A 144,179-nucleotide genomic window follows, 5' to 3' on the forward strand; every position below is an offset into this window, starting at 1 on the left:
AGCCTAGCTATGACTAGGCTTTTGGTGTACAAGCACAAGCTCAATAATATAGGAGATCAGCGACTTCCTAAGCTAGCTTTAAATTCCAGCCAAAACCACCTAAGGCTCAAGCGAGGGTGGTATAAAGACATGAGGGCCTAGTTAAATCATTGGGAGATCAACGAGAATGATGCATTGCAAAACATTAATAACATTAAAAATATTGTTACTTCTAAGTTCAAAGAAAAAATGTGGTGTGAAAAAGATTTAGCAGCTAAAAGAAAATTAAGCTATTATAAGAAGGTCATCAACCCCACCCTATAAGATCAAAAGTATCTCTCTGTTTTAATATAGTGAAGATTAGAACGAACTCTCATGAGCTTCATAGTGAAACAGGTCGCTGGGCAGTTCCTAAAACACCATGGATGGAAAGGATCTGCCACCTCTGTGAGAATAGGAACATCGATGATGAAAACCACTTCCTCTTAGAGTGCCCCGCATACAACCACATTAGATCTCAGTTTCATAATCTCTATTGCAATACTGACCTTCCTAGCCTTTTACGATGTCAAAATTATAGTGAGTTCAGGAGGCTTCTCTCCAAGCTTTTTGAGCATAGGAATAAAATCTTAAATCAAACTAAATAATTTGTTTCTTTGGGTCCAATTGACCAAAGTTTGGTCTCAGTGGACGTTAACCATCATCATCATCATCAAAATAAGCACATCTATCAAGGTAAAAAAAACACATGCTTAAGCATAATTAAGATATATAGTAAAAGTCATGAAATCTATATTTTCATATATGGTAAAATTCATGAAATTTATCTTTTTACTAATTATCAACCAATCTAGATCCAATCAAATATCTTTTCACTCAGATTTGATCCCTCTCGACCTTTGGTAGATTCAGAGTTAAGATTGATCCATATTGATTTAATTATTAATTTAATTTAATTTTATTTTATTTTAATTTTTATGTAATTTGACTGAATCAAAATATTTTCATTGTGTCCATGGAGGCCTTGGATATAGGTGATCAAGTGCTCTGTTAAAGCACTTGTTGATGTGAAGTCACAGATTCAATTCGGGGGTGATATATTGGAAATGATGAAAATGTAGTCCTGCCAAGCTTACAAAAAAAAACATTTTCATTGGTAATTATAATCATAATTATAATTATTATTTTATTATATATTATATATATATAATTTCACTCAGTGAAAATGTTAAATATAACATTACATTATAACATTTCTACTATATATGAGCTTTGTCAACCCAATAATTTATTAGTGATGTACTTTGTCAAGGCCTACTTTCACTTATAAACTAAATAGTCATTTTTGGAGTAATTTTCTAGTTAATTTTTATCAAAATCCGGCACAAAAGTTTTAAAAATTTGAGTTTAAGTTGTTTAATCAATAGAATTCGAGTGCCCCATGGGTTTTGCAGGGTGTTGAATCTATTTATGCATTCAAAAATGTATTTTAAGCAACAAAAAATCACAATCTTGTTTGAGTTATAAAGACCAATAATAAATCTTATCGTCTTTTGCAGGGTGTTGAATCTATTTATGCATTCAAAAATGTATTTTAAACAACAAAAAATCACAATTTTGTTTGAGTTACAAAAACCAATAATAAATCTTATTGTCTTTTGCAGGGTGTTGAATCTATTTATGTATTCAAAAATGTATTTTAAATAACAAAAAATCATAATCTTGTTTGAGTATAAAAACCAATAATAAATCTTATCGTCTATCCAATTTTCAAATTTACTCCCGCAAAAAAATAAAAACTCTTACTTAATGGTAAAAATAAATTCAATACTATCAAAAATCTCTGAAACTCTCAAAATCTTGAAATTTGAAAGAACCTAATTTTATCAAAATCAGAACACTCCTTGCAAATTTTTGAAACTCTCAAAATCTTGAAATTTGAAAGAACCTAATTTTATCAAAATCAGAACACTCCTTGCAAATCGATTTGGTCAAATTTGAAAGCGGGATAGGGACAAAACTGAAAAAATTACCAATATTAGCAAATTTTATTACAGGGGTCCGGGCCGTAGCTATTTTTGATGGGACCAAAAATTAGAGGACAAGTTAACGACGGTCCCATTCACGAGAATTGCGGCAAAAACGTCGACTTCCCCAGAAAACCTCGCACGCGCTGTTCGCCAATCGCAGTTGGCCACGCGTTTACATCCAATTACAGGTGGCTCTCCAGTACGAGATTCTCAGGCAATACTATTACGGGGCCGTGTAACCGCCGACAGGAGGTCGGTCGAGCGCAAGACACCGACACATGCAGGTCACGACGAGATTGTTGGTTGGTTGCAGAGTCAGAGCAAAGGAGGCGCCGTATACCCAGATTAACAATAAAATTGTATATTCTGGTAGTGCCTAGCGAAAGGGCTGGAGCTTTCAGCTAAGAATCACGGGTCTCTCAACTAAGAATCACGGGGTATGGCCGCATCCTTGGCGGATGGTTTATCCTTTTTCTGGTGCTGGGATCGAACCGCGGGAGCTTGGTTTTCTTCGCAGAAGTACCTGTTACCGATGGCCTGCCGAGCTCAGCCTTGTATGATGATACGGCAGTACGCAGTCCATGAGGTCAACGCGATCCTGTGGGCACTGCTGATCTTTGTGACGTGGTTGCTTCTCAAAAGGGTTTGGCGACTGGTGAGGTTCTGGATCCGAGGGAGCAGGCTACCGGGACCTCCTTTGACTGCCTTTTCGCGTAGGACCTTTTGCGTTTCGAAACATGGCGGGCTTGATAATTTTACTGGTAAGTTCTCCGACTTATGCCACTGCGAATCATACTTTTGTTGAAAGAAGTCCACAGCATTGCTGTGAGTTGTGAATTCGGGGTAATTTGATTTTGGAATTGTGTTTTTGTTTGCTGGTTATATATCAGCTGGTGGTCGCGAGTTCGATTCTCGTAATGATTTTCCTGCTTTTTTATCGTTGACTCGTCTTTCGTATGTAGGTTACGGGATTGGTTATTATTGTGAATGTTCATTTTGCTTTTCTAGCGAGTTCCTCTGTGAAGGTGTAGCAGTGGCATTGAATGCCAGTTTAATTTTTTTTCTATAGTAAATTGGTTTGTGTCTTCGACGAGGTACTGAATGTGTTGCAGTCAGGTTACGGGTGATCTGTTTGCTGGTCTCCCTATGTGAGATATGACTTAGATTTTGTTTTTTTTGGTTAAATTAACTATCAGCTTTTTGTTTTTTATTTTGAATTTTGTTTCTGTGTAACTTGTTTGTTGATCCTTATATTTACCTTTGGATTTTCAAATTATGTTATCAATGTGTAGCAGTGACGTTAAATGCAAACCGGTTTATAACTTTATTCTTTATAGTAATCGTTTTATCTTTTCAGGGAGGGTTTCAGTTGTTCTGATTGTCAATTGATAGAAGATTGCTTTTATCTTTTCAATGCAGCGTTTCAGTTCAAGTATACTTTTGAACAAGTCTAGTCTGAAGTCAGAAGACTTGTCCAGCCATTTTATGCCATCTCCCGTTCTCTTTCTCTTCTATATTGGCTGGTAAATGGCCCTTTGTTAAAGAAATGGACTCTGCCTTCAGTGTAGATGCTAGGACTAAGGGGTGTCTGTGACACAGGATTCACACCAGCATTGTCTGGGTTTCTATGCCTTCAACATCTTGCAGGACTTACACAGCCTCTGGCTGACATTAATATGGCAGCATGTTGTTGGGGAATTGAAGCTGGGTTTCTGTAAAGAAAGCTCAGTTGTTTGGTCACGAGACGATGACCCGCTTGATGTTAAAGGATTTCGTATTCGGCAAATCTGATGGTTGATATACTGAGATGTATACCGTTAAATGCTCAATTGCTAGGTGCATGTTGTTTTCCTACTTATTAATACAACTATTTATCCACTTTATATTGATTAAGGTCTCTTAATTGTAAAAATATTAATGTATAGATTTAACTGATTTCTATTGATATCTTGTTACATTATATATATATAAAATCCTGAAGTGCTTTTCCACATTTTGTGGATGGTAAACCGAGTAAACTGTCAGCCTCGTTTACTGGGCCTCCCTCAAGGGAATCGAAGAGAGTCGAATGCATAATCAGCAACAATATCAAAAAACTTTATGTAAAGCTCTAGATCACTTAAGCTAACCATTGGGGCAATATATATATATGAATGAGTATAGAATGCATACTGATTGGCTTATTCCCCGGAATAAATCTCTGGGAAACTTCCCAGCACTCCCCCTTCCGAGGACTCAATGTAAATCAGGTGGTGTTCACTGTTAACTTGGTGTTTCTAATCGGATGGTAATTGAACTAGGGACCTGCACAGGTTGCCAGGTTACTGACAATGTTCTGGTGACAGTGACACCAACAAATTGAGTTAACTCTTGAGGCTTGGTAGATTAGGGACCTGCACAGGTTGCCAGGTTACTGACAATGTTCTGGTGACAGTGACAATAACAAATTGAGTTAACCCTTGAGGCTTGGTAGATTTGTTTTACTAAGCTGCTCCTACAATTCACAATCAGACAGTGGGACTGTTGTGACTGAAATTTGGAATGGTACTTCTGTGTTTGATCTAGAGATCTGCATTTGTTCACCATTCTGAGATATACTTCCCATCACTTGTATGGCTCAAATTTGAGTTTATTGGCAAACCAACGTATGGTTGGACTCTCGCAAGGCTTGTGTATTTTACAGGGATACTCTGCTTTACAAAGCGTTATGAGTGGGTGATCGTTATATTTGTTTATCAATGTTGACTGATAACCCCAAAGAGTTAGTCTTAAACTATGGAGGGTTATTGGTTGTCTGTTTACTTTTGTGATACTTTCAGCTACTAGATTAGTAGATCTATCATTTGCGGTAAGGAGAAGTATTATCGTTAGGTTTGCTAGTGATATCCAAGTAACCTGTTTCTACCAAGCTTTGCAGTGTGCACTAATTTGCCTAAAAACTTGAGGGGGTTTGGAATTACAGGCGTCCCAATTTCTAACTTCAGTGTTGATGGCCGTCCTCATGTTAGAGTTGAGATTCCATCCTTCATGTTTGTTAATACCTTATGCTAGGCAGGTGTAGAGCCCTTGTGTGTGTGAGAATTAAGGTGTTTGACCTCCCAGAGTAGGTTCATCCCCGTCATCAAAGGGGCTCAGTGTAACACGTCTCACAGGGGAACTTGTTCTAATTGGATGTTAATAGAATACTTTATCCGTAATATAAGCATGTCCTGATTCCTGAAGGCTGAAACTCCATGAAGTGCTTTTTGATAAACCAAAAGTATCCCCAATTTCAAGAGTGGCTTTACATCGTGTGTGGAATGATGATTCTTAGTCTAAGAGTACTGGGGATGCAAATAATATCAAGGCCAGTTCATGTTTCTGATTTAAATGAGGGGTATGTACATCACCACTTATTTAAACGACAGTTTATGTATCTTTTAGGGTGCAAATGTTTCTGATTTGAAAGCATGTGTCAGTATTACCATGGAATGACCTGTTTTCTTTCCTATTATTAAAGGATTTGTTTGGAAATAGATTATATGAAAAAGGCTAAAGCTAGTGCCCGAGATATGCGAGTATATAGGCCTCTGGTCTTATGATCAGTCCAGGATGCTGCTTTTCCCTATCATAAAGTTCTTGATCTGACATCAAATATTTCAGAGCTAGTGCCATTATTCTTCTTGAGTGAGGTGTAACTATTTCTGGAAGAGTCTGGAGATGGGGCATCAACTCCTGATGTAAAACTACCTATGGCCTTGTTTGGGAAACGAGAAAATATTAGTGTTATATTATGTGGTCTACTTATTTTATTGATTAGGGTATTGCTGCAAATAAGGGCCAAAACTCACTTTGTAAACTATAATGTTTACTTTTGCTGGAAAAATGTTAATTGTCTGTGTTAATGTTTGTTTCTTTCAGGAAATGCTTATTTGATCTTGCCTGTTTTCCTGGATGCTTTAAAAACTATGATCGGAAAACCTAACTATGCTATTTATTGGATTGTAGCTTTCCTTGGTCAGGCTCACAAAGAATATGGCTCTGTAGTGAGGGTATGGCTTGGTCCTACTCAGCTTCTTGTATCTGTTAACAACCCGGAGCTAATACAGCAGATATTAGTGCAAGCAGAGGATCGATTGCCGCTTACTGGAAAGGCTTTTCAGCTTGCATTTGGGAAAAGCAGTCTATTTGTCTCATCCTTTCAACAGGTTACCTGGCCTTTCCATGGATTTTTTCACACCTGATTTTCATTTGTGACTCTGTTTTGATGGTAGCCTTTTGTTTATTACTTTGATACTCTAGAGTTGTCAGAGGACAAAGAAATAATTCAGCTTTCTTCTTGTGCCATTTTGTTTTATGAGAATATTTGGGGTGTACTTGCTTGCATAATATCTTAAACAACTAGTGGGCCCTCCTGGAGGCTCTGGTTCATTTTCTAGGAATTTGCAGGTCTATATAACAAATTCACATCCTTGGTTTATCAGTATTGCATGTCATTAATAGGAAGTGATTCCCTGAAACAGAGCTCATTGAAAATTTCTTCCTTGTTTGGATTGGTAGGTTATCTCTATCTAGTTTTTTCTTATTATTATTGCTGCATATGTGGACGATCTTATGTGATCTTTATCTGCACAAACCAATTGTGATAGACATGTCAATCTTAGAACAATATCTGGTTAAGTTTTGAATCTGCAATGTTTAGTTATATCTATTGTGTGCAGGTTAGCCATTACATCACCTCTGGAAAGACTGTTTTGTACTGACATTACTTGATGTTTTCTATACAATTTTCAATTAGGAGAGATTTCAAGGGAGATTATGGTGGTAAGACAAAATTATAGGAAGCTTTAATTAAAGTATGAGCTAAGGTTTGCATTGCTGAATTTTTTTTCAGATGTCTTTACGAGAGCCTTTCTCTCTCTTTAGTTGCATATCATTTTAGGAACGTTGTATGATTGTTTCTGGAGTTACACTTTGCTTTTGTTTCTTTTCTTTTGTTCTTTTTTTTTTTCTGCAGAAAGAAACATAATTTTTCATCAGAAATGAAGAAATTACTCACTGTAGATGCATCGAAATGCATTGTGTTTAGGAGTTTGACTGACAATACAAACTAGAATATGTCGGGCACTATTGCTTGGCTGTAGTCAGCGGTAAATAAGTCTCTGGACAGAGTACATATACATCATATATAGGATCATCAAATAGATGCAAAACATAAATAGACATAACTGTCATCCATGATCATGTATATACATATGCAAAATACCAAAATGTGACATCAAAGATCTCCTGACCAGATCAGCAACTAAACCTGAGAAATAACATCAGTGAATGGCCTGTGTAAGTATTCCTGTAAGTCCTCCCCTAGTTGTACATAGATTTTCCAACTGCCCAGATCCTGTTGAGCACCTGATTTAGATAATGTGTCTGCTGATGTATTGTGCTTCCTGTAGATGTGACAACAAGAAATCTGGTCAAAAGAATGCTTTAAATGAAGAGTCTCTTTGAGAATAGCCACAGTGTGTGACTGTGGCATCTCCGTGTCTCATTGAACCAGTTTATAACAACCAAAGAATCCCCAAATATCTGAAGAGAATGACAGCCTTTTTCAATAGCAAACAGTAAGAGAAATTTTAAGGCAAGTAGTTCAGCATAGTAGTATGATCCTCTGCCAAAGCCAAGCTTCATTTTGAAAGAATGTTGCTCCTGTGGAAACAAAACAGCCCTACCACCACACATGCCGCTTTCTAAAGAAGCCCCATCAAAATAGGCCCATGGGGATGAGGTGTCAATTTCTTCAACAGAGATAATGCGAGGTGCATGCAATGATTCCGAGACAGGCAACAGAGAGAAAGTGGCCAAAACCTGTGCCACCATCCTGTCTGTAAATGAAGGCCTGTCCTGGAAAATGTATTTGTTCCTAGCAATCCACACACCCCAGCAAATTAGCGGAGGAATGTTTGTATACTTCTTATCATTTATCTGCTCCCACCATGACTTCCATGCCTCCAAGAAAGACTCTCCATGCCATTCAGTTGCAATGCCAGTCTTAAGTTTGCATTCAACCCAGATTTTCATTGTAAAAGGGCCGGATAAGAACATATGAGCCACTGATTCTTCAGCGTTTTGGCAGAGCATACACCAGCTTGGCCCTTCCTTCTGCCTCTTCTGTAAATTGTCCCAAGTAGGAATTTTGTTTTCAAGAAGACGCCACATGAACACCCGAACCTTCGCTGTGCAATTTTATTTCCAGATTCTCTTCCACCACCATGCCCAGTTCTCCGGTCTGTCAGGAAGGAGCAGATGCAGGTATCCAGTTTTGGGAGTATAATCCCCAACCGGTGAGTGAGCCCAGCACAAAGAATCCTCCCGGTCTCTGAGCCTGACATGGGACAAATTTAAGGCAACTGTGTAGCTCTGCCACATTTCCATAAAAGCATCTGGAAGATTGAGCTGGATAGCATCAGCCCATCCTTGAGCCCATATGGTAGAACGAGTGTCACTGGCCACTTGATTCAGGGTTATTTATTTTGTTCTTATGTTGGTCCAACCCTTGCCTTTTATGTTTTTGAGTTTTTCCCTTTGTTTGTAGTTTTTTTCCCAACACACACATAAACACACACACACCAACGTTGACAAAATTGGACCTGTAAGTCAGTGGTGTCAAAAATTCAAAGAACAGAGTCAGGAAAAAGCGGAATGTCTCAATAAAAAATAGATAGGCATTAAACAATGCAATATTTTCCCAGTTAAACTTAAATATAACTAAAAAGTTAAAAACATCAAATACATACATAACCACACAAATATGACAAGAAGATACGTATATAATGTCTGAAATGACGTGAAACGTACATTGTACATTAATTCTTAATAACTGTTTAGTCCAAACTAGATAGACATGTAATACCCTGGTTTTGATCCCCGCACCAGTAATATGTGTACATGATGAATAGACTATATCAGCTGGACATGTAATTTCTAAGTGAACATTGAATGCTAATAGAAACACATCATAGGCTGCAGAAGATAAAGAACAAAGAATAAGGGCTATGATTCCGCAGGAGGTGAAAGACAAGGGAAACTTAGGGCATTGAAGGGAGGGGCTGAATGAAGATAATATTATTTTAATCGTATTGTAAGTCCTTAACCTTTTTTAATTAGTGCTCGTTAATCCATGTTTAATTTTATCCTAAGCTTTGGATTGATTGGATGGAGGAGGTATGTGGGCTCTGCAAAGAGATCTGTGGTCCCTTCATGCTATGCAAACTTATGCCAGACCTTTTTGCCATGCAATAGAATTGGAGGAGGTTGGACTATCATTCAGTTGGGGAAAATTGGGAGACTTCTCTTTGAGTGAAATTGCCATGAGCTTACTATAATCGAATTATGCCAATTTACAACCATGAATTACAAAAGAATTATGACCCCATGTAAGAGTAATTGCTGTATATGAAAAGGTCTGAACTGTAAATTTTTCCAACACTAGGTGACTGCTGTCCTATGCGTCTTTATTAAATAAATCAGATCTTGAATTTACTGAATAATAGAAATAAAAATTTGAGCATACATCAATTACACCGATGGCTGGAAAAAACAGTGAAAGCATAAAAATTGTTTTTTCACACACATAAGTAATTGCTCCAAATCAATTTTCCATTCCATTGAAGAAATTTACGAGGAAACGTCCACATGCTGCCCAAAAAAACAGTATGTATGGATACCAACAAAATACACTAACTGGGCTTGTACAACGTGCTGGACAACCCATAAATAGCAGAAAACTACTGTATGATCTGCATGAGAGCCTATGTGGTCCATCTGTATGACTGTACGGACATGTATGAACCTGTTTGTATGAATTCAAGGACTTCTCTACAACTGTACCGAACATTATCTTGTACTATATGCTGCCTGAAAATGCTTTTTCCCTGACTGCCTACTCTCTCTCTCTCTCAAGTGTGTGTAATAGCCTCTACCTTGCCCCGTCTTTATAGTTTTAACAAAGAATCTATTTTTAAGATTACTCGTAGTCTAAGTAGAATTTTAGACTCGACTGCTAAAACTAAGACTTTCACTTTTTTACTAAAGTGAATTACAAATTACAATTACTTATTTGAAAAATATTTTTTTCAGAAATATCTCAAATTACTTTTCCGTGTTCACACTGAACACATGTGGAAGTTCCTATCCGAGCTATATTCTCTACACTCCCTCTTAGTGGGTATTCTGCAGCAATCTGTTTTTGTCTCTGAATGCCTCAAACTTCTCTTTGTGAAGGACTTGATTAGAATAATAACAACCTGCTAATTTGTGCGTACATATTGGAGCTTCACTCCTCCCGTTGAACCCTGTCTCTAATGAAGTGATACTTGATCTCTGTGTGCTTTGACCTGTCATGGAACACTGGATTCTTAGAGAGTTTGATAGAACACCGATTGTCACAGTATGTCACCGTGGGATCCAACTCTTGATCAAATAAACCTGCAAGTAACTTGTGAAGCCAAGTGTACTTTGCCGAGCTAAGTGTCATGGAAGCCTGATTCTTGTTGAACCGGGATATCATTGTTGATCCCAAACTAAAACAAGACCTTGAGGTGCTCTGCCTGTTTGCTGCACAATCTAAGTCTATATATCCCTGCAACTTCATCTCATCATCTGCAAAACATATATCTAGTATGGTGTTGACCAAATGCATCAAATAACCCATTAGTTTCCTGTACAATGTGGGATCCACCAACTCTGAATATGAAGCTGTCACCTTCTTCAGATTGGTGATCATGGGTGTGGCCATAGGTTTGATGTCCTCCATCTAAAATCTCTTCATGATCTCAACGGCATACTTACCTTGCGTAAGGAATATCTCCCTGCTTTCTAACAAACCTCCAAACCCAAGAAGTAATGCATAATACCAGTGTCCTTGATTTGTGAACTATCGCGGATATTCAATTAGATAGTTTGTCACAATAGATCTGATTAATAAAATTTACTGAACTTCGATATCTATACTATGAGTGTTAATTTTTCATTAGATTTCTGGAATTGTTAAGTTTATTGTTTACTGTTCATGCATGCAAATTATAAATATGCAGAAAATAGAGAACAAATAGAACAATCACTCAAAAAACTACAATAACACAAGATATGACCTGGGAAAAGTCTTTAAGGGGAAAACCCAACTAGAAGGTTAGGTTGCTCTACTTTCTCTTTCTTTGAATGGAAATGGATGCAAGTACAAAGGAGTGAGACCTGTGGCTCGTGGATCGATACAGAAAACAAACCCTCTCTCTCTCTCTCACACACACACACACAACCACTTTGCTTATCCATGGAACAAAATCATTGTTTTAAAAATCGGACTCGAAACCGACCAAGGGTCAACTTCGATTTGGTATCAACTCGGACTAGTTGATTGATGACTCTTTCTTTGTAAAAAGTACATTAAATATTTAATTTTAATGAAAATTCATATTTTTACAGATTTTCATTCATGTTTCCAAACTCAAAGCATTAGAATAATACAGAGAAGACAACATTTGATCAAAGCATGCTCATGAATATATCTATTATATCAAAATGGCATCGAGTGCACTATCCAATACATGTAATATATAGAGATTAGAACAAAAACACATAACCAATGTTGCTCCAAAAACCAACTCCTCAATGCTGCTCCAAAGATCGCCCAAGAACCTCCTCAATGTTGCTCCAAAAACCAACTCCAACTGCTCACAAACTCCTCACAAATGCTCACATAAATGCAATGAGATAGTTGTGAGGAAATATGAGGGGGTTGGGTCACCTTTATAGGCGTGGGAGAAGGGTAGAGGGGCTAGGAAATAGTTTAAACAAAAAAAATGATTTCAAGTTCGCCCAACCCCTTTTTTCCTTGCTGTCGAGACCGACCAGTTTAAGTTGGGCTTGGTCGGTCCGGTCGGTCCATTATTGAACCGGACGAATCAGTGACCAACTTGATCGGTTTTGTAACGGACATGCTGCAAAACCGAATAATTGACCTAGTTGGTCTGGGTAGGGGTATGGATCGGTCAACCAGGTTGATTCCGAGTCAAACTGACCTAGTTTTAAAACTATGAACAAAATGCATTTGAATAGATTGGAACCCCTTTTCCTCATAGTGGCCCAGTTATAACACAACTCGATAGCTAATTAGGAGTTACATGTGACCCATTCAACCCTCAACATGGTTATGACTTGACCATTTTAGAGTCTTCTTCATAGTGCCCACATGGCTAGCCCCTTTTCCATGAGTAATGGGTGCTTATGTGTCATCCTATTGAATTATGGTGGTCAATTTCAATAGGCCAACTTCTAGGAGGCATAACTTTCTCATACAAGCTCCAACTTAGGTGATTCTTGCATCGTTGGAAAGGTATCAATGTGTATATTATGGAGTCTAGGTCTGTAGTAAGGTTAGGACCACAAAAAGTGGTCTTTTAAGGTCTCAAAATGGCTCTTGAGGTTTTTCACCTGAAATTTTCCAAATTAGGACCGATGGTAAAAATGAGCCTGTAAGTGGATTCCTCCAAATTTTCCACTCTAAAGGCATCAAAATGGATCACAAATAATATATTGATCCTTTCCTAATCAATCCTTCATCTCAAACTCAATTGTCATATCTGCGTTGCACCTTGCTATGAGCTTCTCTACACTTGTAAGAAACAAGTCATATACATACAACACCAAAATAAGCAGATTAATCCCAACAAATATAAGGTATAAGTTCGAATTTGCTTCACTTTTGGTGAAGCCTATACTAAGCAAGTATTCATTGATCCTGGAATACCATGCTCCTTGGTGCTTACTTGAGTTCACATAAGGCCTTCTTAATCCTGCAAAGATGGGACTCCTACCTATGCACCTCAAATCCCTGAGGTTGCTCTATGTACATTTCTTCCATAGTAATCCCATTAAGGAAAGCTGTCTTCACGTCCATGTGTGTATCCTTTATCCCAGAATGAGACAATAGACATAACAGCTCTCATGGAAGTGTATTTGGCAATTGGAGCAAAAGTCTCCTCATAGTCCACACTCTTTTTGTAGGAGAACCCTCTTGCCACAAACTTTGCCTTGAATTTCTGACTGTTGCCATATGCAACATGCTTGATCTTGTAGAACCACTGGAGCTCACAACTGATTTTTCTTTTGGTCTCGACACTATGTCCTAAACATCATTCTTCATTATGGAGGTGTAACTCTTCCACTATGGCATTTTGCCATACTTGCTGGTCTACTGTCTCTTGAAAGCTAGAGGGCTCATAATCATTGATACTTCTCATCAATGCCATATAATTGGGAAACTTCTTTAGAGGCATGCTCCCCCTGAATGTGCTCTTATGAGCCTCAACATACTTCTCAACATCCCTCAATGTTTTTGTGAACTATAGAGGTCTCCTGATAGAACTAGAAGGGTCTAATGTCTCCACCTCCTCACCTGAAGGTTGACTTCTTGAATAAGAAATTTCTTGTCTTGGGTGACCTTACCTTCAAAGCTTCCCACTATTCATCACTAGAATGGGCTTATACGACTTCTTCGATGCAAAGACCTCAAACTTTACATGCTTGTTTACTATTGTTTTCCTTTGTGCTAGAATATAGATCTCGTAGGCTTGTGAAGTCTCACCGTAACCCAATTGTGACTATAGGGTTGAATGATCTTGTCACACTTATAACAATATGTATATACATGCTAAACCTTGTGATAGCATCATTGATACCATCAATATGTTGTTTTTTCTTACTTTTTCTTTTTAGGATCCTCTGTTTACCAATCCAAGATGTCTGGTACTATGATAATTGTTGGTTTTAACCCTGTTCAGTTAATTGCTGCAAACAGATTTGTAATAAAAATAGAAAAGATGCAATGACACACACACACACAGATTAATACAGATTTTACTCTGGAAACAGAAACCTGGGAAAATGAGAATTTTTTTTAGTTTATTATCTCATTACAATGTTACAATACAATATGTATATTCCACGGCATCCATTATCGTGCAATCCATTAACCCTGGATTAGAATACAACCGTAGTTCCTCAATTGAAATTATGAAAACATGGGCTAAACCACAATGTGCCACAAAACTGCTAAAAGCGAAAACCATGTGCCAAAAACAATATGACTCATACCCAACAATAATCGTTCAGCTAATTTTGATTGCATTTCTCTGTCATTTTGTTGATTGTCTGCATTAAAAACTGAATGAAGTAAAGATCATAGAACACAAAATTTTAAGTTCTAATACTTTGATTTCCTTTCTTTTGATTCTTGTTGGGGACCTCTTTATTTGTAGTACAGCATTATCTGAGTACATTAAAACTCGTTCTCAGGTACAGAAGAGGCGGATTTCTCTAGAACGACAATTAAATGGGAAATTGCTGGAAAGAGTGCATTCAATCTCTCTGAAGGTTGTAGACCGTATTGAGCAATGGGCAGATGTAGGTCCTTCAGGTTTGGAACTTGATTGTAAATCAGCTTCACAGCATATGGCTTTCTCAGTTCTTGGTGCTACTCTTTTTGGGGATGGGTTTCTGGTCTGGCCTGCTGCTAGAGAGTTTGAAGAACAGCTCATGATGATTGCAAAGGAGGCATGCTTCTGGGCAACCTACAGTGTTTTACCATTATGGAATAAAGGCTTTCAAAGGTACAAAGCTATATGTGCAAGGCTGCAAGGCTTAACTGAGCAGCTGATTCAGGAGAGTAAGAAGCAACATTACAATGTAAAGATATCATGTCAAAAGCTCTTCCCTGAAAATGTTGCTGCTGGGATTGTGGCTGAATATGAAGGGACAAGTGGAGAGCTTGTTGATGATTTGATATCGGGAATTCTATCTTCACCGGATTCTTCTGGTCATTTCAATTTAGGAGAGGAAATTCGTGGCAATGTCATGGGTATGATGTCCCATGGTTGCCTGACAACATCGGGCATAATAAGTGGTGTTCTCACAAGACTTGCACAACATCCAAAAATTCAAGTCAAGGTAAAAGCTTTATTTTCATGCCTTGTGCATTTCTGTATAAGAATGATGATAATACATGAGTGGGATATGCTCTGTGTTCATCTGAAGTGGAATTACTGATGAGACTACCATTTTAATTTCCAGAATAAATTGCATTTGAAGTACCTTACCATGTTGCATGTGGGGGTTGCTTTTTTTTTCTTTTTCTTTTTTTCTCTGCAGATGTTACTTTGATTGAAAGTTGTCAGAAGATTTGACTTCATTGAGAGTCTTAATCTCTTTTCTGCATCAAGAGTGGCTTGGTTTTGGTTTTCGTGACTTAAGCCTCATAAGCTCAAATTAAAAAAACAAATTTATCATCACATGTGTGTATCCAGATAGTTTAGTTCTTTTTGTGTGCCTTTCAGAGTTGTACTGGATTGGCATTTTGAGAAAAGAAATGGGTGTAGAATTGAAAATCCCAAGTTCTGAACAGTTACTCTGCAGTGAAGCATGTTCCATTGTAGATTTCCAAGAAATCCATAGCAAAGCGTGTCTAAGTTTCTGCATGCACAGATAAATCCGAAGACCAGGCTAGCATAAAGTAGTAACTTAACTTTCTGTGAAGACGATGTTTGTTACTTTTATTCAGGAATGCCATTCGTATTAAATTCCATTGAATTGTTAGTTGTGGAGACCTTGAGCTTGCCTGCATGGCTGTGAAGAACATACACCTGATTAAAATAATCGAATTGAATGTAGCTAGTGTTAGATATGGTTGGACAATCATATTTTTTCCTAAAATGTTTTTTGTAGTATTATTACATGGAAACATATGTGGTTGCTCTATTAATGGGTGCTTTTGTAATCCTTCTTGTTTCAATATTTCTTTCAAATTCTGCTCTTTGTTCTCTGTATAAATCCGAGAGGAAGTGTGATTGAAGCAGACTAGGATGGTTTTGCAAATACAATGTTTGATTTGTATTTAGCCATGTTATCCCTCGTATTATTGTTTCAGGAGTGCCAGAGGAAAGCACTTTTTTCTATCATCCCTTTTTGATTTGAGATTTTGTCTTACTGTTCAGGTATATGAAGAAATTGTTTCAATCTGTGGGAATTCGACACCACCAAGTGCAATCAATGTGCAGAAAATGCATTTTCTCTTGGCAACAGTTCATGAGTCTGCTCGGCTGTTACCTGCTGGACCACTTCTACAGCGATGTTCCTTAAAGCATGGTATTGCCCCACATTGATTGTAATGTGTGGGAGTTGAGAATTTTATGTGTGTCCCATATAGGGTTCTAAGATGATAAACTTTTGTAGTTAGTTAATAGTAAAACTAATCAATGGAAAAATATTGTGCTTCCTGAAATTCATTAGTGTTGAACCTTATTGTGCCAAGAGGCGCTCTCCAGCCCAATATGGAAGAGATGTTGTTCTGTCCTATCTTGGCCTGTTATGTAAACATTTTGACACGGTCAAATTATAGAATAATAATAATAATTATAATAATAACAATAATGACAATAACAATTATTATTATTGTTGTTGTTGTTGTTATTATTATTATTATTAATTAAAACATTTTGACTTATGTCAAATTACATAAAAATAGAAAAAATAAAACAAAATTAAAAAACAAAAATAAAATAAATAATTATAATTAATAATTAATAATTAAATCAGTCTAGATTTATCTTAACTCTGGATCTACCAAGCGCTAAGAGTGATCAAATCTCTTTTCACTCTAAAAGTGGTTTGCACCTCAAGAGATTTGATCCCTCTTGGCGCTTGGTAGATCTGGAATTAAGATGGATGTAAGCTGGTAGTAGCTTCAGAAGGTCTTTTGCATAGGCTTGGTGTCTTAGCATGTGGAAGATAATTTATCACCTCTTTAGGTGCTTGCTTGGTGGAGTAAATGATTTGTCTTCTTTGGTAAGTCTAGCTTAGGAAAAGTACAATAATTAAAGTCAAGTAATTATTGTGGACTATTAAGTAATTTCCAAGGATAAATAATTAATTATTTAAGTGACTTAGACATAATCCCAACCATTTATCTCCAAGATCTTCTAGAAGGGATATTAGGGTTAGGGATTTGGGCTTAATGAAGATTATAAAAAGAAGCCTAAGGAATAGGTGAAGACACAAGAGAGGAGACAAAATAAGAGAAAACGATTTTCTCTATTGTGACTAGCTTAGTAGACTGAAGCATAGAGGAAGACTACAGGAGGATTTGAGCATGCATCCAGGAGGCCGAGTTGCTATAGAGAGGGAGGTCGAATTAATTGGAGAAGTCAATTTACTGGAGACCAAATTTCCTGAGGCGTAGTGGCAACTCGTAAGGAAGGCGCAAGGTCAATTCGCTAACAAATTGTTGGGCCAATTTTCTCATGGCTGATTTCTAGGAGGCCGAAATTATCGAGTGGTGGTCAAGTTACAAGTTCCAACAATTGTATTTTTCCTTGTAATACTTTGTGGGTCGAGAGCCCTGATTTTGCAGATTAATGAATGACGAAGAATTGTTGTGGGTATTTATTTGTTACAATGTATGATTGATCTTTCCTATTTTTTATTTCCACTACATATAAATTCTAGGAGTTAAAATACTAATGATTTTATTTTTTAGTAATTCATAATTTTTTGGTTAATTAAATAAATTGTTGGGAATAAATAATTGTCGTGAGAAAATAATTTTGGGTTGGTATTTGGAGATTTAACATGATATCATAGCTTTCTAGATAACTATGAGAGAGATCCAAATCACTGGGGTTTGCATCAACAAATTTCTTCTTTTTTACAGCGGCAAAATTATTTTAAATTTTGCAGTGGAGTTTTGTGGCCAAGGTCAATTTGTGAAGATGGTATCACTGAGTATTTTGCGATATGAAGACGGGTTGGATGGGGCTGCTAACTTCAGTCCCTGGAAGGAGCAGATTACCATGATTCTAAAAATGAATGTTCTATGGGATTGTGTGAACATGGGCATCCAGGTTCCTTTAGATCCAAACCTAACAACCGAGCATAATCTCAAGGATATGAAAGCGAGGGGTATAGTTTTGGATGGTGTGAGGGATTCATATAATTCCTCACATATCAAGGATACAACACAATAGATGTGGGTAGCCTTAAGCAGTCTTTATCATAGCACAATCGAAAATAAGAAGATGGTGTTGCGGGAAAAATTAAATAGCATCAAGATGAACATCTCAAAAACTGTAACATCTTACCTCACGAGGATCCATCAGATTCATGATGAGCTTTCAATTGTTGTGGAGGCTGTGAATGATCTGGAGTTGGTGAAAGTAGCTTTGAAGGGTTGCGTTAAGCATTGGACTACCTTTGTGGATGGGATCCTTGCTAGGCAATAGGTTCTTGATTAGAGCCGGTTGTGGGATGACTTCATCCAAAAGGAGATCTAGAAGAACTCATTAACCTGAGGACAACAAAGGAGTAGTGAGGAGAAAGATGAGCTTGCTCTTGCTACACAAGCGAACAAAGGAAGGGAAGGCCAAGTTGAACCAGAGTGGAGGCTGACCTTCACAAAATAAAAAAGAGAAGGACATGAGCAATGTCAAGTGTTTTGCATATCATAAGTTTGGCATGTTGCCAGTTAGTGTCCAAGTAAGGAGAAGGGAAAAGGAAAGATAGCTATGGCAGCCACTGCTCAGATGGACGAGATCGCTGAAAAGTTCGAGAACAACTTTGCCTTGGTATCATGCCTTCTTGGATATGTTATGAGAGGTGTCTGGTTTGTGGACAATGGTGCATCTCATCACATGATAGGATCTCGAGGCATTTTCACCAGCATGACCAAGGAGCCTAGGGATATACATGTAGCGCTTGGTGATAATGCCAAGTATGTAGTAGAAGGCATTGACAATATTGAGTTTCAAATGGACACAACTGGCATCATGGAAGTGAATGAAGTGTTGTTTGTACCGGGGCTGGAGAAGAATCTCCTTTCAGTTTCAGCCATAGAAGATAGAGGACTAGAAATTAGCTTTTACTGGAGGTGAAGTCGCTGTTGGGTTGAAAGGATTTGATCCCAACAAGAAATGAGTAATTGGGAGAAGGGAGAAAAATCTCTATTTTTTGAGAGGACAACTGGTGAAGGTTCTCATACATGAGAGTGCCAACTAGAGTGAGACTTGGCACAGGAGGATGGGACACGTACACTAAAGGGCTCTTCCTATGTTGTGGAGAATGGTTACAGGTTTTCCAGAAGTCAAGGAGTAGGATGGAGTGTCCAAAGGGTGTGTGCTTGGAAAGCTTGCCAAGGCCATGTTTCCTCACAATGAGACCAGGTCTATGGGAGTGCTAGACTTGGTGCACTCAGACATTTGTGGTCCCATGTTTGTGAAGTCGATCATGGGGTCCTTGTACTTGTTGGACACCTAATCCTAAATGGGTTAGTGTGGAAGCCGAATAGACCAAAGCAGTCCAAGAGACCTTGGGATCTGAAACCCAAGAGTCACGTATTGTACTATAAATGTATATCTCATGTTAATAAAAAATGTATTGCATGTTTTATCTTTCATATTGTCTTTGCTGTCCATGTGAGTTTAACATGGTATCAGAGCGGGCGTATTCCTGCCCTGCATAATTAATGTGAGCCATTTGTCTTATGGCCTTTCTGTGCAGTCGTTTCTGCCATCAATTCTGCATCTCAGGAATATTTTCTCACGAATATTTCTTCAACTAAATATTAGCTGCTCCTGACACTGCGTGTGCTCTGCCCTGAGGATTTTCTGCCTGAAATCCGCTGCTGACTGACATCTCATTCTCTGTCATTACCTGCGCTCTCTGTCCATAAACGCTCCATTTAAAAGTGCTGCTCCATCTGCGATTTACCATTATTCTCCGACATTCATCTGACATTCATACGTTTCCATCTGCGATTTACCATTATTCTCCGACATTCATCTGACATTCATAAGTTTCATATGCTTGAACGCTGTTGTAATTGATTGTCCTTAAAACGCTGTTCATTCCTTACGCCTTGGTTGAATTCCTTGTGCGCATCCCCCATACGACAGAAGGAGACGCCCATCCTCTGTGAGATTAAAAACGCTGGACGCGTTCTCCAGCGACTGCTCCATGTTGGCTACCCAAACGATTGTCTGCTCTGCAGCCTGGGCATACCAAATACCCACATACCATTTTTTAACGTTGTTGTGGCTGAGATAGAAAAATCCCAATTCGAAGAACTGGCCCTTAGAAATCCTGGTCTGATTACCAGTGAGAGAGGTACCCAACTCTATGCTGTCCGAAGCTGTGTTTTCTGCACCACCGGGCTCTATCTGAAGCAGCAGCAACACAAGGAGGATAAGAAAAGAAGACAGAATCTGTGGGAGTTGTTCCCTCATGGCCTTTTCGCTCCCCATTCTAAAATCACTGAGCTGCCTTGCTGCCAGACAATACTCTAAAGCCCATTATTTATAAGGTGTTCATGAGGGCGGTCCGGCCTTTGTTTGTTGTCCTGTGTTCAACATGAACGAATCGATACGGCATTCAATTCAATTTGAACAGTCCGATGCTGATGGCGGTCTGGCCTTTGAATGTTATCCATTCAATTTGAAGTCTTATCACTGCGGTCCATTGAATCTGAAGTCTTAGTTCGGTATACTTAGACTAATGGCGATTGATTGCAGTTAACCTTTGACTGTTATTTGCGGCGTTGTACGTTATTTTTCTATGGATTCATAATTGCTGGAAGAGAAACCAAGTGTCAAAGACATCCAGCTTGCGCTGTAGCTTGATTTGCGCATCAGTAAGTTCAAGGTTTTTTCATCAAGATTGATGATCCGAGATAAACATCATCTGTGAGTTGAGTAATCTTATCTGAAGCTCGATTTGCCACATACATTCCTGTGCATTATGTTTATGATCCAGTGAGTCGAGACAACTTTGAAACTACTCAAAGAAAAGTGTCTACAGGTTGTGTGCTTGAAATTATTAAGATTCTAAAGCTCTTCATTTCAGGCATAAATGTTTCAAAAGGCGCCATTCGGATGAATGAGCTTAAGCATGATCTTTGCCTATCAATGTAAGCAAAAAAAAAATCCTGATAGTCTCCAGAGGTTTCAGACGCTATTGCATATTCCAAAGTCTTGTTGGTCCTCTTAGCATATGCCTCTTTGATATGCTTCATGTCAACTTCCGCACGTGTTACAACCACCCGTGTTAGTGCATCTTCATCTGTCCCGAGTTTTTCTATCGCTAAGCGCAAAACCTTTGTGAAGTGTTTTTCAGGACAGCAAATACACTTGATCACAACTCGCACTGCATCTTGGAAATCTTCAGCCACGTCTTCTTCGAGGGACTTTTTGTACCGAATATGATATGCTTGCCTCACCATCAATAGTTCAGCCGAAGATCGAGCACTGGAAATTTCTAAAAGCGATATATTCTTTCCATTCCACTTCTTTATTGCATCATGAGATATGACCGCATCACGTTCAGCTGGATCTAGTACCCAAAGGAATACAACTTTCTCAAAGTCACTTGAAAGCTCAGATTCCAATCGCTTCAAGAGATCCTCTTCATACAGTTGAAAATAACTTTGACGGATTACTTTGCGTTGTGCTGCAGTTCTATGTCCTAATATTTGTATGATTGACTTCTCATTTGTGCTCTTTCCAGATATTTTCCTCCATAACTACAACAACTTCCCTACAAACTCTGTTTTTGCTCCTATCTCTGCGAGGCCTTTTACAGGGAGGGGGCTTCTCTTCACCCATCCTTAAACTAAGTGATTTACCTGCATTGACAATACTATGCACGTCATTTCTGGTGGTGGTGTCCAGGTTGGAAAGGTAGTTTCTTTTTGTGATGATTATTGCTCTTAATATGTGCACTGTATGTGCTGGACATTAAGTCTCTATTGCAGAGAAAGAAATCAGTTTTGTATATCGCTCAGTGATTTATTTGTGTGCTGACATGGAGCTGTATTGAATGCATCGAAAAATGTGATTAAAGCTTCTTGAATACGTTATGACGCTGCCTGAAATACGTTGAAGCTGCTGTTTTAAATAAGTTTGTATGAGGCCTGAATGGTATACAATCCAATGGTATGGTGATTGGTTTCAAATACACTTTGAATAGTTCGAATTCCATTTGCAACCGAGATTCTGTGCTTCTATTCCTATAGTTGGATCCGATTTGATTGCTGGTGCCATTCATATGTTTAATGCTTGAGGTTGACCGCTATAAATTACAGTTCAAAGAATGCCCATGACATGGTGTTATAATTATTGAAGTTTTGATAACCATCATTTCTGAAGGAGTACTTGAAGGATCCAAACAAGTTTGCAGTTGCTGCTGCCCCAACTGTGGCATTGTATTTAAAACTCATTATAGTGCATTGATTCCTTGATTCCACTGCTGCATAAAGATTTTGGTGAACTGATTGTAATCCTTTATATTGCACACTGATCATTTGCTGACATTTATAAAGGATATTGCTGTGTACTGTGAGTAGATATTACTTTTCTGCATTGAGTAGTAGTTGTGATCAGTTTTTAAAGGTGTAAATCAGACACTGAAGAAAAAATGGCCAGAACCAGTGAAGTATTACAGTTCCTTAAAACTCTGATATTATCTACTGTTGATGACACATTACAAATCAGCAAAGGATCTCTCTTAGAAATTCAGACATGTCTACAAAATGCACAGGAAAAGATCGATTTTTTGCAGCTTGAATCACAGCTACAGCAAGAAGAGCTACATCAAAATAGACACCATTCTGAACCTGTTTTTGTTCAGAACATTGAGACAACCACCCATCAGCAGCATGTTAATAATGTTACAGTTCATTCAAATAAAGCAGCAGTTGTATATGCAGATGCAGAAACTCAGTCTGCACTTCCCAAGCCCATCATCAAACCTTGGGAACAGCTTGTCCACAACAAGCACAAAACTGGTCTTGGATATGACAAGGACTTGTCCTTTCATATTCCAGACTATGCCAAGCCCATTCAGTTTCAGAGTGCTGGATTCATTCATGACAGTTCACTTGCTCCTCATGACAGTTCACCTCCAGCTGTTCCAGATTCTGCCCCTCTTCCACAGCAACAACAACAACAACAAAAACAACAGATCGTGAAATGCCAACACTGTGATCGAGTTGGCCATTTGAAAGATCACTGTTTTGATCTTCATCCATGTAAGCACTGTCATAAAACCAGCCATTCTTCACACAGATGCTTCAAAAACAAACACCCTGCAAGAACAAAGATTCATCTTGGATGGATCGCTTCTTGGCAATGGGCATCAACAGCCAAGAAGATATTCCAAACGCATGTTAGAACTTGTTCTAGAGTATTGAACAATCTTGCAGTTGAGTTTTCTCCATCATCTCACCTTGTATCTGACAGGGGGGGAAATGATGGTCATCTACAAGCTTCAAAGCCACATCAAGCGAGCCTGAGCCACAACCTGCCATACCAGATTCAGAGTTGTAGCCAGAGACAAAGATGCCTGAACATGCCTTCAGTTGGAAATCTGGGACACTTCCTCTAGCAGACGACTTCAGCTTCTTGCCAGTCTTGGAAGAGTTCCGGGAACAAAATTGAGAACACTTCCTCTAGCAGAAGACTCCAGCTTCTTGCCAGTTTTGGAAGAGTTCCAGGAATTGCATTAAGCATTCCAGAGTTGTTGGTTATCCTTAAACCATCACAGGTTGAGACTTCCCTTTTCAGGTTGAAGTTTTACCTTTTATGTGGGGTGAGACCTCCCTTTTATGGTTGAAGGTTTCCCTCTTTAAAACAATAGGATCACTTCCTCTAGCAGAAAACTTCAGTTTCTTGCCAGTTTTGGAAGAGTTCTGGGAACTGCACTAAGCGTTCCAGTGTTGGTGGTCATCCTTAAACCACTGCCCTTTATACCAACATTTCATAGAGCACATTCAGCCTAGTGCTGCCATGCATTTTTTGCACATTTTGTATTACAGCTCTCTTCTTGGACTCATACATAACCCTTCGGATTAAGGGGGGAATGTTGGACACCTAATCCTAAATGGGTTAGTGTGGAAGCCGAATAGACCAAAGCAGTCCAAGAGACCTTGGGATCTGAAACCCAAGAGTCACGTATTGTACTATAAATGTATATCTCATGTTAATAAAAAATGTATTGCATGTTTTATCTTTCATATTGTCTTTGTTGTCCATGTGAGTTTAACAGTACTTTGCATCATTCATAAATGATTTTTTCCAGGAAGACTTGGATCTACTTCCTGAAGACCAAGGGTGAGGTCTTCGGTCAGTTTCAAAGCTCTTGTGGAGAACCAAATCGAGAAGAAGATTAAGGTGCTAAGATCAGATAATGGGGGCAAGTATACCTCCAATGAGTTCCAGGATTTTTGTAGGGCCACTAGGATTAAGAAGGAGCTCATGGTACCTTACAAATCTCAATAGAATGGGGTTACCAAGAGGAAGAATAGGACCATAATGGAGGTAGCGAGGGCAATGATCTATGACCAAGAATTGGCAATGTTTTTGTGGGCAGAAGCTTGTTATACAACCATTTATGTGCAGAACATGAGTCCTCACAGAATGTTGGAGGACGTGACTCCTGAGGAGATGTTTACAGGAGGGAAACTTGATGTGAGCCATTTATGCATCTTTGGTAGTCTAGTCTATGTCCACATTCCCATGGAGAAGAGGACTAAGTTGGAGCCCTTGTTAGGAAGGGGCATATTTGTGGGCTACTGTGAGGTCTCAAAGGCGTACCAAGTGTACATTCTGGGACAAAGGAAAGCGATAGTTAGTTGGGATGTCATATTTGATCAGAGTAGGACCTTTAGGAGGTCTCGTGAGAGAGAACAAGCAAGATGATTGAGGGTGAGAGGCTCCTAAGGCTGAGTAAGGACCAACACCAACAACAACAAGGACACAACCTGCAGATTTGGAGGGGTGAGATGTTCCTTCAAGCTCTATTGGGAGGAGGCCAAGATGGGCCGAATATACCTTGAGGGATGTTAAGGAGCATGTGGAGGCTCCTAGCAACACTTTCACGCAGAGCAGACCATCAACAAGATTTTCCAGTTATTTGGCCTTGTCGAGCAACATGAGTGAGTCTGAGCTTTCCACTTTTGATGAGGCTGCAAATGAGTAGGTTTGGAGGGACATGGTGGAGGAGTATAACTCCATCATGAGGAATGATGTATGGGACATAGTGTTGAGTTCGGAGGGAATGTCTGTGGTCACTTCTTGATGGATCTATAAGATCAAACGTGCAGTTGATGGCAGTGTCAACAAGTACAAAGCGTGGTTCGTGGTGAGAGGGTTCTCCCAGCAGGAGGGAGTGGATTACAAGGAGACATTTGAACCGTTGCTCGATATGCATCCATTAGAGCAGTTATGCCCATTGCTTTAGAGATGGGGTGGAGGATATCAGAGGGATGTGAACACTGCTTTCCTCAACGTGGTGATTGAGGAGGAGGTGTATATTGAGCAACCTCAACGCTTTGAGGTGCATGGGAGAGAATCTCATGTATGTAGGTTGAAGAAGGCCCTTTATGGGTCGAAGTAGGCTCTGTGCGCATGGTATGCTAGGATTGATGGATATCTTCTTGGTTTGGGTTTCACCAAGAGCGAGGCAGACCCTAATTTGTACTATGTACTTGTTGAGGGTGAGCCACTCATCTTGGTACTTGATGTTGATGTTCTCTTCTTAACAAGATTGGAGAAGCTCATAGGGATGTGCAAGGAGGATCTTGCTTCAGAGTTCGAGATGAAGGACATCAACTTGATATCCTACTTTTTGAGATTGGAGCTGTAGTGGTAGCCAGGAGAGGTTTTCTTTAGGTAAGGCAAGTATGAAGTTGAGATCTTGAGGAGGTTCAGGATGGAGGATTGTAGGCCTATGTCTACACTGATGATCACTAACTTGGAGACGATGAGTGCTCCTGAGGGTAAGTTGGTGGATCTCACACAATATAGACAAATGATTAGTTCCTTGATGTAACTAGTCAACACTAGGGAAAATATCTGCTTTGCTGTGAGCACACTTAGCTAGTTCATGGTGGAGCCGAAATAAGTTCATTGGGTGGCAGCGAAGCATGTGTTGAGGTACCTGCGAGGTACAATGGATTTTAGACTGAGATATGTCAGAGTTGGTGGAGTGGAGCTGCAGGGGTACACAAACTCTGATTTGGTTGTGAATGCTGTGGACCGAAATCCACGATTGAATGTTGTTTCAGCTTGTGATTAGCCATGATCTTGTGGTACAGCTAGAAGAAGCAATCAACGACACTTATTTCAGCAGAGGCAAAGTACAAGGCAATGAGTATAGAGAGTTGTGAGGGAGTATGGTTTCCCAAGATGCTTGCAAGACTATTTGATCTTGAGATGGGGCTAACGACGATCATTGTGATAATAATCAGAGTTGCATTAAGTTCTCTGAAAATCCTGTGTTTCATGACAAGTCCAAGCACATCGAGATCGGATATCACTTCATCAGAGACAACATTCAGAGAGGTGCTATGAGATTGTAGTACATTACCACTCATGAGAATGTGGTAGATATTCTCACTAAGTCTGTAGTGAAAGGGAAGTTTGTGAAGTACTGAGATAAGCTGGGGATTGGGGAGAATCTATTCCTTGCTAGGAGGGAGTGTTGAAGCTTATAGTAGCTTTGGAAGGTCTTTTGCATAGGCTTGTTGTCTTAGCATGTGGAAGATAATCTATTGCCTCTTTAAGTGCTTGCTTGGTGGAGTAAGTGATTTATGTCGTCTTTACTAAGTTTAACTTAGGAAAAGTACAATAATTAAATTCAATTAATTATTGTGGACTATTAAGTCATTAATAATTCAATTATTTAAGTGACTTATAAATGATCTCAACCATTGATATCCAAGATCTTCTAGAAGGGAGATTAGGTTTAGGGATTTGGGCTTAATGAAGATTATAAAAAGAAGCCTAAGGAAGAGGTCAATACACAAGAGAAGAGACACAACGTGAGAACATGATTTTCTCTAGTGTGAGTGGTTAAGTGGACTAAAGGAGGAAGACTATAGGAGGATTTGAGGGTGTATCCAGGAGACTGAGTTGCTGAAGAGGTCGAGTTAATTGGAGATGTCGATTTGCTGGAGGCCAATTTTCCTGAGGTGCAATGGCAGCTCGTTGGGAAGGCATAGGGTTGATTTGCCAACAGATTGTTAGGTCAAATTTCTCCAGGCCAAATTCCTTTATAGGCTGGTTTCCAGGAGGCCAAATTCCTTTGGCCGAATTCATCTAGTGGGGGCCGAGGTACAGGTTGCAGCAATTGTATTTTTCCTTGTAATACTTTGTTGGTTGAAAACCCTGATTTTCTAGATTAATGAATGACGAAGAATTGTTGTGGGTATTTATTTGTTGCAATGTGTGATTGATCTCTCCTAATTTTTATTTCTGCTTCATATAAATTCTATGAGTTAAAATACTAGTGATTTTATTTTTTGGTAATTCAGAATTTATTTGGTTAATTTAACTAAATTGTTGGGAATAAATAATTGCCGTGAGAAAATAAATCTGGGCTGGTATTAAGAGATTTAACAATTAGGGTCTGGGAATGCTTTTAATCCTGGGATATTTGAAAAAGACTTTGTTTAACATTTTGGAAGAATACTGGAGAAAACCAACTATGTTCAGTAATTATTACTGCCTGCTAAAGGTGGTGAGCATTATGAAAAAATAGCCAGCAACAATTTTGTATATTAGAAAGCATTTCCTGATTTTAACACATCGTTTCTTCTGGGAATCTTTTCATAATGCTCATTTTATGTGTGTGTGTGTGTGTGTATTTGCTACATCATAGCCATATGTTATCGTGATTTTCTTAGACTTTGTTGTGCCCGTATCTGTGCTACTTAGTTTCAAATGGATCCAAACTGGCTTTGTCAGCTTTGTCTAGAATCCAAATAAAGCATGCATGGAAAATAATTGGTGAATTTCAAGACATTGAAAGGAGAAACATGTGGTCCATTTCTGAATCATACACATCACAGGCAGTGAATCAAGTGGTTCAGTTATTAAAAAGAAGAAATAGATATTTGATGATAATATCTGAACCGTCTCCATTACTTAACTCAAGATTGATATGAATAGACTTTTCAATAAGTTTTATATCCAGATATACTGTAAAATTCAGCAACTTAGATCATCTCGGTAATTTATGAAAATGCATAAATAGTCAATCAAATATTTAGTATTCCAATATGAAGGAAGATAAGGAATCAAGTTTATATTGGTTTCCCTTGTCAAGTTTCTATTGGAAACTTTATTGCAGATTGCTATGCAAATATCATGGAACTTTTTTCACAGATATTGGAAAACTATGTTCCTTGATTCTTTCAAGGTTGTACTGCAAGGTTTGATGCATGAGGAAAAGGCCATGGGCATGCCTCCCTATCACATTCTAGTATAGCTATTCAACATAGTGGTGGACAATGCAAAATTTAAGAGTGGGTACATATTGGACTCTTACAAATATACTCTTCGTATGTAGTACTGCTTGGTTATCATCTAAGTTGCACTGAAATGGATACGGGAACGGATACGGATATGGGGTTTGAAACAGATATGACAAATTTTCAAAATATCAGGATACGATACGGCGAGGAAACGATATGCATATATATATATATATATATATTGCCATTCATCTTTTAGAATCCAGAATCTATATCTAAAAATTCATTGTCATCGTCATGAATTCAACATAAACAAATCATCATCATCAATTCAGCATAAACATTGTCATCATCATTAGTGATTATTATAACATTCAACATATTATCATCATCATTAATAATATAATCAGAAATGCTACAACCATTGTGCTTTCGGGTCCAACTCCTTAAAAGAACGTGTCATTCATGGCAGATGATATCTATCTTCCTTGCATGACAATTAAAAGGCCCATGGGATCATTGGGATATTCCATCAAGACCTATTTGAACAATTCAATCTTCTCAATGCCAGCTTGGTCTCATGACTATATGCAGGCATAAGATTGGCTAGAGAAGATTTGTTATATTGGAGGGATTTATGAAATCAAGAGCAAAATCAATGACAATTAACAAAACCTTAACCAAAATGAAAATTAATCGCTCAAATAAATCTCTTTATGAAGACATCCATCAAACCCTTTTATTTGCATTTTTGAACATCTATCTTTTTCTTAGTAAGAATCCTTGATAAATATATGGAGTGTCGTTTCTAAAGATTTAGAAAAGACTTTATGAGACTCTGTTTATAGTGAGTTTATTTGCAAATCTGATTTCTTCATTTTTATTATTTATTTATGGCTATAAAATTTTTCAAGCTTTTTAACATTTTAAGGGTGGACTCTGATCAGAATTTTCGTGGATCCATTTCCGGATTTCCGTAAACAGATCCAAAAAACTTTAAATCCCTTGGAGAAACGTATCCAATTCCAAATCTAAAGTTTCCGATTTTTTGAAACGGCACAAAAACGTTTTTACAACGTTTCAGAGAAGAATTATATCTGTTTATGTATCAGAAATGAGGATCCATGTTTCCGGAAAATTCTTCAGGGGTTTCCGGTAACTTAGGTTATCATTGTTGGTTGTTCTGAATAATGATGATGTTTACTAGGATTTTATTTGTTTTAATAACTTATCCTGTATTCACTGTTGACATTCAAGAGAGAGAGAGAGAGGATATTTCTCTTGGCTCAGGAATTTCCAAGTTTCTAGAAAAAATGAAACTATATTAGAACTTAAAAATGTTGAGAAATCTAGGGCATCGATGATTAGGATATATCTTTTGGCTCAGGAATTTCCAAGTTTCTTCCAAGTAAGAAACTTTCCAGGCTCCCTCCCAAAATAGGGACCTTCACCAGCTTCTCAGGTGGAGATGATGGGGCAACCGACTGCTTGAAGAACTCCTTTGTTCGATGTCATGAGTTTCTTCTTTGTTGTGGAGTCTTCATCTTTTTGGGACTTGTTCATAGGGTACATACCATCCATCACTTTTATCGATCAATCATGTTATCATTCATTTCATCGGAAAGTGATCCATCAGTCTTCATCTGACATTGCTTCATGTTCTACTACCTTCATCAGACTTTCTTTTCGCGAAGGTTCTTGCATCCTTCTACAAGGTTCTTCATGGAAGACATTCATAGTTCTTCCCTTTGGTAGTCTTGCATAAACCCATCCAGATACTAGTTTATAAATAATGAATACTTAAATCATAATTACCTTGTGATGGTCTTTCATCATGACATCTTCTTGTAGGCATCAACATCTTGCATATATGTTGACACATCTCCTTAAAGATATGTATTGTCAAGGGTCTCCATCTTTTTCCAGACTTTCATTAGAGTCTTCATATCTTTCTGAGAGATTTCGTAGTCAAATCTTCTTGGTCCTTCGGATGTTGGTTTCCGTTACCATAATTACATAGCTTCATGATCTCTTCCTTCCTTTCTTTACATATTTCATTCCCAGGAGCTTTAGAGTTCCTCAGATGCAATCATAACACCTTATACTTCCATATGAGGACATATTATGTTGATTTCATCTAAAAAATGTGACTCATGTATTCTAACATTCTTTTTGAGGGAGGAGATTCATTCTTTGATCATGCCTCTTAAGAGTAATGATCCATGTTATTTGTAACCATATGACATGACTTCCACAATATTAAATTTGAGCATACATACCTCATCTTTCCTCTGGGCCATCCATACTTTCTTTGAATGAAGGAATTTCATTCTCTTGATCTGCTTCACTGTCATGTTATCATACCATCATTCTATGAATTCCACAAGATTGGAATTCTTGAAGAAACACTTACTTTTCCTCTTGATCGGTGAATCTTTACATTGAAGATCCCATCAGAGAATCTTTGAGGATCTTGCATATCCTTATCCTGCCGATGCTATCTTTTGTATGATAACCCTTTTTCCAGATGAATTCTATAATTATCACTTGAGCTTTCAATGAGGTTTCTAAGAGCTATACCCTACATAGTTGACTTCCATAGGTTTTGTTCCAGACATTCATCATATGTCACGAGCTCTTACTTCTAATGCTTCTACCATGATGTCATTTTCTACTATAATGCATCCTATCTTATTTACAATGCTTCCTATCTACAACAGAAGAGTACCTTTTTAATGAAGGAGATTCTTTCACTTCTTCTTAGGCTTCTTTGTCTCAGGCTCTTCTTCTTCGGTAATATGGGCTTCTTCCTTATTTCTCTTTTTATTGTTCCTTTTAGGACAATCTCTTCTATAGTGCCCATATTCTTGACATTTATAGCACTGATCCTTAGCCATGTTTTTTCTTTTGAGGGCCAAATTTACCAAACTTCCCTTTTCTTTTCGTTACTAATTGATCCCTTTCATCTGATCTTTTGTCACTTACTTTATTTAACTTGTCTTCTTCTACCTTGCATAGAGACCATAATTTGATGAATGGGATACTTACTCTTCCTTAGTAGATATGAGGTTACCTTGTTCATCCGTCAATGTATTTAGAATAACAGAGGTCATTTCTTTTTTGGATACCATCTCTCCTAGATCTTGCAATTGAGTTTTTATTTGAGATGCTTTTGAAAGGCATGAAGATATCTCTTCATCCTTTGATACCTTCAATTCATATAGATTAGATCTAAGTGATATGATATTTTCTATCGTACTTTCAGAGAAAAGTTTACTAGCGCATCATATATTTGTTTAGATGTTTTTAGCTCGGCTACATAGGGAATGAGAGGATCTTTGATAGATTCCTTAAGAATATTTTGAGCCTTTAGATCCCTTTCCATGTATTCAGATAATGCTTGTTCTTCAGATGGCTTGGAGACCTTTCCATGGACAAGATCAATGACTTCATTTACTTCGAGGACTATGTCTATCCTTCTTTTCCATTCAAGGAAGTTTGATATCCCAACCAGCTTATGGTTTTCCTTGAAACATGAAGTCATTTTTACTAGATTATAAGAAAAAGGTATGTACTTGTGAAGATAGAATCTTCAACTTGATGATGATGACAAACTTGATGCTTCAGATGATCCTTTTGAGAAGGTTCTTACTTTGACGAGGGAAGACTGCCTTCTTTAGGATGATCTTCTTCCAAATGAGATCCTTGCTTCAATAAAGAGAAGATTGCCTTTCGATCTAGCCTTCCTTAGTTTTGAAGAGCTTCCACTTCTTTGGTGATATATGAGTGATGATCTCAGAAGTGCTTCTAGGGTTTTGGTCTTTCTTCCTACTTCCTTCTTGAAGATGATTTCAAGACTCTTTGCTAGAGTATATTTCTTCGATCTAGAGTTTTTGTTATGATGAAGATCTTGATTTCTTGCTTGGTGTTCTTTGACTTGCTTTGATCCTTCTTTGAAGCTTGATTCTCGTGTGTCTTCTTGCTTGAATGCCCCTTCTTGACTTCAACACCTTAGCTCTGATACCATGTTGAGAAATCTAGGGCATTGATGATTAGGAGATTTCTCTTCTAGATAATTGCTTGTGATATGCTTTTACTTCTTGGATTATGATCTTCTCTTCATTATATTATTAATGTGTTCTTTTTCATCAAGACAATTACCAAATAAACAATAGAAGACAAGAGACAAAGTATGTAGGCTTGTAAGCCAGGGCCAAAACCTCTCACTCTTTGAGAGGAAAACCCAATCATAAATTCTTCTTATAGATCTTCAATTGACGAATACCAAGACCATGACAAAGACCCTTGACTTTAGTGTCCTCCTAAGACCCTTGTCACTAGCCTCCTTAATGCTTTACCTCTTCCCTTTCTCGGCTTCCTTCTAGAGTCTCAAACTGCTCTTCTCCTTCTCGGCTTCCTTGATCTTCTGGTCCTCGACTTCTTCTTCTTCCTCTTGATCTCGGCTACCTTGGTCCTCGGCCTTCTCTTGTAGGCTAGTAGCCCTACCACCGAAACCTTAAAATCTTCTTCTTCGGCTTCTTCTAGAGAGGCTTTATACCCATACAATAGACAACAATTACTTCGACTTCTTCTGGATACCTTCGGCTCTACTTTCTTCGCATGTGGGAGGACAAACTAACCCAAGACCGAAACTGGAATATCTTTGTTCTTCTTCCTTCTAGCTTTGTTGATATGGAGACTTCTTCTGGAGGCTATCTCACACTTCTTGCTCGACTTGCTTGACTGAATTCATGCCTTTCAAATGAGGCCGAGTATGGGTATATATACAAGGTTGATCATGACCCTTAGGCTGACATGACCTCTTGGAGGGAAGCCGACTTCATCTTCTAGATTCTTCTCTTTGTTGTAGGCCGACTTGGAGAGGGCTAGTGACAAGGTCTTGGAGGAATACTTTACATAGACAAGTGTGACTCTTTACAATGTGTAACATGACTTCTTTACATGACAATGACTCTTTTATTCTTTTATGACTAGATGACTAAATTCCTAAAGGCTCTCAATGGGAGCCTTGACTCAAAAATAAAATCTCTTGCTCATGAAACCCATGATGCAAGCATTACAATATATATATTTTTTCTTCTTTACATCTTTTTACATAAAATCACAATTACATGTCATTATGAAGACCAAACCTAGTTTACACTTTTCAACAAAAAAACTAAAAAAAAAAAAAATTAAAAGCAAAAACAAAAGTAAGAAATGATATTATATTAAAACTTAAAAGTTAAAACACAAAAATATAGTACTTTTTGAGAAATCTATGTTTAATTTTTGTTTAGTATTTAATGGCTATTTTAGAGTTCAACATAATGTCATTGTCATTGTCATATGATGAATTTACATTTTATCATTTTCGATGTGCATTGCATAATTTCAATTGTCAAATGGTGAATTTAATTTAGATGTTCCTTGCATCATGCCAAATGATGAATTTAGATGGAACATACATAATGTCAAATGATGGTTCCAATTTAGTAATATTCTTTTAGATTTACAATGCAAAAATGTCAAATGATAATTCATAAATGATAGTAGTCTAATACGGAATGATGATCATATGATCATATTTAGCTCTACATGTACATTTCATAATTATTAAGATTTTCTATATAGTCATTGACATATCTTTGGGATATTTTTTTTTTTTAATTATATATATATATATATATATATATATATATATTAAATTTTTAATAATTTTTAATTTTAAATTTTTTTACGACATTGATGTCCCCCCGTTTCCCCGAAATTTTCCTAAATTTTGGGGTTGCTCATATACATCCCCCTTCTGTGTATCCTCGCTCCCACGCTTCCCCACCGTGGAAACTCGGTGAAACATTGCTTATTCAAAGGTTGGTTGTGGCCGGAGTACAAATAAGGTTGGGTGTATAGATACCCAACACAATATAAGGTTGGCCATGGCCGAAATACAAGTGAGAGTGGATGTTATATGTTTGACTCATTATAAGTTGGACTTGGCCAAAGTAAGATTACACACCTATTTTCAACATCCTCTCCTTAATTTGAATTGAGGGCCATAGAGAAAATGTTTTGTATCCCAAGATTCACATCCCCTCTTGTAACAAATCAAACACCCAACAACACTACTGGGGGGGTTGTTATGGAAGGTAATTAAGGCTAATTAAAACTACTATGGTTTAACAAAACTCTTAACATGCATCCAAACATCATGTTACATTCAAGCTAATATTTTTGTCTTTTTACACATTTTTCAAGGCAAGGAAAGAATCTTTTGTTGAAATTTGGTAGCATCTAGAGGTATTCTCACGTGCCCTTGGTGCTAGGTGTGTGAGAGGAAAACACTCGTAGAAGTGATTGTATGAGTATATGAGCTAAGTGATGGGGCTTTGTACATATAGACCCATGGTATTCTGATAACCCATGGTATTGCACCCTTTGAAAAGGGGTATACATTAGAAGCCAAAGGAGAGGCTTGGAGTTTTTTTTGAGAGGAGAATAAAGAATGCTTCTTCTTGATTTGGGTCTTTGATTTGCTGAGGACATGATATACCTACAAAGGAGCAGTAATGTACTCTTGAAGGATGTGAGTAAATCAGTTCATGGGGCAAATTTGGTAGGAAAAATCTCGAAGAAGGTCGGTAGGCTGTTCTAAAGACAAGGAAGGGAAGACCGCAAGGAGGAAAGGAGCAACCGAGGGCATTAAAGGAAGCCCATGCCTTAGGAAGGGCCGACCTGTGAGAATCAACAATCCACAGCTGAAGGAAGGTTTGAGGGTTAGTTTTAAGGCCTTTCCAAGGACACTGTAGCTAGGCTGAGGGTTGGCAGGTGGCCAGCTGGGTGATGTACAAAGATTGTTGCAAGAAAGGAAGGCCACATGGCTTGTGTGCAAAGGTTTAGGGCCCAGAGGAAAAGGTTGGGTCTACATGGCAACAAGGATGGGGATGCGAGCTTTGCTATGGCAGATCATAGAGGAAAGGGAGCTTGTAGGTGCATCCATAGGCAAGCAACAAGGTGTCGGACCCTGTGGAAGTGCCAACCTGCTAGTTTAGCACAGGCCTAAGGCCTATCTAAGGACTACTTATGGTTAGCCCACAAGCTTGGTAAAGGAATACAGTCCTAGTTGAGGGTTGGAAGTGTTGTAAGGCTACATCAACAAAGAGTCGAACAACTGGTAAGTTTGTAGTTAAGGATTTCCACAACAATGGTTTTTTGGACAGTTGAGGGCTTGCAAGATTTAGCCTCAACTTAGGGATTTTGGACAAGGTTTTGTCTATTGTATTGGGCTTTTTCAGCGAGTTGTAAGGGGCCACTTTCTCTAGTAAGGGAGCCCTAGGATTCTTGTGGAAGGAAAAATAAGAAATTGGTTTTTGCAATTAAAATTGTGTGTTATGTGTATGATCTACTTGCTGATGTATTTTCTGTTGTGCAAATTGTTTTTTAAAATTAGGCATTTCAACGTGTTTATGTTTTCACTTGGGGTGCATGAAATTGTAACATGGTATTAATGCAGGATTGAAGAGCAACTGGATCAAAGATTGCATAGGTGACAACTCTAAGAGGGAGTTGAAGTGATTGTTTGCAAGTGGCAATAGTCTTGAAGTGTTGTTGCAGATTTGACAGCTAAGTAAGGCCCTAACAGAGGCAGAGAAGAGGGTCTTTGGGTTGAGGATAGGTTGGGTGGGATATCCAACTATTGTGCATGGAAGGAGAGAATCAAGTTGATTCTGATGGAGAATGATCTTTGGGAGTTTGCTAATACCAAGATCACTCCACTTGTAGATCTTGTAGAGTTGTCTTGACACAAGCAGGATGTGAAAGCCAAGAGAATGATTTTAGATGAAGTAAAGGACCATTTATTGTCGCATCTATCAAGAAAGGGCATCACATATGACATGTGGGAAGCTTTGAAAGTGCTATTTCAAAACAAGAATGAAAACTGAAAGATGATGCGGAAAGAGAAGTTCAGGGAAGCTAAGATGACCGATACAGACACTGTGACATCCTATCTAACTAGGATTTAGCAAGATTGTGATGAGCTTGGAGTTGTAAGGGAGAGTGCCAGAACCAAAGTTGGTGAGGACTGCACTAAACATATTCTCAGAGCAGTGGAAGCCATTCATCGAAGTACTAGTGGTTCGATAGACACTTCTAGCTTGGAATAGGTTGTGGGATGATTTCATCCAGGAAGAACTTCGGGAAGAGGATCTTCAACATAAGAGCCCTGATGAGGAGAACGTTTCCCTCGCTAGTAAGCTGAAGAAGGGAAAAGGGAAGTCCAACAATGGAAACAATAAGGACTTGAGCAAAGTGAAATGCTTTGCATGTGATGAGTTTGGTCATTATTCAAGCCAATGTTAGCATAAGAAGAAAGGAGGGAAAGGGAAGCAACAAGAGGTGGTTGCTCTAACTACAATCGACGAAGATGATTTTGCTAGGAGTTTCGAGGAGGGTGAATTTTCTCTTATCTCTTGTTGAAATTGCCTTGCACCCTAGGTCAGGTCTATGCCCTAACTAGGAACACAAACACACTAGAGATGCTCAACCAAAAACAACTTTGCACAACAGAATATAACAATAAACAAATGAATAACATCATAATATTTTTGGCCCAAATCACATTCGTTATTAGTCCATCAGTAAGAAAACATTAGGGCTCTTGTACAGTGGATCATGGCCCTTTACAAACCCCAATACAATGCTAATATACACAATCTGTCCTTTTTGACTAAAACTCTAGGGTTGAGGCCTAGTTCATCAGGTCCTCATTTGCCCTTAAATAAAATACAATCAACAGAATACAAAACTCACCTAGGCTTGCTCCTTTTAGCGCACAACACACTAAAACTCTTGCTGTCCTTGCTGTAGCCTCTGTCCTTTGCAACTACCGTCTTCCTTTTGTCCACATTCTGCTCCTATAGGACATTGTCTAGTTGCTGTTCTTGTTGTTCACTATAACAAACATTTGTCTAGTCCATTACATATCTTGGCCAACCTCCTTTACTCAGTCCTCCGGACTGCGACTTCTCCTATAAGCCTACACAAAGGCTCGGTTTCCTTGCTTCCCTTACACAGATTGGTTTGTAACGTAGTCTGACACACTCAACAACCTCCTTGTGACCCTCGGGCAACCTCCTATAAGTGGATCACCTACAGACTATCCCTTTGACCCTTGGACAACTCCTTTTGTCGTCATTAGGTCCTTGGCTACCCTGTTTTGGCTTCTTTTGGGCCCTGGATGCCCTACAGTAGGCTTTAGTTCTACCTCAACAACCCTCGGTGTACTTTGATTTGTATTCAACCTCTACTATTTACCTTGTGGCTAGCCTTGCATGTCTGTGGCAACCTTGCGTCTCTACAACCAGGCTTGCTACCCTGCGGCTAGGCCTGCGACCCTCGACCCTCTTTCCTTAGATGTCTTCTCTTGGTTTCGACTGCACATAACCAATTTCAGCCTGTCCAAACAACTGCAACTTCCTCTTCTTAGCAGACTTCTTGAACTTGTCCTCCATAGATCAAAACCCTTTCTCAGATACTCAACTTCTTGGACTCTCTCTCACACAAATGTGTGTCCTTTCACACTTGTGTATTGGCCTCTCCATTAGCCCTCTATTTATACTTGATCAAGGGGTGTGAAACTCCAATGGTCATGTCCCTTGGCCTTGTTGGTCGACCTGAGCCTACATGACTCAAAATTAATTAAATTCCTTTTCTTGGGTTTCAAGTCCTCTCCTTTGGGTCCAAAACTGCAACACGTGGGGCACTTTTCCCAACAAACTCCTTTTAGTGGGTTTTCTCCACTCTGAAATACCTTCTGAGCTATCCAAATTCAACACTTCGTTTTATTGAGGAAGGTGTTTTCATGTCCATCTCGTAGAAATCTCTAACTCCATGAATCACCTTGCATGCCCATGACTTCCTTAGATGAGCCATGACTTTTCCCTTGCATGGCCATGACTATCCTTGCATGTGCCACATCTTCTTTGAGCTTGATCAAGAATTATCTTGCATGGTGCATGACTGTCCTTGCATGTACCATGACTTTTCCTTGCGTGATCCATCACTGCCCTTGCATGGTCTACGACTTTCCTTGCACCACCATCACTGTCCTTGCATGGTTGGTGACTAACCTTACATGGGCTGAGAACTCCACTCTCGCTTGAACCCTGAAGGTTAGACTTCCAGTGGGCAACCAACTCTCCTTCGCAGTCTCCCTCTGAAGCTAGATTGACCCTTTACAACCTCCTCTATTCACTCTGCTTTTCCTCCTAAAAGGTGTTGCAACTAAACTTGTATCCTTTCAAGTCAGTCTTGAGCTGCGGTTGAACACTAGGCCTAGTCAACTCTAGACCACCGCTACTCAACTTGGCAAATGTCATCATCCTCTTGGGTCAAATACATCATATGCACATCCCTCCATTACCGAATGTGCAACTCTGCAATGAAATGAAGATACTCTACTAACAATCCGAATAGAGCTACCTCGTCCATGCCGAAGCACAACTTGCCAAGGTATCTGAACTGTCTCAACATACTCTAACAAGTCAATGGGAGTCCATCATCAGTAACCTGCCACAACATACTATTGTACACCGAGTTCCCCACCAATCCACCAGAACTCCCATCCTATCTCATCACCAAACCAGGCAAGACTACATCTCGATGTTTTCAGCTAAACCTTCTCTTCAATGTCTAGCCAACTGTGAGTTGGCAACATTGCTGCTTCCTGTAACAGTGTCACAGCTCCCTCCTAGAGCTAATCCTATGCATACTCTGATCTAGCTACCCTTGAAAATAGCTATAATACCGCGTTGAAATTTCCTTGCACCTTAGGTCGAGTCTATGACCTAACTAGGAACACAAACACACTAGAAATGCTCAACCAAAAACAACTTTGCACAACAGAATATAACAACAAACAGATACACAATATTTTTGGCCCACATCACGTTCCTTATTAGTACATCAATAAGAAAACACTAGGGCTCCTGTACCAGGGATCATGGCCCTTCAAACCCCAGTATAATGCTAACATACACAATTTGTCCTTTGATTGAAACTTGAGGACTGAGGCCTAGACCATTAGGTCCTCATTTGTCCATTAATAAAATACAAACAACAGAATACAAAACTCACCTAGGCTTGCTCTTTTTAGCCCATAGAACACTAGTACTCTTACTGTCCTTGTTGTAGCCTTTGTCCTTTATAACCACTGTTGTTCTTGTTCACTATAACAAACATTTGTCTAGTCCATTACAAACCTTGGCCAACCTCCTTTACTCGCCCTCCTGGTTGTGGCTTGTCCTACAAGCCTACACAGAGGCTCGACTTCTGTGCTACCCTTATAAAGATTGATTCTTAACTCAGTCCAACACACTCAACAACCTCCTTTTGACCCTTGGGCAACCCCCTATCAACATATCACCTACAAAATATTCATTGGACCCTTGGATAGCTCCTTTTGCCCTCATTAGGCCCTCGACTAGCCTGTTCTGGGCTCTTCTAGTCCATGGTTGCCCTACAGTAGGCCTTGACCTACCTTAACAACCCTCAATGTACTCTGATCTGACTTCAACTCTGTATCTATGTGGCCAAGCTTGTGACCCTCTCCCACAAACAATTTTCTCTTGGTCTCAATTGCACAAAATAGATCTTGGCCTTTCCAGATAGCTGCAACTTCTCTTCTTAGCAATGTTCTTGTACTCGTCCTCCACAAATAAGAACCCTTTCTCAGATACTTGGCCCCTTGGACTCTCTCTCACACAAATGTGTGTCCTTTCACACTTGTGTATTGGCCTCTCCATATGATCGAGATTTATGAGGGAACAAAATGAATTACAGATACAAACAAAAACACAAAGCTACAACAAAAACAAAACTTCAATTCATTAATAACAAAGCATTGAAAACTGTTTACATGCAAAATAGAAATAAACTAGCACGAGCAATGGTAACTTATCTCTGAGAAAAGATGTGGCGGCTACATGCCTTCTGAACTGTGTTACAATGAGGCTCAAAGGCCTATTTATTAATGAGAAACAGTGGAAAACCCTAAACATCCAAAACCCTAACCCTAGGAGATGAAGTGCCAAAAGTCTATGGGCCCTGTTGGGGTAAATTGGTACATCAACTTCCTGGGGTCGTAACTTTGGCATATGAACTCCGTTTGATGTGTACGATACCTCATTAGAAAGATCTATCTGAGGAACACAACTTTTGATTGCAAGCCCTTGCCACAGGGTACAAGTTTGCTCGTTTTCCAAAAAAAAGGTCGTTTAGGGCCTCAAAATGGCTCTAGAGGTACAAGACTTGAAAAATTGCCAAAAATAGTAAAATGTGCTACAATTAAGTAAACTGAAAGAAACAATGCCGAGGTTCCAAGTGGAATAGGCGGGTGGCCACCAATATCCACCAGGATCAACTCTCCCCCCTAGGAAGCATTGGCTCCCATTGCGTTGCATAGTTTTAATAATCAAAATTAGGTTTCAAACCGACCGCCTATCTAACTGTGATTCGAATCGATACCAGATCAAATTGGATCGAACCAGATTCAATAAAACCGAAATTAGAAAAAATACATAAAATAATTAATTTTAATGAAAAAATTATTTTTAAAATTACAAACCATGATTCCAAACCATTAGAGACAAAATATGGAAAGTATTCTCATCTATACACCATGTAAGGGTGCCTATATCAAAATGGCACCTAGGGCAACACATATAAATGATATTATTGACAAAATACATAACCAATGAGGTTTTGAATGGCCTACAGAGTCCAAAAACAATGCTATAATGAGGCTCTAAATGGCCTCTTGAGTCCAAAAACAATGCTACAACTCAAGCTACTAGGCCGCTAGCTACTACAAATCACTGATCGACGTGATCACTCATCAAACTCATCACCAATACTAGTCTACTACACATGTGATCATGACCAGGAGCTACATAAACATCATCTAGCTCAGAGTTTGAGGTCTCCTCAAACTCCTCTCTAGCTTCAATAACAATACTAGTAGTAGCATGAGCAACAACACTAGGCCTAGCAGAACTAGAAGCACAAGTTCGTTGAGCTGCACAACTATTGCTTCCCTCACGAATCACCATGTGCCATGCTTGGTCTTGGTGGTTCACTTCCTTCAGCTCTTGGTTCAACTACTAGATCTTGTTTGGGATCAACACCCCCAACTCCACTAGACAACTCCGAATTAGTTCCAAGATGACGAAAAGCCTCCAAACTTGTTGTTGTTGCTCCAAAACTCAATGTTGTTGCAGAATTGTCTAAGCTCTCTTATGTGCACAAACACTAGAAATCAAATGTCTAGGCAAATAGGAGCATATGCATCCTTTTATAAGGTTACATGGCTAAATTTAGAAAGGAACCTTCCATGGTTTGCTAAAAACCACCTAGGAGTCCCACCCACATGCCCAACCACATGTTTCTAACCATCTAGTTTTTTACAAAACCGGTTGGTCAGGTACCAAACTGGCCGATTTGGTACCCAATCGGTCCTGACCAACCAACTAATCAGATTTGTTGGGTTGGTTTGATATCTCAGGGAGCTAACAAACTAGTTTGACCGGACTGGTTTTTAAAACTGCGACGTTGAGTGCCTCCATGATATGGGGAAACTTCTACTGAACTTAGTCCCCGGTGAGCCACTTGCCTTGGTGCAAGAGTTGGCCAACTTTGAAAACCCGATACAATTGGATCTTCTATTGGTGAGTGGTCTTGATCTATGTGTCCATGATCCTATCCTATTAGTTGTGGCTTGTTCCATGCAGTCAGGGTTGAGCTTTGTTGGTGTTAGCTGTTCGACAATCACTGAGGCATCCAACAATGGTGGAAAGTATGTCCGAAGGCGGTCCACATTGAACACTGGGCGCATGCCAAGGAATGGGGGAATGCTAAGCTCAGAAACATTGCCTATCATAACCTTGGTGATGGTGTAAGCTCGTATCGGAGTGGTCAGAGCTTTCGATGGGCTCCGACAAGGCGTTCGGTCTGCAAATACAACCAAACTTTGTTGGCCACTTGAAACATGCTAATCATGTCACTGCTTGTACTTGGCATTGGACTTATCCAAGATGTCGTGAACTTGCTAGCGGATGTGCTGGATGTGTTTAATAAACCAGGTTGGTTTGTCAGCCTCAGATTGTACTTGCGCAAATTTTGCCTGAGTAGTCGCCTGATGCATGGCAACATCAGTCAGACACAATGGTTGAAATCCCATACACACTTGAAAGGGACTGTGACAAGTCGAGCAATAGAGAGCTTTGTTATAGCTGTGTTGCACATAGGGAAGGCTCTCATTCCAAGTTCGTGGATGCTTGGAGTTGTACATGCGTAGTATGTGCACTATCATCTTGTTGTCGAGCTCCTTCTGGCCATCAGTGTGGGGATGGAATGCAGTTGACTTGGTAAGCTTGGTGTCCAATAATGTCCAGAGGCTCGATCAAAATGTGCTCAGGAGCTTGCTGTCCCGATCTGATATAATGGTTTGTGGATCCCAAAATGTACCCACACTCCTTCAAAGAAGCGTTTGACAATGCCCTCTACTATGATACTCTTTTTTGCAGGCCACCAATATAGCCATCTTAGAAAATCTGTCCATGACCACAAATACACAGTCATTACCATGCTTGGTAGAAGGGAGGTGAGACAGATAGTCCATGGAGATAGATTCCTAGGGCTGGCTGTCTTGGTCTTGGAGTGGCAAATAGGTCAAGGGTCTTGGTCTTGGTATTCGTCAATTGAAGTCTCTATAAGAAGAAGAATTCGTTTGGGTTTTCCTCTCAAGTGGGAGAGGTTTTGGCCCTGGATGTTCACCTACATTCTGTGTATCTTGTCTGTTATTGTTTATGCATTGGAAGTTGTTTGATGAAGAAGAACACTAAATAACCTAAGTAAAAGAAGATCTTAATCTAAGAAGTAAAAATCGTTCACAAGCAATTATCTATTAAAGAGAAATCACCTAATTGCTATGCCCTAGATTTCTCAACATGGTATCAAAGCTAAGGTGACAAAGTCAAGGGCGAGCATCTTATCAAGGGACACTCAAAGATCAAATCGCTGGAAAGACACCAAAGCAAATCCAAGAATATCATCAGCAAAGTCAAGATCTACAAGGAAGTGACAAAACCCTAGATCGAAGAAAAGGTCTACATTAGAAGGAAATCTAGGGATCCCCTAGTCATCATCAAAAGACCTCAAAAACCCTACTCAAGTTGAAGGACTTGTACATCAAGTTCCTTTCTAAGAAGCAAGATCAAGGACGTTGTCATAAAAATTCTAAGGCGATCTCCCTCTCATTGAAGCAAGGTCCTTACCATCAAAAGATTTAAAGTGATATCCTTCTTTGTGGAATCAAGGATCACTCTTGAAGAGATCTATCTTCATCAAGGAAAAGTTCTCTCTCATCTTTACTATCATCAATTTCAAGGAGGTATCAAGTAAAAGAAGCATCTTCTCAAGTAAGTATATTTATGTTTGAATCTGTCAAACTGTCTTTTGCAAGGAAAGCAACAAGTTGGTTGGGGCTTCAAACTATCTTACATGGAAGAAGAAGACAAATCTGAATCTCATTGAAAATAAGGTTATGGAACATGTCAAAGGATATATTGCCAAACCAGTCAAAGAAGATGCTTAAGCACTTGTGAAATTTATGAAAGGGAAAGTGAGGGCTCAAAGGATTCTCATAGAATCCATCAAGGATCCCCTCATTCCATATGTATCAAAACTCGAAACTTCAAAAGAAATTTATGACAAACTGGTAGAGTTATATTCCGTAAGCACTGCAGGAGAAGTCATCTCATTAAGGCAAGAAATCTACAAGCTAAAGATGTTAAGAGGAGGAGGAATAGCCTCATACTTTGAGGATATTTGAAATTAGGGATCAACGTCAAGCTCTGGGAGAAGTCATGTCTGATAGAGAAATGACCACAGTAGTACTAACTATCAGAGGAGTTGGGTTACTTTACTTCAAGTATTTATGGGAAGAAAGAAGCTACTCCATTCCAGGATCTATGGTCATTATGCAAGATTGAAGAATCCTGGCTAAAAGCAAAATTTGGTGTAGGATCAGGTGAGTAAAATTAAACTTATGCTACAATGAAAAAAAGAAAGGGAAAATTTGGAAAGTTTGGTCGTAAAAAAGAAGATCATGGCTAAGATTCAATGCTATGGATGGCAAGAATATGGGCATTACAAGAGAGATTGTCCTAAGGTTAAGAAGGACAATAACAATAGCGGAAGAGAAGAAGCCCATATCACTAAGGAAGTGGAGGAAGCTGAAAAGAAGAAATCCAAGAAAAAGGAAGTAAAAGATCTCTATTGTGATTGAGATAGTCTTCCTCTCCTAGCTCTTTTGAAGTTTTGTTTTCAAGTTTTCCTATAACTATTAGGAACCTTTAAGTATAGGATGCATCATGTTAGGAAATGTCATCATGAAAAGCATTAGAAGTAAGAGCTCGTGACATCATCATAGGGAAGCATGTACGATTGCTGATTAAGTCTATGAAAGGATATAACTCTTGGTAACCTCATTCGAAGCACTCGTGGGAAAAAGAAAAAGGAAGTCATCTGGTACAAAACTCATCATACATTAGTCAAGAAGAAACATCTGCTGAATGAGGGTACTCAAGATCCTCTATTGGAATCTTTGTTGGAAGGATTACCAATCAAAAGGACGCAAGGGTTTCATCAAGAATTCCAACTTGTGGAATTCATGGGATGATGGTATGATGATAGAAAAGGTGAAGCAGATCATGGGATTGAAGTTCCTTCAATCAAGGAAGTTGCTGAAGGAATTCTGGACAACCTAAAGAAAAATGAGGTATGTATGCTTGTGTTCGATATTGTAGAGTCATGTCATATGGTTGCAGGTAAACATGAATAAATGCTCTATCTCGAGAGCATGATCAAAAGAAAGGATCTCATCCTTTGAAAAGGATGCAGGGAGGCATGAGTCACACTTTGTCTAGATGGAATCAACATAATATGTCCTCATATGAAATATGAGGTGGTTGACAGTGATTGGAGAAACTTTGATTAAAAGTTCCTCAGAAGAAAATATCTGAAGAAAGAAAGGAAGAGATCATGGAATATGAAACAATGGATAAAGGTAAACAACATCCGAGGACTGAGAGATCTGATATCTCCATGAAAGATATGTAGACTCTGATGAAGTCTGAAAAAGAAAGAGACCCTTGACAACATATATTGTGGGGAGATGTGTCAATGTGTATGCAGGATGTTGATGCAAACTAGAAGATGTCATGATGAAAGACCATCACAAAGGTAATTTTGATTTAATGTTCATTCCTTTATTTTTTGAACGATATCTGGATGGGCTTATGCAGGGTTGCCAAGGGAAGATCTATGGATATCTTCCACCCATAATGTCCATATAGTAGGATTAACGATCCTTAAGGAAACGTGGCATGAAGAAGGCACCATGGCACGAAGGAAGACCAAATATGAATTGATGGATCACTTTCCGATGAAAGGAATAATGACATCACTGACTCATGGATGAAAGTGATGGATGGTTTATGCCTACGAAGAAGTCCCAAAACATGAAGACTCCTAGATAAAGATGAGAAGTTCATGACATTGTGAGGAGTTCTCGAAGCAGCTTTGGTTGTCCCATCATCTCCACCTGAGGAGCTGCTGTAGGTCCCTAATTAAGAGGGAGCCTGGAAACAAGTTTCTTACTTGGTAGAAACTTGGAAGCAAAATTCCTAAGCCAAGAGGGAGCTTAGGTACATTCCTTCATTGGAATAGGTATGTCCTCCCTAATTAAGAGGGATAGGTAGACACGTCATTCTTGTCTTCACTTGGGAAGACAAAATGGAGGATTGGGTAAACATATGACATCTGATGCTCTTTGAGGATGAGTTAGGTCATCCAAGATAAGATTAGTCATAGAGGGTCGATATTCTTTGAGGACTGGGAATTGAAGATAAGAATAGTCCTGGTGGAACATACTCTGAGAGAACAATGATGAGGGTGTCTATACATCATTGGACTCGCCAGCATTGAACTCTGATCTTGTGGAGAGATAGAGCTATTAGTCAAGGCCTTGTTATGTGACAATGCTGGTTGATATGATGCTAAACAAATGGATTACCAATTCAACTCTTCTTATGAGAATTCTTCAGATTGAGAATGTCCAAGTACCTTGTATGGATTATGAATACCTCTCTAGTTAGGAGGGAGTGTTGAAAAGTGTAACTAGGTTCGGTCTTCATAATGATGTGTAATTGTGATTTTATGTAATTGCTGGAAAGAAGAAAAATAAAATAAAGGTATTATTGTAATGCTTGTCTCATGTGTTTCATGAGCAAGGAATTTTATTTTTAGCAATAGCTCCCATTGTAAGCCCTTGGGATTGGTCATAAAGTCAAATTGAGTCATTGTCATGTATGAAGGACCCTTCTTGGGCATGTTACATTTGTATATGAGTTAATGAAAGAGTCAAATAACTCTCCAATACCAAGTTCAAGCATCTCCTTCAAGTCAGCCTTAAATGAAATAATGAATTTGCTCCAAAAGACATGTCGGCTCACCCACAGTTCAAGTCGGCTTATTATGGATGCTCCAACCACTATAAATAGGGCAGCTTGGCCTCATTTCAGAGACAGTTTTTCGATGAAGGAGAAGTCTGTAATAAGAGGTGTGAAGTTCATCTAGGAAGCCTATAACCAAGCAAGAGGAAAGGAGGATATAATCAAGATCATTTCTGATTTGTTTTGGGTTGATCTAATCCACACATGCGAAGAAAGGGTGTTGACATGCTGTCCACTGCAGAAGAAGTTGAGGTATCATAGTCTCCTTTGAAGGACAAATTAAGGAAGAGAACAAGTTCATTATCAAGCCGAGTTGCCAAGGAAGCTGCCTCCACCTAAAGCAAAGGGAATCAAGGTTCCAAAGTTGATAATTTATACGTGCTAGGGTTTCAAAAGGAAGCCAAGAAGTTGCAGGTCTGAAGCAGAGAGAAAGGTAGCCGAGATCTGAAGTATAGTTGAGGTACAAAGGAAAGCAAGCAGTTGGACCAAGTGTTGAATTGGGCATGAAAGAGAAGCAGTGAAAGGGACTTGTGCCTTGGTTGTGGAATGGAAAATAGGTTAAGGGTCTTGGGGTTGGTATTCCTCAATTGAAGTTTCTATAAGAAGAGTAATTCGTTTGGGTTTTCCTCTCAAGTGGGAGAGGTTTTGGCCGTGGTTGATCGTCTACATTTTGTGTCTCTTTATGGTTTATGCATTGGTAGTTGTTTGATGAAGAAGAACACTATAATAACCTAAGGAAAAGAAGTAAAAAGCATTCACAAGCAGTTATCTATGAATGAGAAATCACTTAATTGCTATGCTCTAGATTTCTCAACAGGTTGGGAGTAGGCAGAGGAGTGTACAGACCTTGCTTCTTGATGGTTGGCTTGGCGATGGCATAGGCAATGCATGATCCGATATGTTTTGCAACATCTTGTCAGAGTTTTGGCCAATAAAAATACTTCTGTAGCACAACCACAGTTTTCTCCACACCAAAGTGTCTTGCGACCTGACTGTAGTACGCCTCTCAAATCAACTTGGCACGCTTGCTTGAAGGAACACAAAGGTGGCCTAGGTAGCATAATAAGGTGTCTTTGAGGTGAAAATTTGGAACTTGCTTGCCATACACTAGCATCTGGTATGTGGTTGCGGACTCTGGATCATTTTTGTATAGTTGCGGCCATCAGGAGGTCTCGTGGCCACAGGAGTTGAGAATAGTAGTTAGCGCTGCAACTCGGGGCCGACTGAGGCAATCTGCAACATGATTGGTGCTGCCCTTTTTGCATTTAATGTTTGGGTGGAATTGTTGTAGATATGTAGACCACTTCTAATGCTGATCGTTCTGCAAGTTCCCTTGTTTCTGTAAAAACTGAAGAGGTTATTGATCTGTGGATGACCGTCTCCTTACCTATAATGTAATGTTTCCATTGCCAACACTCCTACACGATAGAATACATCTCTTTATCATAGGTGGGGTATTTCCAAATTGTATCGAAAAGTGTCACTATGATATGCCATCAAATGCCCATGCTGTGTGAGAAATGCACCAATAGCATAGTCGGAGGCTTTTGTCTTAATTTCAAATGGTTGTTGTAGGTATGGAAATGTTGTTGGGACTCGGACCAGAAAAACTTTGCCTTCGCTCCGCCCTTGGTAACCTGACCCATAGGCCAAGTGATATGATAGAATCCCAACACGAACCTCTGATAAAAATTGGTAAGGCCCAAAAAGCTACGAAGCTCTATTAAAGTGGTCGAGGCTGACCAATCCCGAATGATTTAGATCTTAGCCGGATTCGCATGCATGTCCTGCTCATCAATGATGTAGCCTAGATATTGGACCTGGCTCATACCTAAGGTGCGGTATGCTATCAAATGCCCATGCTGTGTGAGAAATGCACCAATAGCATAGTCAGAGGCTTTTGTCTCAATTTCAAATGGTTGTTGCAGGTATGGAAATGTTGTTGGGACTCAGACCAGAAAAACTTTGCCTTCGCTCCGCCCTTGGTAACCTGACCCAAAGGCCAAGTGATATGATAGAATCCCAACACAAGCCTCTGATAAAAATTGGTAAGGCCCAAAAAGCTACGAAGCTCTATTAAAGTGGTTGAGGCTGACCAATCCCGAATGATTTAGATCTTAGCCGGATTCGCATGCATGCCCTGCTCATCAATGATGTAGCCTAGATATTGGACCTGGCTCATACCTAAGGTGCATTTCTCCAAGTTGGCATAGTTTCTGTTGCTGCAAAGTGTAAAGGACCTGCCGATTGTGTTGCAGGTGCTCTTCCCAACTCTTGCTGAAGATGAGGATGTCGTTCAGATATACAACCACAAATGAGTTGGTGAAGGGCTGCAGATGTCATCCATCAACCTCATAAAATTTGCAGGTGCATTTGTCAACCCGAAAGGCATGACTAACCACTCAAAAAGGCCCTCCTTGGATTTGAAGGTGGTCTTCTATACATCTGTGGGTTCTATTAGAACCTAATGATAGCCAGATTTCAAATTGATCTTTCTGAAATACTTGGCCCCTTGAGCTGGTCAAGAAGGTCATCAATCTGTGGGATTGGGTACCTGTTCCTAACAATGATTTTGTTAAGTGCCCGATAATCAATGTAAATCCTCCAGGTTCCATCCTTCTTCTGTACAAGTACAATCAGGCTCCCACAAGGTGAGGAACTTGGTCGGATGTGCCCTTTTTACCACAACTCCTTGATTTGTTGCTTGTTTTTTTCATTTTCCAAAATGGAGTGGCAGTATATCGGCCCATTGGGTAGAGGTGCTCCGAGAGTCGGATCGATCGAATGCTTGACCTCATATTGCAAAGGTACCCCTATGGGTGAAGAGAAGATGTACTTGTATTCTTCAATGACCTTATCCACTTGCTATTGCTATGTGGGGAACCCTTCCGGGGGGCCACGAATGTGGCTACTATCCTTCCCTTGCTTTGAGAGCGAATAAATAAGAAAACAAATTTCTCGGTTTGGGAGATGATCTTACAGCATTGCTTAGCACAGATCAAAGAGATGGCTATAGGTGGGGCTACCTTTGGTATCCTGTCTAACTTATTTCCTAAAGTGATAATAACAATGCGAGGCCTAGACTCATACACAACATGACACTTCCACAAGTATGGTTGGCCTAATAACACAACACAAACATCAAGAGGAGTAACATCATATAGTACCTCATCTGTGAAGGGCTTGATGCTGTAGGGAAGACGCCACTGCTGGCTGACGTGGAGAGCTTGTTCTTGGTGTAGCCACCCAATGGTGTATGACTGCGAGTGTTGTGTGGTCGGTAGGCCCAATCGCTTAACGACATATGCTGAAATGAGGATTTTTTGACTCCCGGTGTCGACAATGAACTGCGTCGGAGAACCCTTCACCCACATCTGTGAGTGGAAGAGTTGCTCCCCCTCCTCTGGATCTTCGAGCTCAATTTTCCAGGCCTTGGATGTGGCAACGATGGCACTGGGTTCTGCGTCAACAATTTGCTTCCCTTGTCATTCCTGTTGTCGGGTTCTGGCTCAGAATTAGAACATGCATCAGAGTTTGAAGCTTTCATCTCACCCACCAATGACTACTTGGTGTGACACTCATTTGTGTTGTGAGTGGGGCTTTTGTGGAACTCACACCACTTTCCTGTGTCCTTTGTCTTTGTGGTGCCATTCTTTGCTTGCAGCTTCCATGGGTTGTCCAGGGCTGCTCCACCTTGGCTCTGTCCTTTGTTCTGTGGTCTGGGGGTGCTCTTGCCCTGCTTCTGACTCACAGATCTAAAGTCACGCTTCTTCTGTTTATTTTATTTTTAATCTTTTGGTAGCATATCAGTATGCTGCACCAAGCGAGATGTCCAAGAACTCCATTTCTTCCTGAATGTATTTGTACAGATAATGACGGTACTTGAGCACCAGATGTAGCTCAGAGTCTTTGATACCCACCGTTGTGCGTAGAGTATGAAAAATATTTGTGAGCTCATGCACATCTTGGTCCCTTTGCTGCCATAGTGTGGTCCATTGTATGTATTTGTCCTCATAACTCCCCACGAGGTAATACTGTTCCTTGGCAACATCTCAAAAAGAGCTCCAAGTGCGTGTGGTTGTGAACAGAGAGGGTTCCTCGATCCTTTTCTCACAATAAGTTTCCCACCAGTCCTTGACATAGGGAGTGGCCTTAAGCAATGCAAAAGTAATCTTCTCCCTATCAGAGAAACTATGGTATGAAAAATAACCCTCCAGTAGATTCAACCATTTATCTGCAACGTCTGCATCTATTTGACCTCCGGATATAGGAGTATCGAAGTTCACTTGTACCTTGAAGGGGGTGGCATCTCTGAAGTGACTGCTAGATGAAGATGTGTCACCAGTGGGCATTTGTCGAAGGATTTGGGCAAATTTGTCCACCATCTCGTTCCTTTGCAGCTTGAGGGCTTCTTCGAGCAGCAACTTGATAGGATCTCCTATTCCCTCGTCTTTTGCTTCTTCTGCCATGGGAGGTTGTTGGTGTCGACAGGGGCGGTCTTGCAAGGGTTCAACCAGTTTTAAGTCCCAACTCCTTATACCCCAACCTCGTTGGTGACATGCACAGAAAAACAAAGAAAGAGTAGACCGCTCTGACACCATTGATCCAGATTTATGAAGGAATGAAATGAAATACAAATATAAACAGAAACACAAAGCTAGAGCGAAAACGAAACTTTAGTTCATTAATAACAAAGTATTGAAACACTGTTTACATGCAAAATGGAAATAAACTAGCTTGGGCGATGGTAGCTTATCTCTGAGAAGTGATGTAGCAGCCACATGCCTTCTGAACTGTGTTACAGTGAGGCTCAGAGGCCTATTTATTTTTGAGAAACAATGGAACACCTTAACATCCAAAAGCCTAACCCTAGGAGATGAAGCGCCAAAATTTTATGGGCTTTGTTGGATTTAACATCAACTTCCCGGGGTCGTAATTTTGGCATACGATCTCCGTTTGACGCGTATGATACCTAGTTAGAAAGATCTATCTGAGGACTACAACTTTTGACTGCAAACCCTTGTTGCAAGCTACAGTTTGCCCCTTTTCCAAAAAAAACGTTGTTTAGGGCCTCAAAACGGGTTCAAAAGTTCAAGGCCCGAAACGCTGCCAAAAATAGTAAATTGTGCTACAATTAAGAAAACTGAAAGAAATAGTGGTGGGGGTCCAAGTGGAATAGGCGGGTGGCCACCAATATCCACTTGGATCACTGTTGGCCATCTATTTATACTTGATCAAGGGGTGTGAAACCCCAACGGTCATGTCACTTGGCCTTGTTGGCCAACCTGAGCCTACATGACTCAAAATTAATTAAATTCTTTTTCTTAGGTTTCAAGCCCACTCCTTTGGGTACTTTGCCCAACAAACTCCTTTTTGTGGGTTTTCTCTACTCGGAAATACCTTTCGAGCTACCCAAATTTGAACATCTCTCATTTCTCAGGGAGCACCATTCATGAGGGTGCTTGGTTCCTAGACAATAGGGCTTCGAAGCATATGACAGGAACACATGAGGTGTTGGAGAGGTTGACCAAGTGGGATTCTGATCTACAAGTGAAGATTGATGATCAAAGTCAACATGCGTGGGAGGAATTGGGATTGTACCTTTTAGAATGGAGTTAGGTGGATTGTTGTTCAGGATGTGCTTTGGGTATTGGAATACATATATAACATACCTTTAGTCTCAACAACTGAGGCAAAGGGTTTTGATGTTTTATTATGAGAAGGAAAGGTGACTGTCAAACCCAGTGGATCTCACTGTAGCCCAGGTGTGTTTCTTGGAGTTAGGGAGAGTGGTCTGTATAGGCTAAAGGGAAAGCCTATTGTCCAAGGAAAGAAGAAGGTTCTAGAGATTGAAAGGGAGGGTCAACAACTCCAGAAGTGTGTGCCTTCAAGTTCTAGAGAAAGAGGGGAGACTTCCAAAGCCGTCAAGAAGATGTCGTGTTACGAGATGGCAATGCGGGATGCTCAGGAGTAGAAAGCTTCGAGGACCAAGATGTCTTTAAAGAAGAGTCCAAGTATTGCAAGATGATTTGCTTTAATGATAATAGAAGAAACTTATGATGAATATGTTCTAGTATGGGAAACAGAGAGACTTCCAGGGAATGTAAGTACCTCCCTCACTAAGAGGGAGTGTTGAAATTTGGTAGCATCAAGAGGTACTCTCACGTGACCTTTTATTTTGGTGGAGATGTCACTTGTAGCATTGTCGACCTATGTTCCACCAAGATTTTGGGAGTGTGAGATGTGGGTGCGGGGGAACGCACAGTGGGGACGTGTGGGAGTACCCTCTAATTTTAGGGAAATTTAAGGGGACTAGGCGACTTCGGGGTATATATATATATATATATATATATATATATATATATATATATATATAATGTTCACGAACCTCGGAGATCAGTGATTGCTATGTCAACTAAATATAGATATAATGTTCACGAACCTTGGAGATCGGTGATCGCTATGTCCACGAAATATTTGTACTCGGCAGATCCACCCGAAGGGATCACTTCTTGCCAGGTCAACCATGGATCTTGATCGCGTGAGTGTCGAGAGAATTTGTTAATGTATATATATATATCAGTATGAATGATGAGCATGGATCAATGTATTTCATTATTTAATTCAATTATGTATGGATTGATATATTCATGCTTTCATTATTGAATATGAATATGAATTTTATATATGATACACACATCATTCATACTCATCATTCATCCATACATCTCGAGATTCAATAATGAAATATATTGATCCATATTCATGATTCATGATTTAAAAATCTACATTGATATAGAAATTAAATTCATCATTCCAGATTCTAAATTGATTTAAAATTTAAATTCATCATTCATCATTCATCATTCTAGAATCTAGTTAGTACTTAAGCAAAATAGACTATAGTGGATATTGAAGTCTGAGGACTGGAATAGGAAATTGATATAACCCAAACTCAAAACTAGTAAAGAGTGACGTGTCAAAGGACAATTTGACATCTTCGATATCTAGAGTCAAGATGCGAAAGTTGAAACTAAAAATTAAAAATGGATAATGAGCGTTGAAGGAGTGCTACGGGGGAGGAGAGGCAACAATTAACTAGTAAGTTGGATAGCCCCATGGGGTAAGCCGAGTGGAGTTGAGCTTGGAAAGTTGAATGGTTGAGTTAGGGAATTGCAAATTAGTTTAGGTTTTGATACTTGTTACGTATTTTTCTTTTTCATTTTAATTTTATTTACTTTAATTCTTGTTTTTTAATTTTTATTTTTATTTTAAGGGTTATTAGAAAAAATTAAGGAGGGGTGCTTCTAGGCATCCCCTGTCAAAAGGGGCGCTTCTTATCACCCCCCTTTTGAGGGAGGACACCCGGATGCGCCCCTTTTTGGGGAACATGCCCCCACACAGGGGAAACGTTTCCCCCTGTGTCTCCTCGTGTTTCCTCAAAAGGGGGATGTGGGGAAATGTTTCCCCAGGTGTCCCCCCCTCCTTGGTGTTTGGGAAGTGTGAGGTGTGTGCACTCCACCCTAGGGTACACGTCCTGGTAGAACACTGTTGTCAACACCTCTGCCTTGTTGGCTATAATGCAAGTCAACACCTATGGCTATTGGGCTATGGTGAAGACAACGGACCACAAATCATTTCTATGATGTAACTCACCTATGACAATAGTGCTCACATACAACCTTGAAGGGACATTACCTATGGCTAGTAGGTCAAAGTATCCCCCATCTTTATTGACCATTGACTAGAACTACTGGACAATACATAAACTGTTTCCAATTGTATCCAATGATCATACTAGTCCACAACAAACTTCTCTTGCCAAGTATTTCGAAAAACGTGGCCAGGGTTTGTTCAAGGAAACTGAGTACTCAAAACAAATTTGCTACACGACACAAATCTCCAAGTAGCTAGCTAGCACCAATCCCAAAGTAGGTTCAACACCGTAAGAATGATTTACTTTCATTTCTAAATTGTTTCAGAGGCTAAATTAATGTTAGGTCATTATAAGTACAAGTCACATGATTTGCAATCTTTGAAGTTCATATCACTAACTCTCGGCTAAGAACCCCAAAAAATATTTAACACGATTGATTCAGCTATTTTGACTAGAAAAATGATATTAGAAGCTCACTTGGGTACCCTATAGTCACTCTTAGTTCTAACTTCAAAGTGACACTAGACTTGAGCAAGAGGTCCCATTTTTGAGAATGCACCATCCTCAACAACTTGTTTAATGATTTCATTTATGCAGCCCTTGACAACTCACTATTGTCAATGTGGATCGCAAGAATAACTCAATAACATTATTTGCAATTTCTATTAGTATCCATAATAAACTACAAAATGCACATCAATAACTTTTGGGTTGCTTTTGACATCTAACCCTGGTTAGTGTCGGCTTGAGAATTTAGGCAGCTTCACATTATTAATAAAAAGAATTTCCACAACATGAAACCATTCAAGTACAACATGTAGATATATATAAATCATGACATCGTCATTAATGGGATCAATATGCGACACCACCACCATCATCATATAAAATAATATCAAAAAAATAAGGTCCTGGCAATCAAATCTATACATCAAAAAGATCACCAAGGTACATTGACAATAAATGTCAACTCAAAAGGTAAGAGTTGACATATAAAGGAAAACAAAACAATAAATGCTAAAATAAAAAATGGGTTGCTACACCCTTAGTGCTGAATAGGGGATTCACGGAGATAAGATAAATATAATGATTAATGCCTCCATTACATATTATCCTCCCTGGAATGGTATATTTTTCACACCAATACGATTCCACATAGTGTTGAAGGACTGTGGCACAAATATATAAGAGGTCTGCAGGATAATATTTAGATGTGTTATAATGATGCCTTTATCATCAACATTAGTTTACCTAGTCATTGCAGGAGGATCAAAATTGTAATAATAATGAGAGAGATTCACTGAAACATGGTGAAAAGATCTCGATGGACCTTGACTATAAAATTTATTTGAGAAGATGAGGAAGTACTAAGCTCCCCCATGAGATCAAGTGGTTATAGGCCCACAAATGTTAATGAACCAACTCAGGGTATTGAAAAGTATGCCTCACATCTCAAAAACTTGAGGCAACCACCTTAAAACCATCATCTATGTTCTAACCCATTGATCTTGGAAAAATTTCTTGTTCTTTTGATGGTGTGAGTGATGTGATAAGTAGAAAGAAGATTGGGTCAATATGCAGAGTGCACTGTAAGATGAGTCCATCAGGTTCAACAACAATTCAATAACTCTTTGTAAAGTCTTGAAAAGTTCGTCTTGATAGACCCAAGAGAATGAGTTACCGGCTTCTTCCAAAAAATTTCTGCGGTGTGCTACCTTTTGCTGTAGAACAAAAGAAGAAAGAGTTCTTGGCTTTCAAGGGGGGTTTAAACCCCAGGAAAAACCATAGAGAAAAGAAGATCCAAAAAATCCTAGTTCTGCAGTTGCAAAGAAGCCTTAAGCGATGCCACAAGCCAAAATTCTTCAGATCAGCTACTGAAATGTGCAAAAAAAGTTATGATTAGAAACCTTGTTTAGGCAGTCACAAAAAAGTTAGGCTGCCTGTGCCATGCCAAATAGCCTTGAATCAGCTGCTGAATTGAGTAAAAAGGATGATTTGAAACCCTGCTTCTGCAGTGATAGAAACTCAGTGATAACATCAGCCAAACAGTCTTGGATTGGTGGCTGAATTGAACAACGTCACAGCTGCTCTGATACCATGTTGAAATTCACAAGAGTGAGAGAGAGGGGATCAAATGGAATTTAATAGAAAGCCCTAATTCTGTAATAAACAGAAAACCGAACAGCACTAGGTCAGCACAAAGAGTGGAGATCAGCCAAAAAAGGTGAAAGTCTAAGAGAAATAATCCAAGAGAAAGTGTGCTAGAGAGATAAATAACATGTGAACAAGAGAATGCTACACTTTATGGTGCCCTTGGGCAAACATCTTTATTAGAGATCAATAGATCACTCGAATGAGTGATTTACAAATGTGAGTGGGTGTATAAATTAAAATACCCCACCCAAGAGGTAGTGTTTTTTCCTTCAGAGAGGTTATAAGTTATGTGTATTTGTAGAAGCCTAGAAGGTCAGCCTTAGCCAAACCTAAGTATAGCATCAGCCGTGACCTAAAGTGAAGCTTACACTATTTTCAATATTTATTTTGCAGATGTGGAAGTAGCTTGGTATGCAGTATGTGTAATTGTATATGTTAGGTTATCATTGGTGGTTCTTATGAATAATGGTGATGTTTACTATTGCCCTAATTATTATTTTTTTATAATTCATCGCATCTTTGTTGTGCAGACATGAAATTGAAGCAAGACATTATCGTGCCAGCTGGAGCTATTGTAGCTGTTCCAATACAGCTGGTGCAAATGGATGCTTGTAACTGGGGGCATGATGCTGATATTTTTAACCCAGAACGCTTCTTGAAACACAAACATTTGAGTTCAGATTCATCTGAAAGCCAAGCAGGTCATGCACAGAAAGCAGCAGGCATATCTGAACAGAAAGGTTTTTAGTATTAGCTGCAACTTTGTTTGACGTTATTCACTTAATGTTTTTTTTTCTCACTTTTTCTAGTTTTATGCATCTTCCAGTTGCATTGATGGTGCTGTGATTTATTTTGGTTGTATGGCATGTCACACATTTGCTTGCATTATTCACATAAATTTGTTGCATTTTCCAGTTGCACTGGTTCTATTGTTATATAGTTTAGTTGTATTGCATGTATGTGTGTGTGTGTGAGCACAAGCATGCCAAAGCAGCTAGTTTTTGCACAAAACTTTATCTCACTTTTTTTTATGCAGTTTTGATGTGTAAATAACCTATTTTGGAGATCATATCATTTGTTTTGATGCTATCCCTATATAAAATCATAGTTCGTGTAGTTGGCTCATTGGAGACCACTTATTGCAAATTGACTAGTCTGTGTTTGCAAAAAAACTTACATTTCAGTTGTATATTTTCTTGTTGGCTGTGTATTGGTGTTTTTCCTATTTCTTTAACATCCTTGCACATGCCACATTTGTTTCTTGACTCATTGGCTGTTGATCCCTTTGATTTGCGTTTGAGGAGTCTTGGGATATATAGTTTATTAGTTTCAATTCTTACACCCTTTTTATGGCAGTTAGGGAAAACCCTGATCCCAATTAAATTAAAGGAAAAATGTACATAATAGTACATTGAAAGCATTTCCATTTAGATCCAAGTATTTCATTACTGTCCAAAATAAAACTATCGACAGGACAGATCAACTTCAGCTTTTCCAATATTAATATGTGGGCCTCTCAACTCTGATAAATGTATGCAGAATCAACGGCATCAAACTGCTTTCAACAATCCCTTTAAATGCTATAAAATAGTGGAGGGAGATAAGCACCATTGATATTAATGCAAAAATCATCAAAGAAAAATAATGCAGCAATATTTCAATGCTTCTAACTCATAGCTTGGGTACTGAGCAGGGCATGGTTACAAATTATTATCTGTTACTTATGATAGTCTTTTCAAAGCTGCTGTTCAGAAGGGATATGCGTGAGACTGTCCTTGGCATCTTACTATCTATTGCTGTTTTTTCCGCCCAGGATGAAAGTCACATTGTCAGTAAATATGATGGATCGTGATCAATTTTTAGATAAATAAATGTATACGTAATCCAATCATCTTCATGCCCTTACACTGGAGCAATGATAGATATTAGAATCTGCATAAAAGTCGGATAATGCCAGATCTTCATCTGGCTATTTCAAAAGGTTTTGGTTTAGGGTTGGGTTCGGTGATCAGGAAATTCTGATAAAATCTGGCATTAGGTTTGTCCATGTATAAAATTTAAAATTTGGAATATATAATTTTTTAAATTTTTTCTTTTTCCAAGGAAAACCATATGGATGGTGGGTCAACTGCCAGTCACAATAGCAGCTATTAACCGCTAGGGACTCAACTGGATTTGAACCTGTGATCGGTGGCCTCCCTGTTGGTGACATACCTTGTGTGGATGGTTCAACTGATTGAGCTGACTCTTGAGGGTTGAATATGTGTGTGTGTGTTAAAAATTGAGAATTTTTTTTTAACCATTTAAAAAAAATGTATTCAATGATTAAAAATAGTGAACTTTGAAATTGTTTTGAAATTGATCTTGAGATTTGCCTTTGAAATTTGGCAAAACCCAACAATTTTTTCTTTTTCTTTTTGAGATTCTGTAAATTTTAAATCTCATCAATAGATTTTGCTGAACCTTGTGACCTAGCCAGCTGAAACAACTTGCACTTTCAGAATGCAAGTTAATGCTCCCTTGCTGAGCTTTGTTTTATCTCTTTGTGTTTTTCACAATGTGTTTATTACCCACCCATTCCTCAACAACTGTCACCCTTTTATTTCCTTGGTGACTGCATCACCCTTACTGGCTTTGGGAAAACTGCATATAAAGATGTGCTTGGAGCAAGAAGAAAATTGAACTCAGTCCATGAGCAATGCTACACTATGAAAAAAGAAGATCGGAGTAGAAGCAGCAGCTATGTAACTATGAGGACTAATTCAATAACCTTCTCTGTTGAATTGTAAGAATTAGGTGATTTGAGTGTTTTTCTATCCCCTCTGTTGTATTTATCCAGTGTTTTCAAACTTGGCTAAAACTCAGGAGTCTTGGTGAGTCATCAGTGGGTTGAATACTCGGTGAGCCTTGCCAATGGCCATAGACTCGCCAGACTTGCGAGTCTGACTGAGTGACCAAGAAGACACCCACATGTGTGATTGTACTTGTCCAACTTGTTTTGGAGGGAGTTTTAGGAGGGAAATGAAGCATTTTAGAGGGTAGAAGCCTTTATTAAGACATTCCTCCCCTTCTTCTTTCACATTCCATACATCTTCTGAGCTTCAATAGCCATGTCATCATTGGAAGAATGCTGTGTTCTGTCACTGTGAGGAGGCTGAGGTCATCATCATTTAAGAGGGAAAATAAAGGAGGCTTCATCATCATCAGTGATTTCTGGTTGCACTGTGAAGGACGCTTCAATTCATCACTGGCTGCTGTGTGAAGAGACTCATGATGTCTCTAGTGTTTCATTATCTCAAATGGAAACACCAAATACATCTGCATCGCGGTTGTTGCTTCAGCCTAGTGATGTTGGCACTAGCTCCAAAAGGGCTTATTCTAGGAGTTCTCGTATTCAAGCACAAGACTTGAGATTGGACTTGAAGACATTGGTTATTTGGATTTCACAAATACGTTATGAGACTATGAGTTACGTCGTTGAACTTGGTATTATCTGTGAATTTTATGGAATCATCTTTCAGTTCACTATTTGGCATACAAATATTGAGCGTCAAATGTTGTATTATCATATTTTATGAGATGATTTATGAATTTCTGCATAGGCTGTGGTCATATAACTTATATGGATTGGAAATGTTGTAAGTATATTTTTGTGCACAGAATTTATCATATTTTTTTCTATCTTCCGAGTCTTTGCTGCATCTTTACCAGTTGAATCTTTATCTACCAACCTTATGCTTGTATTCTTAATCAGTTCTACTGATCGTTTTCTACGTGACAGGGCTTTTATACCCAACTTACCCTTCCTTCTTCCTTGTCCAGTGACATCTCCTTGGTACCTTTTGTTCAGGTCTCATTAAACAATTCTTCCTCCAAGCCTCCAGTCTGGATCTCTTTAATGAAGTCATTGCCTAGCAAAGTTTCTTCCCATCAAAGACTTGACTATCAGCAATAATAAGTAGGCCCTTATCTTTCTCTCTTTTCTCCCAGCTTGCTCTCCTTTTTCAGTTGACAATTAAGTGCTTTTCTTGTTGCATTGGTTGTTTCAATAATTTTTTGTTTCCCTTTGATTTTCATAATACACCAGAGATGTCTGTGGATCGTGGGAAGCTTGATTGTATATTGCTAGGTTGTGATTGTTTCCTCCAGCTTACTTAGTGCACAATCCTGCAGGTATCCATATACTAATGTCACATTCTACATCAGGATTCAGAAGCAAGCTTTCCATTGTCTAAAATCAATCTCGGAATATGTTACTTTGAGGCTTGAGTAACCCCAAGCTTCCAATCACTGATTTTGGAAGTGGCTTCTGCACGTCAATTTCTAAACAGATTTTGGCACATGACAGCATTCTGCTCTCTTGCATCAAGTTAGAAGCTTAAATGAATTTTTCCTATTGTATTCTCCATTAAAGGAAACATCTCTTCATGCTGTAAGTCAAGAGGAAGGAAATGGCATCTTACCCAAAGTGGTACTGATGCAGGTGTTTCAACTGGGTTGAACTGCATGTCCCAAAATCTCATGAAAAGGCCTACACTATCGATCAAATATTCACTTTCCTCTTTATTATCAAACTTCACTGTGAAATATTTCTAAGCCACACTGGCTGCCCCTTTGACTTTCAAGTATTCTTTATCCATTTCTTTAATGCTTTTGTGAATCACAATGGCCATGATCCAATATATTTGGAATCTGGTGCTCTCTCTTTAACCACATACATGATTCATGAAGCAGACTCAGAAGAACGTTTTGATCCCTGTTCTGCCTTTCCCAGCAGCCATTACCAACAGTTTTAGTGGCTTTTCCAGGTCCTCTAGCTTTCGTGAAGGAATGATAATCCTCATCTGTAACCTTGTGATGTACCCTCATTAGCTTTCAAGAAAGAAATGTGTTTACTTCTCCAAATATTTTTCTACCACCTGACTGCAGGCTTTTTTTAAAATGATAAAATCCTGCAAATTTATCTGGGCGGGATTCCTTCCCACCTTTTTCCATTTCTCACCATTCACCTCAGGCATGCTTTGCAAAGCACTTCTGATTCCTGAAGTTGATGTAATCGCTAAACAATTCATTAGACACTGTTATGAGCTTCTTCATCACAACAAATTATTTGGAATTGAAATGCTTGTGAATCTTGCAACTGCTGTATCTTCTTCTTTCTGTGCTATAATGGAAATTCTCTGATTCACAGTTCAATTCACAGGTTCCTTTAGAGTATAGTTTCTCTCAAAAGAGTAGCATCAAAATAATATATTATTTCTCATTCAGTCAATCAATATCGCCAGAGGCCTTAGTCAAATAAATGTAATATCCCTTTTCGATTTTGTCAATTATTTGTTTTTCTTGTATCTTATGCTTATGTCACTACTTTCAAAGTTGAATTGCAAGCAATTTTTTTTGTTTTTGTTTTTGTTATCTGATTCCATTGTAAATATATGCCGCTAATGCAAATCTTTCTTGGCAGGTATTAATGATGTGAAGGATTCAGAGGTCAAAGGCACTTCGTTCAAATTTGAGGATTGGGATGCTAATCCATCTTTTCTTCCATTTGGTTCTGGTTCTCGAGTATGTGTTGGAAAGAGATTTGCCATTGTTGAAATGACAGCACTCTTAGCATCAATTCTTCAACGTTATGAGGTAGAGTTGCATTTCTTTTTTTGGTCTAAATGCCATTTTTCCCTACGCGTATATCTTATGCCACTTCAAAGTATGACAGATTGATATTGATAAGAATTGCTGTTTGGTAAGTGTCATCGTGAGTTTGTGCTCATCTGAGTATGTATATCTGCATTCTCATGTTACCTTGTATGCTTGTCTATATGCTTTTTTTATGCGTGTTCTCCTTCATCGAGGTTACTTAGATAATCTCTCAATTTATATGCTTTTATTGTAATCCTTAGGAATTATTATTGGACACCTTGTTGGTCAAGTCTTCTAGATACATATATGATAGCCACAGAAACCAAGGTGGAAGTGAACCATTGGCAGTGGATGATTGGTGATTTAGATTTTTCAATTTTAATCCTATATGCCATCTTTTTGATAAGTGTATTTGCAAATTATTCTAAGACGATTGCTAGACAGGCCAGTTCATGCATAAAAACTATGATTTCTTGAGACTTTAACATCCTGAATGCAACTATTCTTAGTTTCCTTCGTGACAAGAAACAGAGGTGCAAATATGTTTAAGTTTCTTTAAGTCTGCTCTGCTTTGCTCTGAAGTGTAAGAAAAGATTTGCTTCCCAAGTAATTGAACACCAATAAGTTAATAACTAATGGAGAGGTCGTATTCTTAGACTAGAAAAATTCTGTTTAGTGAGACTGAAAGAGAGGGTGACTAACAAAATTCAATAATAGAACCACAAAATCATTATTCCAGAAATGAGCGGAAACTGGAAAGCTAGGTTGTGCTACTAATTGTTACCAACTATGACCATTTTCTGGTAAAATAATATAAATTTTTTACCATATCCACTCAATAAAAAAGTGGCAGCTTTTATCCAGTTTGCAAAAGGGTACAAAATCTGTCTTCTTGAAGAGTCCTTAAAACTTCACACAAAATTGAAATTCTCAATTTTTTTTTCTTCCTAGTATCTGTCAAGTGTGCTGTTGGAGTTATTGGTGTAATCTGGACAGGTGGCTATGGTCCATTCAGATGAATCATTATGTATGTGTAATTATGGAGAAGGTGATATTCTTTATTCTTTTATTGGATTACTAGGTATGGTTAAGGTCGAAGTAGCCAAACTTGATATGTGGATGTGTGCCATTGTTTTGTGGATTCATAGTCCCCACATGAAGGAATGCCTCCCATATTGATTTTTGAAGGGACAGCTCACTTGAATTGTGTAAAGCAGTGTTGACAATATTGACGAGCTATCACCGATATTCGCAAATATCGCGATATTTTCGGTGAGACGGGATATTGCCTAGGAAATATTGCGATATTTTGTCTCCCCGAAAATATCGCAATATTTCTGAAATATACTCTATATCTCGGGAAAATATCGTGCTACGATGCAAAATATCACCCAGGCACAGAAAAAAATTGCTGCCACGGCTGGAAAAGGCCAATTTTGTTTTTTTCATTCATTTTCATTTCTGATTGCTGGAGAAGGAAGGGGAGAGCTATGTGCTTGCTGCCAAGGAGGATTTGAGTGTTGAATAGCCATTATTTCCACCAACAACGAAGATTTTGTTGATCTAAGATTGAAGAACCTTAGAACAGTGAGACAATTTCATTTCTTCCATTAACAGGTATGTTCAAATAAACCCCTATGTTAATGAATTTTTTAATAGTTTTAGGGTTATTCTTGCTTGCCTATTTGCCTACAAACATTTTGCTTGTTTTTTTTTTTGTTCTTCCATTTGCTATGATTTTCATGCCCATGAGCAAATGCAAGGGTTTTCTCCATATCTGAACAACAAACTCCAATTTTTTTTTTTTTTAACTTTCAAATGCACCCTCTTATTGTCGTTTATGGTTTTTCATTGAATTCACATTGCAAATAATGTAGCAAAAAACTTATTTTGTAAAATGAGGTGGTTATTACTTATTAATTCCAATTTTTTTTTGGTGCCCTAGGTTTGAGTTAGCTGACTACAAAATTCAAATATGCCAAAAGCCTTGGACCCATTTTGGGAGTATGGGGAGCCTGATGGTGGGACAAATCAGGCATATCTTACATGCAAATTCTGTGGGACCAGGATGACAAGAGGGGTTACACGATTGAAATACCATCTGGCTAGACTCACTGGACATGATGTTGGGATTTGTACAATTTCTAGTTAGGAGCTTATACAAAAAGCTCTTGAGGCAATTGATGAAAAGATAGAAAAAAGGAAGAGACAAAAAGAAACAAGGTTGAACGTGTAGGTAGATCTTTCGGGATATCTTCTCCTGATTTTGATGCTGAGGGTAGTGGGAGGGGCTCCACAACATCACCTGCTACTACTAGTGTGAGGTCATCATTTTTTGTTCCACGAACAGGACATGGATCACAACCTGGCATAAAATCACTTGTTAAAAAAAAGGAGAAGCAAGAAGCAGATAGAGTCATGGGGAGGTGTCTTTTCTAGAGCGACTTACCTCTCAGCATCACCAAAACCAATCCATTTTGGCAGCCAATGTGTGATGCTATTGTTGTTGTGGGCCCAGGGTACAAAAGTGCTACATATGAGGAGTTGCGGGGGCCAATTCTTCAAGAAGAAATGCAGGACATCAACACTAGATTGGCGGAGTTGAAAAAAACATGCGAAGTTACTGGATGCATAATGATGTCTGATGGTTGGACAGATAGGAAGGGTGGGACCCTTCTAAATTTCTTGGTACATTGTCCTAAAGGTACCATGTTTATTAAATCAGTGGATGCTTCAGAACATATCAAAGATGTAGCAACGATATGTGAGTTGTTAGATGGGTTCATTCGGGAGATTGGTGTGCAGAATGTGGTGCAAGTCATAACAGACAATGCAACTAATTATGTGTCTGTCGGCAAGATGCTTATGGAGAGGCATCCCACATTGTTATGGACTCTGTGTGCAACATATTGTCTCGATTTGTTGCATGAGGATATGGGGAAACTCTCCTTCATCAAGGAGGTGGTTGATATGGCTAGGAGCGTCCCTAATTTTATTTATAACCATGCTTTTGTTCTTAGCCTCATGAGGAAGTTCACTAGAAACAAGGAGTTGCGGCGTGTTGTGATCACATGTTTTGCCACAAACTTTATTACTCTTCAATCTTTGCTTCGATGTCAGTTCGAGTTGAAGCAAATGTTTGTGTTTGATGACTGGCGTAATTGTGGATGCAACATGAGACAGGATGGGTAAGCCATTGCAAAAATGGTGTATTCTGAGACATTTTGGTGTGGAGTAGAAGAAGCATGTTCAGTTAGTGAACCTATAGTAAAGGTTTTCAGGTTGGTAGATGGGGAGAAGCCTGCAATGACTTATTTGTATGAGGCCATGGATAGGGCCAAAGAGGCCATTCGTTCTTATTATGCAGACAAGGGTTCTGCTGGCCGTGATATGCATATGATGTTATGGGATGTGATTGATAGTCGGTGGACAGGGATGCTTCATCGACCAATTCATGCAGCAACACTCTTCCTTAACCCCGCATTTTCATACAAATGCGGCTTTGATTTTGATGGCGAGGTGATGGAAGTGCTCCATTCCTGTATTCATAGGATGGTACATGATCTTCGTAGCAAAATCAATCGCGAGATACAGTTTTATTGGGATTGTGTTGGCCTATTTGGCTTTGATGATGCTATTAGGGAAAGGACCCTCTTCATGCCACGTAAGTGACAAGTCATCACTCATTAGAAATTAGAATTTTCAATTTAGAATTTCCTTACTTATAATTCTATTTTTTTTTAAATTCAATTATGTAACTTTTATTTGAAAGTTTAATTATGTTTTAAGTTTTTGAATTTTTTATTTCTTTATTTTGTTGTAGATATTTGGTGGCGAAGCTATGGTGCAAGGGCACCAAATTTGCAGAAATTGGCCATAAGAATCTTGAGTCAAACATGTAGCTCTTCAGGGTGTGAGCGCAATTGGAGTGTATTTGAGAAAATACACGCAAAAAAGCGCAACAGGTATAACTTTGAGCTCCAACCTTCAGTTGAGCAATTACACTTATCGTAATTTTTAATTTTTAATTTATGACCTTCAAGTGTCAAGAGTCAAGAGTCAAGACTCATTAGTTTTTTTGACACTCTTACAGGTTGGAGTTTGCACGTTTCAATGATTTAGTGTATGTGCATTACAACATTCGACTTTGAGTAAGGCAAATAGAAGCACCAATGGATCCAGTGTAAAAATTTCTCATTTCCCACTCCGGTTTTCAGTTTCACCTTATTTCTCCCATATAGTTAAATGCCCTTTCCCATATCCATACATTCAACAAGCTGGAAAAATAAATTTTGCTAAAAACACAAATTCTGGAAATTTTACAGAATGCTGGAAAATGCAGAAATAAAAAAATCAGCAGGTACAAACAACCATTTAACACATTTGAACACAATGATTTTTGGTCAAGGTGACCCTGGAAAAACCCCCTACAACTCTTGGGGAAAACTTTCTTATTTCTGAAAAAATGCTTTTTACAGTGAGAAATATTCAGAAAAAAATTCAGCAAGCAAACTTTACAACTTATCTCGTTTTCCGTGCCTCACAGCCAACTGAAAACACTAGCAAACAACAAAACAGGACAACAATAAATGCTGTACGGTCCTCTATTTTCGTGCCCACTTTCAGCCTTAAATGCTGCTGTACGGCTTGCAATAAATGCGCTGTATGGACCTCAATTTGCGTGCAGAAAAACAGCAATAAACTGTACGGATTTCCTTGGAAAATGTGCCAGCAAACTGCTCCTCGATTTCTGTGTAAACAACTCCTCGATTTCTGTGCAAACAACTGTATGGATTTCTAGAAAATCGTGCCAAAATTTGCCTTTCACTGTGTGCTAACTTAGCTGTACGGATTTGCTAAACTACTGCCTTGGAATGTGTGCCAAGCTGCTGTCTCCTTCTCCTCCCTGTCCAGAAATCTCTCTTGCTCTCTTGCTCTCCTCCTCTCAATTTGCTCATGAAAGAATGAATGACCTTTTCCTCATTTTCTTCCCTTAATCTAACCCTAAGTGACTTTTGGGTGATCCTTATATCCAATCGCTGAAATAGATTGAGATCTAGGGTTGAGATTAAATGCTCATTTAAATCTCACTTTCTATTTTTTAATTCACCCCACTTTAATAAAGACCCACTTAGTCATTTATTTCCAAAGTCACTTTTCCTTTCTAATTTTACATTGACTTTAATAAAGTCACTTCAAAATTAGACTTTAATAACTTTATCACTTAAAGTCACTTTTAAATTAGATTTGACTTTATAAAAATTATAGTCACTTTACGAGAAAAATTAAATTCTTTTGGACACTTTTCCCTAGGCCAAAGATCAAAGCCTTAGGGAACCACCTGTCCTCCAGTACCAAATTTCAACACTCCCTCTTACCAAGGAAGGTGTTCCTCACCACACCCATCTTGTCTCTGAAGTAGTCATGCTTGCCTCGTGGTAAGGCTTTGGTAAGAATATCTGCAACCTGCTCATCAGTGGGAATATACTCAAGCTTCACAGCTCCCTTCTGAACACAGTCTCTGATGAAATGATATTTGATCCTAATATGCTTTGACCTATCATGAAATACTGGATTCTTCGTGAGTTTAATGCAACTCTGATTATCACAATAAATCACTGAAGGTCTCAACGGTTGAACAAATAAGCCAAACAACATCTTGCGAAGCCAGATGGCCTCACAACTAGCTAGACTGGCTGCCATATACTCTGCTTCCGCTGAACTCAATGCTACTGGCTGCTGCTTCCGGCTGAACCATGACACTACTGTTGAACCCAACCCAAAACAGCACACAACCTGCCCAATCAGAATCAGTATAACTTGCCAATCTCACTCCATCCCCCTGCCTGTAGTCCAGACCATAATCCACTGTCCTTTGCAAGTACCGCAAAATGTGTTTTGCAGCCACCCAGTGAACCTTCCTAGGCTCACACATAAACTGACTCATCGTGTTGACTGCAAAACAAATATCTGGTTTAGTGTTGACCAAATACATAAAGGAACCAATCAGCTGCCTGTCTAATGTGGGATCCACCAACTCGGAATCCGAAGCATGAAGCTTCTTCCAGTTGGTGATCATCGGTGTCGACATGGGTCTACAATCCTCCATGTGGAATCTGCCAAGGATGTCCACAATATACTTCCCCTGCCCCAGGAAGAAATGCCCCTCCTCCTGCCACACCTCCAACCCCAAAAAGTAATGCATCAAGCCGATGTCCTTCATCTCAAACTCCGCCACAAGATTTCTCATGCAGTGCTCTATGAGTCTCTCTGCACCTGTAATGACCAAGTCATCTACATACAACACCAGAATGAGAGGCTCCTCACCTATCACAATAAAGTAAAGGTTTGGATCCGCCTCACTCTTTGTGAAACCCAACCCCTGCAAGTATTTATCTATCTTGGAGTACCAAGCTCTAGGAGCTTGCTTCAGGCCATAAAGGGCCTTCTTCAGTCTGCACACATGGGACTCCTTCCCATGCACCTCAAAGCCCTGTGGCTGCTAAATGTACACCTCCTCCTGTATGAAGCCATTTAGAAATGCAGTCTTCACATCCATCTGGTGGATCTTCCAACCCATCTCTGCTGCTATTGATATAATGGAGCGGATCGAAGTATATCGAGCCACGGGAGCGAAGGTCTCCTCATAATCAGCTCCCTCTACCTGGGAGAACCCTCTAGCCACAAACCTCGCTTTGAATTTCTCAATGCTAGCCATCTGCAGCATGCTTTACCTTGTAAAGACATCTGGAAGTAACCACGGATTTGCCCTCAGGGCTCGGCACCACCTCCCAAACATCATTCTTCATGATAGAAGAATACTCCTCCTGCATGGCCTCTCTCAAGACCTGTTGGCTAGCTGCCTCCTCATAGCTAGAAGGCTCAGAGTCAAGGATGCTGGTAACCATTGCCATATAGCTACAAAACCTCTCAGGTGGTCTACTCTCTCTGACCGGCCTCTTAGGCTCAGCGACAGATGTGGCATCTCTCAAGGTGTCCTGAAGCCACTTGGGCTTCCTCTTCCCTGAGTGCACTTCTCTCATAGGAGAATGAAACTCCTCCTCCTCATCATCATCGGGAGCCTGAACTCCTGATTGTATGTCTGCTGTCCTCTTGCCTGCACCTGAACCTGTAGAAGTTGAGGTACCGTGTGAACTATCCATCAGTGGACTCCCTAGTGAACTGCTCTGTGCTCTGCATGCTGCTCGGAGCACCACCCCTCTGGCTCGGCGAGCCACTGCTCACTGACGGACCTGACATCCTCATAGATGTACCTCCGGATCCTCTTGATCCCTGCCCACTGGATCCCTGCGACTAACTCAACTGCTGCTGAGGGTCTGGTTGATCCAGATACTCAAACTCCCGTGATCTCCTAAAGGCCCTGTCCTCCTCGAACTTCACATCCCGTCTGACAACAACTTTCCTCTGTGCAAGAATGTAAATCCGAAAGCCCTTTGAGGTCTCACTGTAGCCCACAAGGATACCCTTCTCTGCGGTGGGCTCTAGTTTGGTCCTCTTCTTCTTGGATATGTAGGAGTATGTAATGCAACCAAAGATACGAAGATGACCAATATCAGGCTTCTCCCTAGAAAAAGCCTCCTCTGGAGTCATGTGCCCCAAGGCACGATGCGGACTCCTGTTCTGCAAATAAACAGCTGTGTTGCAGGCCTTTGTCTACAAGAACAATGGCAACCCCTGATCATGTAACATGGCTTTGGCAGCCCCTACGATGGATCTATTCTTCCCATAGTTTTAAAAACCGGTGGAAAAAACCGGTTACCGGCCTAACCGGCCGGTTGGAAGCCTGGCCGGTCCGAACCGGCCCTTCTAACCCGGTTTAGACCCCCTCGTGCCCAAAAAAAGGCCCTAACCGGTAAAAACCGGCCGGTTTAGGGCGGAACCGGCCGGTTTATAGCAAACCGGCCGCTTCCGTCCTAAACCGCCCGGTTTATGTATAGGCCGCCGGTTAAAGCAAAAAAGCGCAGCGGTTTTGGAAATGAGGGCGGTTTAGGGGTTTTGGGGGTGAGGGAAAGGTATTTTCCCTCCAAAAACACCCTCACACTTGCTATAAGACACCCCTCTCACTCTCATTTGTCTCACACAACTGATTTGGAGTGTTTGTGAGTGTTTGTGAGTTTGTTTGTGAGCTTGGAGAGTGTGGAGTTTTTGCTGAAGTAGTCATCTTGGAGTTGGAGTTGGAGCTATTTTGGAGATAGTGTGTAGCTGTCAGTGGAGTTGCCATCATCAAGAGGAGGCTAAGGGAGCTACTTTGCATTTCCAGGTAAGGATTTGCACTTGATAATTCCTCATTTGAGTCTGCTGTCCATGAATTATTTTTTTTGTGCTATAAACTTCTCACTTCAATGATCTATCATCTATGCTAAGCCTATGAACTCTCTAGCTCTATGCTATCAAATTTTGTAGCTTGCATGTGCATTTTTTTCCTACATTTATCATTGGTTTTCCATGTTCCTTAGCTGCAATTTTTTTTTTAAATGGCAGATTTATTTGCAAATTGTTATTATTTCAAGCAAACATGGCTCCAAAAGGAAAGGACAGTGCATGGGTTCATTGTGATGTAATTGAGGGAAAAATGATATGCAAATTATGCCATAAATCTATTGGAGGTGGGGGTATTCTTAGGTTGAAACAACACTTGGCTGGGGTAAGAGGCCAAGTAAAGCCATGTGATGCACCAAAAGAACTGTTAGGTCCTATTAGGGCAGAATACATTGCCAAGCTTGAAAATTTTTATGAGGATAAGGCTAGGGAGAAGGCCATCCAAGATGAAATTGCAAGGAAGAGGGAATTAATGGAAACCATGAATGTTTTGAAACAGAGTGGGTATGATGATTATGAGATTCAAGACTCCACTTCTATCCCTTCCACCAATGACCCCTTTCACTATGTTCATCCTTCTGTTGGAGTTGGCCAACCATCAAAAGGAACAAAGAGACCAAACATCCAAAGTTATTTCTCATCTTCTGCCACCATTGCCTCTTCTAAATCTAATCCCACTTCCTCCCAGCCAAGTTCTCAACCCACTTTGGATCAGCATTGGAAAAAACAATGCAAAGAAACTTCTCACCAATACATTGCTAGATGGTGTTATGATTCAGATATCCCATTTAATGCTGCTCGCTCACCTTATTACCAAGCTATGTGGGACTCTGTTATAGCTGCAGGAAAGGGCTTCAAAGGCCCTAGTATGCATGACTTGAGGGGAGCTCTTTTGCAAAAAGAGATATCTTCCATTGATGAGTATTTGGTTGAGTTTAAAGAGTCATGGGTCAAAACAGGTTGTTCCATTATGTCAGATGGATGGACCGATGGAAAGAACCGCACTATCATTAATTTCCTTGTTTCTTGCCCTCAAGGAACCATGTTTTTGAAATCAGTTGATGCATCTGATAGGGTAAAGGATGCAAGCCTTCTATTTGAGCTTTTGGATAACATTATTCAGGAAGTTGGGGAGCAGCATGTTGTGCAGGTCATCACTGATAATGCCTCAAACTATGTTCTTGCTGGAAAGATGCTTGAGGCCAAATATAAGACCATATTTTGGACTCCATGTGCTGCACATTGCATAGACCTCATGCTTGAGGATATAGGCAAGGTGGAGTGGGTAAAAAACACTGTAGAGCATGCCAAGTGCATTACAAAATACATTTACAACCACTCATGGGTATTGAGCCTAATGAGGAAACACACTGGAGGCAAAGAGCTTGTTAGGCCTGCAATTACGAGATTTGCAACTCACTTCCTCACGTTGCAATGTCTCAATGGTCAACATAGAAACTTGCAGAAAATGTTTTCCTCTGATGAATGGTCTGAATCTCGGTGGGCTCGTAGACCAGATGGAAAAGACACCAAAAAGAAAGTGTTAGACACTTATTTTTGGAAAAGGTCTATAGAGCTTGTGAAAATTACCGAGCCCCTTGTTAAGGTGCTCTAAGGTTGGTGGATGGGGAAAGATTGGCCATGGGCTACATTTATGAAGCTATGGATCAGGCAAAGGAGCAGATACGAGCAGCTTACAATGACAGGTTAGCTAAATATGGCCGTATATGGGAGATCATTGATAACAGATGGAACAATCAACTCCATCGTCCTATACATGCAGCCGAGTATTTTTTGAACCCAAGGTATCACTATAAAAATCGGCTAGGAGATCAGCATGATGGGGAGGTCAGAGTTGGATTGATTGATTGCTTGGAGCGCATGGTCTCTAACCATGTAGACCAGTTGGATATACATAGACAGCTTACTATTTTCAATCAAGCAAGTGTTACTTTTGGCAAAAACTTGGCAAAGATGGCAAGAGATGTGGACCAACCAGGTAAGCAATTCCAATTTCCATTTTGTTTTTCATTTCAAGTTAAAATTGTTTACGTTCTTTACAATTCAAATTATAAACTAAGTTACTAATTATTGTCTTTTTCTTTGCAGCACATTGGTGGGAGTCATTTGGTGGCCAGTGTCCTCAATTGCAAAGGTTTGCAATTAGAGTCCTCAGTCAAACTTGCAGTGCTTCAGGTTGTGAGCGCAATTGGTCTGTTTTTGAGCGCATACACACGAAGAAGAGAAACCGTTTGGAACAAAAACGGTTAAATGATCTTGTTTTTGTGCAATACAACCTTCGACTGAGGAGGAACCAAATGATGAGCAAATCACCTGATCTAGATCCCATTGTGTTGGACGATATTGATCCAACATCAGAATGGGTGGAGGAGACTGAAGATCTTGTGTTTGAGGCTGATTTTGATATTGACATGGCTTTAGCGGAGGATGAGGCAGATTATGTGGCGGCATCAGAACCAGGATCAGTAGCGGCATCAAGGAAAGGCAAGGAACCAATGGAAGGCACTAGTCGTGCAGGTCGACAAACTCGTGCTTCCATTAGGTCCACTTCTATTGTCATTGGTGGCATTGATACTGATGTTGCAGATGAGGCAGAGGCATCCTCAGACTCTGAACCAGATGATGTCTATGTAGCTCCTGATGATGATCCTGTGTCTAGTAGTGGTGATGGACTTGATGATTGATCATGTGTACACTGTAGACTTGTAGTAGGCCAATGGCCTCATAGCTTGCAGCATTGTTTTTGGACTTTATAGGCCATTTAGAGCCTCATTTCTTATGTATTTTGCTATTTTGTCGATGATATGTATTGCACTCGGTGCCATTTTGATATATTCACCTTTGCATGGTATATAAATGAGCAAACTTTGCATATTTTGTCTCTATTGGCTTGGAATCATGGTTTTACATCTTAAAAATAGTTTTGTTTCATTAAAAATTAATTATTTAATGTATTTTTTAAAAACCGGTTCGTTTAGACCAAACCAGTCCCGGTTAGACCGGTTCCGGTCGGTAAACCGGTTCATTAGGTGGACCGGTTCGGTCACCGGTTCCGGTTTTAAAAACACTGATTCTTCCTCTCCGCAACCCCGTTCTGCTGGGGGTTGTAAGGAACAGTGAACTCCATCCTAATGCCTGCCTCCGCATAATAGTCAACAAACTCTCCAAGGGTGTACTCTCCTCCATTGTCCGACCTCAGGGACTTGATCTTTCGATCTGTCTGTGTCTCCACAAGAGCTCTAAACTCCTGAAACCGCTTGAAGACCTCACTCTTGGTCTTCAAGAAATAAATCCAGGTCCTCCTGGAGTGATCATCAATGAATAAAACATAGTACTCATATCCACTCAAGGAAACATGAGACATCCGACCGCTCACATCAGAATGAATCAAATCAAGTATCCCAGTCGCTCTGCTGTCACTGCTGGGAAAAGGGGATTTGGCAAACTTGCCCATTGCACATCCTCTGCAAGTATCAAAGTGATCAGTACTGAAATCTGGGACACCTGTAGTGATCTCCCGCAAGGTCCTCAAGGCTCCATGATACATATGTCCCATCCTGCGGTGCCAAATCTCACACAGCTCAGAACTGCTAGCTCTACTGTCAGTACTACTGCTCAATGCCACAAGGGATTGGAATGCAAACTTGTACATCTTTGCATGGCGTACACCTATCAGTTTAGCTGAATCAGCTGGAGTGCCCCTGGGATACATCAACACCTGTCCTCCCCTGAACAGTACCTCATATCCTCTGTCCTCCAAAGCTGAGACGGATATAAGGTTCTTCCTCATCCTTAGCACATAAAGAACATCCGACACCTTCAAGGGAGGTTTGGACTCCCTCTGAAATGTCAGTGTCCCCACCCCGACTGCTCTAGCAACTCTGTCATCACTGAGTACTACCCCAATATCAGTGCCACTCTCTGAAAGCTCTGAGAAGTACTCATGACTCCTGTCATGTGACGTGAAGCCCCACTGTCCACATACCAGATACCTGAAGATGCTCCGCTAATCGAGAGAAAGGCATGCTACCTCTGAACCTGTGTGGCAGGTGATCCTGCACTAGAGGACTCATACGTAGTGAACCCAAACTCTCGGTCAAAACGAACTGCAAAGTCCTCAACCTCTGCTGAAGCTACGACGTTCTGGTTCTTCCCTTTCTTCTTCTTCTTCTCCAGACACACAACTGCATAGTGTCCCATCTTTTGACAATTCCAACACTTCACCTTGGAATAGTCCTTCTGTGTGTTACCCTGTTTACCTTTGCCTTTGCCCCCACCATTGCTTGTGGAAGCCTGCTTCTTCCCTTTGCCTTTCTTGCCTCCTGTCGACTGTGCTACATCCTCATCCTGCTCAACTGGCTTGACTGCCCCAAGCTGACCTTTCCTGATCTCTGTCTGAATGCAATCATCCCAAAACCTCTCCCATGTGGGAAGGGTCTCACGTGCACAAACCCCATCAGCAAAGTTCATCCATGAACGGGGGAGGCCATTCACTGCAATCCGCACCAACTCAGTGGGTGGAATGTCCTCTCCAACTGCTGCCAACTCATCTCTCACATTAGTAATCTTGGTGAGATATCCAACTGCACTATCATTACCCATCTTAATAGTCTTCAGCTTCTCCTTCAGGACCATTTTCCGGTTCTCATTGGTACTCTGGTAGAGATTGGACAATGCTGTCCACATCTCATGGGCATTTCTCTTTCCTCTCACATGATGAATGCAATGGTCTTTGACTCTGTCTAGAATCAGTCTCTTACCCTTGTTGTTCTTTTTATTATATTCAGCCAACTGAGTGGCATCAGTGGGCACAACAACAGGATTCTGTGTGGTATGCACCATGATGTCCCAGACTTTTGCCTCCTCAAAGATACTCTGCATTCTCTCATTCCAAACGCTGTAATTGCTATGCCCATCCAACCTATCCTCCACCCTCAATCCCAATGACATCCTGCTGTCCTAAAACTGAAAAATAGCACTGCTGTAGTAAAGATAAAAACTGCTGTTTGTGAAAAATCGGCTTGCTAGAATTTTCTGAGTGAAAAATCAGCAGGCTGTAATTTTCGTCGTTGCTGTCCCAAACTGCATTTCAGCACTCAAGCTCCGATACCATGTAAAAATTTTTCATTTCCCACCCTGGTTTTCAATTTCACCTTATTTCTCCCATATAGCTAAATGCCCTTTCCCATATCCATACATTCAACAAGCTGGAAAAATAAATTTTGCTGAAAACACAAATTTTGGAAGTTTTACAGAATGTTGAAAAATGCAGAAATAAAAAAATCAGCAGGTACAAACAGCCATTTAACACATTTGAACACAGTGATTTTTGGTCAAGGTGACCTTGGGAAAACCCCCTACAACTTTTGGGGAAAACCAGTTCGAGAGCTCTTTTTTATTTCTGAAAAATTGCTTTTTACAGTGAGAAATATTCAGCAAAAAATTCAGCAAGCAAACTTTACAACTTATCTCGTTTTCCGCTTCATAACCAACTGAAAACACTAGCAAACAGCAAAACAGGACAACAATAAATGTTGTATGGCCTCCTTGATTTTTGTGCCCACTTTCAGCCTTAAATGCTGCTGTACGGCCTGCAATAAATGTGCTGTACGGACCTCGATTTGTGTGTAGAAAAAACAGTGATATGTTGTACGGATTTCCTTGGAAAATGTGCCAGCAAATTGCTCCTCGATTTCTGTGTAAACAACTCCTCGATTTCTGTGCAAACAACTGTACGGATTTCAAGAAAATCGTGCCAAAATCTGCCTTTCACTGTGTGCTAACTCAGCTGTACAGATTTTGTTAAACTGCTGCCTTGGAATGTGTGCCAAGTTGCTATCTCCTTCTCCTCCCTATCCAGAAATCTCTCTTGCTCTCTTGCTCTCCTTCTCTCAATCTGCTCATGAAAGAATGAATGACCTTTTTTTCTTTTTCCTCCCTTAATCCAACCCTAAGTGACTTTTGGGTGATTCCTAAATCCAATGGCTGAAATAGATTGAGATCTAGGGCTGAGATTAAATGCTCATTTAAATCTCACTTTCTATTGTTTAATTCACCCCACTTTAATAAAGACCCACTTAGTCATTTATTTCCAAAGTCACTTTTTCTTTCTAATTTTACATTGACTTTAATAAAGTCACTTTAAAATTAGATTTTAGTAACTTTATCACTTAAAGTCACTTTTAAATTAGATTTGACTTTATAAAAATTATAAAGTCACTTTAGGAGAAAAATTAAATTCTTTTGGACACTTTTCCCTAGGCCAAAGATCAAAGCCTTAGGAAACCACCTGTCCTCCGGTATCAAATTTCAACATCCAGATGCCATTTCCTTAGACAATATTGATGTATTGTCTCAGTGGAGGGTGGAGTCTGAGGAGCCCATCTTGGAGGAGTCACCTTCATGGTTAGAACCAGATGATCCATTAGAACAGGGGCAACAAGAGGAGGAGGAGGAGGAGGAGCAGCAGCAGCACTCAGAGGAGGAGGAGGAGGAGGAGGAGGACACTATGGGAGCATCAGCATCAACACCATCTGCTATAGATATAGGAGAGCACAACTCCATACCTAGCACTCATTATTTGACTCTAGGTGCAGAGGCAGGGCCAGGGCCTTCTACTACTAGGGGCAGGCCTGGCAAATAACCCATCATGTTTTCCGTAAAAGGGGGAGAGGACAGTGATTTTAGATAGATAGCTGCTAGTTTTATTTGTTTTGCTACATATAACTTATGATGATGAGATACTTTTATATATGTGATGTTATTTTGTATTGGTTCTCCACATTTGAGTCCTTCAATGGAAAATTATTTGGGATCAGCAGGATTTGGTATCGCCTTTGATTTATCATTTCTGTTTGACATCATATATATCAGTGCTTTCTTCACATATATGTGCCAATGTGTTTATTTCATGTTGTTATTGCTTTATATGTTTAAAAATCTGAAAAAAATGAATATATTATGCATTTTTTATGCTTGCCAATATTTGCCGATATTTTCGCCGAGATTGCCGATAAGATGTTTTCTGGACCCTCACTGATATTTTGCCGATACCGATATTTTCAACACTGGTGTAAAGTTAGGTAGCTCAGGCTCTCATTTGTATCATCTTAGCTTGTGATTTTCTTGATCCCTTGATAAAGTGTTTTATGCATAAGGGCACCTATATCTTTGGCATTCCCTTGTTGTTTGAATTTCTTTCTTTTGCGTGCTTGTGCATTTCTTGTTTGGTGCACTTGTACTTAGGGCATATTTATTTGTCTCTTGTGCACTGGGCTTAACTCTATCTAGCACATTTGTGATGAGCTATTGCATAATTTGGGTTTGGTTTTGGTTTCATTTGATTCTGGTGTTCATTTATGGTTCTCAACATGTAGCATCTTACAAACTGACCTAAAAACAATGATATCCACAATGCTTAGAAACAACATAATAAAAGAAAACCATTACCCATCCTGGGTACTGTCCGCAGATTTTGCAAGGCCCGAGGAACCTAGGAGTTCTAGGTGCATCTTCACTGTTGATTGGATTACAGTGGGTGATGGGGACATCATCTTCAATGGCGGATTGATAAAGGAGGCAAGACAAGGAGGTTGTCCATTTACACCATAGAAACCTCCAACTCCACTCTCTTTGCCCTGAAACAGAAAATTGAAGCCTGGGCTTCTAGTTTCTTGGATTCTTCTCTCCGAGAGGTGTAGGATTGATCTAAAGATCATTCGAATCCGACATGTAAAAATGAAGATATGAATTTATTTATATTATGGACAAATTGTCAAGGTTGGCCAGCGAGCAAAACAGGCATTCGAACTCCCAACTCACCCTCAACGTTGCTTATAAAAGGAGGAGACCTCAAGTCATTTTATCATCATCTCATCTTCACTCATCTCTCTCCTCATTTGATTGGGTACGCAAATCTGGCCGCTATCTCTCACACGTGTGAAGGAAGGAGGACATTTTCTGTTGGACTGCGTTGACTAGTTTGATCGAATTGCAAAGGTTGTTTCTTGGGCTACGTTGACTAGTGTTGAGCTCCTCTAGACTGTGGATTTGGGTGAGGAACTTCTCCTTGGTAGGCTGCAGATTTGGGCACTGAAATCGAGGTGATTTGACCTCCCATTTGACCAACATTGATTGCCCCTAGGGCTCACTCTAGTTTGACTTTCGTTGACCAGCTTTTGATTGGACTTTTTCAAACTGTTTTGGATTGTTTGGGGTTGCTGTTGGAGGCCGAAGTTGATTAGGTTTGACCGAGCTGCTTAGAGGAAGAATTCTGCCTTGTTTGATCAGCATTGACTTGTCTGGTTAGGGCTTTTCTGCTGCTGTTGACACCTAATCATCAGGATTGGGAGAATATAATGTAAATAAATAAATAAATAAATAATATGAAGAGTCATCGGGGATGAAGTGAACAGTCTCTCCCTCATGTATATAATGAAGACCTACCTGAAGGAATATGAAATATGAATCAATTTTGCTTTGAGGAGTTACTGCCTGGCTTGACATGGCATCAGAGCCAGCTCCCAAAATAGTTGTAACTCCCTTCTGCCTACTGCTCTCTGTCACTGCCACTGTCTAACTCGAACCATCCGTTGAACAAAACCAGAAGGTTGAAGAACCATGCGTGAATCAACTGTGTATTAACGTTGTGTGTCAAAATTTTTGAAGGGCCGCTGTGTGTTGTACGCTGGTCCGTTGGTTGAATGCTGCTCATTACATTATAATGTTGGTATATACGTTGAACTGTTTTTTTTGCTAAATGCCATGCGTTGAACTGTTTTGAACACTGCTCCGCTGTTCTAACACTGGCCTGCCATGTGTTGAACTATCTTGAACGTTGAAGTTTTTTTGGCATTTGTATGGGGCATTTATACTTTGGCATTTGAATGTATTCTGAACGTTGTTGGGCTATGTATCCTGAACGCTGAAGTTTTTTTGGCATTTGAATGTTGGTGCCTCCATGCTGGTGCCTCCACGCATTTGAGGGTTCAAATCCCTTAAGCTTCTTCTCGTGAGACTCAACTTTTTTGAGAGGTTTGTTTTTATTTATTGGAATGCTCGGTGGATGTATGGGAGTGTGCCACAAATAACCAAGGCTGAATTCTCAGCACCTTCGTATTTTTGCTTTAAAAAATCTCGGAAACTGTTGTGTATTAGAAGTTTAGCACCTGTTGGGGCTAAAATTGGATGATTAATGTCAATAAAATAAAGTAAAATCTGGATCTTCGATGAACCATCTAGATTCGATGACAACTTTTTTAGCTGCTACATTTTTTGAGACAGCTCAATGCAATGCCCGTTGAATCTCGGGATGATTTTTTCCATTTAGATTGAAAAAAAACTGAACTAAAGAATATTGCCATTATAGTGGAGTTTTTCTTTAACACCAGAAGTGAAAATATTTTATATATTGGCAGCGGAAGTATATTTTTTTACAGTACACAGTTTTTTACAGTACAAGATTTTACAATGCATTCAATCATATCCATTGTGGGAATAGTTCTCACTGGCAAGGAGAACTATCTTGAGTGGTCTTGGATGATAAAACACACCCTCATTTTCAATGAGTTGTGGAAAGGAGTGTGTGTTGGAGACGGAGACAAAGAGCCAGAACAACCTACCTCAGACAAAGAGCTCGTCATTTGGGAAAACAAGAACAGCAAAGCTTATGCATTAATCACAACATCTGTAAATGAAGAGGTGAGTTGCCATATTTAGCCATTTTCAATTGCTTTTGAAGCCTTACAAAAGTTGAAAGAACTTTATGATTCACATTCTGCACTTGAAGTTGTTCAACTCATGATTAAACTCTTCACTCTTGAACTGCAAAATAATGATCCTCTTGCTCTTGCATCTGAAGTAAAGTCTATAATGCATGATATTAAATCCACTAAGGTTGATTTGGATATTCCTCTTATCGCTTTTCTCAAGGCACTATATCCTACTTACTCCAATTATCTTGAGTCATTGCAAGCAAATGGAAATCTCAAAGATATCACTTTTGACTCTCTTGTGAAAAAGTTTGCTGAAAGAGAGAAAGCTTTTGGAAAGAAGACAACCCCTGAATCTTCTGAAGAGGCTGTGTGCCTTGCTCATAAAGAAAAGCATCCTGCTCAAGATTCTTCAAGAGGAAGAGGTGGTCGAAGAGGAAGAGGAAGATATTTCAGAGGCAGGGGGGGCAGACACTCTTAAGGAGAAAAGACAAATTTGCACTGAATACGCTGCAAAAGAAATGGATCACATGATGCCTCTACATGCAAGTTACCATGGGACAAAATTGAGCAGCAAAGAAACCAACAAAAAGGTAAAACTGATGATACAGACAAAGGTAAAGCACCTGAATCCGCTCACTATGTTGTGGCACAATGTAATATTGGAGTAAATGAAGATTTATTTAATGCTTCACTTGCTTCTTTGAAAAATGATTGGTTACTTGATTTAGGAGCAATCTGCCACATGACTCATAGAAAAGATTATTTTGAAGAATTTACTGACAATGTTGATGGAGCAGTTTATTTTGCAGACCAATCAAGAATCAAGCCATCAAGGCTTGGCACAATCAGGCTTCAATTGCTTGGTCTTCCATACTTTCTTCTGCATCATGTTCTCTATCTCCCACAACTCAAGAGAAACTTGCTGTCCTTGCTTCACATCCGCCAGCAAGGTCATTCCATTCATATGTTTGATGGCAAGCTTGAGGTAAGAAAAGCATCTAACCACTCACTTGTCATGAGGGGAATAGAAGAAGAAAGGCTTCTCAAGTTGCAAGGAACCTCTGCTCGTGCAAAACATTTCTCATACAATTCTCATCATGAATGAGGCACACTTCCATCAAGTTTATTATGGCATGCTAGATTTGGACATTTGAACTATGATAACCTGCGCTTCTTGAAGAAAAATGGTGTTGCTGGTTTGCCTACAATTCCCTTGAAATTTAAGCAATGTGATGCTTGCATTCTAGGAAAGCATAACAAACAGTGTTTTCATGATTCACATTCAAGAGCACATAGAAAACTTGAACTCATTCATTCAGATTTATGTGGTCCAGTGCCTGTTCCTTTTGCAAATAGAAATAAATATATGATGACATTTATTGATGACTACACCAGAATGTGTTGGGTTTATTTATTGAAGAACAAATCTGATTCTTTTCAAACATTCAAGAATTTTCATAAATGGATTGAAAATGATGCACAATCTCATATTGGGTCTATTTGCACTGATAATGGAAAAGAATACACATCAAATGAATTTGAAAACTATCTTCGCCAACATGGGATCAAACATCAAACAACTATGCCTTATAATCCCCAACAGAATGGTGTCGCTGAAAGAATGAATAGGACAATCTTAAATATGGTACAATCCATGCTCTTCTTCAAAAATGTAAAGATAATGTTTTGGGCTGATGCTATTCTATGTGCCGCATATATAAAGAATAGATGTCCATCTAATGCTATTAGAAACAAGACTCCATATGAAATGTGGTATGGACATGTTCCTTTGGTAAAGCATCTCAGGGTTTTTGGTTCCACCTGTTATGCCTTTATACCAAAGGTACATAGAAACAAACTTGGTGTTAGAAGTCGTAAGTGTATCTTCCTGGGGTATTCAAACACCTCCAAAGCATACCGTCTCTATGATGAAGTAAATAAAAATTTTGTTGTATCTAGAGATGTAATTTTTCTTGAATCATCCAAAACTGACAATGTTATTGAGCGGCAACTTGATCGCTTGGATAGATTCGCAAAAGCAAAATCATTTCAAGAATTTGATAATCAGATTCCACATCTTGAAGGGGGGATTCCTATACTAGATCAACATGTGGAATCTTCTTATGAAGAATACTCTCCCTTGCATGAAACTCCAACAACGGATGATGCTTTAAGTGATGTGATTGACAGAATTGTGAGACTCAATCTTGATTCAGTCCCAACTCAATCAGCGGAGCAGCCTGGACCATTTGAAAAAGGTACCCCACAGTGGTTGACAAAGACACTTGAAAGTGTTCATCTTGATGAGGTTGGAAAGACAGGAACTAGAAATTCAAACCGGAGGTGATGTAGATGACTCTAATTCACTTGTTGATATGGACGTTTCTTATGATTGTGAATTGAACTTGTCTATAGATTTTGAACCAACTTCCTTCAAAGAAGCTGTTTCTCATGATGAATGGAAAGAGGTGATGCAAAAGGAGTATAATGCCCTCATAAAAAGTGGCACTTGGAAGCTGGTTGATCCTCCATTAGGAACCAAACCAATTCGCTGCAAGTGGGTCTACAAAAACAAGTATAAAGCTGATGGCTCACTTAACAAGCACAAAGTTAGGCTTGTGGCAAAAGGTTTTGCACAGAAGGAAGGGGTTGATTATGAGGAGACTTTTGCTCCCACAGCAAAATGGGCTACCATCCAGACACTCTTTGCCCTAGCAGCTCAGAACGGTTGGAAAGTCCATCAAATGGATGTAAAAACTGTTTTCTTGAATGGAGATCTAAAAGAGAATGTTTTTATGTCCCAGCCTGAAGGATTTGTTGTGAAAGGACATAAACATAAGGTATGCAAACTTGTGAAGTCCTTGTATGGCCTCAAACAAGCACCGCGAGCCTGGTATGAAAAACTAACCGAGCATCTTCCGAAATTCAATTTCAAACATTATGATCTTGATGATGCAACTTTATTTGTCAAGAAAGTTGGCAAAACAGTTGTATATCTTGTGGTATATGTAGATGATCTTTTGATGACAAGGAACAAAGAAAGCTACATTGCATCCATAAAGAAGGAATTGGGGAAAAGTTTTGAAATGACTGATTTGGGCTATGTTCATTACTATCTTGGTATTGAAGTAACCCAACATTCGAATTCCATATTTCTTTTTCAAAAGAAATACATTGGAGATCTATTGAATAGCTTTGGCATGACAAAATGCAATCCTCTTACAACTCCAATGGAACAAAACTTAAAGCTCACATCTATTGAAGGAAAAGAATTCGAGGATGCAACAAAGTATAGACAACTTGTAGGAAGTCTCAACTACCTAACTACTACCAGCCCAGACATTTCGTTTGCTGTTGGAATCCTCTCCAGGTTTATGCAAAAGCCTTGTGAGGGAACTCAAGACTTTGGAATCAAGTATACAAGGTGGACGACTTCAGCTTGATTGGATACTCTGATTCAGACTTCGATGGAGACAAAGAAATTGGGGTATCTACTTCAGGATATGCTATGAGTCTTGGATCAGGAGCTGTCTCCTGGAGATCACGTAAACAATCAGTTCTAGCAGATTCCACAACAGAAGCAGAATACGTGGCAGCAGCTGAAGCAACAAAAGAAATTGTGCGGCTCAGGAAAATTCTTGAAGATTTGCAGGTAAAACAATTACAATCAACTCCACTCATGATTGACAATACCTCTGCAATAAAGTTGGCCAAGAACCCAAAGTTCAATGATCGAATGAAGCACATCAATACTAAATATCATCTGATTCGACATCATGTTGAGGCCAAAACAATCCATCTCCATCATTGTTCCACTAATGAACAAATTGCAGACATTTTCACCAAAGCGCTTGGAAGAGAAAAACTTGAACGATTCAGAATGATGCTTGGATTCACCAACATCCCTTCAGATTAAGGGGGGGTAATGTTGACACCTAATCATCAAGATTAGGTGAATATAATGTAAATAAATAAATAAATAATATGAACAGTCATCGGGATATGAAGTGAACAGTCTCTCCGTCATGTATATAATGAAGACCTACCTGAAGGAACATGAAATATGAATCAATTTTGCTTTGAGGAGTTACTGCTTGGCCTGATAGCTGCTGTCATAAATGATCAGATTTGTAAATTTGTACTATTTCTCTCTGCTGAACTATTGAAGAATATAAGAAGAATTGATCAAAGGTTTCCCCACATTGGGGTTTGTCCTTGGTTAGTGCCACATCTTGTGTCCTCTTGTCTTGGCTTGTCTTCTATTCTTTATGTTTATGTTCTATCTGCATTTTACTATCATGCTGATGTGATTGCTAAACTGGATATTGATATTAGGCTAATAAAGAAATTGAAGTAAATTGCTCTTAAGCATAGAACATATCATTGTTACCTAAAATTAACGTGGTATCAGAGTTGAGATGAAGACAAAGCCCAAGCAAGAGTGAAAGAGCAATCACCAAAGACAGTTGGACAAGGACAAAAGGCTCAATGGGTTCCTCATCCCACTTCCCAGTTGAAGACAAGCTCCGTGAAAAGTTTGACTATCATGGATGTAAGATGACTCTTGATCTAACCTTGGAAGAACAAGAAGTGTTGGATTATGTGAAGGATAAAATGCCCGAGCCTCCTTCAAATGCACCTGCTGCTATGAAGACCAAGTATAATAAGGTTGAACTCAAAGCGAAGAAGATTATCAGAGTTTCCATTGACAAGCGTCTGGTGGCCAACATCTCTTATTTGAACACCTCCATGGAGATCTACAACAGGTTGGTCAACATGTTCAAGGTTAGTGATGCAAATCAAATTTTATTTCTCAAAAATAAGTTGAAGGATATTAAGAAGGGCAAGGACGAGGGTATTCAATCATACTTCTTAAGGATCACTGAAATCAAGAATGATCTACTTTCGTTTGGAGAGGTCATTCCTGACAGGGAACTTACAATCACTACCCTTGGAGGTCTCCCATCTGAGTGGTATATATTTAGAACCACTATTCTCAATAATGATCGAACTCCAGAGTTTGAAGAATTGATGTCGAGATGCATTCAAGAAGAAACAAGAATGGTGGAGCAAGAAATGCCTTTTAATAGAAGCAACCCCACTGCTTTCTCCACTCATGCCAAAAGGAGAAATAATGTAGTATCCAAAGGTCATTTCAATGGAAAGGCCGGAACTAAGGGTGGAAGGAAGGGGAGGTGCTTTGTTTACAATAAGTTTGGCCACTATGGGAGGGAGTTTCCAAATAGAAGGGACACATCACATGATGATGACCACAATCATTCTAGGGATAACTTCAACAACAACAATTAAAGGAATGGCAAGTTCAATGGAAAAGGAAAAAGAAATGTGGGACATCAAGGAAATGGTCAACCATCCAAGGAAGCAAGGAACTCCAGGTATGAAGAATCAAATGTTGTTAACAATAAGCAAAAGGAGTACTATCTTATATCGGCCCTCTCCACTACCTCTCCTCCAGACACTTTGGGGAATTGGCTAATTGATAATGGTGCCTCAAGGCACTTCACCGGATACAAAGAAGCTCTCTCTAATCTGATAGAGGAGACAAAATTTGAGATTATTCTTGGAGACGATGCCACCTATCCCGTGAAGGGAGTAGGAAATTTTACCAGTGAATTGAATCAAGGTAATACAATTCATGTACAAGAAGTTCTATATGTACCTGATCTCAAGAAGAACCTGGTGTCCATTTCAGAAATGGAAGACAAAGGATACAAGGTGGCATTCATTGATTGAAAGGTACGTGTTTGGAAAAGGAATTCTAAGGATGCTTTTATTCTTGGGTTCAAGGTTGACACTTTGTATCAAGTTGGAGGAAGTCCATTGGGAGCCATGTCTTGTGAGACCTCTCTACAATCTGAACTATGGCACCGAAGGTTTGCGCATCTTCATTATAAGGCTCTTCCCGATGTGAGACAGATGGTGACAAGTATGCTCGAGTTCAAAGTAGAGCATGAAAGTGTATGTTCGGGATCTGCCGAAGAAAAACATACAAGGGGACCATTCCCCTCTAGTAATAGCAAGATCACAGATATATTGCAGTTAATCCACTTCGACATATCTGGTATGATGCCCGTAAACTCTTTGGGGGGATATTTATATTATCTCACCTTTACGGATGATTATTCTCACAAGACTTGGATCTACTTCTTGAAAAAGAAGGATGAAGTGTTCACTTGGTTTCGTACCTTCAAATCCATGATCGAATACCAATCCGAGAAGAGAATCAAGATATTGAGGACTGATAATGGGATTTTGTACGAATCAAATGAATTCCATGATTATTGCAGAGAAGCTGGCATTAAGAGGGAGAGTACAACACCATACACTCCCGAGTAGGATGGTGTGGCTGAAAGGAAGAATTGTACTATTGGAGAAGTTGTTCGTGCCACATGCTTCATGATCAAGGGCTCTCAAAGTTTCTGTGGGCCGAAGCTACAAATACCGCGGTGTATGTTCAAAATCGATGCCCTCATCAAGCATTGAACTCCAAGACTCTCGAAGAAATGTTCATTGGTAAGAAACCCAGTGTCTCTCATTTTAGAATTTTTGGAAGTCCCGTATATTTTCATGTGCCGAAAGAGAAAAGAAGCAAATTGGGTGCATCAGGGAAGAAAGGAATCTTTGTGGGTTATAGCGAAAATTCTAAGGGCTACAAAATTTACGTGGTTGGTCAAAGGGAAGTTGAGATAAGACATGATGTCACCATTGACGATGATATGGTCCTCAGCAAGAAGTTGACACCGGAAAATAGGGTGAAAAAAAGGACGAGACGATGCTTGATGTTGATGAACCTATGGATCCTATTGATCCTCCTCCCCAAGAGCCCCCGTTCTCCAAGAGGAGACCCTCATGGCTTAGGGAGACTCTCGAAGATGCCGAGAGACATATTGCACCAAGGGGGACTTTCCTTGAGAGCAAGAAGCCAAACAGGTATCAAGGATACTTGACTGTCATGAGCACTATCATTCAATGAGCCTTCATCATTTGAAGAAGTCGTGAAGCAACAAGTATGGAAGGATGCTATGAATGAAGAATACGAGTCTATTATGAAGAATGATGTCTAGGATGTGGTTCCTAGACCCCAGGACAAATTGATTGTCCCCTCTAAGTGGCTCTACAAAATCAAGCATGGAGCTGATGGAAGTGCATAAAAGTTCAAGGCTCACTTTGTTGCTCGAGACGGAAGGTGTAGATTACAATGAGATATTTGCACCTGTTGCTCGATACACCACCATCCGCTCGATCATAGCCCTTGCTGCCTCACAAGGGTGGAACCTACATCAAATGGATGTCAAGACCACTTTCTTGCATGGTTCGATCAAAGAGGAAGTCTATGTGGAACAACTCGAGGGGTTTGAGGTTCATGACCGGGAATCTCATATATGTAGTTTGAAGAAAGCTCTCTATGGCTTGAAGCAAGCACCCCGAGTTTGGTCTGAGAGGATTGATAGCTATTTTATGAAGCTGAGATTCACTAGAAGTGAAGCCAATCTAAACCTTTACTTTAAGGTTGAAAATGATAAACCTCTCATACTGGTACTTTATGTGGATTACCTCTTTCTGATAGATGTAGACCCTCTCATTCACAAATGTAAGAGGGAGTTGGCTTTTGAATTTGAGATGAAGGGCCTAGGACTGATGCACTACTTCCTAGGGTTTGAGGTCTGGCAAAAGCCAGGAGAAATTTTCCTATCTCAAGGAAAATATGTTGTGAAGAAATTGGAAAGTTTTGGGATGGTGGACTGCAAGCCTATGACTACCCGATGGAACTTAACTTAAAGAAGTTATGTGGTAGTGCTGCTGGACTTGAATTAGGAAATGCTTTTGAGTAGCGTCAACTCATAGGAGCACTAATGTTCTTGGTGAACTCTTGTTTAGACATATGTTTTGCAGTTAATATGTTGAGCCAATATATGGTTGAGCTTCACCATATACATTGGATTGGTGCCAAGAATCTTCTGAGATATCTTCGGGGCACAATCACTCATGGACTGAGATACACTGCTAGAGATGTGAGGCTGCATCATTATTCTGATGCTAATTGGGCCGACAGTGTGGTGGATTGCAAGAGCACTTCTAGGTGTTGTTTTTCTTTGGGTTCTGCTTCGATATCCTTGATGAGCAGGAAGTAGAAATCGGTTGCCTTGAGCACTGCTGAGGTTGAATACATAGCTGCTAGTATGGCCTCCTGTGAAGCTGTCTGGTTGAGGAAGCTCTTTAGTGAGTTGTTTGGACATGTGCTGGATGCCACCGTGATCCTTTGCGAGAACCAGAGTGGGATTTGATTATCAAAGGATCCCGTATTTCATGATTGCTCTAGGCACATAGATATAAGGTACCACTTTATCCGGGATATGGTACAACGAGGAGCAATAAGGCTCCATCACATTGGGACTGATGAGCAGGTCGTCGATATTTTGACGAAGTCCCTGGGGAAGGTCAAGTTCTTAGCCTTTCGAGAACAAATTGGAGTCATGGAGAGACCCTCTTTTGAGGGTCCTGTATGATATAGACATTGAGCTTTGGGAGCTTTGGGGGGCTTGGGGTACTTCTTGGAGCAATGAGCAACCACATGGTGAGTGGTTCAACCTTCCCCTAGTGGTTTGCTGTGTACAGGGTGAGTGGTTCAAGCTTCCCTTGTGATACCCCGTGGCGACATGTAGGCAGGATGAGTGGTTCATTCTTCTCATGTTGAGACATCCTACCCATGTAGTCTGGGACTAATGGGAAGTACCTCTCATCTGGCTAATGAGTAGGGAAATGAGGATAGGGACCATAGTACTATCGATGGACCCATCGTGTACTACCGTACTCCCTATGCTAGGATGACTGATATTGATCTGGGATCAATTGGAACTGACTTCGGGTCAGTAAGAGTGGTATGACACACTCTCTTTTGATTGGAACTGACTTCGGGTCAGTAAGAGTGGTATGAGACACTCTTTTATCTGGGACTGACTTCGGGTTAGTAGAGAATGGTATGATACATTCTCGATCACTTCTTCTTCATAGTTCAGCGAAGCAGAGCAATGCATTAGTGGCAGAGATAGTACTGATTGGCAGATGGATTAGTAGATGGAGTTCTCCCTAGTTGAGGGAGTGTTAAAAGTGGAAACTAGGGCCAAACTCCACATGGGTCATCTTATTTATGACAACTGATATTTTTCTTGGATTGCTCTCTCTGAGAGGTGTAGGATTGATCTAAAGATCATTCGATTTTGACATGTAAAAATGAAGATATGAATTTATTTATATTATGGACAAATTGTTAAGGTCGGCCAGCAAGCAAAACATGCATTCAAACCCCTAGCTCATCCTCAACGTTGCTTAAAAAAGGAGACCTCAAGTCATTTTATCATCATCTCATCTTCACTCATCTCTCTCTCCTCATTTGATTGGGTACGCAAATCTGGCAGCTATCTCTCACACGTGCAAAGGAAGGAGGACATTTTCTATTTGACTGCATTGACCAATTTGACCAAATAGGAGAGGCTGTTTCTTGGGCTGTGTTGACCTCCTCTTGACTGCGGATTTGGGTGAGGACCTTCTCCTTGGAAGGCCGCTAATCTGGGCACTAAAATCGAGGTGATTTGACCTCCCAGTTCATTGCCCTAGGGCTCGCTGCAGTTTGAATTTCATTGACCAGCTTTTGATTGGACTTTTTTCGGACTATTTTGGACTATTTGGGCTTGTTGTTGGAGGCTGAAGTTGAATGGTTTTGACCGAGCTGCTTAGAGGAAGAATTTTGCCCTATTTGATCAACGTTGACTTTTCTGGTTAGGGCTTTTCTACCGCTGTCATAAATTATTAGATTTGTAAATTTGTACTCTCTCTCTTTGTTGAACTATTGAAGAATATAAGAAGAATTGATCAAGGGTTTCCCCACATTAGGGTATGTCCCTGCTTAGTGCCACATCTTGTGTCCTCTTGTCTTGGCTTGTCTTCTACCGTTTATGTTTATGTTCTATCTGCATTTTACTATCATACTAATGTGATTGCTAAATTGGATATTGATATCGGGCTAATAAAGAAATTGAAGTAAATTGCTCTTAAGCATAGAACATACCATTGTTACCTAAAATTAACAATGCTTTTATCACAAGGCTGGACACAGAGAGGTCTGTCACAGAGTCTCCATTGGGTTTGTTTGAGCTGAGAATCCACCCTTCCACAAGGGAGCTACAATTAATACTCCGCAGGAAAAAGAATTGTGATGCCACAACTGGGAAAGAGTGAAAGGAGAGGCTATGGAGGGTGTGGGTGGCTGGAGGGCTTTCCCAATTCATTCTCAGCCCCCCTTCTTCTTTCTGTCTTCTGAAATGAACGTCGACCAGGGTGAAACCAACAGTAGTACCAGAGTAGGTCACGCAGAAAGCTGGAGTGAGAGATTTCACTGTGGAGTGTACAAATACCAACGTGGGAATCAAGAAAAGCCATTCTTCTCTAGTCTGGATATAGCAGTAATCTCCACTATGTAAGCTCTTGTTGTGGGGGAGTTGAATTGAATACTCCCCCATGCATAGAATCATGAGTTGACAGGGGTGTGTTGGGAGTTTACCTCGACCTCATGTAAACCTTTAGACCAACTCCTCATCGAGATTCAAAATAAATGATTATGGTGGTGTTCACGGGTGAAAATCCACAAACCTCGTATAAACCTTTAGAGTCTAGACCAAGCCGTCAAGAAAACAACCAAACGACTATTTTGTTGTGTTTCATAGGTAAAAATCAATCATGGAATTGGGTCCCTCATGCTGCATTCCTGGAGTTTTCTTCCCTCCAGTGACACCCATTAATTCATTATTTGATCGGCAGTGGGATTGCAGGATCACAAGAATGGCGGTAAGAAACCTTCTCAAATTTCTGTGATAACACCTTTAGTCTGTGAATGATTCTTGTTGATTTTCTAGGGCATGTTCTAGAATTAACTTTTTCTTCACCTGCTAACTACTTCAATGATCAATTAAAATTAGTTTCACATAGCATTAAATTCAATATCATTTAGGCAGCTATACAGAAGAAAAACATCAACTAATAAACATGAAAGAGCAGTAAAGTAACCATGAATCAAAGGGATAAGAGACATAAATTAGGCACATAGGCAGGGCAAAACCCACAAGGGGAAAACCCAGAAAAACACTTCCTTATGGGAAAGAGAGAGTTTCCAGATTCATCTATACATCATAAATACCGATAGCAGAATAATAGCCAAACCAGTAACCAAAATCATGATCAAATGCCATGTCAAAAACTAATTCCCTTAAATTTTTGTCCTCCCTAAAATTTTGGCTTCCTCTTGAAATTTCAGCCCCTCTGTAATTTCGTTGGATCAGAGATGCATGAGACCAAGAAGATCTATCCAAATGAAGAGAAATGATCTCCTTTATATAGCCTTGAAGTGGGGGTCGAATGGGTGCCACTTAGGGGCCTAAGCCGACCTAATAAATTTGGAGGCAAATTTAAAAATTCAAATTTCAATTTATTTTTCAAGATGAAATACCGACCATGACTACCATATTTTTCAACACTCCCTTTTAGCCAGGGAGGTACTTTTCATTCTCTCTCAAGACGGGTCTTCCTGATCAATCATAGGTTTCACAACCCACAATCTGAGGATATCATCAATCTCATCATAAGGAAAGATACATAGCATCCATTTCAAATCATCTCCCTGACCAAGTGGTCTCACAACACACATCCTAAGGGAGGAACCAACAATACATCTCTCAGACCACAAGGTCTCACGGCGCACAACCTATAGGAGGAATGAACAATACATTTCCCAGACCACAATGTTCCACGACACATAGCCTACAGGAGGAATCAACAATACATCTCCCAGACCACAAGGTCTCACGGCACACAACCTACAAGAGGAATCAACAATACATCTCCCAGACCACAAGGTCTCATGACACATAGCCTACAGGAGGAATCATACAATAAATCTCCTGGACCACAAGGTCTCATGGAACACAACCTACAAGAGGAATCAACAATACATCTCTCAGACCACAAGGTCTCACAATACACAACTTACAAGAAGAATCATACAATACATCTCTCGGTCCACAAGGTCTCACAACACATAGCCTACAGGAGATGGTCCATAATATGTTGCTATGTAATTAGTGCTCCTTCTTCAAGTCATTCTAGTTTCTTCACATAAATATTGTTAAATTATGCAACTAGGGACAAATTCCACTTTGGACTGTTCATTTGATGTAGATAATCATTGCATTGAATTCCTCTTTTCGAGAGGACCAAAATTGACCCAAAGTTCACTCAAATTGGACAAGGCGAAATGAATTTTTGAGGTCAAGCCCACAAATTCAAAATTGTCAAGGTCGACCTTAGGTCAAATGATACATCTCATGGATGAAATGGCACCCCTCAGGTTGCATATAAATATAAGTGCCCTCATGCCTCATTTGGACATCACACAACACACATTCCTCTCTCTCTTCATTTGGTTGGTTCGTACAGATATGGAGTAGCCTGTTCTTCTTCACATGTGCAAGGGTTTGGAGGCATCTTTGACTTCTCTCTTTGGTATCTTTGACTTTGATTATTGGGCATTTGGTTTGTCTTGGTTTTCTTGGGTTTTGAATTTGATTAAGGAGCCGAATTCAGTAAAGGAAGGATAAAATTCTGAAGCAGCTAGACCACTTTTGACTTGCATTGACTTTTTTGCAGTTGAAGTTTGACCAGCGTTGACTAAGGGTCAAAAGGATCCTTTTGACTTTGATTTTCTTGGAGAAGTTTTGTCCCATCAGGCTGCATTTTTTGGCACTAAGACCGAGGCATTTTGAGGAGTTTGACTACTGTTGATTACAAGTTTGACCATAGAACAAAGCTGTACATTTTCTCTTTCCTCTGACCAAGTTTGATTAAAGTTTTTGGAGTTGTTTTGACCAATGTGGAAAAAGTCGAAGTTGGGATTAAATCGGGAAGGGTCCAAAAGTTGGAAAAGTCATCAAAGTAGGGAGTTTTTTGAAAAAGTCTGCAAAATGTCTGCAAAATTAAAAAAAATACAAAAATTTTAATTTTTTAAAAAAATCCCGACTTTTTCAATAAAATCGAGACTTTTTCAATGAAATCCCGATTTTTTCAAAAAAAAAAAAAAAAAAAAAAAACTGTTAAAGAAACTACCTCATTCACAATTTTTTGGAACAAGTCCGTATTTAATCCTGACTTTTTCAATTGGGTAAAAATCGGCCGATTTAATCGGCAAGCCAAAAAAATCGCGTTTTGGGGATTTAATTCTGATTTTTTCCTGACTTTTTCCACACTAGTTTTCATTGATCCTTAACCAACAAAAGAGGCCGCATTGACTAGGATTTGACCGAATTAAATTGGAGCATATTTGTCCATGATTTGACCACTGTTGACTTGATTGGTTAGGGCTGATTGCGTTGCTGTTGACTTGGACAAAATTTAAGTTGACTTTTGTTGGCTCTCTCTCTCTCTCTCTCTCTTTTGGATAGATTCTTGGCATGTTTGGATATTGGATATTGGCATTGTATATTGGTAGTCAAAGTTTTACTTTGACTCTTGAATGATGTACTCTCTCTGCTGAACATTTGAAGACAATCTAATAGAAGAAGATTTGCAAGGGTTTTCCCCCTAGTGGGGTTTTTCCCTGGTCATTGACCAAATATTGTGTCTCTTGTCTCTTGGCTGTCTTTCATTGTGCATTGGAATAATTGTTCTATCTACTATTGCTCTACTATCATTGGTTAAATTGAAGAAGTGGAAATTGTTAAATTGGATGCTATTGGATATTGTTGAAGTAATAGTTGCAACATAGAATAATTGATGAAAAATTAACAAATATGAACAACCAGATCATCATAAAAACTGTAGCCATGGTGGATCTCAAATATTTCAGCAAACAACAACATTCAACATTTCATTTAGCTTCAGCTGGGGCTTCTCTTAGAAGCAAACATCAACAACTATCAACAAACAATAATAGATTTTAGTAGTGGCTTCTCTCAGAAGCAATCATTGGCAACCATAGAAGTGAATATCAATATCTATAGTCGAATCTAGTAGAATCCAGTAGACTATAATCAAATGTAGTAGATAACCGGTGGCTTCTCACAGAAGCAAGCATCAACAACCATTGTAGAATCCAACAGATAACAAGTAGCTTCTCACAGAAGCAGGGATCAACAACCATTGTAGAATCCAACATACAATAATCAAATCCAACAGATAACAAGTGTCTTCTCACATAAGCAAGCATCAACAACCATAGTAGAATCCAACAATCCATAATCGAATCCAGCAGATAACAAGTGGCTTCTCACAGAAGCAAGCATCAACAACCATAGTAGAATTTAGCAGACCATAATTGAATTCAACAGATAACGATAGACTTTAGCGAAAGTAAAATCATCATCAGCGAACCAATAAGTGAATCAACCAAGTCAATATCAAAGTCTTGCAAATTTTTCAAATCATTTATCAGGGAGATCAAGATGTCGATTGACCTGCAGTCCATTGTGCCAAAGATATTACCAGGCTCATGCCTTTACAAAAAACAACTCCCTCTTACACAAAATTCGTTTACATAGCAAAAGAATCATGGGATTATCTTTAGTCTATCAACGTCGCTCTTCAAAACTTCTATCCATCTTCATAGATCCGAAACGTGCTTTAATGAGGCTGTTCTTGTTTGCTCCCTCCAAGTTCAATCACGAGCATTTTTGTCACATTGTTCTTCCATTCATTTCCAACGATTGCCAGACCTTGGCAATCTCCATTGTGTACCTGCAATCCTCACTAGGAGGCCATGGAAGAACAAGAACAACCAAGAGACTCATAATGAAACAATCAATAGAAATAATCAAGATAATACTTATCTTTAGAGAGTGTATCAACTCCCTCTTGATCATAGCCTTCTTAGATCTAGTCAACCTTGTCCACATCATTAAGGAGTTAACTTTGTTTATACCATCATCAAGGAGTTCACATCAACGAGTCTACAACATCAAAGAGTTCATGAATTCACATCGTCTTCATCAACAATGAGTCCACATTATTATTATTATTAACGAGTCCTCATCATCAATGAGTCTACATCACCAACATGAGTCCACATCGTCATTATCATCAAGGAGTCTATATTATCAACGAGTCCATATCTTCATTATCATCAAGTAATCTACGTTATCACTGAGTCCATATCATCATCGTCATCATCAAGGAATCTACATCATTAGCGAGTCCATATCTTCATCATCATCAAGTGATCCACATCGTTAAGGAATCATCATCATCATATCATCACGGAGTCCATGTCATCATCAAGAAGTTGACCTCGTCCATATCCTTATTGAGAAATTCATTCAAGCAGTTCAATCTACATCATAATCAAGGAGTCCACAAGGAGTTCTCTTCATCATCATTAAGGAGTACATATCATCATCCATATCATTAGGAAGTCATATCAGCATCAAAGAGTTCACAAGGAGTCCATCATCCACATCTTCCACATCTTCACATCAACATCAACAAAGAGTTCACATCCACATTATCAAGGTGTTCACATCATCAAGGAGTTCATCATCAACGAGTCCATAGCAACAAGGAGTCCACATCAACATAAAGTCAAAATCATTATCATCAATATCATCAATGAGTCCACATCATTATCATCGAGTCCATACCATCAATAAGGAGTCCTTGTCATCATCAAAGAGTTCATTTTATTATCAACAAGGAACATATATAATCCATAAGTATATATCAACATTAAAGTGTTAGGGTTTCTTCTATCAATCGGGCATCATGGTTCATAAGCCTTTCTCCAAACCCTACCTAGGGTTTACAAATAAATCCAATGTCAGTAATAATTAAAATAATAAAAAGAAACACAAGATACTTATCTTTTTCGGATCAAGATAGCTCCCTCTTGATCTTTAGCCCTCTTGATTCCAACCTGCAAATCAACCTTATCATCAAGATGTCAGATCTTTTAGCAATCAATTCATAAGCCCAAAATTTTCTCAACCCTTTATATCGAGGTAGGGTTAACAACTATTGGCACGGGTTAGCAATTTGAACAATAGGATTTTAACTTCAAACCCTAATCAATCTATCAACCTACACATCCTTGCAATTGTTTTCCAGCTTCATCATTCTGCTTTCCTGTCATGTCAAGGTCACTGCCATCACGGTTACAGCCATCAAGGTCATTATCCTACATCATAGGTAATACATCATGTATCATATTGTCATTGTCGGATAAACAAGGACATCACCACATCATCAAAGTTACATCCACATTATCAATGGTCACAACAAAGAATTTAACTTGTACTACTATCATATCATGCCTTAGGAAGAGAACACATACCACTGTTATAACTTTGCATCATACGTCAGAGAAAGCAACTCGGATTGCAGTCATACCTTGGATTATATCTTAGAAGAGAGACTCACATTACTCAAAAAGAGTAACTTATATTACTGTCATGCCTTCGCAGTTAATTCACACCTCCGAACCATCAAGGATAAACTTCAGAATACTGAGCAAAAGTGTCTTGGATCAAACTCATAATCAACTCGCATTGCTCATGAGAATAAGGTCACTAACCTATTCACATCACATGACTTCATGAATTTACGTCACTTCATATCAACAAAGATTAAGTCTTTGTATCATCAAGGGTTTAGCATCTCAAAGATAAGTCTTCATATCAACAGAGATCTCATATCACAAAGATTAGCATTATTATCACAGAAATCATACTTCGTATCATACAATTGTATACTCCTCGCATAGAATCATAGAGATGGTAATACTTTCTTGCATCATGACAAAAATGTAGACAAGGAAGGTCACTGCCATTAAGATCACTATAATACGTGCCACAGAGATAGTAGTGCGAGTCAATGCGAACCATCGATAGTGCGAGCCACTGTTATGTAGATTGTGAGCCATAGGGATTATCTCACAAGCCACTGAAATGTGAGATAGAGCCACAAAGAATATTAAAGTGAACTTCAGAACAAAGATAAGACAAGTCACAGATAAGTGTCTTTGACACTTCGTCCAATGCTACAGATCGTACAAAACATATGCCCAAACTTAAACATTCACCATAAAGATTTGATTAATCCTTCGCTTGAGGGAATTAAGTCTGTAACTAGGTCTTTGAGAGATATATTGCCTCAGAATTGACATAGGAGAGGGAATAACAATTCTTTGCATGCGCCTTAGGGCTATAAATCTTTGCATGTTACTACAGTGTGAACATCAGATCTTAGAAGATTTCGATCTCAGGAGAGGGAATAACAATTCTTTGCATGAGCCTTAGGGCTACAAATCTTTGCACGTTACTACTGTGGGAACATCAGACCTTGGAGGATTTCGATCTCAGGTAGCTCGGATAAAAAAAAAGAGAGCTCGAATTGGTCAGAGAGGATAATAGAGGCCACTGAAATTCGGCCCATGAAAAGTTCCACAGATGCCACATAAAGCTTGCATTTAAACACAAGGAAGCTTTGTCCAGATCATTAAAAAAATGAAATTCGGTCTAGTAGCCCAGAGATTCTAATCTTCAACTGCTCTTCGTTTTGGCTCTAATACCATGTGGATTTTCTAGGGCACGTCCTAGAATTAAGTTTTTCTTCACCCTATAACTACTTCAATGATCAATTAAACATTAGTTTCACATTGCATTAATTTCAATATCATTCAAGCAGCTGTACAGATGAAAAACATCAACTAATAAACATGAAAAAAAAAGTAAAGTAACTATGAAACAAAAAGACAAGAGACACAGAAATTAGGCATACCGCCAGGGCAAAACCCAAAGGGGAAAACCCAGAAAAGTTTATGAGAGAGTTTCCAGATTCATCTATACATCATAAATAACAATATCAGAATAATAACCAAACCAGTAACCAAAATCATGATCAAATGCAATGTCAAAAACCAACTCCACTGAAATTTCGGTCCTCCCTTAAATTTCGGCCTCCTAAAATTTCGCCCTTCCTGTAATTTCGTTGGATCAGAGATGTATGAGACCAAAACGATCCGTCCAAATGAGGAGAAATGATCTCCTTTATATAGCCTTCAAGTGGGGGTCGAATGGGTGCCACTTAGGGGCATAGCTGACCTAATAAATTTGGAGGCAAATTTAGTAATTCAAATTTCCATTTATTTTTCAAGGTGAAAATACCGACCATGGCTACCATATTTTTCAACAGTTCTAGCAGATGGTGGTGAGGAGATACCTGACTTTTGAGGGTATCAATGATAAGGAATGAATTTCCCATCGCCATGATCCTAAACAAACTGTTATCAGAGAGGTTCTTTATTGGCTTGGAATGCCGCTAGCGTTTCTGCATCACTATTGGTTGCTTTAACTATTCTCCAAACAAATCTCGTTTCCTGTTGTATGCATGGCTTAGAAATAATGCTCCTACCCCCTGCCTTTTTCTTTTTTGCTGTTTGGTATGTAATAAGCTTGGGTGCAGACCATAGTTGTTTCTATTGGTGCACATCTGGTGATTTCCATCTTTTGGTTGCCGTTTCTTCACTACCTTTTGCTTTGACTACTTTGACCGGGAGTGTTTTTGGACAAAAAACAGTGCATTTGATTAAATCTGCAATACTGTTTGATAGTGGACTCTTTTAAAGTTTAGACATGACATACATTTTGGAATTATTTCAATACAAAAATTTTCTTGCGATTGTTCTGCAATATTGATTTATTGTATTATTTGACTCTTTTAACAAATTTATTTTTCTTGGAGTTTTTTCTTTACTAATTGCAATTTGCAAGGGTGTTCAAGAGCTTTACCTTCTTTAGTAGACGACATAATAATTTTTCTGTGCAGATTAAACTGGGTCCTGGTTCCAACTTGGATCCAATGCCAAAGATTGAGAACTATATTCTGCATCTTTTTCCGAGTCCCAAGCTGAGATTTGTGCGCAGGGATTGCTGAATAAGGGAAAAGAAAGGAGTTACGATATTCTTGATTCCCTGCCTCAAGAATCCTTATTGGAGGGAATGCAGCACCCATGCAATGGGTTTTTTATATGGTGGCGGCCATTTACCTTGGCAAGGGTGATATCATTGGTGAATTGTATATTGTGGTTTTTATTCTACTTTGTTGGCATTGTGTATACTTATGATGGTACGAAGCTAGTGTCAGACTCCTGTTTTTTTCTCTATTTGGCGTTGTCTAACCCAGTTCATGCCAGTAGAGTTGTGCAGAAGCGTACTTGATCCACCTGGATTTTCAGCACGTACCAGTCCAGTATTGTGGAAGGGCTTTAACCTTCTTTGTCTCATTAAAGTTTTTTCTCCTCTAGGATGGAGTTCAAACTGTAATATTAGCGTATGTTTCGTGATAAACTGATTATTGTTGTAACTTTCTCTCACATGTGTGCAGGCACATTCATGCACGCATGTGTTTCTATTATTTATCTTTATTTGTTGTCATGTCATGTACTTATCTCAAATGGGACATGTTTTGATACTACAGTTTCCTATAATTTGAAAATAATATAAATTTTAGTATTTATGAGATATATTTCATTAAAAACGATATTAGATACGGAGGATAGAAATCTTGATGCATGCTAGTTATATTTTGTAAAAAAATTGTTTTCCGACTATTAGTTGCGTTGTCAGCACTCCAAATTTTACCTAGTCAATATCATTATATATTAGCCTCATGGAGTTGAGTGGCAGCACAAGTAAAATGCAAATCAACGATACTATTCATAGTTCACGTAATATTATTGCAAGTGTTCAATAATGTTATTTAGATTTAGATTTAGTTTTGTGCCTTCTTTTGGTTGAGTTCTTATAGCCAACAACGAGAGTATTTCACGATATCCTGGAGGACTCGCAAGGGATTTTTATTGATAAATGTTTTAATACTCCCGAAGACGGTATGGGAAAATGTCCAGTTATAACTATATAAGTGTATTGTGTTACTGGAATAGAAACATGGTACCACGGGGTTTTAGGTGTAAGAAATGGTCTAGCGTCATATGCAAGAATAATTCAATACTAAATCTTCGTATCTTTATAACATCAGAAATCATTTATATATTTAAAAAATAATTATAATTTTAAACGGTTTTTATCATCACAATATGAATATTTTAATGTGATGTTATGAAAAAATGTATTCGCATCAGTGCAACATGTAATAAATAGAACCAAAGCTAGAGAGAAATTTCCATTTGATATTTAAATAAAAACTTATTATTAAGATTGAAAATAAAAAACTTACTATTAAGATTGAAAACTAAGTCGGTCTTAACCTCATGGAAATATAGTATATAGTTTGTAGCATACGCCCTAGATCAATGAATTCTCATTGGGTTTAAGTTGTCTCCATATTTACAACATCTAGATATGTTTTACTGTTTAGATTGATCTATGTGCCTTATGCCTTACTAATTATTTGATCTTTTGATCTTGTATTTGTTTCTAATTTCTTTTTTTCACGAAAGGTTTTTTAGTTTTTGAGAATTATATAGGGGAATGGAATATCTGTATTAAGAGATTTTAGATATTGATATTTCCCACTCTTTCTCTTTGTGAAAACACGAGGATGCCAAAGAAAAATATATACACCTTCACAATGAAGAACAAAGGGGGCTCTTGCACTACCTCTCGGTTGTGCTGGTTCAATTGGGCTTTTATATCTGTTTGGGTAACCTTATTTCCTCGTGAGAGAACAAAGTGCATTCAAGGCAACTTGTTGGGCATTGTGAAGTGATAAAGCTTAATATGGCGATGCTGGAGTTGACTTTGAGTATGTACTCTGTGATCTTGGGTGACCTCTATGGCTTTGTTTAAAGCCATTGAGCCCTTGTTAAGCTTTTGAGGCTTGTGTGAAGCTCAACGAATGAATGGACCACTAAGTGCTTGATGTTGAGTTGATGAACCACTAGAATAGTGGGCTGCATATCGTAAGTACTCGACCACTCCAATGGTGTGAAATTATTCCTTGTGCAAGCATCCCCATAGACCTCGGATCTGGATTGGGAGTGGTTCACTTCAAGGGAAATTGCCGTGTAGCTAGCCTACTATTGGGTGGAGAGTGGAAACCCCCCTTTCAGTTGCTTGCTAATCTGTCTCACTCAGATAAGTAGAATGGTTTATGCACACTTGATTTATGGATGTTGAGTTATGCTTCTTGTGATAACAAGCTGATATATGCCTTTGTATAATTTGTGAATGAATTTTTAAATCTCCATGTATGCATGGTTTACAACTTCCTGAGATCTCCATGGCTATATGAATATTCAGTGTTGTTAATTATGTTATGGAGCTTAGGACTTACAAATTATGTCATATGTTGAGTGATATAGAAATCTCTGGACTATGCTATCCAATATTGTATTTATGATTGATATGTTAACGATGTGTAATGTTATCTTTCACTTGGTTGGAATGCTTAAGGGATGGAATAAGATATGCACTCGGCAGGCTTATGTTCTAGTAGGGAGCCTAGAATTCCTCACACAATATTATCAACCTTGAATACTTGAAAAATGGAGCTTGTTGTCCTATTCATGAATTGCATATAACTTGCATGTTGTAAACTGAACAAACACTCTAGTTGTGCTAATAATTGCTTAGATCATAAATAATGTGGGAAACTGTAGGTTTAGGTACATTCATGTTGTTATGGATGAATACTGTTGTGTTGAATGTTTAGAGATAATGTATTGTTTAATGATTCGACCATAATCCTCCTTGAACATAGATGTAACCTTGTGTCTTTTATAATTGGTCAATTGAAAGTCTCCAAACTTGTTTATTGACTTACAAAGGGTCAAGAAAGTTGGATTGCCTATAAGGCCTTCTCAAACAACTTGGAATCTGTGTGGACTTGGATTTTGATACTATATCCTCTCTATTGAATTCTAAAGGAGTAACTTTGATCCGAGATCCTTCAGCGACCAGATTATCCAAGATCTTTTACTTCTGTGATGTTAAAAGAATTGCGTTTAAAAGAGCATAAAAGAACCACATGTGCATGCTTAAAAAAGAGGAAACATGACAACAATTAACAACTCAAAACCCGAGACATTTGATAACGGAGTTCGTCCAGTGTGGACTACATCTCCGGGCCCAATGTCAAGATGGCGGAGGCTGCTTCATATATTGTTGTAAATGATGATGATGTACATGGAAGACTCTTTGTCATAACAAGGACATACACCCTTAAACAATAGTGGCTTGTCTCTTCAGGAGACATTCTGCTTAAAGGAATTCTCACTCAAGAATGCTTCCACTCAGCATGACAAGCTAAATACATCTCACATAATGTGGCAAAAGCGATCCCACAATATAACATCAAGCAGGGATCTCAAAACATAATACACCATCTCAGCAATTATGAAGGAAAACATGACATCACTGATTCATGTATCTGCACCTTTGAAGTTGGCCAAAAATGGAAGGCTCAGCTGCAAAAACTGATTGCACCACTGAATTTCTGTCGTCGAGAAGTGTAAAATTGACTATCCATTTGTCGAATGCCAACACCGTCAAAATCTGGGCTTATAGGAATCTTTTAGATTCCCCATGATTCTCCAAAGATTTCATTCATTGCGCTGATTGGAGATCTGCAACTTAGATCACAAGTTTGATCTCGCCATCATGATCTTTGCGAAATTCTGAGACTTTTGAGTGTAAACTTGGCTGCATTTCGACTCTATCGAATTTTAGCCTCCAAGGGAATCTGAAGATTCCTCAAGATTCTTCAAAGATTTTTCTCTGCAGAGAATTTAAAAATATGTTGCTTAGATGGTGACTTTGACTTCATCATCACGTTCTCTGCGAAAATCTGAGAAAAATGACTATAAATTTGATAACATTCTGTCAATGTAAAAATTTACCTCCCAAGGAATTTGCATGCAAGAATATTCTTTAGAATATTCCAGGGTGTATTCACATGGAATATGCTCGCTTCGATATTCGTGCCCGCTCCTGGTTCCACCCTTGGGCGCACTGTTTCTCTCAAATCTGGCTCGGCCTCCGTTCTGTTCACGGCTCTCCTCTCCTCGAATGGCGAAAATGAGTTCTTATGTAATGTTTTGGGAGGATTAAACAAGAAAACGGTTGGGTAGATTGGTGAAGGCTTGTGTTTACATGGCAGAGACCCGAGGTCAAACCCCAGCCCATAACACATTTTGTTTTGAACCACATATGGTTTTTGGCCCATGCGGTTATAACAAACCGTCGACACGTTTAATGTTTGTGTCACTGTTATATGGTTGGGCCACCCGTGGAGTACGCCGGCCACGTGGCCGGGCGGGTTCGATTCCTGGCAGCCCATACATGGCATATATTAGTTGGGGGTGGCGGGGTTTGACCACCTGCCACCCCTTTTAATACTTTGTTATAACAATATAGCGGGCATGGTGGGGGTGACAACCCGCCCCTTTTTTTTATATTTGTTTTTTGTTTTATAGTATTGGCCATTTTAAAATTTTCCAAAAATAAGGGATATTATGCAAATTAAGTAGGCAACAATTACGCCCGCCTGGTGGCTAGATCTTATGCGTCGGGTCTCGGTGAATTTGTAGGATCATTAAACCTGGTCCACATGCCCACTTTGACCAACTCTATCTCCTTCATACGAACTCAGATTTGAGTGTCGTTCGCACCGTTGGAATTAGGGCGATGAGAACTTTGATCTGGTCCTAGTTTGAGAACAATCTGACCACTTTCAATTTTGACTTATTATGAGTCTTCTTTGATCTCCAAGTGTCTCTGGAGCTAGCTGGATCAAACTTGGACCCTTGTTCATTACCAACTACAATGAAGTGTTGTGAGGGCCATGGTTCCATCCCTTGGAAAAAGTATCTCTGCAATTGGCGAGTGGGATCTCCCCTCTTGTCATTTCCACTCATTGATATTCAAAGTCTAAGACTGCGACTTCAAACCATAACACCCTAGAGTTGGGCTCTCAACCTTTGGGCCTTTAGAGTGTTTAGAATGAGGCAAGCGGACAAGTGTGATGATAGACCCCAATGCTGGAAGGCATTAAGGGTGGGCCCATCAAGCATTTGACATTTGGGCCTTTGGGGCACTTGAATGGATCAAGCTAAGCTGTAGTTGATAGTTCCTAGTTTGTCATAATGTAGATTGCAACAGGCCTCGCTAGATTTTTGGATCTTCCGGTTTTTGAACTTGCAGATGGATTAAGTAGAGCGGGGTCTGTAGAAATTCCTTGTAGATTCAAACGACTAATTGTAATGTACTAAAACAATAGACTTGAATCTACTTTACTCATTAGTGGAAATAATTAAACGATCACGAAATCACGAAGCATACAAGAGAAAGAATTCAATCAACACATTACACAATGATTTCTTGGGCAAAACCACAACTAAAAACCCCTACTATCTGTATATTGCATTAGTCATAAAATATGAGAAGATTACAATGCTTTGCTCAAGCCCAAACAACCTCTACACTACCTCTATTTGTTTCATTGCTTCCTAGACAAGCCCATGCCAATACTTAACCAATTTCTCGCTTGCCTAAGTCCCTATTTCCTTGCGCTGCTTCCTTGGGAATTAGCGCCCTATTAATTAGGGAAATTCCTCAAAGAAATTGCGCAATCCATCACAGGTCTTACTCTGACTGCATGCACCACATGTATAATTCAGATGATTATACAACTGATAGTACATTGTCCCTGAACTCCAATCTCAACTGGGTAACTCTCAAATCTGACATGCATCAGTTAATTATGAGTGAATCATCAATTAACTCGTTGATCATTGCAGATAACACCACACTACTAGACCTCCCACTAGTTCCTCCAACAATTGAAACTAGTTTAACTGACTTTAACTTGGTTAAATTGAATTAATTAATTACAACTCAAAATAAACTCAACCAGGGCTTCTATAATGTTGGAGACACTCTACATGACTCAAGTTAGACCCTCAACTCGAAGTAACTGAGCCAAATAAGTCAAATTAACTTAATTAATACAAGTTGTCATGAGATGTGGAATTATAATTTTATTCCCAATTTAATTCAAGGAAAAAATTAAATTAGGTTTTTTTTGTTGCATTTTCAACTCTCCCTCTAAAAAAGAAAGAGATTATCTACTACCCCGATCTTGCCTCTATGAAACTCGATTTTGCATCTTGACAATGCCTTTGTCAAATTATATGCATCCAGTTCCTTTGTAGGAATGTACTCCAACAACATGATTCTCCTCTGCACATAATCTCATAGATGGTGATAACGGATGTGGATATGCTTGTATTGATCATGAAAACTGGAATCTTAGAGAGTTTGATACAACTTTGATTGTCACAATAAATCATTGTAGGATCTATCTTTTGACCAAATAACCCAACACTTATCTTCCTCATCCAGATAACTTCATAAGCTGCTTGACTAGTAGGCAAGTACTCTGCTTTTGCCGAGCTGAGTGCAATTGATCTCTGCTTCTTGCTGCACCACGAAACTGCTGCTGACCCATACTAAAGATTACCCTTGATGTGCTCTTCTTGTCCAATGGATTCCCTGCCCAATCTGTATCTGTGAAGCCTTGCAACTTCACTCCCTCTGTCCCTCTGTACCAAAGACCAAACTTAGTGGTGCTTCTGAGGTATCTCAACACATGATTAAGTTCCTTCCAATAGAGTTTGGTTGGCTTAACCATTGCTTGACTAAGCTGGTTAACTGCAAAACATATGTCTGGTCATGTGTTCACCAAATACATAAGGGAACCCCAAGCTGCTTATAAATAATAGCCTCCACTATTTCACTAGAAGTAACATCTTCCTTCCTCCAATTTCTTGCTAGAGGAGTCTCCATGGGTTTGCTACTCTCCATGTGGAACTTCTTCAATATCTCATTGGCATATTCGCCCTGAGAGACAAACAATTCCTCATCTCCTTGCCATACTTCCATACCAAAGAAATAATGCATGAGCCCTAGGTCCATCTCGAATTCTCTTGCAAGATTATCTTTTCAAGACTTTACTAGATTCTCATCACCTGTTAGAATTAAATCATCGACATAATACTATAATCAACAATTTACTTTCAACCACAATATGGTAAAGGTTTTCATCTGCTTCACTTTTGGTGAAGCCCAACTTGGTGAAATAGCTGTGAATCCTGGTGTACCAAGCACAAGGTGCTTGTTTTAGCCCATACGACGCTCGCTTGATTCTGCACACATGCGACTCTCTGTTGAAGGTCTCAAATCCTTTCGGTTGCTCAATGTACACCTCTTCCTCAATCACACCATTGAGGAAGGCTGTCTTCACATCCATTTGATGCATCTTCCATCCCATCTGCGTTGAAAGTGCTAGAATAGATTTGATTTAAGAGTACATTGCTACTGGAGCAAAGGTCTCCTTGTAATCAATTCCATCCACCTGAGAGAACCCTCTAGCCACAAATCTGGCCTTATGTTTCTCCACACTCCATCTGCTACTTTCTTTACCTTGTAAATCTATTTGGAACTTACCACTCACTTGTTTGTTGGTCTTGGGATCACTTCCCAAACACTGTTTCTGATAATGGAGTCATACTCCTTTACCATGGCATCAACCCATATTGGTTTTTTCACTGCTTCCTCGAATGAATATGGCTCAATCTCTACACTCTCGCTCATTAGAGCCATGTAGCTAGTTTACCGATCTAGTGACCTCCTTTGCCTGCGCTGTGATGTGGGTGCTCCCACATTCTCTCTAGCACCATGCATCAATATGTTAGCCTCTTTGGTGCGCTTCCTTCCATCTTTGGAAGTCTCTGCATGAGTGGGTGTTATTCCATATGACCAACAAAACATAATTCTTTAGTAACTTGGAGGAGAAGGACCTCTAGATGCACATTGAAATGGGAGATGATGGAAGGTATAACACGATCGATATCGATACTGTTACTTTTCAGGGGGAGTCTGGTTCTCCTTTCACATTACCCAATGCATCACCCAACTACTTGGTTGGATGCATGCCGCAAGGCCTTAGATGTGGAAGTTGCCTTAAATTCTCCGTCCAATCGTCCAAATTTAGTTGCTAAGGCACATCCCACCTAGGCTCTGGGCCCCACCCAAACACTTAAGGTTCAGAAGGTGTCACCGACATAAATGACCTAAAGAAGGAAACAAGCACTGTGCTACTACTGTGATGACAATTACTCCCCCGGACATAAATGCAAGGAACCAAAATTCTTTCAAATTGATGCTACGGATAATAACTCAGCAGATTAAGCTCCATCCCTTGAGGTTCCCGAGGAAGAAGTGGGAGAAACCAAAACTGACCCAGACAATGATCTCACAGCTATGCCATATGAGTCGGTAATATCACTACATGCCTTGGCTGGAATTTCTTCGCCTTAGACTCTCAAAACCCAAGATTGGTCCCAACCAAAAAATTTGAAGAGTTTGAGGGGATTCTTGGGTCTCACGGGCTACTATCACAAATTTGTCTACAATTATGGATGCATTGCCAGACCCCTCACTAATCTTCTCAAGAAAAATTCATTTCTCTGGACTGACGCAACTCAACAAGCCTTCTTGGCTGTCAAACAAGCCATGTGCTCCACTCCAGTATTGGCCTTACCATACTTCACCAAACCTTTTGTGATTGAATGTGATGCTTTAGGTACGGCTATTGGCACTGTATTAATGCAGGTAGGTAGACCATTGGCTTTCACCAATCAAAAACTCAATGGAAAACATCTGGGTCAATATAATTATGAGAAAGAAATGATGACCATATTACATGGAGTAGACACCTGGTGACCACACTTGCACGAACCATCACAACCTAAAATATTTTCTAGAGCAACGTCTATTGGGTCCACAACAAAATAAATGGCTTGCAAAAATGTTGGGTTATGATTATGAGATAATTTACAAGAAGGGGTGTGAAAATGTAGTGGTTGATGCTTTATCGCACCAATTTGAGGATGAGAGCACCCTTCTATTACCCTTTTATCTCTCTCTCTAGCCATACCAGATTGGATTGAAGAGGCCCACAATGAATGGTTCTCCCACCCCTCTCTGTCCCAACTCATTAATAACTTAAGAGAAGATCCTAATTCTTCAACAGAATACTCTTGGAAGGATGAGATTCTTCGCTACAAGGATCGGGTAGTGCTATCCTCGGCCTCCACCCTCAAAACTAACATTTTGGACAAATTGCACTCATCTCCGATTGCAGGACATTCAAGCTTTCATAAGACTTATGCACGAGCACGTCGTTCTTTCTTTTGGACGGCATGAAGAACGACATTCTTACTTTTGTAGCTGAATGTGATGTATGCCAACGCAAGAAAGGGGAAACAATCAAGCTATTGGGAACTTTACAACCATTGCCACTCCTTGCTTCTGTTTGGACGAATGTTTCCATGGATTTCATTACTGGTCTCCCAAATTCAGGAAACAAATAAGTCATCATGATGGTTGTTGAAAGACTTTCCAAATATGTTGATTTTTGCGCTCTGCCACACCCATTTATCCCAACATTGGTGGCTCACGTTTTCTTGGACCAGAGCTTCAAACTGCATGGCACGCTGACTTCCATTGTGTTTGATCGAGACCCCACTTTCACTAGCAAATTTTGGAAAGAATTTTTCAAGCTCCAAGGCACGCAACTCCAACTAAGTACAAATTATCATCCCCAAATCGATGGTCAAACAGAGACAGTCAACAAATGTTTGGAGACCTATTTGAGGTGCTTCACTTCAGACAAGCAACGTCAATGGGTACAATGGCTACCTTTAGCTGAATGGTTGTATAATACTAACTATCATGAAACCACCAAGAGGACGCCATATGAGGCAGCGTATGGTCAACTCCCACCTTCACCTGTTTCTTATATCCTTGGATGTTCCAAAGTACATGCAGTTGATCAACTCCTACAAAACCATGCCACCATAATCGCTTATCTCAAAGATAATCTACATCAAGCTCTGAACATAATGAAGCAACAAGACGACCAACATCATTCCAAGCACTCATTTCAAGAAGGGGATAAGATATTCTTGCGACTCCAATCGTATAAGAAAATATCTCTCAAAGAAAAGGGCTGCCAGAAACTAGCACCAAAATTCTGTGGGCCTTATCAGATACTTTAGTGCATAGGAGCAGTCACTTACAAACTAGCCTTGCAACCTACTTCTAAAATCCATCCGGTTTTAACTGTATCGTGCCTCAAGAAAGTGGTGGGGAACAATTGCAGGGTTCAAACAAGTCTGTCTAAATTGGATGAGGAATGATCACTTTGGATCTGACCATAACAAGTCCTTGATACTCGCGAAAGACATCTCTGCGGCTGCACGATCAAGGAAGTCCTCATCAAGTGGAAAGACACCTCTTTAGAAGATGCGACATGGGAACCACCTAATATTCTTCAACAATTTTCGCAGATTCAACCTTGAGGACAAGGTTGCTTTTGATGGGGAGGGCATGTTAGGGTCAAACCTTAACCCCTTTATTTATGTAATACACCCAAGGGGCCTAGTCAGAGTCATAGTTAATAAAGCCCATAAGCGGTTATCCACATTAATGATAATTGTAAGTGGTTGACCCACATTATAGAAAATTGACCACATCTAGTTGTAAACGGACCATAGTTAATAAATAAAGTGGTTAACCCATGTTATGCAAGGGACTACTAGTAGTTAGGGTTTTGGGTGTCATTAAGCTAGTATAAATAGTGTTATTTTTTAGGGGAAAGATCATCGAGTCTTATTGTAATTGAACTCTGCTTTGTTGGAGGTTGCCCTTTCGAATAGGCAATGAACATTGTATTCTGCTTCTAAATAATAAAATATCTTGCAGTTTGTTTCATTTCATGTGATAATTATATGTTTTGGACCATATTACTTCATATTTATGGTATTCTAAATTTCTAATAAATCAAAAACATAATATATTAAACTATGTATCTCAATTTATTAATACAAATAACAAACTTAATGAAAAAAACCAGCCAAACATAATTAAGTAACTTGATATTAAAATTAAAACAATAAATAAATAAATAAATAAAAAAACGAAAACATTTTTGGTATATATATATATAAGCATAATGAAATTATATGATATCATGTATCTATATAATTTTAAACCAAGACCAAATCAATTAAAGTGGTTAAATCAAATTCTCTTGGATAGTGTATATCCGAGAAGCTTTTACATTTAACGATATTTATTAAATAGCTTCATGAATTGAACGTGTCAAATCAACAATCCTTTATTTGTACCCGAATAAATGGAAAGAGAATTAAAAACGCAGTTGTCTATAATGAAATTTTTTGGAAGCTTTTCTGGTGGGTTTTTCTGGTCAAAATCCGGCAGCAATTTATTGGAATCGCAAGTTTGATAGCTAGTTTCTGCACAATCAAGGCGTCCCAAGGGTTTTTCAGGGTGCTGAATCCAAATATGCAGTTAAAAAACCATTTTAACTGCAACAAATCAAGATTTAACCTCAATTTCTTCCGCCGGATTCCGTCACCGGAATCTCCAAAAAATCGTATTATAGACAACTCCATTAAAAACACAGACAAATTAAATAAAACACTAATAATCATAGAAACGTAAAGATAAATCTCACACTGTCATGATGAAAACCAGAAAGAACAATGTGTGAATAATGCCTTTAAAATTAAAGTCCATATCCATAAAAGCCGACCCTTTCAATGTACAATGATGGTCATTTTAAACCATTTGAAAAGAAACTACCTTCATAATTGTTTATTAACTGAACATTATATTACATAGATATTTAAATTAATATTTGTCTCCGTGATGCACTTTTTTTGCTTTGTATAAGTGCTTTGTCATTTTTGTTTTTCCCTTTGCTAAAGAGTTTCCTTTAAAATGCTCTTGAGAAGTCTTCTCAATGCTTCCCTTTTTAGGCTGTGGGAAGACTACGTAACCTTCTTCTTTTTCTACCTCTACAACTTCTTTCATAGAATATAGTGGCATAATAGATTCAACACCTTGCATAGTTTTGGATGTGACCAACTATGTGAGATGTAGATCTCTTAAACTTTATAAATTTATCTTAATTAGTGTCCACTATTGTATTTTAAAATTTAATTAAGTCACACTAAGTTTAAACTGAAGTTGATAAGCAGTGTTGGGAAAATGATGAATCATTTTATCTAATAAAACTAGCATATTGGAATCCCTACATAAATAATTTATTAATAACTATTTGAAAATAGATTCTTCACTAGTTAGAATATATTCTTGGTCCTCTTGAGTTTTTTTCAGTGAGGCTTGAAATTATTGGTTAGAGATAAGCTATCCAAATTGTGACCAGAATGATAGTATTCAAAACCTTTGTATATACCACCATCTTGTCTTGAATTCATTAATGAATTTGTTGGCTCTCATATTTTTCCTTTCTTCCTTAACTGACTGAAGCAGTAAAACACATTCTGTTCCGCTCGGAAGATCAAAAACCTTCATAGTATTTTCCTCAATTGAATTTACATGTTGTATAATTTGATCGACCTCTTTTAACTTTTCATCCACAATAGGGGCTACATTCCTCATATCTATGCACACATTAAAGATAATAACACTCTCACAATGATGTAATATGCCTACATAAGGCTTAATTGTTGCAATCACAAAAATTACTCTTTGCATAATCTAACATGTCTTTTCATAATGTATCACATTCTATGAATTTCCTTAAATATTGCAACTCTTAATTCATTATTTCAGGATAGAGTGAACTCCTTCAATAACATTTTTTTTGGTTAATTTTCATAGTCCAATTTTCCACAAGATGATGTTTTTCTAATTGCAATCTTTTTATCTACTCTTCCAATTTGTTAACCTTTAATTCAAATCATTTGAGCTTATCTGAACTGTTATCTCCAACTGCGTCCTATTTGAGAATAAAAAAAACCTTTGCCTTATATTCATTGATTTTATTTTGATATTGTTTCTCCTTAATATCGAATTCTCTGATTTGCTTGATATCTACTCCTTCAGATATTTAAATTGTGACTCCTTTACATTGATAGTTCTTTGTAGTTCCTTACTCTCTTTTCTTCCTCTTCTATGTGTTGATAAACTATAATTAAATATGAAAATTCAAATTTAGAAGATTTGAAGGTTGTTTTTAAATTTTGGATTTCTCTTTCCTTGGACTCCAACAATTGTTTAGTAGCATTTCCATCTTTGGGAAGACATAAAAAGATGATTATTTCACTTTCCATTTCTTTAATTCTATTGGATTTGGTCTTCACACTACTCTAGTGTTATATAATTATGCTTCTAATTTGGCTAAAAGATTTTGTAATTTCTTAACACTCAAGGTGGATTCAATTAACATATTGGCCACCATTTCTCAAGTCTATTTATGCCACTCAACTATATCACCAATGGTTACTTGAATTAAGTCTACCTTGATAGAAATTGTTCTTGAACCAATGAGTTCGCCTCCAGCCTTAAGCTCTAGCTGAACAACAATCAAATTAAATGTTTTGATCAAAATTAGTGGAGGAAAAACAACTGGGACCCGTGCTTTCCTCAAAAGAAGGTTTGATATTAGGAATAGCCATTACAATTGACGTAGTTGTAGCCTCTGCTCCTTTCTCTAAAACTATCATTTTTTGCCCCTTTCCCTTTGAAGACTTTTCAAAAGTCACACTGGTTGTGACATACATAGCAAGGCTAGTAGGTTCCTTTGGTTGAGGCTCCTTTGAAAATCCACAAACTTGTTTGGATAATTCCTAATTAGTTTTTTCAAAGAAAATATCATCTTCATCATCATTTTTACTATTTGTAATTCAACCCTAGTCGCTAGGGTCTACCTCTATTACTTTTCTCTTAAGAAGGGGCTATTGGGCAATGCTACTTATGGAAGAAATTTTAACCATGGTCTCTTCCATTTGCTCGGTAGTACTAGATGCTGGACTTTCTTCCATTGAACCGTTGGTGGATTCACCTATTTGAATATCAATGTCCATATGTGAAATATTAGTTGTAATTCACTCTACATATTAATATTAGCATATTTTCCAATTCCAATATTGGGCAGATGTTCATAAGAAGATAAGCCTTCTTTCTTTCTCAATTTAGATATAACATGCAAAGGGTCATATCTCCAAGAAAAAATGTTTGCAAACCATAAGAAGTTAATTCCTTTTTAATGATCTTAGAGGTACTCCTACTTTTAATCATCAAAGATAGGATTTCATAAGGATTTGAAATCGTTGACTTTTTGTTTTTTGAGAGAAAGAGGACTTCGTCGAATCATAATATTTTTCTGGCTACTTCCAAATCAAATAGTCGGGGAATAATGAGTTCAACCAAACAGTAAGGTTGGCCTTCAAAACCGTAGATCCTTATAACTGTGTGGTTTTTGAAAATGTACTAGTCCCTTATTTTGGTCTCTTTGGTTAAATGCAAAATTCTTTTGAATTCACTTGACATCCTTTCTGGGGTTTTATTTAACAAATTTGCATGAAGTTTTAAAAGGAAGAAATTTGCATATTGGGTATTGTTGGATACCTATATCAATAGGTTTCATTTTTCATGATTGGCAAATGCAAGTGCCAAATATGCTTTGCTTTGCTGATACAAAGATCCCATATTTCCAAGAGAAGACAAGGTATGTACATAGCTTGATGTTGACTCAATTTTGGTGGATGGTCCAACAGCCTAATCTGGATCATGCCATGTTTCAATTTTCTGTTGTAGAATAGATAAAGAAGTCTGTCCAAACTGTTTAATCTTGGTAGACCAATAGTTAGGCAGAGAATTAAGGTTCCCAACCGCCTAATCTGGGGCCTTGGAAGCAATAAGGGTAGTGCTAGATAGACAATCAAAAGAAAAAGCCAATGGAAAAGAAAAGGCACATAAGGGTCTGCAAGTCCAAGTGCACCCTCCAAGAAGAAACAAAAAATGCTAGGCAAGTAGATGGGTAGGTAGATGGGGTTGCAGAAATGTCATTCCTTTCCAACTGAATCTTGCTGGTCAAAACAAGGAAAGCATCAATGGATAGAAAAGCTCCTCTTCTCTATCACTTTGCAGTAACACAATGGAGCATGTCTAACTTCCTTTTTCCCTTTCTCATATTCATTACTAACATCCCTACACCAGTTGTGTTCATGAAAGAATTCAAGGTTTTATGTTGGTTCTGGTTTCCTTTAGAGCCACATTTCTTGTCTAAAAATTCTTTTCATTTTGATCTACTTCCTATACTAAGTTGATTTCATACAAAAACTTAGTGTTTCACCCCTTCCCCCACTCTTACTAACCCCTAACTTCTTATTATCTAAATCCCCTATGTTCCCCTTTTCCCTACTATTATAAACACTATGGTGTATAAACCCCAAGCATGCTATAAATACCCCTTCCCCTTTGGCACTATAGCCATATGTTCACAGTCAGAGATTAAAGTGACATCTGGTCAGTTTAAGAACCCAAACCCTACCCCTTTTCCCCCTTCAGAAGTTATCCAAACCATTAACCCCTTCATTTGCTAAAAAACCTTGTAAAAACCCCATTTTTACCCCTAACCCGCTCTATTCGCAAAAATACACAAAAAACCCACTTTTTCCGACTTATCCAAAGTATGGGCGCAATATACATTTTCATTTGAAAAATACAATGAAAACTATATAACTCCGCCGAAACCCAAAGTCCCGCCGGGCGCGTTTTTCAAAGAAAATAATATTTTATTACCCTACCCGCTGCCGTATCGTCCGCACAATTTAGCGATCCGTCAACCGTCGGATCGGGCACCTTTGATCGGACGGCCTGTATGCATATCGGGTTGGGCCCGACGTCCGTAAGATAGCACCCGAGAAACTGTCAGAGGGTGACGTCAGGCCTCTGCCACGCGTCGCCCTCACAATTTCTCGGGTCGCCCTCTGACAAAACAACGACCGTATCTAAGGCGGTCCGAGAAAAACCATTACCGCTTCTGGTTTACCGCCGGTCCTGCTATGCCTACGTCATCACCATGTCAGGCCCACGTCAGTGCTACCTCGCCGCCGCGTCAGCACCCTTGTCCGCCACTGCTCTGATCTGTCTGCCACCTCACCATCCCCGTGGACCACTCACAGCTTGCCACATCACCCGGTGACGTCATGCTGACGTCATCCGACCTTGACCCCACCTGATGACGTCATGCTGACGTCATCCAAAAAACGCGCCAATATTCCAAAAAATCCATATTTTAGCCAAAAAATTGCGTTTTTCCCACTTTTTGCGAAAACGACTATTGTTCTCCTTGCATGCATTTCACGACCAAACCAGCGCCAACCTGCAGAACTCGACTCAGAAACCGTGGGCGCATCCGTCATACCTGCATTTGCAACTGTTACCGGCAATTCACAAGGTATTTCTCAAAATCATTCCCCGCACCTGGTTTTATCCATATTTGTCCAAGAAACTGGCTTAAGAGAGTGTAAAGCACTGAATTCACCAGCAAACATCCAGTGACCTGTATCCATTTCCAACTGGCGGGGCAGAAAACCTTCTGCAGAGCCTGCATTTAGCAAAATTTACCTAAATTCACAGGTAGTTCGCGCAGTCGTGAACTAAAAACCTCAACTGCATAAATTCACCGTAGAAACACTCTTATCAGTCCTGGTACTGGCTTCATCAGTCCTCTGAGCAGTATTTCAATTGCTGCTTTCACAATTTACCCTCTGTTCCTTGCAACTCACCTCTCTATTGCAAAGAAACCCCTCTGTGTTGCTCTGCTCACTCAAACCAGTTCACATACAAGTCAGAAGCCTTATTAGCCATGGAAACACCAATAGCCCTGAATATTCAGCCTCTGAATGCCCCTCAAAGGGAGTTAGAATGGAAAGCCCTGGGAGATGTAGATTATCAGATGATAGACTGGTTCCCAATGAATTCTAAGTTTAATATTCATATGCTAAATGAATTGAAAGCCCAACACCTTAGTGGAGCTGATATTTTAGGGATTTGGGACTCAAATTTGCCCATTTACAACCTCCCTCAAGTCAATGCCCTTCCAGACTTGATCCATAGATGCCAGGAGTGCTATGATCCATGCCAGAGAGCTATTCTCAGTCCTACAGGCTTAGTCTTGTTCCATATCACCCCAGAAACCATAAATGAGATGCTGCATTTTCACACTGCAAGACCATTGACCCCTCTCTCCATGTTGGACTTAGTAAAGAAGGGGAGTAATTTGTCAAGTGCCCAGATCATCAAAATCAATCAGTTATTCATACAGCCAAGCTCTGAAACTATGAGAACTCCTCCTATTGGATATCATTACCTGAATGACTTGGGAAAAATGCTGGTGGATTTGATCAGCTACGTCCTGGGGTACAGGGGAGTTGAGGATGTTGATGACACCATAATGGCAATGCTGTCCATATTTTCTCCTGGAAAGCCTCCTGCTGTACACTATGACTATGCCACATATATTGCAGAAAAGATTCATGAACAGCTAATGAATCTACAAAGGGAAAGGGTGTTCAGATACACCTCATACATCTACCATCTGTTCTTATTTTATCAACCAGACAGTTTCTCCATTCCCCTCAAGAAACTTAATGCCCAGGGAAATCCAAGGTCAGTTGTGTTTTGGACTTCAGTTTTTCATTGTACTTCTGAATCACCATACACATACTGTGAATTCATAGACCTGTTCATTCACCCAGCTATGACATTGCTGTATGGTGTTCCTCCTCCAAGGTTGACTGATGACATGCAAAGAGTTCTCCATCTCTCCAAGGCCTACAGCATTGGTGATTGGTACTTTTACCAACACCACACAGTAATCAGAATATATGGCTGTGAGTTGAACCCTTATAGGCTGCCAAGATATGTCCCTATGAGACTTTTTGCCTTAGAATACTTCAGGCAGTTTGGAAATGCCGACTGCTTCCATTTCCAAAGTAAGAACAAGAAGGTGCAGCTAAAGGTAAGGAACCAGCTAGGCCCTTTTCTATACAACAAAAGAGAGGAGGGATGGAAGGCAGCAAATATGATCCTAGAGGGCTTCCAATTGCAAACCAGTTTCAAATGGACACCTTATGACCCTAATCATTTTATTTCCCTCAGGAGGATAAAATACAAATTGGGTAACTATGCACATGTAAGGCTGCCTCATGTTGAAAAGTATGCCAATTCTTTGAGCTGGAAAGAGGGAACTCTAGAAGAGCCAATTACTAGAGAGCAAATGCTAGAAAGAGAGGCTAGGAATATTCAAAAAGAGGCTGACTTGGAAACTTGTGGACATGTTTCCTTCTCATATCAAAGGCAACTTGGAGCAGCTGCCTCATCTTCAACAGCACATCAACAAGCTGCCATGGACACTCAACAGACATCCAGCAAAGGCAAACAAAGACAGGTGGAACAGGAACAACCACCTCCCATGACTGAAGAGCAAACAGAAAAAGAGGTGGAACAGCAAGAAGAAGTGCAACAGCAGGAAGTGCATCAACAACAACAACACCAACAACAAGAAGAACAAAGACAGGAGCAGCCTGTGCAGCAAAAGCAAACAGTGGAAGCCCCAAAATCCACTGAGCAGCAGCCCCAACAAATTGTGCCTCCTAGGCAAGAGACAACAGTGGAGGCCTCAGTCCTCCAAACCCCACAAAAAGAAGATATAAGCAGGAAGAGGGACAGAGAGACTCCCCTCACAACATCGACAACTCATGGGGAGAAAAGACATAGAATGAATCCCTTCTCAGAGGAAGAAGTGCCTATAGGGAAATCTTTGGGCATGGGCCCACCTAGCAGGGAGGCATCTGGGAGTTCCTTCCAGCAGGAACAAGAGAGGATAGTGGGAGGAGAAGTCAGCTCCTCAAGCCAGCAGAGAGAAGGTGAACTGAGCATCAAACAACAGTTCATTGACATAAAGAGGAGGAATGAGCCAATAAAGATACAACTATATAATCATTTGTTGAAAATGGCTCCCACTAACCAGCAAAGACTGATGTCTGCATATGATGTTAGTGAAGGCAAAATGATCATGAGTCACTTCATGCCAACTGCATTGCAACCACAGTCCCCTTCAGACTACTTGAGGACCAATCTTGAGGTCCTTGCCAAGGACATCCACCCAATGGACAAAATCGAATTGCATAAGCAAACGGGTGAGATGGTGTATGCCTTCTTGGCAGACAAGACATTGGATAACTACAGGCTAGAAAATAGCCTAAATAATACAGCTGCCCAACTTGAGTTGGAGAGAGCATCCTCTCAAGCAAAGGACAACAGGATCAGGGCCTTAGAAGATATAATCATAGAGATTGGACATGTCCCCAAGGACATCAAGGGCATACAAGAAATATTGAAATTAAGGGATGCAGACATGGCAGCTTTGAGGAAAAAGATCAAAATCCCAGCAACTATTCACCCTCAAACGGAAGAAGTTGCCCAGCTGAGACATGATCAAGATGCGGCAGCTTTGCTGGTGTCTTTATATAAACAGCTGATCCAGACTCAAGAAAAGTTGGGAGAATCAGAGGCTGCACAGGCAGCATTGCAAGCAGCAATACAACAAAAGGAAGGAGGTCAAACTTCTCAGCCCCCTCCAGAAATAATCAATCTGGAAGAGCCTCCTCAGACTACTGCTCCTCCTGCTGAACAAACAGCACCATCTACATCAGCACCAACACCAACAACAGAGCAGGCTCAAAGTCTTGATATGCAGAAACTCAAGAATGAAATTCAGGCCTTGGAAGCCCAAATGACAGAGCTGAATCAAGCCAAAGAGAATTTGGCTAAGCTCAATGAAAGATATGATAAATCAAAACAAAGTGTGACTGAGAAAGGAAGAGAGATAAAGGCTCTTAAAGAGAAGATAAAGGAGCTGGAGAAAGAGCTCACACTTGATAAAGTAGTAGCTGAACTCAAGACAGTCCTATGGGCCAACATTGGCCAATCCATAACTGATCAATGGCAATACATTGAGACCATCCATGAGCAAATGGAGCTCATTGTAAAACCACACACAGAAGTCCAAAGAGCAAGGGCATCTCTAGGCAATATGCCTGAGGTGGCCAATAGAATGATCAATGTGCTTAATTACCGAACAGGTCCTCAGCTGGCTCAAATGGGAATTCCCAACAGAACTGAGACCATCATGCTAATAAAAAGAGTCCTAACATTAAGAACCCTGGCACAAACATTGGAAAGAAGAGGCCAGGAGATGCAGACAGAAGTTAATAAGTTTTTGGAGAAATTTGCAGTACTAGAAAGCAGAGGTCTTCCAGGCTTACTGAACAGCGCAGGGAGACTACTTTCACATGAGGTATATGCTAAAAGGGTCAATACATTTGCTGCCAATCAGATCAAAGAAACACCCAGCACCTCAAAGGAAACAGGGTCAGCATCTGGAAAAAGCCTTTATGACAGGGTAGAAAACCTGTTTTTTATAATGAATGAGATCAAACACTTGTTTGGTGTGCCTCCAAACTTCTACAAATATACAGAGGCAGATAAGACCTTGGAGGCAATTTTGAGACATCAGTTGCCCAGTCAGGAATGGTGGACTAGCATGATACAGAAGATACTGTAAATCTAAAGGCTTCCAGCACAGTTTTCAGCAAAAAACATAAGTCATCACCTTCAGAAAAAGTGATGCATACATGGTGGATGAGAGAGGAATGGGCTGAGCCAACTCAGCAGAAAGATCCGGCCACTAAAGCATTAGTGACAGCTGCAGACAACAGGGCCGAGAAAGATACAGCATGGCAAAGCATAAAGCCAAACCATTCAACATTAATGAGCAAACTTCAAACCGACTCAGTAACCTCCAAGGGTCAAGAAGACTCCTGACAAAGTTAAAGGGCATTCATTTTGTATTAATAGCAGCAGTAACTGCTTTTCTGATATTTTGTAAAATTTGGTAACGTATTTAATTATCAGATAACTCAGCGGTTCAGATATTTCGGAACCGATTGTATAAATTCCCCCTCGCATAAGCTTGCAGGGGTTGTTGATTTCCTCTTGAAGAGATCCTATGCTGTAATTTATTCAGAGTTTAATAAAAGAAGTGATGGAATCTCTCAAGTTCTGAGCTGTTTGAATGCGTTCATGGTGTTTGTTAAAAGTTGCAGGATCCCTGTGCATCTCACAATACAATAAGTCTTCTGTAACTCTCTTCGTTATGTGTTTCAGTCTTTTACAATCCATACATGTTTCTAAGTTCTAGTATTTAGCAGCAAAGAAAAAGAATAGATTCAGGATTTATTCATGAAATACCCTGAGCTCAATCTATGTTGTTAATGAATGTTTTCTTCAGTTATAATCTTGATAAGTGTAATTCTTAATTGCTGCACTTTCAGAATATATCTTTCACAGTGACCCTTGTTTCAGGAATTCAAGTTTGCTCCTGTGCAATATACTTCACTTTCACACCACTAGCTTAGTGGAAAATTCTTAATTGCTTTCCATTGGCTAACCATACATCATCACCACAGTTTTAAGTTTGTTTGTTGGAATACCCAATAGGCCCTGCAGTCTGAACACTCCCACTTAAGCATTTCAAACAATTCACAGCTCTAGACTCCATTTCCCAATGAATTACAACTGTCTGAACACTACATCTTAGGTATTGAAAGATATCATTCAACCAAAATTCAAACCAAACCCTCACTTCATAACTAGCCTAAAATCCTCACAAAACAGAGATAAATCTTAAAGAGAGAGCCCTCTCTGATTACAGTTTGGCTAGAGACTGTAATCCAAAGCTTGGTTAGTGGTTACCCCGGCCGTATTCCCTTGGGAGTCATAGGGAACAACCTGGGTGTTAACAGGTATAGCCTCCTTCCAATTTTCCTGGATATAACACCTTAGTCCATTTATCTACTTCCTTCTCTTTATGATGGATTGATTCGGATCTCTTCAACTACTAGAATTATCCAAGATCTTTTACTTCTGTGATGTTAGTAGAATTTCATATAAAAGAGCATAAAATGACCATATGTGCATGCTTTAAAGAAGAGGAAACATGATTACAATCAACAAATCAAAGCACACAAACACATTGATAATGGAGTTCACCCAGTGTGGGTTACGTCTTTGGGCCCAATGTCAAGAGAGTGAAGGCCGCTTCATTTAATGCTACAAATGATGGTGATGTACATGGTATTTTCTTTGTCATTACAAGGACAAATACCCTCAACCTGAGTGGTATGTCTCTCCACGAGACGTTCTCCCTACAAGAACTCTCACTCAAATGGGTCCTCCTTCAACATGACAAGATAAAAAAATCTCACATGATGTGGCAACAAGTATCATTCAACATAATGGTAATCAAGGATCTCAACAATAAAGACATCATCTCAGCAAATCAAGAAGAAAGACATGGCATAACTGCATCATCTACCTCCAATTTCGAAAATGGCCGAAAAATACAAATCTCAGCTGCTGAAATGGATTGAACCTCTGAATTCTTGGAGATGAGTGGTGTAAAATGATGCGGGAGCATGTGACTCAGAGGGGAAAAATCTTCCAAATTATTCCAAAAAAATAAAAAAAAATCTACAGGCAAGGGAGTGGGGTCCTTTAGCCTGCAATTTCTATGCTTTCTTAGTTAAAAATAGAATAAATTCTAGCAATAAATCATGCTATTGTAACAGAGATTTTCAAGCTTTAAATCATCCTGTAAAGCATGCTTTTCTTTGTATCGGATAAGGACCGAGAAGGCCTATCCTTAGTTATAAATAAAGAGGCAGCGAAGCTCTAAAGGGAGAGAGAGGAGAGGAGCGAGTGCCATAGCATTATTTTAAAAACTGTTCTCTCGACGTCTCTTATAAAATGACTCTGTTATATGCATGCATAGATTATTGGTTATTATGTAGTGCCTTAATAGTGTTGAATCAGTGACTGTTTTCCGCATGCTGTAGTACTGTGTGTTAACATCTGAGTCGCCTTCCCTTTCATTTATGTTTATACAGGTTGTTACTTTTATTTTAAACTTGCGCATATATTTCTGTTTATGCTAAGAATCCTTGAAATCTTTCATTAAATGGCTGTAGCGGACGCGAAATAATATAATTGTAAGTTCTTACCCATATCGGGTCCGAACCCATATCGGCGTCAGGGAGAACCTTTGGAACATTTAGTTGTGCACTCCGAATTTCCGGAGCCGATTTGTTATAGAGGCCGGTGTATAAAGCTTTTCGGGTCCGGAAGGATTCCATAGCGCAACCCTCCGACTGAGCTTCCATATCCGGAGCCGAAGCCATATAAATTACAATATATTTATCGTCGGGTCCGTCATTTCGGAGGCGGGGGAATTGTTAATTGTGGTGACCGCCGAAAAGCGGACCCGCCGAAATTATAAAGGCTGTGTATATATGTGGATCGGGTCCGCGGAGGCCTTGAAAGATCCAGACCCGAAATCTTTATAGGGCAGTTTGGAAGGAGGCATCGGGTCTGTTAGTTCGGAGGAGGAGATCATTTGGTTGGAGCGACTGCCGATACATGTATCGGACCCGAACTCAACATAGGGGGGAATATATATATATATATATATATATATATATCGGGTCCGTAATATATCGGAGCCTGTGTTCCATTGCAAAGCCGCCGATAGTGATCGCCGATGCGATATCGCATCGGGGAAAAGATTAAAGAGACATTATAAAGCGGGATTATGTTATAAGGTAATTCTGTGGAATTACTACCCGATAGTGTGTGCGTAAGTCCTTCCTTTGCAAGCCTCGATAGTGTTGTAAAGCCTCCGATAGTGTGTTGGCGTAATTCTTTTAGAATTACTGCCGATACAAATAAAGCCACTGTTTTAGCCAATAGCACTTGGGAAATTCTTTTAAGAATTTTCCAATACAGCCACTATGTGTTAACGAAGTCATATTAGGGGGTTGTTAAAGAAAGAAATGAATATATCAGTTTAATGACTGATACGCCTGAAGAAAGGGAAGTTGATCAGAACATAGAAGAACTTGCTGACAGATTAGGAAGATAGTCTCTAACGCCTGCAACCCCGCCATCATTAGTGGTATCAGAGCCATCAACTGAAATTGAATTGAATCTCAGGAGCGGAAGAAGGATGGCTTTCAGAGTTGGAAGAGGACGAGGACGTGGTGGAAGAGGACGACTTGCTGCAAATGCTGAACTAATGGAAACAGTAGAAGAGCTGCGAGCTCGAGTGGATGCATTAACTTCAGATAGAAATATAGATGATGGAGATGTTAGTGAGCCCGAAATTGAAGCTGCGGAAGAGGAGGAAACTGTACAGGTTACTCCTGAGATGAGATTCTTTCAGTCAGTATTGAAATCCACAGCCAGGCCATGGAACCAATTAGTACCGATATATCAAGGAGGACTGAATCCAGAAGAATTGATCGACTGGATTAACAACATGGAGAAATTCTTCGATTACGAGGAAACAGAGGATGAGAAGAAAGTAAAGTTTGCTGTCACCAAGTTAAAAGGCCATGCAACACTCTGGTGGGATGGTGTGCAGGCGGAAAGGAAGAGACTTGGTAAGCAGCCAATCAAGAACTGGAGCCGAATGGTAGCAAAGTTAAGAGGTAAGTTCTTGCCAAGTAATTATCAACAAACATTGTTTAAACAAATGCAAAATCTTAGACAGAGAGCTTTAACAGTAAAAGAATATATAGAAGAGTTTTATAAAGTAAGCATAAGAGCTGGAGAAGCCCAAGACACCGATGAGAAGGTGGCTAGATATATGAATGGCCTCAGGATTGACATTCAGGATGAGATAAGTTTGCTGTCTCCTAACACAGTAGAGGAAGCTGATCAGATCGTGCTGAAAGCTGAGGAAAAGCTTATGAGGAAGCAGTCTGCCAAAGGGAGAGGGACTTTTAGAGGAAAAGGAAGTCAAGGTGGTAGAGGAAGGTATACAACACCTAGAGATGGAGCTAGCAGTAGCTCAACCCAGCATGCACCCAGAGAAGGTGATGCAAGAGGTAGAGGGAGTTTTTCCAGAGGAAGAGGAGGCAGAGGAAGAGGCAGAGAATTAAGATGTTATAGATGTAACAAGCTGGGACACAGAGCTTTTGAGTGCCCAGAGAATGCAGACATAAAGCAGAGGAATGCAATTTTTTCTCCAGCTGAAGAAGAAGCACCAGCGATAGTGGTAGCAGAAGAAGAAAATACACCAGAAAGAGGAGAATCTCTGGTGGTTAATAAAGTCTTACTTAAGCCAATGAAGGAGGTGGCTGCTGAACCGCCACAAAGGAAAACTTTATTCAGGACAATGTGCAAAGTCCAAGGGAAATGTTGCCAGATGATCATTGATAGTGGCAGCACTGATAATTTGGTCTCTACAGAAGTAGTAGAGAAATTGAAGCTGAAGACAATGAAGCATCCAACACCTTATAAGGTGTCATGGTTACAAAAGGGACATCAACTGTTGGTAAGTGAGCAGTGTGAAGTGGAATTTCAAGTGGGCAAGTACAAATATAAAATTGTTTGTGATGTGATGCCAATGGACATGTGTCACATATTGCTTGGAAGACCTTGGCAATATGACAGAGGAGCCATACATGATGGGAAGAGAAACACCTACAAGTTTGGAAAGGATGGTGTAAATCATACATTGTTGCCTTTGCAAGAAGAAGATGTACCGGGACAGAAGACTAGTCCAAAAACTCTGTTGCTTGGAGGGAAAGAATACTTGAAGCAGATTGAAGAAAATGACGTAAAATTTGCTGTAATTTGCAAGCCCAAGGTAATATTGACTTCTACTAAAATTTCTGAATTACCCATTGAAATTCAAGAAATGCTGGAGAATTATTGTGATATTATTGTTGATGATTTGCCTAATGAATTACCGCCAATACGAAAAATCAGTCATCATATAGATTTGATTCCTGGAGCAAGCTTACCTAACAAAGCAGCATATAGAATGACTCCTACAGAAAATGAAGAAGTTAAGAAACAGGTGCAAGAATTGCTTGACAAGGGGTTGATCAAAGAAAGCCTGAGTCCTTGTGCAGTGCCAACAGTGCTGAGCCCGAAGAAAGATGGAGGCTGGAGAATGTGTACAGATTCAAGAGCCATTAATAAGATTACAATCAGGTATAGATTTCCGTTACCCAGAATTGAAGATTTAATGGATTGCTTGTCTGGCGCAAAATATTTTTCAAAGTTAGATCTTAAAAGTGGCTATCATCAGATAAGGATAAGAGAAGGGGATGAATGGAAAACCGCTTTTAAGACCAATGAAGGATTATATGAGTGGAGAGTGATGCCTTTTGGGTTGTCCAATGCACCAAGTACATTCATGAGGCTTATGAATGAAGTTCTTAAAGAATTCATTGGTAAATTTGTAATAGTATATCTGGACGATATATTAGTCTATAGCAGGTCCAAAGAGGAGCACTTGAGGCATTTACATTATGTCTTACAGAAGCTACAACAAGAAAAATTATTGTTGAATCTGAAGAAATGTTTATTCATGAAAGAGGAGCTGGTGTACTTGGGATTTGTTATCTCAGCTGAAGGATTAAAGATGGATCCAGAAAAGATCAAAGCAATTGTGGAGTGGCCTTCACCCAAGAGTATTTTTGAGGTAAGGAGTTTTCATGGTCTTGCTAGTTTTTACAGAAAATTCATTAAGAATTTTAGTAAGATTAATGCACCTATTATTGAGACCATAAAGAAAGATAAACAACCATTTAAGTGGACTGCTGAAGCAGAGAGAAATTTTCAGCTGTTAAAGAGGAAAATAACTGAAAATCCTGTTTTGGTTCTTCCTGATTTTAACAAAACTTTTCAAGTTAAGTGTGATGCCAGCGCAGAAGCAATTGGAGGGGTTTTAAGCCAAGAAGATAGACCAATAGCTTATTTCAGTGAAAAGCTAAATGATGCCAAAAGGAAGTATTCTTCTTATGATAAGGAGTTTTACGCAGTTGTGCAGGCACTAAAGAAGTGGAGGCATTATTTAATGTCGAAAGAATTTATTCTTTATTCAGATAACCATGCATTGCAGTTTATAATGCAACAACCAAAACTCAGCCAGAGACATGCTAAATGGGTAGAATATCTTCAAGGTTTTCATTTTGTGTTGAAGCATATAACTGGACAATCAAACAAAGTGGTAGATGCCTTAAGTAGGAGAAGTGTATTGCTGCAAGAAAGTCAAATCCAAGTGTTGGGTTTTGATTTTCTTAAAGAATTATATGAGACCGATTCAGATTTTAAAGAGGCATTTGAGGCTTGTAAGAATCTTGTTTTGGCGGACAGGAGCAAGTGGCTGGATTATTTTATACAAGATGGACTGTTATTTAAAAAAAATCAGCTGTGCATACCCAACTGTTCAATGAGAGAGAATTTAATCAAAGAAAAGCATAGTGGAGGACTTGCAGGACATTTTGGTAGAGAGAAAACCTTTGAACAGCTCAACAGATTTTACTTCTGGCCGAAAATGAAATTTGAAGTAGAGAAGTATGTAAGAAATTGTAAAGTCTGCCAGTATGCAAAAGGAAGGAGCCAGAACACAGGGTTATATATTCCATTACCAATTCCAGATAGGCCTTGGGATATGGTAAGTATGGATTTTGTGCTAGGATTGCCAAACACTCAAAGAGGCTATGATTCAATTTTCGTTGTAGTGGACAGATTTTCAAAAATGGCACACTTTATTCCATGTTATAAAACTAGTGATGCTTCTCATATTGCTAACTTGTTTTTTAAAGAAATTGTAAGATTACATGGATTGCCCAAAAGCATTGTTTCGGACAGGGATTCAAAGTTCGTTGGAAATTTCTAGAGAACACTATGGAAGAAGCTGGGAACTAAATTAAATTTCAGTTCTGCCTATCATCCACAAACTGATGGACAGACTGAAGTTGTGAACAGAAGTTTAGGCAATCTTTTGAGGAGCTTCACTGCAGAACATCCAAAGCAATGGGATCAAGTGTTACTACAAGTTGAATATGCATATAATGACTCACCAAACAGGAGCATAGGACAGAGTCCATTCCATATTGTTTATGGAATGCACCCAAGGGGAATATCTGAATTAAGGAATTTGGGAAAAGAAGAAGTGAGAAGTGCAGAAGGTGAAGACTTTGCTTCAAGAATGCAGGCGATACATGAACAGGTGAAACAATAGCTACAGGACAACAACATTCAATATAAAACCAGAGCTGACATGAGGAGAAGAGAAATGAAATTTGAAGTTGGAGACTTGGTTTTAGCACACCTCAGAAAGGAGAGATTTCCAAAGGGAGTATATAATAAGTTAAAATCCAAGAAAATTGGGCCATGCAGGATACTGAGAAAGTTCTCTGCAAACGCTTATGAGATTGAATTACCACCTGGTGTGGGAATATCACCAATTTTTAATGTTGCAGACTTGTACAAGTATCAGAATGAAGCTGCAGATGATACAACACAGGATCAAGAGACTCCAGAGATTGACTGGGTAAAATAGTTACCCACAGCCAAGAATTTACAACCAGAAAGAATTCTGGACAAGAAAGTGTATAAGAAGACAAGGGCACGAGAGTATTTCCAGTATTTGGTAAAATGGAAGGGACAACCGATCGCTGAAGCTACTTGGGTTACAGAGGACATTCTACAGAAATTGGGAAAATCTGTAGATGAGCTCATGGACAGGAGCCCATGAAGAATTTTGTCCTCAGGAGTCTGATGCGGGAGCATGTGACTCAGAGGGGAAAAATCTTCCAAATTATTCCAAAAAAATCCAAAAAAATCTGCAGGCAAGGGAGTGGGGTCCTTTAGCCTGCAATTTCTATGCTTTCTTAGTTAAAAATAGAATAAATTCTAGCAATAAATCATGCTATTTGTAACAGAGCTTTTCAAGCTTTAAATCATCCTGTAAAGCATGCTTTTCTTTGTATCGGATAAGGACCGAGAAGGCCTATCCTTAGTTATAAATAAAGAGGCAGCGAAGCTCTAAAGGGAGAGAGAGGAGAGGAGCGAGTGCCATAGCATTATTTTAAAAACTGTTCTCTCGGCGTCTCTTATAAAATGACTCTGTAATATGCATGCATAGATTATTGATTATTGTGTAGTGCCTTAATAGTGTTGAATCGGTGACTGTTTTCCGCATGCTGCAGTACTGTGTGTTAACATCTGAGTCGCCTTCCCTTTCATTTATGTTTATACAGGCTGTTACTTTTATTTTAAAACTGCGCATATATTTCTGTTTATGCTAAGAATCCTTGAAATCTTTCATTAAGTGGCTGTAGCGGACGCGAAATAATATAATTGTAAGTTCTTACCCATATCGGGTCCGAACCCATATCGGCGTCGGGGAGAACCTTTGGAACATTTAGTTGTGCACTCCGAATTTCCGGAGCCGATTTGTTATAGAGGCCGGTGTATAAAGCTTTTCGGGTCCGAAAGGATTCCATAGCACAACCCTCTGACTGAGCTTCCATATCTGGAGCCGAAGCCATATAAATTACAATATATTTATCGCCGGGTCTGTCATTTCGGAGGCGGGGGAATTGTTAATTGTGGCGACCGCCGAAAAGTGGACCCGCCGAAATTATAAAGGCTGTGTATATAAGTGGATCGGGTCCGCGGAGGCCTTGAAAGATCTGGACCCGAAATCTTTATAGGGCAGTTTGGAAGGAGGCATCGGGTCCGTTAGTTCGGAGGAGGAGATCATTTGGTTGGAGCAACTGCCGATACATGTATCGGACCTGAACTCAACATAGGGGGGAATATATATATATATATATATATATATATATATATATCGGGTCCGTAATATATCGGAGCCTGTGTTCCATTGCAAAGCCGCCGATAGTGATCGTCGATGCGATATCGCATCGGGGAAAAGATTAAAGAGACATTATAAAGTGGGATTATGTTATAAGGTAATTCTGGAATTACTACCCGATAGGGTGTGCGTAAGTCCTTCCTTTGCAAGCCTCGATAGTGTTGTAAAGCCTCCGATAGTGTGTTGGCATAATTCTTTTAGAATTACTGCCGATACAAATAAAGCCACTGTTTTAGCCAATAGCACTTGGGAAATTATTTTAAGAATTTTCCAATACAGCGACCATGTGTTAACGAAGTCATACTAGGGGGTTGTTAAAGAAAGAAATGAATATATCAGTTTAATGACTGATACGCCTGAAGAAAGGGAAGTTGATCAGAACATAGAAGAACTTGCTGACAGATTAGGAAGATTGTCTCTAACGCCTGCAACCCCGCCATCATAAAATCAACTGTAAAGTTGTCCAATTCTGACACTCTCAAATTTTGGACCCTTGTGAATCTTGAAGATTCCCCCAAAGATTCCTTCCTGAAGATGGTCAGAAAATCCGCTGTTTGGATGAATATTCTGAGCACACCACTGCGCTCCTTGATAAATTCTTAAAAAATGGCTATAAAATCAACATCATTCCGACACTGGTAAAAATCAGAGTCCAAGGGAATCTAAAGATTCATCAAGATTCTCCAAAGATTCTTAGCTACTGGACACCTTCAATTTTGTTGCTCAGATGGAAATTCTGACCACATGGTTGGACTCCTAGCGAGAAAACGTGAAAAAATGACTATCCACTCGTCAAATTTTGTCATTGACATCTCTGGCCCTTAAGGGAATCTTTCTTGACATCTTAATATTCTCATTCATGGTTCCGCCTTCTCAAGTGCTCATGGTTGCGCCGCTGGTTCCGTCCTCCGCTGCTCTCCCCAATGACAATTAATGAAGGTTTATACATAAGGTTGTGGGCAAACATATCAAGGTTAGGCCCCATGGGCTGTTGGTCGATGTTAAAATTCGTTGGGCGGAGGTTGCAAGGTCGAACCCCTCGACCATACACCAAAATTTTGGCAAATGATTATGTTATTTTTAAGTGCCATACAAGTTTTGTTATGCAACGCTGATTACATTTTATGCAGGCCGTTGCTTAAATTTAAACGTATTTTGGTTGCGGTTCAAATATGGTGCTGTCTGGCTGGGGCCGGGCAGGGTCGAGCCCTGTCGACCCTGACGTTGACTCCCATGAATGGTGGGCGGGATCCGCGAGCACATGGCCCCGACCCATATGTTATGGTTATAATATATATGAAATAACATGTATTGAAATTATGATATGTTGTAACATGTTGTGGTTGTGGGTTGACGGGGTTTGACCGCCTGCCAACCAATCATATTTAATTTGTTTTATAATGATGCTGGGGATGGTGGGGGTGGCAACCCACCACCCCTATTTTGTTTTTGTTTTTGTTTTTTTTTTTAAACAATGGTCATTTTTTTCATTTTGCCAAAAATAAGGGTTATTGGGCAAATTAACCATTCGACAAATTTTCCTATTCTAGTGGTTCGATTCCATGTGCCAAGTTTCGGTCAATTTGTTACCTCCTTAAACCTGCCTCTTGGCCAAGTTTGACTAGAACTTTGGTCGCAAATATTTGGAGCATACAAACTCAGATTTGAGTGTTGTTCACACCATTGGAATCAGGGCACCGAGCACTACGATCTGGTCCTAGTTTCACGTCAATTCGACAACTTTCATGTTTGAGCTATTCTTAAGCCACTTCTGAATTTGAGCATTGTTTAGAGTCACCTAGACCATTCCTCCTGACTGAGGAGCTTTTGGCCCACCAAAAGCATGAACATAAATCTGCAACTGCTGTGTACATTGTCTGCACCATAAGTGTCCTGACATGTCACACTTCCTTCTCCTTCACCCTTGTCCTTCGGAGCCATAAGTGATGAGCCGACACCTGCGTCCTCTGTAAACTTGTAATACAATATTTTCAAATTACATGCTTAATTACATGACCAACTATGATCCAACATCCCCATACTTGCCAAGAGTTTATAAGACACATTCTTTGGTCAAGTTTACATCAGAATAGAAATCAATATCCCAACTATCAAATAAAGGCCAAAACATCATTGCGGCTATAACAAACGATGGAAAAACATAATCACTTTTACTTTTATATCACAACACATGATTTACAAAAATGTGGCCATGACATGCTACCAGATCTAGTAAAACCATCTCTCACTCATAAAAGTGAATGGGTCATCATCTCCCTGTGGCAGATTCACTTATCAAACGATTTTTCCAACTGGTTCCTACTTGAGCGCTTTGTATTTGAGACACTGCTTTGGATGGGGCCTCCAACACGTGGCTCTTTGATGACCACCTCTGCTACAATGATTGCAAAAAGTCTTCTTCCTCCAGACTTTCTTAACCTTCTTCTTTCCCTATTGTGGAGAAGGCCTTTCACACCTCATCCTCCTTCTTGCTGCCATTCTATTATAGCACTCAACAACCACATGGTTATGTAAACCATAAAAACTACATAGTTTCCTATGCCATGATTTATGTTATGTTCATCATTAACATCTTGGTAATCAAAATGAACTTTAGAATACTAAGACTTGTTATACCTCTCTTGACTACCCCTAGGGCAATTCTGACGATGAGAGCTTGCCTTGGCTCTTCCTCTGCAATGTGCAATGTCATGGGATGATGGTGATGTGTTCCCATCACTTTCTTTCCTCAATGGTTTCAATAATGTCTTGGAAGCTTCTGACACCTTTGAGTATTCTCCTTCAGTGTACCCCAAACCTGCGAATCGAGGTCTTTGCACAACCTCTAATGGCTGAGTCATCCCTTATCCATTAACACCAAGTCTTCATCCTTTATACCCCATCTTGGTAAGGAGTGTCATGCTAGTTCCTGAAATGGGTACCTCCATGTTTCCAACATAAATAGTGTCATGTGAAAAGGAAACTGAAGAATGATCACCACTGTTTACCTCAACTGTCAATTTTGAAACGGTGATGATGGCTTCGCTAAGCCTTCATTATACTTCAATTCTTCCAAGGACTCTTTTGTGGCTCGTAACTGAAGCTGCAATCTCTGCTTCACCTCTTTCTCTTCTTGTAGGAGTCTCCTCAATTCAAAATTCTCTACTTGAAGGCTTTGATTGATCTCCTCATCTGAATGACAAGAAGATGATGAAGAAGATGAATGTACACTTGAGGGGGTAGATGGGGCATCACCCTCTGCTCATTCTTTCTCCCATTCCTCTCTCACCATATTTTCTTCATAAGCTACATACATTATGTCTACCATTTTTGACATCCTGAGGAAGGCCTCGTACATCTCTTTGTCATCCTCCATTTTCTTTCTTTTTGCACATTCAATCATGCAATTCACATCAACAAGAAGACCGCTCTGATACCAAACTTTATCCGGATCTCTTCAGCTATTGAATTATCCAAGATCTTTTACTTCCGTGATGTTAGCAGAATTGCATATAAAAGATCATAAAACGACCATATTGCATGCTTTAAAGAAGAGGAAACATGATGACAATAAGAAAATAAAAGCACACAAACACATTGATAACAAAGTTCAGACAATGTGGGTTACGTCTTCGGGCCCGATGTCAAGAGAGTGTAGGCCGCTTCATTTAATGCTGCAAATGATGATGATGTACATGGTATGTTTTGTTGGAAAATGTAACTATGTTCGATATTCAATAATGTACTTGTCAAAAGAATAAAGAAAAGAATTATTATTATTATTATTGTGACTTATTAAAGCATGGATTTCATGCTTGGGTCACCATGTTTTAGGTCAAAGTCCCCATTGAGGACTTCTAGGATTTATTCTGAGTCTATAGAGTTATTGTACATTTAAAGAGACCCTTCTTGGGCTTTTGAATCATGTAAAAAGGTTAAGTATTGAGTCAAATATGAATTATGTAACCTCCACACCATGTTGGCCTAAGAGAAGATCAAGTTGGCCTAAGGACCCTATTCGACCCCACAAGAAGCCTATAAAAGGAAGGTCATCGAATTCATTTGGAGCATCAATCTCTCATCAAGTTTGAATTCTCTTGTAGATGAAAGAAGTGCGAAAATATCTTGTTGCTGGGCAGAAGTGCGAAGTTCTCTTGTAGCTAGAAAAGGTGCGAAGTATGTTGCCAAGAAGTTGAAGTGAATGTGAGTTTGGGGAAGTCTAAGGAGACAAGGAAAAATTGAATTTTTGGTGCCTCTCTCTCTCTCTGTTTCGTTCCCTAGATTGGGAGATTGAAGTCTTCCAAGTTTCACTGTTGTCGGAAGCTTCCAGTTGCCGTAAGTTGCTACATATTTGAAGTTGTTGGGAAGAGGTTGAAATTATGGTAGGTTGACTTAGTGTGGAGGGAACGCTTGGTCTTGGTCTAGGGTGAAGAGTCTCAAACAATACTATTGAAAGGAAGGATTATCTTGACTAGGTTTTCCCCTCGAGGGGGGTTTTTCCCTGGCATGTGCCTACATATAGTGTCTATTGTTTTATGTGTTGTTGTTTTTGGTAATTGCTAACATGGTATCAGAGCTTTGGTGAAGAAGAAATAAAAAAGGCAGTCTTAAGCACTTGATCCATTCATAGGTACTATCTCAGGGAAGGAGTCTATTATATTCAAGGAAGATGTCTAACTCAATAAATGGTGAGAACAAACATGAAGGGGAAACTAACTTCATATCCTAGAAGAAGAGGATTGACCTAATCCTCGAGAAAAACAAGGTGCTGGATTTGGTAAAAGGAAATGTAAAGAAGCCTACAAAAGAAGCCAGTGATGTCGAGAAAGCGAAATTCAGGGATTTAGAATTGTTGGCTATGACTATGATGATAGAAGGGATAAAAGAAAATATGGTCCCATTCATCGATCATGCTCATGAGATGTATGAAGCCTTGACGAAGCTGTTCACTATTAAGAACATTGGTCAAGTAGCATTAGTTTGATAAATGAGTTGAGGACTACGAAGATGACTAAAGAAGATACCATGGAAACATTATTTGTGAAGATAAGTATTTCATGTCTTTTCAATTTTGGATTCATGTACTCATTCAATTTTGATTATATTAAATACTAATCACCTTTCTCCCTTTATTGTCTTGATTAGGGAAAACATCTGCAAGAAGGAGGATCTCTCAAGACAAGGTTCGTCAAGAAACAAAGGGAAAACATTTGCAAGCATTAGGGGAATTTTGAGGTCTAAAATGGGCCTCCTAAGAAAAATGTACTACCAAAATAAAATTTATAAGAACCAATTAGATTCAAGATGATGATGTCAACCATGGGGGGTGATTCACCATTTTTGGAGTAAAAAATTAAAAAGATAGAAAAATAAAAAATAATAAAACTATTTTTTCAACTCGTGTTTTCAACTTATCTCCCTAAGGTTTTACTTAAATTTGGAGTGGGAGTACTTGTTTTATGAAAAATTTAATTCCTCATCCAAGGGTACCCATGTTTCATACTTTTGATGGACCCTACTACACAAAAAATGAGAAATACATGAAAAAACGTGATTGCAACCACATTTTTTCATGTATTTCTCATTTTTAGTCTAGCAGAATCCATTGAAAGTATGCAACATCGGTACTCCTTGGACGAGGAATCAATTTTTGCATCCAACGAGTGTTTTCGCTTGAAATTTGAGTAAACTCATAGGGAGATAAGTTGAAAATACGAGTTGAAAAAATAGTTTTTTCTTTTTCCCCTATAAAATTTGACGATGTAATCTAATCTTATTTTATTATTTCCACTATTATTTTAAAATTTCCTCAGGAGACCCATTTTAGAACCCAAAATTCCCCTAATAAAGGAGGATCTCTCAAGACAAGGTTAGTCAAGAAATAAAGGTGTGCATTGAATACATTGATTGAAAGGATTATTAATTTGATGATCTATTACTAACTTTGTTATGACTAGCTGTATTGAGTCTTAGTGATTCTTGTTTGGGTGATTCATCTTGATAAATCTACCCACCCCACTCATATTCTTGATTTACTATGTAGAACCCTAGACAGGTTTTGGAAAACCCTAACTGAAGGGCATGCTAATGTGAATGTCTGAAACCCTAAACTACTTAGGGATATTGTGAAATGCTAGTTGAAGTTTTATTGATGATGTCATGTTTGAATTTTTTGTGTGATCAGGAAATCCTAACTTGTTAGGATTGAATGATAAGGTCTAAAATCCTAGAACCTTTGAAGTTTTGGTAATGTAGGGTTTTCTATGTTTCTACATTGGAACCCTAGCTCATTAGGGTTTGGTGGAATGTGTGAGCAAGACCCTCATATTGACTTAGAAATATTTTCCTTGGTATGGGTGTGTTTTTCTGATCAAATCCTAGTGTAACAAATATGTTTGTGTGTCTAACTCTTGTTGATTTTTGTGAAGTTGGGTTTGACCAACACATGATATGAAATGTATTTGCATGGTGATGAAATTTAGGCATGTATAGATACGTCCTTTTGGTTGAAAACCCTAACTTGGTCTAGGTCATATGTATTAATTTTAGGTTTTAACCCCGTACAGAAATTACTTGCATACGAATTCTAAAACACAGAAAATAAACAATGCGAGAGCATAACACATAAAACACATATACACAGAGATTTTCCCCTAGATCCCAAAATCAGGACTACCAGCTTGATTTTTCATTTATGTTCCTTTCAATGTTATAATACATATTTATACATTTCGAAGCATCCAATACCATGGACCGAAAACCATCGTGTCCAATACCATGGATCGAAAACCATCGCGTCCAAAAACATGTGCGAAAATCATGCACAAAACCATAGGTGGGTCTGCCCAACCTAACATAGGGTCCAAAACCAAAATTTTCCGTGGCGCTGCCCCAGATCCCATAAAGTGGGGTTACAGGTACACCTCAAACCCCCTGTGACCCCCCCTGCTACACAATTGGTGCAACGAAGGGGAGCTTTGCCCCCCCTCTAACCCCCTGGTTAACTACGTGGGCTAGTCATGGAAAGAATATAACACAACCCAACATTATCCCACTTGTTGTTTTCTTTCCACAGGGGGCCACAAGAGAGCTTAGTCATTTTTCTAGCCCTGAAACGCCCATTGTCTCTCTACACCAAGAGAACTTCTCAGAGCTCACAGATTTTGTCAATGCATCTGCAGTATTCTTCAAAGTGTCCACCTTTACTAGCAACACCTTTTTTTCTTCTATCATATCCCTCACAAGTGATACTGAACATCAATGTGCTTTGTCTTTGAATGATATGCGGGGTTCTTTGCCAAGAAAATTGCACTTTGGCTGTCACAGTCTATCCTTATAGATTCCTCTACTAACCCCACACTTGAACACAATCTCTGCAACCAAACTGCTTCCTTGCTTGCATGAGTGGCTGCCATGTATTCTACCTCTGTAGTTGATAGTGCCACTATAAATTGTTTCTTACTCATCCAACTGATTGCACCTACAAATAGGTTAAACACATACCCACTTGTAGATCTTCTTTGATCCAGATCTCCAGCCCAATCTGCATCAACAAAGCCATGAATATCCAACACTCTGTCCAATCCTGGTCTTCCTTGGTAGCACAAACCATAATCACTAGTGCCACGCAAATACCTGAAAACCCGCTTCACTGCTGTCCAGTGCTCATTCCCTGGTTTTGACATAAACCTGCTTAATACTCCCACTGCATGTGCAATGTCTGGTCTAGTATAGAAAATTGCATACATCAGGCTACCGACTACACTTGCATATGGAACATGGGACATGTCCTCTTCCTCTTCTTGTGTCTTGTGACACTGTTCAACAGATAACCTCACACCTACAGGAATAGGAACCTTCACCAGTTTATTATCCTGCATATTAAACCTCTGCAGTATTGTCTCGACATACTTCCTCTGGTTTAACCAAAGCTTCCTCTTTGTATGATCTCTTTTAATTTCCATGCCCAAAATATAGTTTGCAGCACCAAGATCTTTCATGTCGAATTTGGAGGACAACTGGGTCTTCAAATCCTGGATAATTTCTTTGTAATTTCAAACTAGCAACATATCATCCACATACGAGACCAAATAAATAACATAGTCACCAATTAATTTAAAATACACACAGTGATCTTCTTTTCTTTTGGTGAAGCCAAGTCCCCGTATAAATGTATCAAATTTCTGATACCACATCTTTGGTGACTGTTTTAACCCATACAGAGACTTCTTTAACTTGCATACTAGTTCTTTCTTACCCTTCACCGCAAAGCCTTCAGGTTGCTTCATGTAGATTTCCTCTTCCAGATCCCCATGAAGAAATGCTGTCTTTACATCCATCTGTTCTACCTCAAAATCAAAAGCACAACAACAGATAAAAGTAATCTAATAGAAGTTACCTTGGCAACAAGAGAAAAATATCACCAAAATCAATTCCCGGCACTTGGGAATAACCTTTTGCTACCAACCAAGCTTTGTATTTCTCCACTTTTCCTTCTGCATTTGTCTTCTTTTTGAACACCCATTTGCTGCCAATGGGTTTCCTTCCATCCGACAACTCCACCAGATCCCAAGCCTCATTTTTGTTCAAAGATGCCATTTCATCAACCATGGCCTCTTTCCAGAGTTTTCCATCCTCTGAATTTACTGCTTCCTTCACAGTTCTGGGATCATTGTCAATAATAGATAAAACAAAATTTGAACAGAAAGCAGATGGACTATACCTTTCTCGCTGCCTTCTTTCTTGAACTGATCTTCTCACAGTCGGAGTTTGTGTCTCTTCATCTTCTGATTCCTCCTTTGCTGTAGAGTATGATTCTTCCTCCTTAAGCTCAAACTCTATCTTCTCAGGTTCCTTTGGTTGGACTCAATGTTTAATAACATCTTTTACCTCTCTAAACAACACATCTCGGCTGTACACAACCTTCCGTGTGATTGGATTCCAAGCTTATAACCCTTTAAACCATCCTTATACCCAATAAAGATGCACTTTTCAGATTTACTATCCAACTTGGTTCGTTTCTCCTTTAGAACATGTACATATGCATCACATCCAAATACCCTCAGATGTGAAAGAGAGGGTTTCTTACCAGTGCATACCTCTTGTGGAGTCTTATCCTCCAACGCTAATGAAGGTGACTTGTTGACCAGGTAACATGCAGTATCCACCGTCTGTGCCCATAATTCCTGTCCTAACCCGACACCACTGAGCATGCTTCTTGCCCTTTCCATCAACGTCTTATTCATTCTTTCTGCAACTCCATTTTTCTGAGGTGTATATGGAGTAGTCTTCTGTCGTGATATACCATACTTCTTATAGAATTATTCAAATTCCTTGCTGCAAAACTCTCCACCATTATCTGTCCTCAGCACCTTTATCTTCTTCTCTCTCTGATTTTCCACGAGAGCCATAAATTCTTTAAACCTGTCAAAGGCTTCAGATTTCTTCTTAAGGAAATATATCCATGTATTCCTTGAGAAGTCATCTATAAATGATACATAGTACACAGACTTACCCAGTGATGGAACCTTCATAGGTCCAAACACATCACTGTGCACAAGTTCTAATATCTGTTTAGCCCTCTTACTACCAGAGGGGAAACTCACTCGATTCTACTTCCCATATACACAATTTTTACAGAAATCAAAATCCAGAGAGCTATTACTCATACCTTCTACCATACCTTTACCATGAAGTATTCGAAGGCCCTTCTCTCCAATATGTCCAAGCCTTTGATTCCACAACATGGTCTTCTCTCTAGAGACCACTAGATTTTCTGCTCCACTTTCAGGAACCACAGAACTGTTGCAGCCATCAATAACAGTGCTACCTTGCAGCTTGTAAAGAGTTCCAATTCGAACTCCCCGCATCAATACCAGTGCTCTCCGAACCATTTTGCAGGTATCCTTTCTTAACACTGTTTTTACACCTACATCATCTAGCTTGCTTACAGAAATCAAATTTCTGGCCAATGCAAGAATATGCAGAACACCCAGAAGTGTTCTAACCCTTCCACCTTGCAACTTCAATTTTACTTTTCTGCAACCAATGCTTTTAGCCTTCCTATCATCTCCTAAGAAGACATCACCACCATCGTATTTCTCATACTCGCAGAACCACTCTCTATGAGGAGTGAAGTGAAAGGATGCACCTAAGTCAATCAACCATGCCTCATGATCTACATGTGTACTTGAAGAAGCCAAGTACATATCCCCACCTTCATCTGAGGTGGTTTTCGCCTCTGCAGAAGGAGCATCATCAGATCCCTTTCCTTTATCAAGAGCTTTAGATTTACAGTCCCTTTTGAAGTGCCCTTCCTTTCCGCATTTCCAGCACACCACCTTTACAGGTTTTCCTGGAGATTTAGATCTCCCACTCGATGACTTATTTTTGTTTCTATTCTAGGACCATCCTCGTATAGACAAGGCATGACCATTCTGGCTCTCCATATTTTTTCGTCTCATCTCCTCCGTCAGCAAGGATGAAACTATTTCATCAAACTGCAAGGCAGTTGCATTGCTACCTATTGCAATAACCAGACTATCCCACGAATCTGGTAGAGAACACAACAAACTGATGTAGTTATCTTCATCTGAAATTTTAATATCAATAGATGCTAACTGACTTACCACAGTATTAAATGCGTTCAGATGCTCTGTCACCGAGTCTCCATCTTTCATCCTCAAGTTATACAGCTTTTTCCGTAGGAACAGTTTATTCGCCAGAGACTTAGATTGGTACAAAGTCCCTAACTTGTCCCACAAAGCCTTCGCCGTAGCTTCCCCTGATACATTCAACAATACTGAATCTGAAACACACAATCGTATTGTGCTCTTTTCCTTCCGATCCAACTTCTTCCATTCTTCATCGGACACTCCCGTTGGTTTAGTATTCCTAGATATGTGTGTTGACCTAGTCATTGATGGTCATGAGTTTTAGGAATTAATGAAAGTCCTTGTCTAAGATACTAGGATGACGATATCTGGAAATCTAGGGTGTTGTAGGTAAACCCTAGTGAAGTTAAATTGTATAGTATGCGTGATAAAACATCTGAAATTTGTTTAGATGATGGTTGGAAAATGAAAATCTAGGGTTTTGCAGTTAAATCCTAGTAGTGGCATTGTCTAGTGTGAAATGTAATAATCTGAGATCTATGTATTTTAATGATTATTGAGACTGTGTAATTCTAGGGTTTTGGAGTTAAACATTAATCAAAGTAAAATCTCTGAAATATGATAATTTCAAATCTGTGTAAGATTGTTGAATTTGTGAAATTGGAATTCTAGGGTTTTGGAATTGAACCTTAGTCGAAGTAGAAATATCTGATGAATGTTGACTATATGATAGTTTGATATTTATGAAAGATTGATGAAATTTGAATTTTTGGATGTGATTGATGATTGCTCAGAAATATAGGGTTTGTGAACTAACCCTAGTGGTAATTGGTCATGTTAATGATTGTTTCATGGTTGATTGAAAATTTAGGGGTTGGAACTAACCCTAGTGGAAGCTGGTCAAGTTAATGACTAAGCTATGATTGGATTTGATTGATTCTTTTGTATGAAATCTAGGATTTGTATGAATCCCTAGTGAGAAGTCTAACATATGTATTTTGAAAGGGTATTAGTTTCTTTGTAGATCTATGTTTGTGTGAATTGTTTCTAGGGTTTTCTATATGTTGAAGGAAGGTATGTCATACCTTTGGAAGAAACATTGAAACTCTAGATGGAATGTGAAAGTATTCTGAAGTCGTCTAGGGCATGTGACAAAAAGTCCCTAGCAAGATGTTGAAGAGTATATGTCTCTTGTTTAAAAGTATGGGTATCTGATTTGTATAAATATGAAATGCTTCCATGTTTCTGATATGGCTAACTTCATGCTTCTATAGATATGGTTGTACTTGCTATCTAAGCTGTGCAGGTACACAATCTTCAACTTGGTGAAGATGCTCGATGTGACAAGCAAGTTGTGCCGATATACAATCAACTTGGTGAAGATGCTCGATGTGACAAGCATGATGAGGATGATTATAACTTTGATGAAATGGTTGGAAGACACGAAATATTCTCCGATGACCAAAAGAAGAAGTAGAACTCCCTAAGTTAAGAGGGAGATCGAATGGAAGGAATCTCCTTTGGATAAGAGGATGGTTGAGAATATTACTTGTATTAGATCCTCTCTAGTTAAGAGGGAGTGACAAATATGATTCTTTGCTTCATGTGTCGTGCACTAGACCAGGACTAACAATCGTAAGTTTTAGTGAAGCCCATGAGTAGGAGAAGGAAATTGGAGAATGCATTTTGAGGTGCTGCTGAAAGAAAGGAAAGCAGGATCCGATTAAAGAATATGTTGCTGCATATGAAGTAGGAAGGATAATGTATGATTGATGAATCTTCTGTTAAACATTTGGTTGATAGTCATAATATGGAAAATTGAGAAGAAAAATATGTTGTCTGGAAAACCCTGGAGGTTTGTATTTGATTATGTATATGTGAAAATATATTATTGATTGAGGTTGTGTCTGTACAGGTGAATCTCTCAAAGGATTTGATAACATGTTGGTTACCAATCAAGTTGATTAGGAGATATTGGTCATTATTAATCTGCTAGATCAAGGGGTGTTGAGGCTTTGTGAGTGAAGCATTGCCTCAGAGGACATCTGGTCGACACATTGTGTTGATGTCTAAAAGTTGGAAAGGTGGTGTTAATCAAAGAGATCTGTTTTGGATACACACCTAGATTTTTTGGGTTGATGGTTAGCAAGTAAGCTCGAGGGTACCTAAAAGGGCTGAAAGCTTGATTCTATATTAGTCACACTTGGATATATTTCCTTGGTCAAGAATCTAGTCCATGTCATTGCGGTGCCCAAATAGTTGAGTCACTGTTTGGATAGATTCCCTTGGTTAGGAATCTAGTCCATGGCATTGTGGTGCCTAAAGTTCTTCATGGTTCATATAGTTTGAGATCTTCCATTGTATATGTACATTATGAATACCTCCCTAGTTAAGAGGGAGTGTTGGAAAATGTAACTATGTTCAGTCTTCAATAATGTACTTGAGTCATCATGTAATGTACTTGTCAAAATAATAATAATAATTATTATTATTGTGAATTATTAAAGCATGGGTTTCATGATTGGGTCACCATGTTTTAGGTCAAAGTCGCCATTGAGGACTTCTAGTATTTATTATGAGTCTATAGAGTTATTGTACATTTAAAGAGACCCTTCTTGGGATTTTGAATCATGTAAAAAGTTTAAGTATTGAGTCAAATATGAATCATGTAACCTCCACACTAGGTCGACCTAAGATAAGATCAAGTTGGCCTAAGGAACCTATTAGAACCCATAAGAAGCCTATAAAAGGAAGGTCATTGAATTCATTTGGAGCATCTCTCTCTCATCAAGTTCAAATTCTCTTGTAGCTAGAAGAAGTGTGAAAATCTCTTGTAGTTGGGCATAAGTGCGAAGTTCTCTTGTAGCTAGAAAAGGTGCAAAGTCTGTTGCCGAGAATCTGAAGTGAATGTGAGTTTGGGGAAGTCTAAGGAGACAAGGGCAAATCGAAATTTTGGTGTGTGTGTCTCTCTCTGTTTCGTTCCCTAGATTGGGAGATTGAAGTCTTCCAAGTTTCACTGTTACCAGAAGCTGCGAGTTGCCATAAGTTGCTGCATAGTCAAAGTTGCTGGGAAGAGGTCAAAAGTTTTGGAGGCTGACTTGGTTTGGAGGAAAGGTATGGTCTTGGTCTAGGGTGAAGAGGCTCTAATAATACTATTGAAAGGAAGAATTATCTTGATTAAGTTTTCCCCTTGAGGGGGGTTTTTCCTTGGCATGTGCTTACATTTGGTGTCTATTGTTTTATGTGCTGCTGTTTTTGGTAATTGCTTGATGAACTAAAGAAAGAAGATATAAATAATTGTAATAATAAGAAACATCACAAGTAATTATCAATATCAAGAAATTCTTTACTTCCTTTTTGATCTTCTAACATGTTCTTTTTCATTACAAGGACAAATACCCTCAACCTGAGTGGCGTGTCCCTCCATGAGATGTTTTTTGTACAAGAACTCTCACTCAAATTGGCCCCCCTTCAACATGACAAGCTAAAAAATTATCACATGATGCGGCAACAAGTATCCCTCAACAAAATGTTAATCAAGGATCTCAACAATAAATACATCATCTCAGCAAATCAAGAAGAAAGACATGGCATAACTGCATCATCTACCTTGAATTTCAAATATGGATGAAACATACAAAGCTCAGCTGCTAAAATGGACTGCACCACTGAATACCAGACGATGAGTGGTGTAAAATCGACTGTATACTTGTCCAATTCTAATACCCTCAAATTTTCGACCCTTAGGAATCTTAAAGATTCCCCCAAGTATTCCTTCTTGAAGATAGCCAAAAAATCGGCTACTCAGATGAAGTTTCTGATCACACCACTGCACTCCTTATGAAATTATGAGAAAAATGACTATAAAGTTGACATCATTCGGACACTGGCAAAAATCAGCCTCCAAAGGAATCTAAAGATTCGCTAAGATTCTCCAAAGATTCTCAGCTGTTGGAAACCTACATTTCCATTGCTTAGATGGAAATTCTGACTGCATGGTTGGAATCCTAGCAAGAAAACGTTAAAAAATGACTATCCACTCATCAAATTCTGTCACTGGCATCTCTGGCCCTCAAGGGAATCTTTCTCAACATCTTAATATTGTCATTCATGGTTCTGCTGTTGGTTCCGTCCTCCGCCAATCCGCTGCTCTCCCCAATGAAAATTGATGAAGGTTTATGTATAAGGTTGTGGGTGGAAACATCAAGGTTAGGCTCCATGGGCCCTTGGTCGACCTCGAAATTTGCTGGGCGGAGGTTCCAAGGTCGAATCCCTTGACCATACACCAAAATTTTGGCAAACGGTTATGTAAGTTTTAAGTGTCGAACAAAGTTTGTTTGTTATGCGGCGGAAATTACATTTTATGCGGGCCGTTGTTTAAATTTAAACTTATTTTGGTTGTGGTTTAAATATG

At 39.3% G+C, this 144,179-nt stretch overlaps 1 protein-coding gene and 1 pseudogene across 1 annotated transcript; one reads left to right on the plus strand and one right to left on the minus strand.

Annotated features, from left to right (window-relative positions):
• Positions 1 to 2,313: 2,313 nt before the first annotated feature.
• LOC149230880 (cytochrome P450 72A397-like) lies at positions 2,314 to 100,011 on the plus strand. The gene is made up of 7 exons (XM_089379085.1): positions 2,314 to 2,770; positions 5,997 to 6,196; positions 14,340 to 14,990; positions 16,034 to 16,184; positions 57,252 to 57,461; positions 62,186 to 62,358; positions 99,315 to 100,011. Exons 1-7 carry the CDS (start codon positions 2,449 to 2,451, stop codon positions 99,420 to 99,422), a joined length of 1,815 nt encoding a protein of 604 aa, XP_089235211.1. The 5' UTR covers positions 2,314 to 2,448; the 3' UTR covers positions 99,423 to 100,011.
• On the minus strand, positions 20,866 to 51,379 carry LOC149230881 (annexin-like protein RJ4 pseudogene; annotated as a pseudogene).
• Positions 100,012 to 144,179: the final 44,168 nt, after the last annotated feature.

This window comes from Pinus tabuliformis, chromosome J (genome assembly GCF_031772625.1).
Source record: "Pinus tabuliformis cultivar Carrire ecotype Pingquan chromosome J, CPIR1, whole genome shotgun sequence".
Classification (NCBI taxonomy): Eukaryota; Viridiplantae; Streptophyta; class Pinopsida; order Pinales; family Pinaceae; genus Pinus; species Pinus tabuliformis.

Coding starts and splice junctions, on each gene's coding strand:
- LOC149230880 (XM_089379085.1), top strand. CDS start 2,449: ATGGCCGCATCCTTGGCGGATGGTTTATCCTTTTTCTGGTGCTGGGAT. Junction 2,771..5,996: donor CGGGCTTGATAATTTTACTG/GTAAGTTCTCCG, acceptor ATTGGATTGTAG/CTTTCCTTGGTCAGGCTCAC. Junction 57,462..62,185: donor AGGCATATCTGAACAGAAAG/GTTTTTAGTATT, acceptor CTTTCTTGGCAG/GTATTAATGATGTGAAGGAT.